Genomic DNA, 138,659 nt, shown 5'->3' on the forward strand with positions numbered 1-138,659 from the left:
CAATTATTGCACAGTTCAAATCAGTCTGTGTCAAGTCACCATTTACCATTGCGATTCCCTATTGGGAAGTGGAAGAGGTATGATGGTGCCATGATAACAGCCTTTCTCTAAATGTTGAAAATAAAAATCATTGTTGATGTAAAAAGGATCAGAGTAACACTCCTAATGGGATGGGACATCTGTTAAAATTGTTTTAGATAGTTTTATATTTCTTTGTTCTGAATCTATATCTCACACACCCTCAAATGGTTCTCACAATTCCAAGTGCATCCTCAAGAAAACACAGTCTGTAGCCTACTTTCGTCTGGAGGACTGCAGACTGCTTCAAGGGACTGTAAAGACAGCAGCAAAAAGTATTATAACTACCACAACTTCATAACTTTTACACCACTTGCTTCAAAAGGTAAGCCCAAAACATCCTTAAGGATACTAGCCAGCCACCCTACTCATGTTCTGTTCTCACGCCTTCTATTTGTAACGAACATCAAAACACACACATCACCCGTCTCAGTAACAGTTTATTTCCACATACAGGTTGCTGAACAACCAAAGGCACTGCACATTGTTGTTGTATATTATGTAAGGTTATCCTGTACTGTATATTGCATAATTTCTTATGTACTGTGCTAATAATTTCTTATGTTCACTGTTAGGTGTAATGTCTAACACAATGTGTAATGTGCCGGAAAGATTGGAGAATCCGATGGAAGCTTGTCTGAGGACGACCGAGAGATAATGTCTTATCAGGTGTAATAGCTAGTGTGAAGAGCTGACTTGGGACAAAGTTATTCATCTTCGGCCTTATGATTTGTCCTGACAGTCTCAAGAATCAAGAACCAAGATGGCCACCATGGCCTTATATTTATTGTTATTGGTTGGTTGGTTGGTTGGTTGGTTAGTATAGCTGGTTAGCTGGCTCTATGACACAAGCTCACCTTATGTCTATGTGTGCAACCGAGGCTTGATATCTGCTTGACTACAGATCTGTGTGTTTCATGTTCTCCCGTGATGTAATACTTACTCTCTGACTCGTAATTGATCGGGAATTCCTTATCAATCAGTGCATTGTGAACTCTATGTACCGGTAGGTCTGCACTATTGTTTTTGTTGGTTTGGGATGGTCCAAGCTGGCAGCATATGGCAGCTTATGCTTTCTCTTAATGATATGGACATGTCAAGTGAAGTCATGATATCACAGTGTTGTTAAACAGGCCTAAGATATGGTGGTTCATATGATTATTCCACTTGCTTTATGGGGGGACGGGGGTATGTTGTCTGTTCAAATGATCAGCTCCTCTTCAATCCTCAATTGGACAGCTGTGACTGACAGGAGAGAATATGCATGCACGCACGCACGCACACACACGTATACGCACACACACGTATACGCACACACGCACGCACGCGCACGCACGCGCACGCACGCACGCACGCACGCACGCACGCACGCACACACACACACACACACACACACACACACACACACACACACACACACAGAGCCATCAGCATAAACATATACCGGTATAACTGTACCTCCATGTGGTTTCCGTCAGTCGGACAACTAGTCTTAACTAATTGGGTGGAGATGACTGCCCGTGTTCTATTGTTCTATTATTGTTATTAGAAGATTAAAGTTAAATGATAGATTAATGTTATCATCACATCTGAAAGACTAATAACTGGCCCATCATCAATTACACGACAAACACCTACCAAACTTAGTACTGTTAGTAATTGGTTGTGTAATAGTAGGCCGGAGGACTGTTTGTCCCTTTGCTTCAACATTGATTTAGTCACACCATGTTACACACAACACGCATGTATAGGCTACATTAGTTATAGTCTATTTCACAGCAGCTAGCTGTCATTCTGTCACTGACACTATTAACAGAGGCAGTGCTACCTAGAGGAAATGAGAGAAAACAGGAAGTGACTCAAGCTGATGCTCATGCATGACCCTTCAGGAGACATCTGGGCCCTTTCACATCAGATAAGATTAATTCAGATTAATGATTATTACACACGGACACGCACACGCACACGCACACACACACACACACACACACACACACACACACACACACACACACACACACACACACACACACATACACATACACACACACACACGGTTTTGTGATATTGTTTAGTTAGACAGGAGATGAGCTGTTAGTTTCGATTAGTAACAAAAGTTTATTAAAGTATTTAATTTACATGGTAGTCTCACACACACACACGCGCACACGCACGCGCACGCACACGCACACACACACACACACACACACACACACACACACACACACACACACACACACACACACACACACACACACATCCACATATAGAAAAAAGTTAGGTATAAAAAACACAAAAGCAATTGGAATAAAACCTAAAGCATCTAAACAGAAAGTTCTTTAACCTTTTTTGTCACTAACTTTATCCTCTAATTCAGCGGTTCTCAAACATTTTAGGTTTAAAGTTTTAATATGTATTCGTCCGTGGACCCCTTTCTCTAAATATTTTGTGTCAGGGACCCCCATTCAAGAATTTGTGTTAAAATGATTCCAAAATATTACAAATTTCAAGATATAGGCCTATAGTTTTTTGTTTTGTTTAGTTTTTTGGCAGATCCGTGAGGTTGTAGATCGGCTATTTCGAATAGCATATTTACATATACTGCAGGGTTAAAGTGATTAAATTGATATATCAACTACTTTTGCTGGGGACCCCTGGAACCCTCTCAAAAACCACTTTGAGAACCACTGTTGTGATGTGAATCATATAACATAATAGGACTTGGACTCTACACATTCATGGAGTTCATGAAATGCCTCAATCAATGAGCTTTATGGCCCCCTTCCATGATCACATGACTTTTCATTTTCTTGTACCATGGTTTATATGTTGCTTTACTACCATTTGTAGTGGGCACTAAGTGCTGTAGTAAAGTACAGTGGTGGAAGAAGTACTCAAATGTTTTACTTAAGTAAAAGTATCAATACTTCAATGTAGAAATACTCTAGGGCACAGTCACACCACAGTTGTATTCTACCTATGAGGATGGATTCTTCCATTTCAATGAGAATGGAGAGGTTTGCTGCCAAAAAAAACAACGCCCCATTGGCAGAATCCGCCCTCATGAATAAAAGTGTGGTGTGATCGTACCCTAGGGTACGGTCACACCAAAGTATGGTTGAAACTGATAAGCGGATTCTGTGGAAGAAATATTCCATGTGTGGATTTCTCCAAAAATATATGCTCCATTCCCATTGAAATGCATTGGCAGAATCCGCTTATACTTTGGTGTGACCGTACCCTTTACAAGTAAAAGTACAGAATAAAAAAATATATATATTTGAGTAAAAGTACAAAAGTATTGGTATCAAAATGTACTTAAAGTACCAAATGTAGAAAGTATTCATTATGCAGAATGTCCCATTTCAAATGTTTTGAAATGTATACAAATCTTTAGAAAATAGAAGATCTACAAGCTCACAAACTAGAAGGGCCACATATGATTGGCTGCCCAGCAGTTTATCTGCTAAGGCGAGTTTCCAGTGTTAAAGGAAAACTATGTATCTTTTTGTAAAAGAGATTGGATCTACTTATGTCTAAATGGAGACATTGGACAAGGAGCACATTAGGAAGCCGTGACCAAATCATTATAAGGAATAAAGGCCAGGTTAATATTGTCGGTTAATAGCTTGGATAATATTTTACAAGTGGTAAGTAGGTAGGCCGATAGACAGACAGTAGATAGAGAGCCAGACAGACAGATCGATTTATATTTCCTCATCTCTTCTCAGTCTGTTAGGCAGAAGAAAGGTTAGTTGTCAGCAAACCGTGCAACAGGCTTTGTGATTTTTGTTGATCTTTTTGCTGCCTGGTCCCATCGGTCTCCGTTTGTCTGGGCCCACATCCACCCGCCAGGCTTCTCCATTGGCTTCTGGCTGACTGGGGTTTTCCTCTTCCTGCAACTCACCATCAACGTATTCATCATCCTCATCATCATCATCATCGCCGATGACAACAAGCTCCGCCTTGATGGAACCCTCATACTCTTGGTCGCTCTCATCCCGACTCGTCTGGAAGCCCAGGAAGACGGCCGTGACTGGCTCGGTGGTGTCCATGGCATCAAGTATTGTGAAAGGGGCGTCTGGTTCATAGAGTGGGGAGGGGCCTCGTTCAGAGCCACCGGGATCGTAGAACAGAGTGCCGGATGCCGGTGTGGTGTCTCTGTGGTGACCACTGCGCTCTGGCCGGTAAGGCGGCGGGTTGTAGACATACAGTTCTTCCTCCTCCACGCTGACGTAATCGCTCAGAGGAATGTGGTTGGCCGGAGTATAGCAGAGCTCCGGATGGTAGGCGGGCACTGCCACTTCCTGGTCATGTGCTCTAGGCGGAGGCCGAGGGAAGACAACGGCACGCTGACTCCTCTTGCTTACAGTTCTTACCACACTGTTGGAGGAGCGGTTGCCATGGTAATCCTCACGCTGGTGACAGTTTCTCTCCTGGTGGTAGATAGAGTGACCAGGTCCTACCCCTTGCTGGTTTCTATGGTGATACCCCTGGTCGTTGTGGGAACCTCTGTCCTTCTGACTTCTGTAACAAGCTTCCTGGTCACTGAAGTGGTTTTGGTGGTTACTAAAGTAGTCATCTTCCTCCCACTGGTTGTTTCTGAGATCATGGTTACCATGGCGATGGCCATCATGCTGGTTGTTATGGTGATGCCCCTCACCCTTTCTGTTCTTCTGATGGTTCCCACGGCGATGCTGTGTAGCATCCCTGAGTAGCTGTTCTACTTCACTGGGAGACAACTCAGACACGTTGCCTCCCTGGTCATGTGAGCCCTATAGGAGCAGAACCAGGAGAGAGGTCAGATTGCTAGCAGAATCAAACAGTAGTTTTTGATTATTTTGAAGGTCATGTACTATAAACATCACATTATTATTGCCATACTCAGTTCTGAACTGCATATTCTGAATTCACAATGTGGCATACTAGATGTACGCCACATAGATGTACCGGTATATGTGTGTGTGTGTGTGTGTGTGTGTGTGTGTGTGTGTGTGTGTGTGTGTGTGTGTGTGTGTGTGTGTGTGTGTGTGTGTGTGTGTGTGTGTGTGTGTGTGTGTGTGTGTGTGTGTGTGTGTGTGTGTGTGTGTTAGACAATAAGAAGTACTCTTTGTTCCAGCCAGTATTAATAGCCATACACTATTACACAAGTGTAAAAGTATTGCTTTGCTGCCCCCTCCCTGCAACTTTCTGTCTCCAAAGCTGTTGTTTACTGTCAATTAAATTGAATTCAACCCCTGCAACTCCAAATCTTGCTAATCAATCAACACCAAACACACTGAAATGAGCCAGTAGTGAAAAGTAAGCACATGTACTTAGTTAGACCCCATGAGAATCCATAATGGAACAAAAAATGAAATCCTTATGAGTCTACATCAATATTTATTTATCTATTTGAAGCCCACGTTTGTATGTCAAACTAGAATGAATAAAAATCTAATTTATTTTGGTGTGATTTTTTATTCTTTGTTATGCTAAAGAAAAGACAAGTGTGAGTGACCTTCGGACGCAATAATGACTGTTGTCATTTCTAGTTATTAAGTTCCTTGTTACTCATTTCATGCATTTTAGTGCTATCTAATTTCAATGTAAGCACCCAGGGTATTGTTTGGAGTCTATGTAATTACCTCACAGAATTTGTAATTACTTAGTCATACATGATTCTTTAACTGTCCAGTGTGCCATCTACTGTAAGCTTAACCTGAGCATGTACATAGACCTACTGACACTGTACTGTATAATTAAAGTAATACGAATATTAATGTTGTAATATTACCTTGTTGGCTTCCAGGGCGAAAACACACTTTCTGCCGTCATCATAAACTTTGACCCCTGAGCAGTGGCTCAGCTCCTGGGGGGTCACTGTCGCTGTAGAGACCACCTTGCTCTCTCCCGTTAGAAGATTTTTAGCCACGTTGATTTCCATGGCAAACAGAGCTGAGATACAATGAAAGAGATAAAGAGACAGGCAGGGAATAATAGATTTGAAACAGAAATGAAATTCAAAGTGCAACAGTCCAACATTGCCGCGGCGATAAACGATAGTTATACTAGCTGTACAGTTCATGACCAAAGCTGCATGCACTGGCACAGGTCGACTACTGGTGACATATATTTTTTGGCCAACTATGTTTAACCTTTTAATTTATTTTTTCTGAGTAGGTGTGAGCCTGTGAGATTAATGATTTGTCTTTTTGTTCCATTGATTTGATTAGGTAAGTTTAGATTGCTTATGTTTAGTTTCCTTTTGTTTATTATTTTGCTGTCTGCCCAACCTGAAACTACAGGATTTTAATAAACCTTTAAAAAGACGTTTTGTTACTGGTGATTATTGGGAGAAAGGGGGGGGTCTCACTTAAATATGTTGTGCCACGATTTCCACAGGCCTGGGTAGTAACAAAATAGAAAACTAATTGCAAAGAGAATAGTATGTCTGTTCTGTCTGTGTGTCTCACTCTGTCGGGGTGGGTTAGCATGTCCATTGGTGGATAGAGACAAGGATTGTGGTCGATCAGGGGGTGCTGTGATGGACTGGATGGGCTCTATAGGGAGTAAACACAAAACACTGTCAATTTAGCTGTGGATAGCAACAAAGGTAAAACAACAAGGCACTCTTCCGGTGAATAAAGTTAAACATCCTGGCAGATTTCATCATTGAAATGAATTAAAAACTGGATACAGCCCATGCGTAGCCCAAAAATGAGTTACTAAAGTATTAACCGTAAGTTTAGAATCACCAAAATGTTCAAGAAAATTGACAGCGTGTGGGTAGGGTTTTCCTGAAATAACTGAAAAGGGTTCAGTATTTGGCTAAATATTTAATAAATTGTTACATAGTACAATGATTAATTTACTGAATGGATGCAGCGGATGACATGATCACTTGCTGTGTATACTTTATAAATTATAATGTTGTTGTTAAATAATCCTAATTCTGATCATCACTATACAATACTTGACACAATCTGGGGCTATAAAGTCTGCACTTGCTTCACTGTTCATCTTATTTTCAAATTATAGTTGGTTACCTCCATGTTATACCCTCAGCCACAGTCAGATTAACCGATTAAAATTTTGAACAAAATGAAAGTGGGTGTTTCTAAGAATGTAAACTTTTCCTCACCTGGAGTGAAGTTCTCCTGGGCTTCCTGAAAGACGCACACAACAGTTAGATTAGAACATGATGTGTGACTATATGGTTGAAAGAATAGGTGGATTAATGAGTGTGTGTGTGTGTGTGTGTGTGTGTGTGTGTGTGTGTGTGTGTGTGTGTGTGTGTGTGTGTGTGTGTGTGTGTGTGTGTGTGTGTGTGTGTGTGTGTGTGTGTGTGCGCGTGTACACACCTTGATAATTTCCTCAGGGCTTTTCTCCACAGCCTTCAATCTGAGGAGGATGAATCTCTCATTGGTGGAGATCATAGACTCCTCCCTTTCCAGAGACTCCACCTCACTCTCTATCCTAACAGACCAGAGAGTGAAGGTCAGTTTGCTGCTAATGATATGGATGCTCAGGGGTGTCCCACCAAATTCTGGGCCCTGGGTGCTTTAACTATTGAAAAATAGCAGATATACAAGCTCACAGCGTGGCACAGAGTGCCGCGCTGCGAGCTTGTAGATCTGCTATTTTTGAAAAATCTTGAAAGTTTGTGCAAGTCTTTGAATATTTCAAATCCTTCTAAGGTTTTTTTAAAAAACCTACCGGTATGTTTCTATGTCAATGGTGCTCAAACCTTTTCATGTGAAGGACCCCCAAAATGATATGTATTTGGCCACGGTTACCCATCTCAAAATATTTAGTTCCAGGAAGCAAGATTTGAGTTACAAATGTTCGCTAAAAAATACATATATTCAAAGATTTGTACACATTTTCACGACTTTTCAAAAATAGCAGATATACAAGCTTGCAGCGCGGCACTCGGTGCTGCGCTGTGAGCTTGTAGATCTGCTATTTCTCAATAGCTAAAGTATAAAATAATTAAGGGCCCTCCACCTTGGGCCCTAGTAACTCAGACCCACTTTTCCCCCCCTTGTGACGCCCCTGTGGATGGATGATACTCTCTAAGAAGGAATGTTAGTAATGCTGACATTAGGGTGATTTTATTTGGTTAAAATAAGTGTTAAATAAAGCTCTATATTCTGATAGTTTGCATTGTTCTAGAGCAGTGGTTCTCAAAGTGGATTCCAGGGACTCTGTGGGTTCCTTTATGGGGGTCTAAATTGACCAAAACAAGTCTGTAACTCTGACAGTGTACAAATGGAAATGGACCCGGTTCCATTCGTACACAGTCAGAGTTACGGGGAGACCTTGAAATGTGAACGTTTTGAGAAACACTGTTAAAGGGTGTTTGATAAGTCTCCATGTCTCAGCTCTTTGTTAAACAGAAAATGCATTTTCAGGTCGGGATAACCAATTTTCTCTAATCAGCATAGAGAACTCAGTCAGGATACAGATTAAATAAGTAACATTGATTGTCTGCTAATTTCTTTGAATTCAAAAAGAATTCTGCTGATTGGTCTGCTGATAAATGGGTACTCTCTCCTGATTGGCTAAAGGTTTGTCACCTACCTGTACCTGAAAATGTATTTTCTGTTTATTAAAGAGCTTAAGAGACAGGGAGACCCCTGTGACTGAACAAACACTCTAGTCTAGTCTAGCAATGATTACTATCAGAATATAGTGCTTTTACCTTTTAACAAAAAAAAGAAAATGTAACATATAATTTACCCTACCTTTAATGGTGGCAGAGTGCTAGAAACACAGACCTTGGTGCTTGTCTATAAATAGACTGATACACTTTAGGCAGTAAATATGACATAGAGTTGTTCAGTGTCAGACAATGTGTCACAATCCGTGTTGTGTCTGTTAATCCCCTTACTCCCATGCATTGCTGCTTCTCGGTTGAGTTCACCGGTGTCTAGTGTTCTAGTGGTTCCCAAACCTTTTACCAGTTTCAAACTTTTTAAATATTAGCCAAGTTCCAAGCATAGTTACACTGATATAAAATCTGTTTCAGTCATTTGTATGACCTCCCCCCTTTTCTTTCTTTTGTCATTTTCAGCAGAAAAGGCACTCTGGACAGTGTTTTTTCTTGAGAAAAGGTTTTCCCATTGAAAAGCATTGGCAGAATCCACCCTCATAGATAAAATTAAACTTTGGTGTGACCGTGCCTTAAGGGGTGAGATGGAGTCCAATCATTGGCAAAAGAAATGAAATCAGCTCAGCAGCAGACTCTGTTTTGAGAGATTAGATGGAGTCTGAAGAGCCGGGTCTGGGGTGGAAAATGGGGAGTGAGTCTGCAGTCTAGAGCTTGGGTTCCAGGAGGGAGAATAAAATAATAAATAACTATTGTTGAAACTGAACCCAGCTCAGGTAATGATTTCAGTTCAGATTCCCCAACCGCTGACAGAGGGAATACGCATAGAGTATTTGTTTTGTCTGTGTTTTACCTGTGTATGTTACTCTGCAGTATTCTTGTCTGTTGTTGATCAGCCAACAGGCTCTTCTGCCGCTGCTGCAGTGCGCTGTGGGAAGCTGAGTCCTCCAATAGCCACTGCTCTCTCAGAGCCGTCTTCTGTTGACACAACGGACAACCCCGTTCACATAGTTGGAGCAATTGTCAAGAAAGCAATTCTGTGGTGTCTGGTGTGTGCACTGAACACCATTGACAATTCTCATATCAGTGTTGCTTGTGTCAAGGTGGAGTTCAAACACAGGAGCAGGAAAAAACAACATCACCAAAGCATTTAGAGTGGTATAGCTGACTAAAATGTGTCAAACACGCAGGATGTTGCTGTGTACACATGCCTTATAATCAAACAAGAAACACTCTGAGGCCATTTCTCATTGCTACCAAGCAACAAAACAATAAAAAAAGTAAACAAGACACAGAGGGTTTGTTTGACGCAGCAGATACATGGCTGCCTCTAACTGTAGCTGCTTACAGATGAGAATTCTCTTCAGAGATGAATGATCATGTAGTATTTTCCTATTGTGCAAACTGCGGCGACAACACGTTTTTGCTGTATTTAGAAGCTCTGTCGACCTGACGGTCGCTAATCACCATTAGGGCGTTTTACTTGTTATTATTATCTTCATCATCTTTGGAAGGTGGTCACGCTGTAGTGTTGTTATAGCAGAGTTTGTTCCGAACTCACATTGTGATTGGGTGAGGGGCATCAGAACACATCCACCTTGTTTAGGCTACCATACCTGTATCCTAGCAACAGCCACTGTAGCTTTTAGTACACAGTAGTAGTGATACAGAACTTTGTTTGTCCGATTCCCTATGACCACAGTACACGCTGTAAAATCCTTAACTCAGAGAATATACAAATGTGCACACTGAGAATTTCACTGTGCACCAGTGCAATAGGCTATCTCTCAGTAAAGCAGTCTCTCTCTCATGTATTATTGCATAATTATAGCAAACTAAGCAAAGTATAATAATCATTACAACAGACTCCAGTTATTCAATAAACATTCATTCATTCATTCATTGAAATGAACAGTGAGACTCGTGTTCATCGTGCCTCCTCACATTGAGTAACTTATGTAACTTACACTTACGTGTGTGTTTCTCTTTACCAGTATTCTGACAGCATTTGGAGGCAGTGGTGTAAAGTAAGTACATTTAGTAAGTACAAACTTTAGGTATTTTTACTTTCCTGGAGTATTTCTAATTTTCAGTACTTTTACTTCTACACCATCTCAAAGGCAAATATTGTACATTTTATACATTTGAAAACTTGTGAAATGGGATTTTCTGCACAACGAGTACTCAAGTACATTTAGAATTACGGACTTGTAACAGAGTATTTCTACATCGCAGTATTGATACTTTTGCTTAAGTAAAGATTTTGGAGGTATACTGTAAGAGGGTTTTGCGGACCTTCAGGTGTTTCAGTTTGAGTTTCTCTCGGTCCAGTTCTTGTTTCTTCTGTCTGATGTCCTCCTGTACGCGACGTTTCTCCTGGGACCACAGGAACAGGAGAAAAGTGGAACATTGAGTAAATGAGAGCAGAGGAGATACATATGAGATCACACACTTATTTGCGTATTTTTAGCCATTGCAGGGCTTCACTGTCATTGCAATCCATTTGACATTATTCTAAAAATCTTGTATACCCCCTTCAGAATGGTGGTGTTGCTGACAAGTCTTTTGATTGATCTACTTTGTCTTCTACTCACAAACGATATAGGTAACAGTTTCTTGTAATGTCTGAGTGTACTCTGTCCACAAATTGACCGAACACACCTTCCGGATCAGTTTGTACAAGTTCAGACTCAGAGTTAAATTAACACTCAGGATTTTACAGTATACCAGTAACTGATTGTCCTTAATTGTTGAATAAATGCCTTCAATGAGTCTGAAGAAGTATTAAAATGAAAGAAGAATACATCCTGAGTTTAAAGTTATACAAAGCAGAGTTAAACCTTACAGTGATGGCCTGGAGTCTCTCCTTCAGTAAGTCGGACTCCTCCATGGTACTAAAAGAAACAGACAAAGACACAGAGATGGACAGAGATTTGAGGGAGACAGAATGAAATAGAGAGGTGTTCAGGTATTTGCTGTCTGGTTTTACATTAAGAGATTTCTATCTACAGTACAACAATAACGTTTCTGAAAACCTCCACGTTTGTTTATTGTAAATTAATTGTGGAATTGGATTTTCTTATGCATTTTGTATTGCCTACCATGATTGTGTGTGTGTGTGTGTGTGTGTGTGTGTGTGTGTGTGTGTGTGTGTGTGTGTGTGTGTGTGTGTGTGCGCGTGCGTGCGTGCGTGCGTGCGTGCGTGCGTGCGTGCGTGCGTGGCACTGCGTGCATGTTTTTACAGTGGGACCAGAGGAAGTGACTGGGACCATAGACATAAATGGAACTACATAAGGAGTTGAGTTCAATGTTATTTTTACATGTTTGTTTGGTGAAATAAACATTACCAGAGCACTAAAATTCTGAAAAAATAATGACACAGAAACCCTATAGAGTAATTCTGTAGTTTGTTTTCAGAATAAAACATGGCAGTCCAAACAAAACAGTTGCAGCTAATAACATTAATAATGGTTAGGTGCACCCAGAATGATAGTGCAAATGTGCAAACAGAGTAGTCAACAGTATTGTCAATGCCCAGTATCCTTCAACAGCTGATATTGCTGAGTGCTACTACTCCATAGTTAACAGGATAGACAAAATGGTTTGCAGTTGTACTTAGGTTAATAGGTGACTGCTGAGAATGCTATAATTTACAAGACCCTGCTCAGACCAGACCAGACCAGCTGCTGTGTGTGTGTGTGTGTGTGTGTGTGTGTGTGTGTGTGTGTGTGTGTGTGTGTGTGTGTGTGTGTGTGTGTGTGTGTGTGTGTGTGTGTGTGTGTGTGTGTGTGTGTGTGTGTGTGTGTGTGAGAGAAAGAGAGAGAGAGAGAGAGAGAGAGAGAGAGAGAGAGAGAGAGAGAGAGAGAGAGAGAGAGAGAGTCTCTACTTAGCACTCATCTCCCCCTAGACAACATGACAGTTCTCTACCCATCACTTTGAATTTTCATCAATGTCATTATGTTACTCAGCAGAGAATGGTAGACCAGTGTTATTGGTCACTTGGTGCATATTAATCGAACTGCACTGCAAGATTTGGAGTTCAGGAATAGAGGCAGTAGATCTGTTACATCATATTTAGAAATAGGAAGCTCAGAGTCAAATGTATTTATTTATATTGAGTAGGTCAGTGGGCCTGTGTTTTATGGGATGGCATTTTTAAATGTTCCTTACATACAGTAGGCATCAATAATGAAGTAGTAAATCAGTACATGACAGGCACTTTTATTATATATTTGTTCATTAACCATGTCACCATTTGAACGTAACAATTCATGAGACTATAACAGCTGTTTTGCGCATTGCCTTGTCGGATTTGACAGCCTTGACAAAGTATTATGGCATAGTTATGGCAGTTTACTCAAATAATGAAAGTCTGCTGGTTTTATAATAACTAGCCTTTACCCGTTCAAAGATATGAGCTCCCAAATGATGTGCAGTGTGTGGGTTATGGGATGTGCACTGTGCACACAGTATATGAGGGATGGAAAGTAACTTTAACTGGTGCTTGCATGATGTAGGAGCATCAATGTAAGAAACCCGTTTCTTTTAATGGCTCCAGAGATACTGTCCCCCCCCCCCCCCCCCCCCCCTCCCCCCCGCCCGCCCGCCTGCCCGCCTGCACACACACACACACTCCCCCTTTGTGTGTGATTGTGCATGGCCTGAACAACAGCGCCCCTCCCTTAACATGTGTGGTCACAAAAGGTACTGTAGGCTAAATAGATATAGATACACTATAAAAATGCTATTATACAGCATACGATTTGTGAAAGTGACAAACGGGCTTCACAGTTATGTCAGGTGTGTTCATATGCTTATGGTGATGCGATTTCAGATCAATTGCTCCAGCCACTGAGGAGAAACGCTGTGACACTCAGACACTCAGACATTCGCAAAATTATAGTATAGATTGGGTCCAATCAGTGTGCAAACTGACCACATGATGACGCTGTTGTCTTCATGATGCCTGTTGAGGAGAGACCACTGAGATTCATAAAACTATTGTGACCTACACTGCTGAAATGACTTTGGATGTAGCTGAAAAACAGATTTAGAGTTGTGGTCATACTAGGCTCGAGGACATCTCAATTTTCTCATCATGTCAATTCTATTTTTGCACTCCAAGGAGGCTATACTTCCCAGAGATAAGGCATATACAAATGAGAAGGAGCCTAGTTTACATATAAGTTGGACCTAATGCAACTTGTCCATGGAGCAAAGATATAATTTGTAGATAAACATGTCTATACGTTTGTCCTTCCAAATGTGTGTTCCTTGACTGGAGAAAGACTGACGGAAGAAAACTACTAACATACAAATTGGACAACCCTAGTTGCTTTGTGATAAAATGCAATACTGTACTAGTGAACATTTATGAAAACCAAAAACAGTCTGATAATCAAGTTCATCCTGTTCTCAAAGTAAGTTTCTCCAACATCCAACTGATATCTGTATAGCAGGTCTGAACTGTGAATTAGAATATAAATGTGGTTGGGTCCAGTCTAAAAATGTGGGGTGATTTCTTTTATGGGTTTAGGGTTAAACTGTGAAACACTATGCAGGTCAGCTATGTGTTTTATATAGATGTGGGTCAGGGGTGATATGTTGGGTGGCAAGTTCATTTATATAAAGAAAGCTGGAGTGGGGTGTTGTGGGTAAGAAGGTATTCTTAGACAAGAAGAAGCAGTTCTTTGGCTTCTATTTCTAGGCCACCATTTTCAAAGTCATGTGTTTGGAGCCAAAGATGGAACACATGAAGATTAGCATGGACCCTGGTTGAGTCTATGTTATTCTATTACATTCTAACATGCCATTGACCCACTGCCTCAGGTCTAGACTGGAAATGGGGCTTGTATTCATCCTATATCCCCATTTCTGTCAATAAGACAGCCAGTCATCCTGTCTCTCAATCTCACATTATTATGCTCGACCTCCTGGGAACAAATCAATCAGTCCCCCAGGCAGTGATGCAAAAACCTAAAGTGTTTAACCAGCCATTCTCGCATTGTTGAAGAACTAACAACAATAATTTAGGCAGTGACAGCTGAGTTGGTTGATTTTTTCCCATGGCTACAAAAATCTGTGCAGGAGAGAAGTCACTTGCTTAGTCAAACTGTCACTCAGAAAGCCACCCAGGCAGGCAGTAAGCCACCCAGGAACGTCGGTTATTCAGTCCGACAGACAGACAGACAGACAGACAGACAGACAGACAGACAGACAGACAGACATTTTGCCACCCAGGTTCAGTCAGTCAGTCAGTCAGTCAGTCAGTCAGTCAGTCAGTCAGTCAGTCAGTAGTTAGCCACCCAGGCCCAGTGAAGGATTCAGTAAACTGTGCTAATCTGCTCATGAGGATGGTAATCTGTAAAAACCATCTGTTATTCCAGACAGCAACAACACAGTGTCCTCAGTTCTATCAGCGCAATATTACCACAAAAGTTCCATCTCCTCTGCAACCTGTATACAACTCTGTCCCTGGATAAGTAAATTAAGCATAGCTGCAATGATTAAACAATAACACAGACAACACTGGCAGGATATTTAACAACACTACATCAAGGAGCTATATCCAGGGAATCAGAGTAGTCTAATCATCGGTTGTTGAAAGGAAAATAATGATAAAGCAATTAAACAATATTAAGCTTATTCGGTCAACTGGCAGTTGGCTGCAACAGTGAATAAGTGCAAATCTACAAATCTACAAGTGATTGTGAATAGAAATTCAAGATCTCCAATCATGATTATTATTACATGAACATGTTGGTTGAAGCCCTACAGTACTAATCAAATTCAAGTTTATTGTCACATAGTTTACAGCAGTAAAAGAGCGGGTGAAATATTTTCCGTACAAGCTTGCTGTTTCAAAAGAGAGGCTAATCATAATGTAAAGGTAAATGTCATAACAAAACAACATTAATAGGGTCTACAATGGCCTCTTAGTGACATAGTGCAAACTGCAAAGTAAACTAATATATCTCGGACCTGTGATCGGAAACCATATAGCAAAAAAAGTTGAGAAAATGTCAGTAAAAGTATGTCAGTTGCCCCTTTCAAAACAGCACATGGTGAAACTGAAGCTTAAACAGAATTAAGGCATCCCCCCTCTCGCTCACATCACATCACGGTGAGTATACTGTAGCTATTCTCTTCAATAACATTATCTGACTTCATATTGACTCAGTAGCTTACACATTTCATCAGCTTTCACAAATTTATAGGCAACTTTTAGGCTACTCAAAACATCCAATCATCCAGTTAAATGGAACACGCTATTATAGCTATACACACAAACCGTACTACACACATACAATAAAGACAAGATTTATAGGCATACATGTACCTACCATGTAAATGTTGGAGAGGTTTTGTATTGAGTTAATTAGAAATCCACAGCAGCAGCCACACTACTACTACTATACTACTACTACTACTACTACTACTCTCTCTCTCTCTCTGTGTGTGTGTGTTTGTGTGTGTGTGTGTGTGTGTGTGTGTGTGTGTGTCTCTCTCTCTCTCTCTCTCTCTCTCTCTCTCTCTCCCCCCCCCCCCCCCCCCCCCGACACAGGATCCTTTCTTTTTACCTTAAATGCTGTTGGTTCAGTGGCATGTCCTTAATTTAAGAAATACATTATAATTATATTCAAAATGAGTTTAATAAAATTGTATTGCTTACATTTTAAAATACGTGTCTAATAATTCTGACTTTGCTTTAGCATTTCGTCTTTTTCTTAGCCTATTATTATTATAGGCTACAAACAAGTGTTATTATTATACACAATGAATAATAATATCAATATATATCAACATGTTGCAAGTCCCAGCTAGGGAAACATAAGCAGGTTGACAGTTGGCATGTGGGATGAGGTCAGTGTGCCTGGAAAAGTTGAGAAAGGCGTTATGTCACGTGTGTGTGTGTGTGTGTGTGTGTGTGTGTGTGTGTGTGTGTGTGTGTGTGTGTGTGTGTGTGTGTGTGTGTGTGTGTGTGTGTGTGTGTGTGTGCGTGTGTGCGTGTGTGTGTGTGAGAGAGAGAGAGAGAGAGAGAGAGAGAGAGAGAGAGAGAGAGAGAGAGAGAGAGCGTGCTTGCCTGCGTGCGTGCGTGCGTGCGTGCATGCTTGCAAAATTTGTCCTCAATTTTTTGCAGTTGCCTGAGTGGTGCTCTGCTTGCATGTGTTATTATTAGATTGCATTGAGATGACCATGAGGTCATCCTGCAATCTGCACATTAGATTTTGAAATATCTTGTGTGCAAGTTAATCTCTTTCCACGTGTGGCTGCTGGACCTTCTCCTTTTATGTAAATCCCCTTCCATAAACCTGAATCAAGGCCATGCATCTATGCAATAGGCCTACTGTAAATGATTATGAATAATAACCATATGCATTGTGTGAACGGCTGTCGGTTTGTGTGAGTGAGACTCTGCATAGAAGAATCAAGAATTGGGTGCGCGTAAAACTGACTTGGTTGGAAATTATATGGACTCCATTCACCATTCATGCATGTGCTATTCTGATATTGTCCAGCAGATGGGAGTGTATTCCCACATCTGTTCTTGTTCGTTCCTTGTACAAGTTGTAGGCATGTTCTTGCCTTTAGTTTTATATTTGCATTTAATAGGCTACCAGTAATGTTATTGTAGCTGTCACCTCTGCATGTTGAGAGCTGATCGCTCTCGCTCTCTCTCTCTCTCTCTCTCTCTCTCTCTCTCTCTGTGTGTGTGTGTGTGTGTGTGTGTGTGTGTGTGTGTGTGTGTGTGTGTGTGTGTGTGTGTGTGTGTGTGTGTGTGTGTGTGTGTGTGTGAGTGTGTGTGTGTGTGTGTGTGTGTGTGTGTGTGTGTGTGTGTGTGTGTGTGCACGCGTGCACGCGCAGAGCATGAGCATGAGTAACTGCTAATAAGTGATAATTACCTTTAATTCCCTTGGATGAGTGGGTGGGGTATGAGATGAGATATGGGTATTAAGGGGTGGGGTGCCTGCTTCCATCTGTCTGCTAATGTCTAGCTAGCCTTTCAGGGGCCCTGGGGTGAAGCACTCTTGTCTTCTGATAAAAATCATTTTAAAATTCACGACTCATTGGCTGGCACTTATTGAGCCAGCTAGCGCAAGTATAAGCTTGTTCTGAACGACACAAAAAAGAAAAGAGGTTGCCAGTCGCAATACAATGGACAAAGTAGGCCTACCATGTCACGTCACACCAACAAGCTAAAGTTCAGCACCACCGCCGATGGACAGCGACAGAGTAGACCATGTGTGCCGTACCCCAGCAAGCAACAAGCACTACACTGGGAATAATACCCAGAAGAACAAAGCAACAGTCTGTATGTTTGTGCAATCACCATTTTGTCTGTAACCATGTAAAGATAGAATGCACATAGAATGCAACAATGGAATGACAAGCTAAGCTCCATTGACAAATGCGCTGAGCAGTTGCAATTGAACACAATTTAGGGACTGATGTCTCATCAAATACAAAGTTCACTATAAACTCCAAACATTACAAATGTACATGGCGGTCATCTACATACACAGAGTGGTTTTGTTTGCTCCCTGACTGGCTGTCTACATTATGTAGGCCTATTAGCCTATATCTAGCAGCATGGAGGATGGTTTTCGCAGGAGAACCCTTGTTGTTACTGTGTATGTCATGTGTTCTGTATGTATTTTTTACTTATTAACTGTTAACTGTTAGAGGACCTCAATGGTAATAATTCTCAGGACTTGTGTGGAGAGAGAGAGAGAGAGAGAGAGAGAGAGAGAGAGAGAGAGAGAGAGAGAGAGAGAGAGAGAGAGAGAGAGAGAGAGAAAGAAAATAGGTTGTAGATGTGCTATTTTTATTAGGTAATATTCAAAGTTTTTGAAAAGATTTGAGATTATTAATCTATTATGTATTATTATCGATCATTGATTATTATAATATTTACATTGATCAGTTCAATTAGTAACTGTTGCACCCCTATCAACACCTATTGCATCATGCTGTTATCCCATCTCTCCATCACCCCTATATCCTGTCTCAGATCTGCACAGTGAAATAAAGTCATCCAATGTGATGGACAAAATGAGTGATCATGTGTGAGAGAAAGAGAGAAGGAGACATATTCCCTGTTGGAGTGGCATCATTTTGCTGGCCCAGAATCTATTACTGACAACCAGATGAAGGTACAGTAGAAGAGATTCTGACAACTTTATGCAGAAAAGAATAGATTACATGTATGTTTTTCTATCATGACACCCTGCAACAGAACTGTGGAATTGATATGTGACTCACCTTTTTAATCCGGAGCCATGAAGACATCATGATAACCAGACCACAGGTGAGACTATCTCTCTCTCTCTCTATCATTCTCATCCTCTCTCAGTCTCATCTCCGAGTTTTCAGTAGCTTATAGAAAAAATGTCAACAATAACAATAAAAACATTTAATCAAACATATATATAACATATAGGCCTACATACATTTCATTCTTCTGACTGACAGGTTACAAGATTAAAATATGATATATGTCAATTTGTGCAATCACATGTTATGTGAGGTTTTCATGCTCCCACGCCACCAGAGAGCCTGAGAATGTTTTGTGAACTACACAAATCTGTCTTATTTTTTACATATAGAGTAGCCTATTTTGTACCCCTTTTGTCTCTCAGTTTAGCCATTATGCTAATGAAATCCTGCCACTGTTTACTGCTGTTGTACACTATGAAATGGCTCACCAGCCAGTGAGGAGCACCCTTTGGGAGGACTCCTCCTGCTCAACATTCCCCGCTGACAGGTGCCACCCCATCCTGTAGGAGTATGTGCAGTGACAAAGTACGCCCTCTGCGCCTGGCTTCCCTTTCACAAACAAGGCCAACTCTATCAGGCAAGCTGGATGCAGTACGATGGAGTCAAACCCCCCAGACCACTGGTTCACAAACAGTGGGTCAGGATGTGGGCGAAGCGACGCGTTGTGATCTTGTAGATCTGCTGTTTTCACTAGTTTGGGACCCTGGCAAACGTGTGATTAAGAACCATTGCCCTGGACTCTGCTGTGGTGGTACTTTACTCTCTCTGTCCATGGTGCTGAAAATTGAATAGCATGTCAGAGAAAAGGGCAATATTGATTAACACATTGTATAGGCATGCCTTATGAACTATTCATAGGAGAGAGAGTTGTCCCAAGGCATGTGTGCACATTTGTCATGACTGTAGGCTTTACTTAGAGTAGCCTATATAAAATGAATGTTTGCTGGCCAGTGGCCATTGATATTGAAGCTAACTGAACATGTATGCCCATCTTTCACTGCTGTAAACTGTAGGCTATTTCTGACCTGTAAGTATGAGTAAAGTGATCTGTTCAGAAGAAACACTGGGGTTATTTCCTCTGATAACCCCAATTATAATGAAAGACATGAAACAATCTGAAATAACAATTGATAGGCTACAATATAGCCTATGTATGACATAGGTAAATGATATAGATATATGTAGGCTAGAATCAATCAACCTCTAATTAGGCTAACTACTAGGCCACTTGATCACCCCTTTTTTCATTATATGGAGCAAGGAGCATGTTTACAATAATTATAGTGCTTTGATCATAGAATGAAGATGGGCTATAATAGGACTACTATAGCAACAGGGCATATATGCCTGAGGCCACAATATGGCATACTTGTATATCCTAAGGGAAGTGTGGGGGTGTTTGTGTCACATGGTTGCGTGGCCCATATTCATAGATCTCTCCAGCAACTCTACATCCACACTGCACTGTTGTGTTTGCTGGGGGTATTCACACGCACGGCACATAGCCTATACTGTTTGGAACCCTCAATAGGCAGGCTTACCTTTTTGGTATTTGGGATGCTACTCGCGCGCCACCCGTGCGGAAAATAGGTTTTTAGCACACTTCTGACGTCACTCCGATCGATCGGTTCGGTTCATGGATGTATGGAGGTTCGGTTCTGTTCTGTCAGTCCGTGGTGTTACACTGACATTGGTGATTTACCGAAGTCTGTGATTTCAATCGCTCGGTGCCAAATCATATTTTGTTTCCAGCTCAGGTGAACGTGTTGTTATAATGTTATTTCACGCGGTATTTTGATCAAATTACTTTTAAGATTATGCTAATATTGAGATTAATATTACAAGGGAGATTTCACTTTCACACGGATTTATTTCACTCAAAAGGCAATCAAGGCTTATCCTTTTCCCAATAATTGAAAACAAGTGACAACACCACCTGGCTGTGCATGTGTGACACGGACTGACAGTGACACCAATAAAGTCTTCTCATGCAACTTGCTGTCTGCCTGGAATGCACCTGCTCACCTCTATCTGTGGCGCTATCGGTTACAAAAAAAAACCTCTGGAGTGGCATAATTCGATAGGTCACCGTATCTGATGCAACACGGGTAACCGCGGCAGCGCAGCGCGCACTCACTCCATCGCTCTCACCTGCTGCAGCAGAGGAGAGAGAGAGAGGGCACCGTTCACCACCACTGGAGAGATAATTACCGCGAGGTACAGAGAGAGAGAGAACCGGCCACAAACATTCGCTTGTCGGACACACACAGAACAAAACGTCTGCCAGACAGAATGCACAGTCTCTGTGGCGAACCCCGTGTCGATGAAGCGAGCAGCGGGCATTTCGGGTGAACGTCCCCGTACCCCGTTTGTACCGCTGGCACGGTTCTCTGAGCCCCGGGGAGACTGCAGCAGCAGCAGCAGCAGCAGCATCCGAGGAAGCGTCAAGTGTCAAGTTCGCTTCGCGGAGCCGCTCACCGCCGGCGACGACGATCATGGGCCGCGGTTAGCGACCAACCTGTCGTCGGCTGCTGGGGGTCTGGTGGGGAATTTGGCCAGAATTACGGCGGGGATCAAATACAACTCCTTGTCTCCCGGCAACGGGAGAGACCTCTCGAGGCTGCTCGTCATGTCTCGCGCCAAGGAGCGGCTGAAAGGCGGGAAGGAGACCAAGGACAGCGTCACTCTGTTGCCCTGCTTTTATTTTGTCGAGGTGAATACCTGCCTGCCTGTCTGTCTATCTGTCTGTCTGTCTGACAGACAGACAGACAGTCTGTTTGATCTCTCTCCTTCCTTCCCTCCCTCCCTCCATCCAGCCATCCATCCATCCATCCATCCAGCCAGCCAGCCAGCCATCCGTCCATCCGTCCGTCCGTCCACCCGTCTGTCTGTCTGTCTGTCTGTCTGTCTGTCTGTCTGTCTGTCTGTCTGTCTGTCTGTCTGTCTGTCTGACTGACTGTCTGTCTGTCTGTCTGTCTGTCTGTCTGTCTGTCTGTCTGTCTGTCTGTCTGTCTGTCTGTCTGTCTGACTGACTGACTGACTGACTGACTGTCTGACAGTTTCTGCATGTCTCTCTTTCTCTGTCACTGTCTGGTGTCTCTGCCTGTCTATCTGCCACTCCGTTTGTATGCTTACATCTATCTATCGATTTATCGATCGATCTCGATCGATTGATTTATATCTGTCTGTCTAAGAGTGAGATGGAACACTGTTGATCCCTGGGGGATTTGTCTATTGCTGCGTGCTAATTTATCTGCCTTATTTTGAACACTACTGTAACATGACAAACTGGCTTCTTTGATACTGAGTGGTGAGTGATTGGCTGTCTGACTGGGTGCAGTAGTTGGGGTAGCTGTTGTTGGGCCTATTGGTCAGTCAGACACCAAAATGTGAGTTTTCTGTCTGATTTCACTGTGTAGAAAGAGTGACCTACAGACAGCCTCTTTACAATTGTTTCATTGTAATAGACTCATTGTTGTCCATATATCACATGCACTGTGACTGACAACCTGCAGTAGTACAGCCTGTAGAATCAGCATTGTCAGTCACTTGAGGGTAGAGCCAGACAAGTGGCGGAGTGGTTTTGATACAAAGCAACACAACCACAGGTCTAGAAACCCATAGGTGTTCTGTGAGAGACAATCTGTGATGATGACTTTCATTCTGTTTGTCTGAGAGAGGCAGTATGTAAGTCTCCAAAATAATAGATATAATGATTGATATACAGTATGACATGTACAATCAAGATATTGACAACATATGTTTCAACATTCAACCCTTAACTTTAAAAGACATAATCTATTCACCAGAATCATCTCCTCTATCTCCTGGTTGCTTTTCTATTAAGGCTGATGCATACCGGTACTACACTTATTGTGCCGATATAAAATCACTAAACGATTTTATTTCGGCACTAAAAGTGTAGTATGCGTCACCCTTTAACCTCATTCATAAGTCTGAGATTCAGAGATTCAGAGATTCAGTAAAGACATGTGGCTACAGAGATTCAAAAGGAAATCTTACACACATCCATGTAAGTTGTAGCACATGCTTAATAGTAGATATAAAGTATAAATTGCTATTGGACTAGTAGGCCTACACTGCAGTCAGAAGTTGGTGATGGTGAAAGATGGATCACAATATAATTTGCGACCGAAGGTCGCAGTTTACCATGAGAATGTCACAGCTTGTCTCCGTGTGTGTTCACATTTTTACAGTCTATGGGTTGGTTCACTGTGACATCACAGGTGACATCACAGGTGACATCACCTATGTAAAAGTCCATAAATGGGTATTCCCCAAATCCCTTTTATGCCCATATTTAGAGATCCCTATTGTCATCAATATTAAGCCCATATCTAATATGGGAATCCCCATATATGGAGGAAGACAGCCCATATCTGTGCGGCTGGTTCAGACAGGGATCTCCATGTAGGGATGTACTATACAGTACATGGATATCCATATAATGGTAACTGGTCCGATATACATCACTGGCCAGATGGCCAAGAATTGGCGCGACCTCGCCCTTTAGGTCGCCCTGAAGCGTCTTACTAGTATAATATATACTGTATAAGAATATGGAGATTGGTCCATACATGTAACAACACTTTTAAAGGAGCTATAGTCAACTTTGTTCTTGAAAAACGGATGGTAAAATAAAAAATAATGTTTCGAAAATATGTTATTAAAAAATTAAGCTTTATATGCATTTCTTTTCTTTTCAAAAATGACCACAAAAAGTGTAAAATAATGATAAAATAATAATTGTGGCCGTTGTCAGGCTGACTTTGTTTACATCCCTCTTCTATTCTTTTATATGGATTCCATATAAAAGAATAGAAGAGGGATGTAAACAAAGTCGGCCTGACAACGGCCAAAATGAAAAAGTTGACTATAGCTCCTTTAAGTCTAGGTCAAGAAGCCAGTTATAGTCCTGTTGTTGACCAGTCTTAGATGTTCCACCTACGGTATAATACTTCTGTGCTAAGCAGCTGTTGACTGACACATGCTTCTCTCCTGGCCTCGACTCCTAAACACATAGTACACAATGACTGAATGAAGGCTAGCTTCTGACTACTGGTTGCCGCAGCAGACTCTTAATACTATCAATACTGAATCTTTATGCACACAGCCCAAAACATAACATTGCAGCAAGGGGCTTCGTTGTGGGCAGAGCAGAGAGAGAGCAGTGACTATTGACAAATTGAATAGAATAGAATTGAATTGAATCCCTTGTCACTGTGACATGTACGTATATGTACCAGTAAGACTCCCTAATCGGGAGATAAGCGACCGTTGGTCGCTTATCTCCTGTCACACTGCTGACATCAGTATGACATCACACCGTACACAAATGACCCTTATAATAGTTTGCCTGTGTCCATTTATGCCCATATATCTGATGACATTGGGACAATGATCTCCATATATGGGCATAAAACTTATGTTAATTAGTAAAGCCTGGGGATCTCCATATATGGGCATGAGGGGTACCCTAAAAGGGCATCATCTGGGAATAGCAAATATAGTTATCCTAGAAAGTGAAGATCTTACATCAAAGGCCATAACTACCTACCTACCACCATACTGCATTCCTCATTAAACTACCTACCAGTAAGATGCCTAAGGGAGAAAAGCAAAGGGCGAGGTTGCACCATTTCTTGGTCTTCTGGCCAGTGATGTATATCGGACCATTTAACCATATATGGAGACATCTGGTACCCATAGATATCCACAGATATGGGCTTAATATTGATGACATAAGGGATCTCCATATATGGGCGTAAAAGGGATTTGGTTCCCCTGGCATCACAGGGATCTCCATATATGGGCATAAAATGGATTTGGTTACCCTGGCAACACGGGGATCTCCATATCTCCATATATGGGCATAAAAGGGATTTGGTTCCCCTGGCATCACAGGGATCTATTCTCCATATATGGGCATAAAAGGGATTTGGTTCCCCTGACATTACAGTGATGTCAGTGGCTGGTTCTACAGAGGGGATCTCCATTTATGGGCATAAAAGGGAATGTATGTATGATGATGTCAGATATCATAGACGTCATAGGACTTTCACATAACGAATAACTGAGTAAGCATGTAAACCCGTAAAATCTATATTTGGGCATGGCTGATTTATGACCTCATCATGATGACACGAGCAAACACAGCTGAATTGTATAAATGATCAGTGCAGAAACCAACAGAAGTATTTGACCAAGACTCTTGATCTTCAAGAACCCTGAGAACCTGTATTGTTTGGTATTTTACCATTTTTGGTGTTTGAAATGTTGAACTGGACTTTACATCGTGAAAGTGGATTCAATATATTGAGATTCTATGTCTCTATATATGGAGTTATATGTTGTTCGTGTCCAAATATGGGGCTTGTGAGGTCAGACTTAGTGAGATTCGTCGGTTATCTCCATATATGGAGGGATGTAGGGTAAAAAACATGGTTGCTATGGTAAACAGTTGGTTGCTAAGGTAAAAAAAACATGGTTGCTATGGTAAACAGTTGGTTGCTAGGGTAAAAAAATGGTTGCTATGGTAAACAGTTGGTTGCTAGGGTAAAAAAAACATGGTTGCTATGGTAAACAGTTGGTTGCTAGGGTAAAACCATGGTTGCTAAGGTGGTTGCTAACGTACACTAACAGACCAGCAACAACAGACTGTTGCCAAAGCAACGTACACAAAGGTTTGTGTACACATGTGGTGTGATGTCATACTGATGCGGAGATATGAGCAGGGCAAAGGTGTGACGTGTGACCGACCGACCGACCGACCGACCGACCGACCGACGGACGGCCGGTGGAGGTTTTGATACCAGTAAGACTCCCTAATCGGGAGATAAGCGACCGTTGGTCGCTTATCTCCACAAATAGGCCAAAAAATTTGTTTTACCAATTATCAAGACATACGGGCAGTTGACAGTTTGCCATAGTTACTCATTGAAGTTGAATCTCCATATATGGAGATAACCTACGCATCACACTAAGTCTGACCTCACCAGCCCATATTTGGGCATGAGCAACTTATGTCTCCATATATGGAGATATGATGACATCACACAGTCCTCAGCCGATGATGTGGCGTGATGTCATACAATACACAAACGAGCCCTACAGTATAAAGGGGCAATTCTTGCCAGGAAAGAAGCATTTCTTCGACTCAGACCTTATCGCCAGGGTTGGCTTATAGCAGCTGTCGGTAGGACCATATATGGATTCTGTTAGTGTGGATCTCCTAACAGGGCATCATCTGGGATACAATCCCTTTTATGCCCATATATGGAGATCCCTAACAGAATCCCTTTCATGCCCATATATGGAGATCCCTAACAGAATCCCTTTTATGCCCATATATGGAGATCCCTAACAGCATCCCTTTTATGCCCATATATGGAGATCACTAACATCTAACAGAATCCCTTTTATGCCCATATATGGAGATCCCTAACAGAATCCCTTTTATGCCCATATATGGAGATCCCTAACAGAATCCCTTTTATGCCCATATATGGAGATTCCTAACAGAATCCCTTTTATGCCCATATATGGAGATCCCTAACAGAATCCCTTTTATGCCCATATATGGAGATCCCTAACAGAATCCCTTTTATGCCCATATATGGAGATCCCTAACAGAATCCCTTGTATGCCCATATATGGAGATCCCTAACAGAATCCCTTTTATGCCCATATATGGAGATCCCTAACAGAATCCCTTTTATGCCCATATATTATGGAGAAATCCCTGCTCTGAGTATCTGACATCAGTGTGATGTCACCTGTTTATGCCCATATATGGAGATCCCTGCTCTGCGTATCTGGTTGCTATGGTAAACAGTTGGTTGCTAGGGTAAAAAAAACATGGTTGCTATGGTAAACAGTTGGTTGCTAGGGTAAACAGTTGGTTGCTAGGGTAAAACCATGGTTGCTAAGGTGGTTGCTAACGTACACTAACAAACCAGCAACAACAGACTGTTGCCATAGCAACGTACACAAAGGTTTGTGTACACATGTGGTGTGATGTCATACTGATGCGGAGATATGAGCAGGGCAAAGGTGTGACGTGTGACCGACCGACGGACGGCCGGTGGAGGTTTTCATTGCGACCGTAAGGTCGCAGTTTAGTATGAAAACCTCCACCGGCCGTCCGTCGGTCACACGTGCGGTCGACCGCACGTCACACGTGCGGTCGACGTGTGATGAGGTCACGATGAGTCATCTATGCCCAAATATAGATTTCTAGGTCAGATGGCCCATAGAGTTTGTGATGTCAAACCTAGCAACCCAATATAAACAAACTTGATGTCAGACCTGAAGTATCCTTTTATACCCATATATGGAGATACAGAGATCTCCATATATGGGCATATTAGAAAGCCCATATATGGGCATATACGGATGACATCAGGGATATCCATATATGGGCATAAAAGGGACAAGGGCTTACAGTTAAGAGATCTCCATATATGGGCATATCAGAAAGCCCATATATGTTCATATACTGATGACATCAGGAATATCCATATATGGGCATAAAAGGGACAAGGACTTACAGTTAAGAGATCTCCATATATGGGCATAAAGGGACAAGGACTGTTACAGTAGATATAGAGATGTCCATATATGGGCATAAATGAACAAGGACTGACAAACACTGAGATCTCCATATAACCTATGGGAATATTAGGGACGAGGACTGTCAGCTTGTAGACCTATTTTCTAAATATTGTTGTACATTAAAAACTTGAAATGGGTCGTTCTGCATAGTACTTGGGATTTGTTGATGTAAATGTTCACATAGAGTGTAATAATTGGTAAAACAAACTTTTGGCTTATCTCCCGATTAGGGAGTCTTACTGGTAGTAAACTGCTCCCTGACGGTCGCAACTAAACTGCGACCTTACGGTCGCAAAAAGTCCATATATGGGTATTCCCCAGAATCCCTTTTATGCCCATATATGAAGATCCCTGATGTCATCGATATATATCACTGGCCAGATGGCCATCTGTGTGGCTGGTTCAGATAAGGATCTCCATGTATGGGCATAACATGTATTGTATGTATACTAGAGGTTCGCGGCCCTTCTGGCCGCTCACATCTAGAGTCCACGCCCGCTTCTTTACTAAAAAACTTTTTTTTTTCAAAAAAAAAAAGTTTTTTGAAAAAAAAAAGTTAAAAAAAATAAATAAAAAAAAGTTAAAAAAAAAAAAGGAAAAAAAGAAAAAGAAAAAAAAGGAAAAAAAAAAGAAAAAAATTAAAATAAAAATTAAAAAAACATTTTTTTTGGGGGGGGAACTATTGTGGCGGAACTATTGTGGCGCAGCGCACGTTTCCGGTCGGACATATTTGACCGCCGGACGCACTTCCGGTTAAGAACTCCGTGTGCCACGTGATCAGTCCTAGCCAAGTGGTGTATACGGATGTTACTGTGATTGAGGTGAAAGAGAAAAGTAGAAAGTTGTGAGCTAACTATTAGCTATTTTGTGTGTGTGTGTGTGTGTGTGTGTGTGTGTGTGTGTGTGTGTGTGTGTGTGTGTGTGTTCTGGCTACGCCCCCCTCGGTTGAAATTGGATCCGCCGGTCCCATAGCTGGGAATACGAGCCAATCGACGGCGTCACCATGGCAACGGGGGGCCAATGATAGAGTTATGGGCGGTATTCCTTACGTTCTAGCACCTACCTATGAGTTGAAGTCGATGTAAAGGGGGCGTGAATGGGCTTGGAAGTGGGATGTATAGAGGAATGTATATATATAAGATGGATACATATTATTATTAATAAAGGATAAAATAAAATAAAAAGTCCATATATGGGCATTCCCAGAAACAAAATACCTTTTATGCCCATATATGGAGATTTCTGATGTCATCTTTCCTGAGCCTGCTTTACTCTGATTTGCACCAGATGGCCAAGAATTGGCGCGACGGTCTCATGTCGCCCTGAGGCGTCTTACTAGTATATATATAAATGCATGTATCTCTGAAGTTAAATCAAAGGGGACACTTTCACTCTCAAACCGTTTAACACTTGCGATGCAGGAATTTCGTTATGTTTACATTTTACTAGGATATGAGCCGCAGAACAAAGTTTTGTCTGCAACACAAGCAGTTATTTTAGACCCCATCTCCCAGACAGTGTAGTCATGGCTTCCCCTCGGTCCGTCCAATAACAGAACAGATAGTCAGTCAGCAGCACTTCCGGCGAGAGGACGAGAACAGCTCCAAGCCGATTAGAAAACTCACTCGGCTGAGTCTGCTCCTCCAAAAAGCTAATTGCGACTGTCAGGGAGCAGTTTACTATGAAAACCTCCACCGGCCGTCCGTCCGTCCGTCGGTCACACGTCACACGTCACACGTCACACCTTTGCCCTGCTCATATCTCCGCATCAGTATGACATCACACCACATGTGTACACAAACCTTTGTGTACGTTGCTGTGGCAACAGTCTGTTGTTGCTGGTCTGTTAGTGTACGTTAGCAACCACCTTAGCAACCATGGTTTTACCCTAGCAACCAACTGTTTACCCTAGCAACCAACTGTTTACCATAGCAACCATGTTTTTTTACCCTAGCAACCAACTGTTTACCATAGCAACCAGATACGCAGAGCAGGGATCTCCATATATGGGCATAAAAGGGATTCTGTTAGGGATCTCCATATATGGGCATAAAAGGGATTCTGTTAGCTGTTAGTGATCTCCATATATGGGCATAAAAGGGATGCTGTTAGGGATCTCCATATATGGGCATAAAAGGGATTCTGTTAGGGATCTCCATATATGGGCATGAAAGGGATTCTGTTAGGGATCTCCATATATGGGCATAAAAGGGATTGTATCCCAGATGATGCCCTGTTAGGAGATCCACACTAACAGAATCCATATATGGTCCTACCGACAGCTGCTATAAGCCAACCCTGGCGATAAGGTCTGAGTCGAAGAAATGCTTCTTTCCTGGCAAGAATTGCCCCTTTATACTGTAGGGCTCGTTTGTGTATTGTATGACATCACGCCACATCATCGGCTGAGGACTGTGTGATGTCATCATATCTCCATATATGGAGACATAAGTTGCTCATGCCCAAATATGGGCTGGTGAGGTCAGACTTAGTGTGATGCGTAGGTTATCTCCATATATGGAGATTCAACTTCAATGAGTAACCATGGCAAACTGTCAACTGCCCGTATGTCTTGATAATTGGTAAAACAAACTTTTGGCCTATTTGTGGAGATAAGCGACCAGCGGTCGCTTATCTCCCTATTAGGGAGTCTTACTGGTTACCAATGGGACAATACTATTTCCGGGTTACGCTGGAGGACAGAGTGAGTGAGTGAGTGAGTGAGCAAGCAGAGATTTGGGGTATTGGCATTTGGCTAGAGGCCCTCTATCACCTCCCCCAGCCTGATCATAGGCCCCTCTCTGTGGGATAGGCCTGGTTTCCCTTAGTTTGCCACAATACATACATAATACATTACAATACATGTCATTGGTTACCTGTGCCTCTGAGACCTTGGGCCCCATATACATGAAGATGATACTCTGAGTCATTTCCAAAACGTTCACTGTACAGACAGAATCGTCTCAAGAAATGCAAGTGTCTACATGAATCCACTGAGAACGCAAAAAAACCCCACTGAAAATGTTGTAGTACAAATGCCGGCCTGTGAGTGGCGCTGTAAAACTGCCACAAAGCACCAAAAAGAGAGAAGAAGGGAGCGATGTTATTTTTTTGCCTTACTTTTTATCATGTCCACTTGTTGCTGACAGAGGTGCTGTGGGAGGGAGGGAGGAGTACAGTTTGCATTAAAAGCTCTATCGCACTCAGTAGCACAAACAAACGCAGGGGAGGGGGGCTCGGCACATGCCGGTTAGGGAGAGGTTGTGCTGCAGCGTCATAGCTTCAGGAATAGGGATGGGTATTGTTCACCTTTGAATCGATACGATACCTTTTTCGATACCTGGGAATCGATACGATACCCTTTTCGATACCATTTTCGATACTTTTTATTTAAGTTTAACTTCAACACGGAAAGAGTGGTGACTCGCTGCTGCGGTAGAGCAGAGGTGATGATGATGATCACACAGTGTGGCGGAGCGGAGAGTATAGACGTTGGATAATCATCATAATAATAAACATTATAGGCTATTGTCGGCTATTTTCCACAGTAACGAGTGTAGCCTACTAAAGCAGTCATTAAACTCTCAGTAGCCCAACTGTTACAGATGCGACCGGCCAGGGGTGCGTTCCAGAGTATCGAAATGAGGTATCGTTCGTTTTTACGTGAACCGATACCCGATAGTATCGACGTCATGCAATCGATACCATTAAAAGTATTGCAGACGATACCCATCCCTATTCAGGAATGATGTGTATTCGGCTGTACACACGGACCGATTCACTCTGGGAGTCCGTTCCAAAGATGTGCGTCTTCGGGCACCCAAGACGCTGTCTCTGTGTGGCAGAAAGGTCTAAAAACGATATAGAACCAGTGTGGAATCACCCAAATTTGTTTTAGTCTGGACACCGCCAGTGTCAACCCCTGAATTATATCCATTCTATTTTCAATAAACCTAGCTTCGGGATCAAGGCATTTCAAAACGAAAAGCCTGGGCTAGCCCCCCTGTCTATGTTTCACGACGTTTTAATTGTATATAAAATACATGTAGCCGTTCAGATACATATCTTATTTTACATCAGTATTGTTCATGTGAACTGGTTTCTTTAGGCTTATCCTTTATAATTATAAAAACGCTATGATTTATCACCTTAATGACACCTTAATCTGATAGATATACCATATAATTGGGATAGGGTTTTATGGTTAGGCTATATATAGACCTTGGTTATATCGACCTTGGCCAGTGATCTATTTTCCATTACTATGTGCATTAACATTTAAATCTATTATCCAACTTCATGCATTGTACAACTGTAAAAAAAGAAGATTGTTCTTTAACGCATAGTCTGATTGTGATATGAGCAATTACAAAACAAGTGATCTATTTCATTTCTTTTACTTTCTTTTCTCCAACTTTAATCAATCTCTCCTCTCTCAATTGCAGCTGGCTTGACCCTCTTGCATCTACCATCTCCCTCTCTCTCTCTCTCTCTCTCTCTCTCTCTCTCTCAAACACACACACACACACACACACACACACACACACACACACACACACACACACACACACACACACACACACACACACACACACACACACACTGTGACACCATCCTACCTACTAACTGGCCTGTGTTGGCCGTTGCTAGGCAACATGGCGCTCTGAATGGGGTGTATTTTTGTATCAGCGCATTGAGGACGTTTAGCAGAGATAAAACACTTGTACCATACCCTGCTGCTCCCAACTGTGCACATGGTAGCAGACAAGCCTTATTATATTTATGGAATCTTTATATCTTTCTTCCTTTAGACATAAGACACTGGAAAGTGGCAGTATGTACAGTATGATGTTTGACAGAGATATTAACCACTTAAACCACAGCATCCATATTCTGGGGGGAACATTATCCAAAACATTTCAGCGTTGTGTGCTTGTAGATAGGCCAGAGTACAGAGCCAACTCCAGTTTACTTAAGTCTAGAGGGTTTAAGTGGTTAGCTCCACAGATATAAAGAGCTAGATGCCTCGTTCGCCTCTGCAGTTAATTGGAGCGATGTGCAAAAGTTCTAGACCGGACTTCCTGAAAAAACTAAGGGAACGCTGTCAGTCAAAGTGACTACTGGCCAATCACAGCGTGTCTTTTCCGTGACTTATCCAAGGACCACAATTCAATTCAACAGAGCCAGTTCCGATGTTGCGCTGCTCAGCTGTTCTTATAGGCTGCATACGTAAAGACCAGCCCCCACCTGCCTCTGATTGGCTTACCGACTTCCGTATGTGTGACGCACGCGGAAGCAATGAACACGGAAGCGACGAAGATTCCCTTAGTTGCTCAATGCATACACCCCCTAGCCGAAGGAGGCGTCTACCTTTCTATGTCTATGGTTAGCTCCCTGAACTGTCAGAAGACCATCATGGATTTTGTGTTTGTTTGAGGTAGCTAGTAAAGCTGTTTTGTCCATAAACATACACACACGTTCACATTGTACTTGTTGATCAGAAAGGCTGTGTAGAATGAATCCATCCATCACCTGCTCACTTTTTTGGCTGATGTTTTACTTCAATTTTTTACCTTATTTTTGCGCACATTTTCTCCAACTGTTATTTAAGTTTTATGGCCCTACTTTGTAAACATTGCGTCGTCTCCGTTCACTTCATGGGGCCAGGTCTACACATCTATTGGCGAATAGTGACAAAGCGCAAACCGGAAGTTTACAGAATGCATTGGAGTCTATGAGGGAAAAGTGACATTTCGAGTAACATGAACCACGTGACCTGACTGGCGCTGTTTCTGACCCCGCATTAGCATAACTCTCTAATACAAGGCTCTGAGTCAACCTAGTCGAACTACTCTCTCTCTCACTTTCTCTCTCTCTCTCTCTCTCTCTCTCTCTCTCTCTCTCTCTCTCTCTCTCTCTCTCTCTCTCTCTCTCTATCATAGTCCGAGGCGAAGAGCTATCACCTCAACTTTTAGGTGATAAGCTATCACTTAAAAATGTGAAAACAAGTGGAGGCCATCATAGTCACTGACGCACGGTGAAGTCCTATCACCGCACCTGTGTGCCCCTGAAACCAGGGGGCACACTGATTGGTCAAGATCAGTGAACGGGGTGATGTCTGAAGGTAAAAACAGAGGAGAGATGTCAGGGTTCGCGCAACTTCGCGGTGATAGCCCTTCACCATGGCGAATGACGTAATGTTGTAGTTTTCTGACTTTAAAAGATTACATTGCGGTGATAGTTTATCACCACAGACTGTACTATGATAGGGCCATCTCTCTCTCTCTCTAAATATATATATAATTGTATATGTATATGTATATGTGTAATTGTGTATACTGTGTGTGTGTGTGTGTGTGTGTGTGTGTGTGTGTGTGTGTGTGTGTGTGTGTGTGTGTGTGTGTGTGTGTGTGTGTGTGTGCATAGATACTATCGACTACTAGTACACATTGGTGATTCCTTTATTTCCACTGACTGAGGAAGGTGTGAGTAAAACACATGTTTTGCCTGTCTTGGTCAGGGGGGAGAAAAGGAGGAGGAGGAGGTACAGTAGAGGAGTGCAGGATGTAAAATGGAGATGACAGCAGAGAAGAGGAAGAATAGAGGAGATTCAGGCAGAGAGGAAGTGAAGGGCCATGCTACAGTGTGTGCCACTATAATCCTGTTTTCAGGATTTTTTTACTCACTGTGTGTGTGTGTGTGTGTGTGTGTGTGTGTGTGTGTGTGTGTGTGTGTGTGTGTGTGTGTGTGTGTGTGTGTGTGTGTGTGTGTGTTCCACTTTGCTGATTGGGATTAGAATGAGGAGGAAAACAGATACAGATAGGCAGACAGGGGTGGAGCCCATGCCCAGAACGTTGTCATTTTATCGGCCTCTCGGTCACTTTGATTGATTGATTGATTGATTGATTGATTGAAGACTTTATTAGAAGGTTGCATAGGAAAAGGTACGGTTTCATGGCGGTACAGTTCACTGGTACAAGCCAAGGTCAACTAAAAGAAGATCCTAGTAAGCTCTATGGCTTATTTACACAGGAAACCTTTATGTATATCATATAACATTGAAAGACAGACGGATAGAACACAGTACTAGTTACAGCAGGGGTTCTCAACCTTTTCAGGCTGTGACCCCCAAAATAATCATATTTTAACTGGGACCCCCCCCCCCCCTTTTATGCTTTAACTATTGAAAAATAGTAGATATACAAGCTCACAGCGCGGCACCGAGTGCTGCGCTGCGAGCTTGTAGATCTGCTATTTTTGAAAAATCTTGAAAATTTGAATTTTGACCCGATTCTATAAGTGTCTTTTGAATCCTTCTAAGATTTTTTGAAAAACCTACGTTTCTATGTCAGCAATCTGGCGAGCCATCGTCAAAGAAAAGGTCCTTTTCACTTAACTGGAGCTTAGTTAGTCTGTTCTTGAGAGACTACTATGTCAGTGGTTCTCAAACCTTTTCATGTGAAGGACCCCCAAAGTGATATGTATTTGGCCACAGACCCGCATCTCAAAATATTTAGTTCCAGGGAGTCAGGGACCACCCAGAAGCAAAATTTGAGTTACAAACGTTCGCTTTGAAAATACAGATCTACAAGCTCGCAGCGCGGCACTCGGTGCCGCGCTGTGAGCTTGTATATCTGCTATTTTTCACTGGTTAAAGCATTCAATAATTCTAGGCCTAAATTTAAAAACTGTGTCTTGGATTTTCACCATGTGGAGCAGTGGTGGGCAGTGAATAGAACGTTCCTGGTGGATGTGGGCGTTGTCAGAGCTGACCCAAGCATCACTTGGCACCAGTTGCTGTGTTTCTAAAGCAGGGGTCCTCAACGTTTTCAGGCCAGGGACCCCTCAGCTGAGAGAGAGATGAAGCATATTGTATAGAATTGTGTTGCAGATTAAAAATGTTCATACAGTAGATTTCTTAGACAGCTTAGACTTGTTTGACAGCACTGTCATCATGTTGTTGGAGTAACGTGTATTTTCAGACATTTAACCACTTGAACATCAAATACTTAGTCTGATCTTCTTTGCCAAAAACAGCCGACCTACAAGCTTACAACGCCGCCGTTGTAAGCTTGTAGATCTGCTATCTTTGGCTCATGTTCCACTCAGAATAGGGATGCTAGGGTTCAAATGGTTAATGTAAAAAACATGATTCTATCACACAAAGATTTGGTGGCATCCCTGTAGTAACTCTGAGGACCCCCTAGGGGTCACAGACCCCCTGTTCTAAAGTGTTCCTTATTTGTGTGTGTGTGCGTGCGCTCGTGCGTGTGCGTGTGTGTGCGTGTGGTCTTTTGCAGCTCCCTATCCTGGCCTCCTCTGTGGTCAGTCTGTACTTCCTGGAGTTGACGGACGTGTTCCAGCCGGTGCATTCTGGGTACAGCTGTAGTGACCGCAGTCTGTCCCTGCCCTACATTCTGCCCAGGCAGGAGTTCTGTCCTCTGCTGCTGCTCTTCAGCCTGGCCTTCATCGTCCCCATCGTCACGGTAACCAACCACCTTGACCTCTGACAGTTTGCCCTACAGAATCACATTCATTCATTCATTCATTCAAGTCTGATGTTCATACAAGGAATGTTCTTTGGCATCTGGCATAGTGAGTGCGCAGCAATAAAGACATTTAACAGTTAATGCAAGACTACAGGAAGGGACAGACTTCCTGTTTTAGCTGGTTAAAGTGAGGGTAAGGGGTTGATTGATTGATTGATTGATTGATTGATTGATTGATTGATTGATTGATTGAAGACTTTATTAGAGGTTTGCATAGGAACAGATACCGTTTCATGACAGTACAGTTCACAGGTTCACGGTCAACTAAAAGGATACACCCAAGAAAGCCTATGGCTTGTTTCAATTGAGATCCTTTTAAAAAAAAACTCATATAACATTGATTGACAGACAGATAGAACACAGTACTATGCAGAACAGAAGATATCAGAAAAACAGCGTGGGGTTGGATCATGCCTTTGAGAAAAACAGTTGAGCGACATTAGTGTAAAAATTACAGGAGAGCTTGTGAGCAGGGTAAAAAAAGGTGGGTATAGACCCCTGAAAGACCCTGGTCAAGACAGTATGGGGGCATAACAGCAAACCTTTCCACGAAACCTGGTAGGTCCGACCAGTCAGGTACTGTAGGAGTAGAACCACCTGAGTGCTGTCCTAGTGATGCCAAGGTCAGAAAGGGTGTCCAGGTGTCCAGCGTCAAATGCTACTGACAGGTCAAGAAGGATGAGGACTGTGTAGTGGGAGGCAGCCTGGGCACCGTGGAGTGGTCTGTGACAGAAGTGATGTTTCATTCAAGTGGGCTGGCTTGAATCCTGACTTGTTTTGATACAACAGGTAATTATGTGAGAGATAGAGAGAAAGCTGTCTAGAAAACAACTCGTTCAAGAGTTTGGGGAACAAAGGAATGGGCTGTGATTCATGCCTCTTGCCAGGTCTGTAGTTCTTGGTGTCAGGGTCAGTTTATTGAGGAGTGGAGTAACTCTGACTGCCTAGGGAAAGCAGATGAAAGCAGATGGATGTGTTGATGATGGTAGTAATGAATGGGAGTAGATTGGGGGCAATGGCCTGGATAGAAGATCTGGAAAGGGATGGGGTTTATAAGACAGGTGTTTGATCTGGTGGATGACACCAGTTTGACACCAGAAAGAGGGCTGAGGAGAGATGGATGACAGGCATTATATATCGGGGAGGCAGAGGACTGAATCTCTGAAAGAAATAGGGTTAGGATAATGAGGTGGAAAATGTGTAGAAGGAGGAATGAAAGTGGGAGAGGTCACCTGATTGGCCCTTCCTGCGCCACTTTCTTTCAGCTGCCGTTGAGACAGGGGCGTCAATTGGGTATGGCAGGGGTATGCAGCTGCCATACCCTGGATCCAGAGGGGAAAATAAAAGTTACTTATACTTTACTTATTTACTATACGTTACTTTGTCTATCTGTGCTGGTTAATATGTTGTTAAATTACAGTAAAATAACTACAAATGCAAAATTTAACAAAATGGTCACTTTAACAAGGTATTAGGCAGGTCAGCTGCACAGGTGCAATTCATTATTGTTAATTGTGACACGTTTACTAACATGTTTAGCTGCACTTGAACAACCATTCCAGGCTGCCATATCCAGCCCAAGAAACCGTAGAAACGGGGGGAAAAATAGAATGTAATTCTTAAAATAAATGTATCATGCCTGTTGCTAAGGTATGGCAACATGACTGGTGTCTTGCACACGCACGAGACACCAGTCATGTTGCCATACCTTAGCTTTTTCTGAACTGACGCCACTGCGTTGAGACATGTTTGCTCAGCTCCGGGGGTTTCAAACAACGAAGGAGCTCGTGGACACAGACGTGTCAGCTTGGAAGTGAGAGGGCAGTGACGGTAAAAGGCAGATGAAATAATTTACAGGAAGTTGCTTGGTTTGCTGAGGTTTCAGACTCAGTTGAGAAGGAGGCAAAGTAATCAGGGGAGGAGAGAAGAGGATATGGGTTGGGTACGTTTAGGTGGGACAGTGAAGACCGGTGAAGAGGAATAACAGCGAGATTAGAGGCAGAGCAGGTTTTAGATTCAGAGAACAATACAATACATTGCTGCTCTAGAGGAGAAAGAATGAAGACAAGAGAAGTGTCATGATACTTGCGGGTAGATTAAAGGCACCGACTCGCCACCAAGTAAAAAGAGAGGGGTGAAAGGAGCTAATAGAGTAGGGGTTCTCAAACCTTTTTAGGCTGTGACCCCCAAAATAATGAACTGGAGACCCCCCACCCTGACAAGCACTTGGAATTGTAGGTATTACATTTAATGTGACTCGGTTCCACAGATAAATATTGTGAAAATAGCCGATCTACATGCTCACAACGCCTCGCAGTGTGAGGCGTTGTGAGCATGTAGATCGGCTATTTTCACAATGTTCGCCCTACTTAATTGCGACCGTCAGGTCGCAGTTTAGTATCAAAACCTCCACCGGCCGTCCGTCCGTCGGTCGGTCACACGTCACACGTCACACCTTTGCCCTGCTCATATCTCCGCATCAGTATGACATCACACTGCTGACATCAGTATGACATCACACCGTACACAAATGACCCTTATATAAGACCGGCATTATCTACCGACAGATTAGTAACAAGATGTCAAAATCGTCTAGGAAGGATGGTGTGAGTCATGCTGGCACCCTTCGCGGCAGGAGGAAGCTGGTGCAATCGACCCCTTGGCTTGTCGGGACCCCTGCCTACTAACGGGGTGGCAGGCTATCACCTCAGACTAGAACCCGTACGGGGTGGCCGACACCAGCCCATTGACAAGAGAGAGGCCTTGATGTCCCTTTACTCTTTGATGGGGTGGCCAGTTGACTAAGAGTTTCCGTTCGGGCCTTCTCGATATTGTACAGATTTCCACGGGAAATCTGGGGGTGGCTGTTACAAAGACCCTCACTCACCTTCACGTCATGTGGCTAGTCGTTAGGTAGCCATAGTTACACGTTGAAGGTTGAATCTCCAGATATGGAGATAACCAACACATCCCTCCATATATGGAGATAACCGACGAATCTCACTAAGTCTGACCTCACAAGCCCCATATTTGGACACGAACAACATATAACTCCATATATAGAGACATAGCTGCTGACATCAGTATGACATCACACTGCTGACATCAGTATGACATCACACCGTACACAAATGACCCTTATATAAGACCGGCATTATCTACCGACAGATTGTGGAGATAAGCGACCAACGGTCGCTTATCTCCCGATTAGGGAGTCTTACTGGTATTTAACAGTTTGGCCAGTTTGGTTTTAAAATGGTCTTGAAAGTCCTTAAATTGTCACTTTATAAATGTGCAGATACCCTGTATACACTTACCGTTGAGTGAGGAAAGAAAATGACATTAAGCTAATCATCTGGGGACCCCACAAAATCCTGACCCCAAGTTTGAGAACCACTGGGGTAGGCTATCCAAGATTATCAAGGTAGGACTATCCAAGGTAGTGGCCCTGGGGGATGATTGAGCACAATGATGGAAAGAGGGACAGGTTTTGTAATTGAGATAATGAAATTCAAATATGGAAAGTGAAAGACGAGAAAGATTCCGCCTTTTAAAATGCATTAAAGTGCAATGATAACAACTTTGATAAAGAATATCTACACAATGATCTCTCGTTGACCCTCTATCTTTGTCTCTGTCTGTCTCTCTAGATTCTGATAGGAGAGGCCATTCTGTACTGCTATCTGGCCAAGAGATCCCCAGCCACTCAGACTGAGGCTAACATCAATGCCGCTGGCTGTAACTTCAACTCGTACATCCGCAGAGCTGTTCGGTTCATAGGTTAGTAGACCGCCCTGTATACTTGCACAGCTAGGGCAGTAGCGCCAGGTGTGCCCACCTCTGGCCCACCATAGGTGCTCACCATAGGTGGGCCCGAGGAATGTGTGGGTGGACTACATTGTGGATACAGCAGTAGATAGTGTTTGTCTTACGGCCATCTAATCATGATAACTTGTAAAAAATGAAGCAAATTACATTTTATACCTATGTTTCTCAAACAATCGCAGAACATACATACGTAGATCTACTGTTCATGTAGCAACGTACTTTTGAACATCTGCAGAGAAAATAGTAAAGATAGAGAGAGAGGAGGCAGATATTGCTTCCATCATCATGTTGTTTGTTTCAAAGTAATGCAGTTTGCACTTTTAAAGCCTTTGACACTTTAGAACACTTGGTCGTCTCTTCTGAACGCCAGGCATCTGGTAATGTTGACATGGGATTATGTTTGTCAAAACTCCATGTTTCATTTCCTGACAGCCACCATTATTCTCACACGCTTTTTTGATCCCATAGTTGTTAGGTCAACAGGCAAACCAATGCAGTAACTTTGCGAGTAAATAACCAAAGGCCAAAGAATAGACCCCCAGAAAAATGCGATCGCAGAATTTCCTGCACGATCAGCCAAATGGCGCAGATTATGTGGGTGTCACATTTTTCAAAAAGGCTGTATAATCTAGCAACATTTAGCAAATGTTGCGTATTTCACAACTTTCACATATTCCACATTTAGCAAGTTTTCGCATATTTCGGAACTTCCCACTTAGGCCTATTTCACCACATAAGATCACATAAAACCCTGCCTATATCCCACCGTTTTGCATATTTCGCAACTTCACGCAATTTCACTGCATAAAAATCACATAAAAAAACCTGCATATTTCATCGCAAAATCGAGAATCTTTGCACTCATAATCAAGTATTTTAGTCCGCATAATCAAGGATTTTTGCCCACATTTTACTAGAGGGTCTAAAGGAAGAAATGCTGATGGTGGGCTAAACGATAGGCAAGGAGTCTCCACATCATACAGGCTTCAAATACCACCACTGGGATGTGTTGTTAAAAGATCATATAAATGCAGTCAGCAGTGCCAGTATGCAGTAGGAGACGCCACTGTACATCTCATTTCCCACGTGGGTTCTGCAGCTTGATTTCCCAGGGGAAAAACAACATTATCTGAGGTGTATTTGCAGGGGCGGTTTTTATAAACTGGGGGCTCCCCACAAAGGTAGTAAAAGAGGCACGCGTGAAAAATAGGTATGCGCGAAAAACAGTTTGCGCGCGCGCGAAGCGCAGTAATTAAAAATGCCACCCTCCAACTCAATACCTATTCTGAAAAAGTGATGATTTAGCATGACAAGACAATGAACTTGACAAGACAATGAAGAGCAGAGGCAGAGGAAGCCTATTTGTTGTCATTATGGTTGGTTTTAAATACCTAACCACAATCATTTTGGATCTATTTGATTAATTTAAGAAGAGTACAGTAAGGTAAGTAAGGTAATCAAAGGTATATAGAGTAGGCCTATATGTATATTTTTATACAGGACATATTTGATGCAGGACAATAATTATTTTAATAACAATAAGGGAATATCAGTGAATAATAATACTTTAAAATTTATATTTTTACAATTTCTTTTTAATTATTATTTTTCAAAATTTAGATAAAATAATTTCTTTTCTTAACATCATTAATCTTCAAGCCTAATATGTGTAATCTTTGAGTACAGTTTGGATATTGCACATATGTACAGGAAATTCATAGAGAGACAAGAGAGAGAGCTGATCACTTAACATTCCAATCAATCAACTCAATTGTCGCCAGCTGGTCTCTGTGTGAAATCTATTGACTCCAGTGAGCAGTTGGTCAATTCTTTAAAAAAATCATAACTTTTGACAGGAATGGGCTAGAGACTTACTTTTAATAATGAGCCCAGCAGGGGGCCCCCTCTGCCTAGGGGCTCTACGCAGTTGCGTAGTCTGCGTAGAGCAAATGCCCGCCCCTGTGTATTTGTATTCTCGTTTACAGTACGTTGTGCCAGCCTATTAAAGCTGTATTGTTCAATATGTTTTCTCTGTCCATATGTCCCTGGACTGTGTGTAATTGACCCCGTGTAATGTGATACTTGTAATGTTTTGTTTTTTATAGGGGTCCATATCTTTGGCCTGTGCGTGACAGCGTTGATCACAGACATCTTGCAGCTGTCCACTGGTCAACACACTCCATACTGGTTAGATGTGTGTAAACCCAACCTCACACACATCAACATGTCCACCTGTGAAGAAGCCTTTATACTTGAAGACATCTGCTCTGGACAGGACATAGGCCTCATCAATGCAGGGAGGTAAGTGTGTGTGTGTGTGTGTGTGTGTGTGTGTGTGTGTGTGTGTGTGTGTGTGTGTGCGCGTGTGCGTGTGCGTGTGTGCGCGTGTCTTCAGCCTGTGTTGCGCGCCTGTGTCTAGCAAGTAACTAGAATAGCAGGTGGACATTAAACCTACAGTAGCATGTGTCTAATTAACATACTGTCTAAGTAACATGCTTGGCCTCTGTGGGCACACAGGCTGTTTGCTTGTTCACAGATCAATCAAATCATCCACATGGTAAATAATTAACCTTTGAGGGGGAAAAGCGATCAAGGAGGGAGTTCTTGGTCGTCATGGATCATTACATTCTTTGCAAGTCTGCTCTTGGTATGCACAACACATACACACAAGCACTATGCATTGACTCTGGCGCTCTGTTAAACACCAGAGACACATTGTTATGCTCATAAACCCAGAGTTAACTGAACACATGAACATGAACATTTCACTGAGTATTTCCTTCTTTGACAATTGATTTGAGTGTCTAAGGCTAGCTAAACATTTTGAAACTAAGAACCAGGCAGTTGGCGTGGCTGACCTGTACATGCAATTTAGTCTAACTTCCTTGATAATGTGAGATGGCAAATTTACTGCATTTACAGTATATAGCTCCTTTCTCTGCCTGTGTGCTTTTACAATGTATTCACATTCACACACCGATGATGGAGGAAACCATGCAAGGCACCAAGCTGCTCTGTTAACTAATTGGATGCCGTCGATGAGGTTGGCGAGTGACTCTTTGATGTCCCGTGTGCCATCAGCGAGTATGACGAATGTGATAGGGTTTTATATTAAATCGTAGCTTGCTGTCTGGGGCAGCGACGGCTGGAGAGAAAAAAACTCAAATTCCCACAATGCCACGGGAGATAACTCAATCAGAAAATCTGGTTTTCCAATACAGGCCAGTGTTATGAAAACCACAAATAAAAGCCTGGAATCGAACTTGGAACCTTCGGACTCCATAACGGCCGCCTCTTGAGCCACTGCCGTCAATGCGAGAGACTGAGAACATGCAGACACATGTCATGTTAGACAAATGTTAGGTTTGATGTTTATCTGGTATTCTACTTTCTTTGAAGCACTACATTGTTTTTCTCTTCACTCTACTTAGTGTATGTGACCAACATTTTACTGTGTCGTTTGTGGACTAGGGTTCATGCCACTTACTCTGATCTTGCTCTGTATAGTGTAGGCCTGCTAAAGGCCTTAATTGTAATTGTAAATCACACACACACACACACACATGCACACACACACACAGACACACGCACGCACGCACGCACGCACGCACGCACGCACGCACGCACGCACACACACACACACACACACACACACACACACACACACACACACACACACACACACACACACACACACACACACACACTTTGTACTCTCTCCAGATGCACTGAAAGTGACTTTGTTGCTGATGAATATTCAGACGTCCTTTCCTGTCTGGCCACTTAACAGGCACACTCACCATGATCATTAGCATTATCATTACCATAAAGAACGCTTTGTCTTTCTGTCTCAAGCACTTGCTCCCTCAGACTTTATTCTCTTCTGCTTCTTCTGCTTTGTCTGTCTGTCTGTCTTATCCATCTGTCTATCGGTCTAACTGTCTATGTTTTTTTCTCTCATTTCTTTTAGGAAGTCTTTTCCTTCCCAGCACGCCACTTTGGCGGCCTTTGCTGCTGTCTATATCTCAGTGAGTACACACACACACACACACACACACACACACACACACACACACACACACACACACACACACACACACACACACACACACACACACACACACACACGCGACCCCATCTTGAATGCTAACACCTAAGATGGGCCTACAGTATGTTTCTGTTCTTCTATCTTTGTGTCTCAGGAAATCATCACAAAACAGTTCAATTAGTATGCGATAAGGTCTTGCTGCGCGGTCATTATGGCTTATATGGACACGACGGGGTGATAATTCCCCAAGGCGGAGCCGAGGGGAATTATCAGCCCGAAGTGTCCATATAAGCCATAATGACCAAGCAGCAAGGCCTTATAGCACTTATTACCCGGCTAATACATAAAATTAATAATTTGACTCAAAACTAAAAACAAAACAAAGTATTTCCTTGTTTACAGACGGCTGGAAGTGCGTCCCCCCGAGCGCAACACGGTCGCCTTGGAAAACAAGGAAGTGCTGGTCAAATAGAATCCATGTTCTGTTACTGCGTCGTCTATTTCTCGCCTCAAATGGTTTTTAAAACATTTTTCAGAGCAATGTTTAGTTGTAAATGACGCTGTGTGTTTGTTTACATGGCTGCCATGTTGGATACGGCACTACATTCACGCAGCGCAGCCTGAATGCTGCAGCTGTTCTGAGCCGTTGATTAGGCAGCGGTGAATTATAGAGCGGAGCGGTCATTATACGCTCATAATTCACCGCTGATTTCAGCGCTCGACCAATCAGAATCAAGCTCCCAAACGAGCCGGGTAATAATTACATATAATTGACTTAGCACTGGTTTAAATTGTCCTGGCATACAGGTAATGTTTAGTGCCGGAGACATTTTTTCCTCAAATGATTGCTCAGAGCCTGTCAGCTATTCCTGGAGATTTCTCTGACCTCACAAGTGTCCCCTCTGGCTTATTCTGACTTAAAAGATGTCTTCAACCATCGGCGAGCTGCAGCTCTGCCTTCCATTGGCCCTGTGACTGTAGACCTGCCCAGGTCCTTGCCTCCTTGTGCTGCCTGTTTCCCCTCACAAATCTGGAGATGGAGGACCAGGAAAATGATGTAGGGGAAAGTCTTACTGCTGGTCTCACCCTCTTATTCTCATCTCCAGTGAGGATTTGATTTTGCAGGTTCATCAGTCCCATTGCTGTCCAGATGAACCCCACCTTGTCTAGCACTTGTTTGTTAGGTCAAAATTCTTCATGCCAGCTGCTACTGTTCTTCCCTGTCTGTCTAACTTGTTACTAGTCAGTCAGCTACCTGCGCTTACTTGTATTGTCTACCTAACCTTCTTCCGTAAAGACCTTTTGTACCTCTGTTTCCTGCCTGTGTGCCTAGTAGCATTCCAATCTGTACAGGGAAAGGGAGGAGAATGATTCACGCGCGCTATACAGACCATTGTGGAAATGAATGTTAAGAAATGTTAGTAGCACCACAATGAATGACCCAGAAAACCTGGTGATCAGAGGTATGTGTACAATGGCACATGTTCTCAGAGTTCCGTTGCAGGAGCCAGATTGATGAGGGCTCCCTGGCATTCTCCTGCATCTAACGCAGCAGAAAGATCATGTCAGAGGTCCTCCCTGAAAATGCATTGTGCACTCTCCTCTCTTTTGACTCTCTGACTCAGCCTCAAGCTGTCCACAATGTGACTCAGCAGAAACGTGACCCATTTGGATTGGTCTTAAGCTTGTCCTCAGTTCCACTGCATATTCACTTCTCAGCCTCAGCCTACATCTGCCAGGCCAGGGACAGAGATTATGTTTTTGCCCCTGAGTGATCATGTAGCGGGGTGTTGAGCAAACACTCTACTACTTGAATGGAGACCACAGAGACTTCAAGTGTAAATACAGGTGCAGTAATAGGTGACTTCCTGGGCCCTATTTTGGCGACACACAGGCGTGGAGTGCAAAGTGCAAATTGCATTGTGGGTGTGTCCATGTAAATTTGACTAATTAGTAATTATTTGAGCATAAACACAAGCGCCGCACAGCGCTACTGGTTGGTGTTAAGGCTCTGGATTAGTCTCTGGTGTGTTTTGGGCGTTTACTTATCAGCTGCACTTTTATCATAGTTTGTATTGTATTTAAGCAACAGATTTGGAGGTGCAAACAGCTGAGGGAAAACCCTGGGGAAAACTGCTTCACTGGACAGGTGGCACTGAGTGTACCGTTGAGTGAGCAGGTCAGCAAGCGAGCGTTGGTGGAGCAAGGGCCGACACCACACTCTGCTATTAACCCAGCCTTGTCTATCTGGATACCATTGTAGTATAGCCTCCCCTCCTAACACAAACACAGCTATATTCCCTCTCTAGCTGTCTTCATCACCAGCAGTCCTAATTAACCGTGAATGACACCACCCTGTCCCCAGAGTGACGTACCGCAGGATAAGATGCTCCAGTCCAGAAGAAAGTTAAACTGAGACTTTTCAGCGGTCTTTGCAATCAAACGCTCCTGTAGGCAATAGTCAATCACAATCAGTGTCCATGCACATATCACAGCCCAGAGCCCACCCACACACATCACAATACATATTTACTACATGACTCTAGTACTGATTTGTTCTCATTTCGGAAAATCTCTTTTGATTGTATGACCTATGGTTCAAGAGTTATAGGCCAAAAAGTAAAGCAGACAATATTTTAATATGTGACACCAGCCTGATGGGAGCCTGCTGGGAATGTGCATGCAAAGATTGAGATTACCGGTAGTTGCAGACACACAAATAGAAGTGAAACTAGAAGAAGTGCTCTTCCGAGCACAGGTCTCCACCAGCCACGCATCCTGGTGGTGGTATAATAGGCCAATGTAAAAAGGGTGGCATGTGTTCTTCACCAATCTTAGGCCTTTCATGGCGCCACCATGAGGCTGATTTGAACATTTTGTAGTGTAATTTCTTCCTTGGCCTTTTGCGAATGTATGTGCACAATTTAGGGCTGTAATCTAGCCCTGTTTTAGGGATTCGAACTTCGGCGGGATTTTCCGAACGGACCATCGAACGTTCGAAGGTTCGTTCGGTTCACCGAACCATCGAACGTACTGTACCTTTAACCAGCTAAAACAGTGTAGGAAATGTTTTAAATGCGCTGTTTTAACCATTGAATACGCGTGGATGCGTGTCCGCATTAACACGTAGGCTAACACTTGGAAAATCCAACCCAATCGGAGAAAATGTTGCACAGTTTGTTGACGAACAGGCTCAATGTATAGCGGAGTCGCACGGATGATGATTAGACTTGGTGAATGCGTCGGAGCGCCTCGCGTTCGGGCTGAACTGGTCTCGATGTAACAACCCCAGAAATCGCATTATAGATCCTTTAGGTGGTTGCAATGAAATCCATCTTTGCTCATGCTTAGGAGAAAGGCTGTTTAATCTTTGGGTGCGTGGATGGGTGTTCGCTGTTCAGAGCACACACAAGTCTCTCTCTGCCCAGCTCAGAGTCCTGCCTCTCACTTTACTGTCTGTCAACAAGCGTGTGTCAGCGAGGCGCTGTAATGGTTCGCGGCCCCAAACAGGAGCGGAATTGGAGCGGAGGACGGTCCTTGATCGCTCCAAGCTGTTCTGGTGCATTTTATAACTACTTTAACGGTCACCATTAACTGTTAGTGTTTACCGGTAGGCCTAACTTATTTCGTATTTGGTTATCTCTACTACTGTGATATTCTGAATAGGCCTATCACATTCTGATAATTATTTTTCGTGTAAAAAAAAAGAAGAAAAAAAACGAAAAAAACCTGAACCCATTAATTTCGAACTTCGATTGCCAATGTAACGAACGAACGTTCGAATCCCCGAAGGTTCGCTTGCAGCCCTAGCACAATTTCATTACAATTGCACGCTGTGTTTGATTTGAGGCATTTTGTTTGAAACGGCTCAATCCTGCAAAGTTTGGATGCCAATCTTAGCCAATCAGGATGGAATATTTAATACAGGACAGATCCGTCTGGATCATATGACTGTAGAGATACTGTGTACTGATTTGTGTTCATTTTGGGTAAAATCTGAAGGAGTAATATCCAAAAATGTGTACAAAAATGTGAAAAATGCAAGGAAAGGTTTTTCCTTGGCCTATAGGGAGTGCGCTTACAAAGTTTGAAACTGATCAGTGGAGTTATAGGTAAAACCACAAATTGGCCTGTTATAGCGCCACCATGAGGCTGATTTCAAAAATTTGTAGTGGCATTTCTTCCTCATCCTAGTGGGAACGTGTGTGCGCGATTTCATGTTAATTGCACTCTGCGTTTGTGATTTGAGGCATTTTGTCCAAAACGGATCAATCTTACAAACTTTGAAAGCCAATCTCAGCCAATCAGGATAGAATATGGACAATCAGAGAGATCCATGTCGATCACATGACTGTAGAGATACTGTCTACCGATTTGCGTGATTTTTGGACAAAATCTGTAGGAGTACTGGCCAAAAGGTAGTTTTGCACAAATTGGCCTCCTGGTGGCGCTAGAACAGGCCCATGTGAAAAATGTGGGGCAGAGGTTCTGAATTGGCATCCAGGGAGTGCGCTTACAAGTTACAAAGTTAGAAACTGATCGGTGGAGTTATAGGTAAAACCACGAATCGGCCTGTTATAGCGCCACCATGACGCTGATTTCAAAAATTTGAAGTGGCATTTCTTCCTCGGCCTAATGGGAACCTGTGTGCGCGATTTCATGTTAATTGCACTCTGCATTTGTGATTTGAGGCATTTTGTCCAAAATGGACCAATCTTACAAACTTTGAAAGCCAATATCAGCCAATCAGGATGGAATATGGACAATCAGACAGATCCGTGTCGACCACATGACTGTAGAGATGCTGTCTACCGATTTGCGTGATTTTTGGACAAAATCTGTAGGAGTAGTGTACAGAAATGTGTTTTGCAAACATCGGCCTCATGGTGGCGCTATAACAGGGCCTTTGAAAAATGTGGGGCAGAGGTTCTGAATTGGCATCCAGGGAGTGTGTGTGCTCATTTTGGCAGCGTCTGGGCCAACGGCGCCGGAGATTAGCTGTACACAAACTCGGAGGACGGACGAACGGACGCACGCACGGACAGGGGCGAAAACATACTCTCTCCCTGCCTTCGGCTGGTGGAGACAAACATAATCTCTGCCTCCCGGCCACCCAGCCTGGCGGGGATAAAAAGGGACTTGACAATGACATCAATGGACAACTAAACCGAATGATACACTCTTGGTATCTGTATGTGCATGTCTGTTTTATGTGTTTGTGTTCCTGCTTGTACTGATGTATTTGTGTCTCTGTGTGTGTGTTTGTACCACAGATGTACTTCAATGCAGTGTTAACAGACTCCTCTAAGCTGCTGAAACCTCTCCTGGTGTTTTCCTTCATCATGTTGGCCATCATGGCCGGCCTCACAAGGATGATCCAGTTCAGAAACCACCCGGTTGATGTCTACTGCGGGTGGCTTCTGGGAGGAGCCATTGCTGTCTACCTGGTAATAGACTTTAAATTGTCGTTATTTAGAACAACCTACTGCCAGAAATCTGTTTAGGAAATTTGGTACCATCTTTCATTCTCTGCCATGATTCAGAGCGTTTTTCACCTACCTTTGAAAAATCGCGGAATATTCTGTGTCGCTCCATTATTCAAAAGACGCCCACAGGTCTGCTAGAATCTGAAAATATCCTTCCAGGCACAACAATCAATTCCAAAGATATAAGCTTCGGTGTTAACCTTGCGCCCAGCCCCGTCTCCCATACACATTCATTATGGCTTTTTTTCTTCTTTTAATTCCTTAAAAAAAGGGAAAAGCATTTTTGTTCCGGTCACGTCATCAACGTGTCAGTTGACGTCCAGTAGAATGTGAAAATATTTGGTGACCCATAGGCTAGCTAACAGCTCCATCCAGCATCAAAACTCGAAACTCGAAACTCGTCAAACTTGTCACGTGGCAGAGAATACAAAATTGATTCTATGCTGTCCCTCAATCCTGACCAAATACAACTAATTTCAATATCTATTTCCATTGGCTCTATCAATGAGGATCCACCAGAGGCCTATTAGAACAAAGCGTTAGAAACATCACTATTTGATGAGTAGTGGCATAAAAGATTTAACTCGGTTCATTCTTCCTCCATTTGATCAACAGTGTACGATTTTACATAGAGTCCTCAATACCAATGTAAGACTAGCTACGGTTTATCATAATCTAAGTGATTCATATAACAGGTGCAAACAGTCTCCTGTGAATCATACCCATGTTTTGGCCCTCTTCCATGATAACTACAAATAGTTGATACACTTACAGTATGTGGGGATCAATACTACTATTGATCCAAACCCCTATCACAGCCTTATTCAGAGTCAGTCTAGACACTAATAGTGTGCATGTTATGGACTTTACTGGCAAGGTGCCTTAATCGATTTAAATGAAAAGTTGTCTTACCTCAAACACACATAAGTGAATAGAGGAGATTCTACTCTGTGTTAAGCTTGAAAGGATGGGACTCTCTCTCAAAGGCTCCTTCAAAGCTCTTGATAAATTAGATACTCTAGATAACCTATATATCCATACTACAGTACCTGAAGGTGGAAACTGATAACAAAAATTGGCAATGATTAAAAACTGTGGAGAAAATTAAGTCTGCTTTACACAAAACCTGCCTCAGACATCTGTTATCACATCATCTATTATCATCTACTGTATTTGCCACGTGACTCATATCGGAACAACAAGTTCCACCTCCACTGCTTACCGGTATGTCAACATTTTAAGTAGTTTGGACAAGAATAGGTCAAGAATTCTGTCTCATAGCTGTGAAACAGAACATAATTGACTGTTGACATCCATTTGTCAATCAGCAGGCATCGGTGTATAATTAAATAATTAAATAATTAATTTATTTGTGAGATACATGTACTTTAATTGAAATTTGACCCATCTCTTGGAGCGGTGAGCTTCAGCCGTGCCGCGCTCGGGAATCAGTATATGGTGATCTAATCAAAATGTATTGTGTCTGTATGTTGTCTTTCAACCACTGCATACTTGAAGTTCCAAAAGGAAAATAAAGTAGTTTAGAAGTTTGAAGTTGAAGTGAAGCAAAATAACACTTGTTAATATATATTATTTCAGAGCCTCGTTCAATGAATTCTTCTAGCATTCGAGATACAGAGTGAGATAAAGAGCAAAAGACAAACGCCAGAAATGTTTCTGTGTGTAAAATGGTTTATTCTTCAATGTAATCCTATGTCATTTTCCTCAACATAATAACATGAAGATGTCAATGTAATGATATGTAATGTACTGAGAGTAGGGCTGGATAGCAAAATTATCTTTGTAGAGACTACCAATGCTACCACTATATTTAGCACTTCCCACACATGAACTTCCGCTCTTCTCACACACCCACTTCCACTAAGCACATGCACGTGAGCACACACACGCAAGCGCGCATGTGCACACAAGCTACACAGAGCACACACTTCCAGACTACAGAAGACAAGAGAGATCACACGGACAAACAAAACGCTGTCTACTTTTCAAAGCAATGTTTTAAATGCTGTCCATTTAAATGCAAGCTTTTTTTTCCTTTTCCAATGCGCTAATAATGTTGTGCTGTAAAAACTATAAAGCAGCCCTGAAACATTTCAGTCCTGCGGCATGCAGGGCTGGGCAGCAGTCTGTCCAGTGTCCACTGATTTTTATGACCCCATGGCCTTTCCACCCGCACCACCTTTAAGCGCAATTCACAGCAGCAGCGTCTGCGCTAGACCACAACGCTAAATGTTATATTCAAATCAGCCCGAACCTTTAGTATAATAAATCAGGCTTGTCCAAGGTTACAGGAGTGACAGCTTATGCTACTGTCTGTGTGTTTGTTTCTCTGTGTGTGTGTGTGTGTGTGTGTGTGTGTGTGTGTGCGTGCATGCGTGCGTGCGTGCGTGTGTGCATAAAGGGTGTGTATGCAGTGGGGAATTTCCAGCCGAGTGAAGATCGTTCCAGAAGCCGACCAGCAACCCCTACTCTGAGAGAGCCCCCTCTGTCCTCTGTTCCTAATGTCAGCCAATCAACTGTTAGTAACAGTCACCAAGGTAAACACACTTAAAATATGATTATTTTGGGGGTCGCGGCCTGAAAAGGTTGAGAACCACTGAAATAGAAGAAGTTATAGAGAGGCTGCCTGGGAAACAGGAGGTTCTCAGTTTGCATCATGTCCCACGACCCGGTCTATGTGTCAATGTGTCCCTGGGCAAGACACATAAAGAGGTCGTGCCATAGCTTTGTACTTTTTCTATTTTGTATGTCTCTATGGTGTTCACATTACTCTAAAAGTCATTACTCTAAAAGTCTAATAGACCCCCAGGTGTGGTTATAATATCTCTTCCCTGTGTATTTTTGGTTTCTTCCTGAAAGCTGAAAGAGGTGGTGCCATAGTTTTTTACTTTTTCTGTTTTTGTACCTGTATGTGTCTATGGAGTTAGCATTACGCTAATAGACCCCCAGGTGTGGTTATAATATGCAAACATGTCATCCCTCTTTATTTTTGTTTTTTTCCTGAAAGATGAAAGTTTCTGAGTCAAAAGGCCCAATTGAAATCGTCCTCATTATAGTCATAATATCTGATGATCATGTTGTAGGGGGCAAAAAAATCGCGGCACCTTTCACCCTTTGACTGACTCAAAAGTCCCAATTGAAATACGCCGCTTTAATGACATCATAAAATCATCCCCTCCCCTTTTTTCCATTCAGCAACAGCTGTGGGTTTGGCTAATTTCAGCTGGGTCACCACCCACCTGAAAACCAGGTAAACTTAATGAACAGGTGGGTGTGGCCAAAAAAAAAAAGATGACAATCATGTTTTGGGGGGGAAATCCTGTCTTTAACCCCTAACTGCTCCTCAGGCGCTGTATTAATGGCACCTACCCACTGTTAGGATTATTATTATTATTATGATGATGATTATTATGTATGCGATAACGTCTTGCTGCGCGGTCATTATGGCTTATATGGACACGACGGGCTGATAATTCCCCGAGGCGGAGCCGAGGTGAATCATCAGCCTGAAGTGTCCATATAAGCCATAATGACCAAGCAAGCAGCAAGACGTTATAGCACTTATTACCCGGCTAATACATAAAATTAATAATTTGACTAAAAACTAAAAACAAAACTAAGTATTTCCTTGTTTACAGACGGCTGAAAGTGCGTCCCCCCGAGCGCAACACGGTCGCCTTGGAAAACAAGGAAGTGCTGATCAAATAGAATCCATTTTCTGTTACTGCGTCGTCTATTTCTCGCCTCAAATGTTTTTTAAAACATTCTTCAGAGCAATGTTTGGTTGTAAATGACACTGTGTGTTTGTCTACATGGAAGACATGTTGGATACGGCACTAAATCCAATCAGTGCAGCCTGAATACAGCAGCTGCTCTGAGCCTTTGATTAGGCAGCGGTGAATTATAGAGCGGAGCGGTTATTATACGCCTATAATTCACAGCTGATTTCAGCGCTCGACCAATCAGAATCAAGCATCCAATTTAAGCCGGGTAATAATAATAAATATGATACCCCCACCCCAATTATGCCACAAATAATAATTAAAGATTTTAATTGGAATACAGTTCATACTTCATATTCAGTTCCACTTTGGTGAAGTAAAATCACCTGCTGCCATAGAATACTTTCCTCTTATTTTGTATTCCCTCCCAATAGGCCACCATCCCCTGGCTCCCAGCCAACCGGAACCCATCCTAACAAGGACCTCCTCCCACATGCTGTCGTCCAACCAATCGGAGCAGCCCATCTTGACACGAAGCTCCTCTTACCGAGAGCCCTCCTACCGAGAGTCCAATCTAAATCTAAAGAGGGCCAGTGCCGAGGTAGAGGTGATTAGCCCACCCAGTCCACTGGGTAACCATGACAACATGATGACGTTCAGCAGCAGCACCTTGCCACGGTAATGTTATAGTTCTATTGTATTAACATACTGAATGATTTGAAATGTTTTTACTTACAGGTTTTGCAACATTTAATACGCTATAATCAGTGGCGTCAGTTCAGCAAAAGCTAGGGTATGGCAAAGATGGGAGTCCTCATGGAAAAGAGGCATTACATTTTGTATAACACGGTTCTATTGTGAAAATAGCAGATCTACATGCTCACAACGCCATCTATTTTCACAATGTCTGAAAAAAAAACTATTTTTTTCAGTTTTTTACACAGGTTTCTACGGTTTCTTGGGCTGGATATGGCAGCCTGGAATGGTTGTTCAAAGTGACCATTTTGTCAAATTTTGCATTTGTAGTTATTTTACTGTAATTTAACAACATAATAACCAGCGCAGATAGACAAAGAGATATTCATGGATTTATATTTAAAAGTAACTTTTATTTTCCCCCCTGGACCCAGGGTATGGCAGCTGCATACCCCTGCCATACCCAATTGACGCCCCTGGCTATAATAACTTTCGAAATATATCGGTTTTCTTTCTTCTTCTTTTTCTTACAGGCATTACAAGCTTAAGCAAATCATTCCATGCCTTTAACTATTGATAGTGTTGACTTTTATTTGACTCCTCTCATGTTGCTCTGTCTGTGTTGATTGATAAAGTGTTGATAATACTTGTCTGGATTGTACGATTAGGTCCCATGGAGGCTCATCGTCGGAGGACGGTCGCATTCCTCGGCGCCACGCCTCCATCCATACCTCGATGGACTCCACCCGCTCCAAACAGCTGCTCAGCCAATGGAAGATCAAGAACGACAACAGGAAGCTGATGGATGGTGTTCGGCCCACCTCCGCCTCCTCCCCTCAGAGGAACATGGAGCTGCGGTGCTCCTCCGAGCCCTCTGCCATGGGCCTGGAGGCAGAGCTCCGTGCTGGGACTTATCTGCCTTCGGCCATGGGCCTGGAGTCAGAGATGCGTGCTGGAGCCCACATCCCAGCTCAGTACATGAAGCTGGCGGCTAGCTCTGTGCCCATGGCCAATCATAATCACCTGGTGCACAATGGAAATGGTGGCGGACTGGCTGGTGGGGCCAGAGTGTCTATCCAGCCTCGGCCCGGTTCCTCGCAGCTCGTTCACATTCCAGAGGAGGATAACCCCGCCCCCAAGGACATGGAGAGCGAATCGGAGGACAGTATGGTGGACGGGGGTGGTTCAGTGAGAGAGAAGTGGTTAAGAGTGACTGAGAAGGCCAACATCCCCTGTAGACCGCTCAGTGCAGGGGGACAACCTCGTCTCATGCAGGTGAAACTGTCTGTCTGTCTGTCTGTCTATCTGTGTAGCCGTCTAGAAATGAATTGCATTAGTTCTGAGAATTATGTATCATGGTATCTATCTATATGATACACGGTAAATCCTGATGTAAAAACACAAAGTTGAAGCTGAGGTAAACAAACAAACAAAACATCCTGGTATCTTTGTCTTCCTGTCTTCAGTTCTTCAATGCAGTTTGAGCATGGAAGAGTTCCCTTTGAATCAAAAGTACAGCTGCATGCATACCTAGATCTTCAGTGAAATGAGCAGCAGTGCATACCAAGTAGAAAATGTTCCCGCTGTGTGTGAATAAGTGTATTGTGAAGCATGCTGCCATGTTGGAGAGCGTGTGGCTCTTTCCCTCTACAGCAATGTTCCCTCGATGCTGGCTTGATTCGGTAAGGTGGAGATGAGGAGATCTCAATCTGTGGGCTGCTGCTTTTGCTATTATTTGGCAACCAAGCCGCAATAGGTTTTGACCTAGTTTCACACGATGGAAACCTAACTGGGTTTATTTATTTATTTTCACCACTTTTTATTGGTGCAAAAATGAATTATCATGATATGAGAGATTTCTTTTCTCTTTTTGTTGTGTTGCTTTCAGTATTTACAGTACTTTGCTGCGTGTCTGAACTCACCCCTGCAAGCCACATGGCGTTATGATAACGTACTCCGGTGACTCTGGTGACGTTCAGAACTAGGCCAGATCACAGCCCATATGGGGATGATCTTGACGTCATTACCAGGACATCATATGGACTTTTTTGTTTGACAGGAATATTGTTATTGTTTGTAATGTTAGTTGGTCGCTCTGGGTAGCTCACTATAACATACCGAAGTCTGACAACCACACCCCCTGTGTGACTGAAATGTTTTCACATAGACCATTTTTATCATGTAATATGAGAAGTGTGTTCCTAAGAGGAGAAAAATGACTCCAGCGATTATTTTATTCATGATAAAACTAATGGTGGAAAAGTACCAATTTATTCAAGGAGTAAGAAAATAAAGGGACACCTACAAAACAAGTACAATTATCAGGCTTAGATAATTCCCCATTACACATGATACACACACACACACACACACACACACACACACACACACACACACACACACACACACACACACACACACACACACACACTCCAGGCTATTTATAATCTAACGACCGTATACATTTGTTTCAGGTGATAGCCTTGTCCAAGCAGCAGGGTCTGCTCCACTCCCCACGGTCGGAGGATGGTAACAGCACTGTTAGCTGTAGTGGATCCATCCGCTACCGAGCCCTGACAGACCAGGAGGACCCCTCCCCACCCACCTCCACCACAGGAGCAACAACAGGAGGTGGGTGTCTGTGTCTCTAAACATGCTTTCATTTCCCCTTAAAAAATAATGTTTGAGAAATGTGCACTAGACCTTTGTCTCCCTTGCTGCAAAGTTGGCTTGCAGATTTACACTTAAAGGGCATTGAAGAGGAAATACTCAAGCAGGGGGAAAGAGAGGGTAACAGATTAACACCAGTAGCTACATCTGTAGGTCAATGTACAGTACAGTAGTGGGTCTGTACGGAACAAAACAATCTTAAAGTTACATTCCAAGATAACTTTTACTTTATTTTAACCAATGTTACTCAAAGTTAATACAATATAACAGTGTTTCTCAACCTTTTTTGGGTCAGTGCCCCTCCATCCATCCATTTTTATTGATTGATTGAATACTTTATTAGACAGAAACCTAACAACACAAGGACAGTGAGACAGACATTGGGCTAAAAGGATAACGAAAAAAGTCCTGGGGAATTGTGAAAATAGCCAAACTACAAGCTCACAACACCTCTCACTGTGAGGTGTTGTGAGCTTGTAGATCGGCTATTCACTATGTTTGCCTCTTTCGTACCGTACGTAATATTGCAAATGGTCACAGGGATGTCAGGCCCTGTCACAGGGATATCTGGCTTGTATAATGTCCATATCATGGTCAGTATCGTGTCAGTATCATAGTCAGTATCATGGTCAGTATCATGATCAATATCATGGTCAGCATCATGTCAGTATCATGTCTGGCTTGTATAATGTCCAGATCATGGTCAGTATCATGTCAGTATCATGGTCAATATCATGGTCAGCATCATGTCAGTATCATGGTCAGTATCATGGTCAATATCATGGTCAGTACCAGACTATAGTACTTGTCCGACTTTATTCCATCCATCTTGACAGGAATATTGTTATTGTTTGTAATGTTAGTTGAAATATATTTTGGGACATATCTGACTAGTTATATTTATCTGGCCTCGATCGGACCCCCTCTGATTAATCCAGGACGTCCGTTTTCGTGGGCAGGATTTATGTTGGCTGAAATCAAGTGATATTCTAGGCCAGATCTGACTAGTCATGGTTTGACTTGATCTGGCCCCAATCGAGACGTCACTGATTGGTCCAGGCCCTGACCGTGCTTGCTGGGACAGCTAGAAGGGAGGTTGAGATAATCTGAGAGCATGCTGCAGGAGTCTTGTGTCAACACTTATATCTCAAACAACTCCCATGGAGCTCTTTAGTACCGTAACTAAAAGTATAGCATCATGTCAGTATCATGGTCAATATTATGGTCAGCATCATGTCAGTATCATGGTCAATATCATGGTCAGTATCATGGTCAGTATCATGGTCAATATCATGGTCAGTATCATGGTCAATATCATGGTCAGCATCATGTCAGTATCATGGTTAATATTATGGTCAGCATCATGTCAGTATCATGGTCAATATTATGGTCAGCATCATGTCAGTATCATGGTTAATATTATGGTCAGCATCATGTCAGTATCATGGTTAATATTATGGTCAGCGTCATGTCAGTATCATGGTCAATATTATGGTCAGCATCATGTCAGTATCATGGTTAATATCATGTCAGTATCATGGTCAATATCATGGTCAGTATCATGGTCAGTATCATGGTCAATATCATGGTCAGTATCATGGTCAATATCATGGTCAGCATCATGTCAGTATCATGGTTAATATTATGGTCAGCATCATGTCAGTATCATGGTCAATATCATGGTCAGTATCATGGTCAGTATCATGGTCAATATCATGGTCAGTATCATGGTCAGTATCATGGTCAGCATCATGTCAGTATCATGGTCAATATCATGGTCAGCATCACGTCAGTATCATGGTTAATATTATGGTCAGCATCACGTCAGTATCATGGTTAATATTATGGTCAGCATCATGTCAGTATCATGGTTAATATTATGGTCAGCATCATGTCAGTATCATGGTCAATATTATGGTCAGCATCATGTCAGTATCATGGTTAATATTATGGTCAGCATCATGTCAGTATCATGGTTAATATTATGGTCAGCATCATGTCAGTATCATGGTTAATATTATGGTCAGCATCATGTCAGTATCACGGTTAACTCATACAGTGCCATCCGGCCACAAGGGGCGCTAGAGTGCCAGAAATGTATCCATAGACCTTCATTATAGCTTTCGTTGACCCTCCCCCAACTGGCTTGTGTTTTCACTCCAGTCAATGCTATGGAGGACGAGAGGAGGAAGCTAGCTGACACGTAGCCAAAATGCTAACCCATTTAGAAGCGCGATCGAAAGCTATTTCAGCCGCAAAAAACGTTCTCTTTGGGTCTGGGAACACAATCCGGAGAAAATCCTGTCTAAAGATGTGATTTATTATTGGAGTGGGCGGCGCGATGCGGCCGTTAGCGCGAATACGGCCCGTGGATGGCCGAGTCTAAGTCCCGGGCATGGATGGACGTTTAGACCGGGGCTTCGTTGAGGCCTCCGATAAAATAATTCATTTCATTAAAAAAGCCGAACATGTTCGGGATAGGCACACTGGACTACGTTCCGGAAGCGGCGCTGAACATTTGGTGAACATTGGGGGGCTCAAAAATGTATTTTAAACCATTTTTAATGGAATATATCGTCGGACCATGTAAAATGGCTAGCTGGCTAGCGTAGGACGAGCCAGGACCACCCACGACTCTACAAGCAGCTCAGGGTAAGTCAATTAATAAAAAAGAAATTGTATTGGATTGAAATAAAGCCGAACATGTTCGGGATAGGCACAGAATGAGTTAATATTATGGTCAGCATCATGTCAGTATCATGGTTAATATTATGGCCAGCATCATGTCAGTATCATGGTTAATATTATGGTCAGCATCATGTCAGTATCATGGTTAATATTATGGTCAGCATCATGTCAGTATCATGGTTAATATTATGGTCAGCATCATGTCAGTATCATGGTCAATATTATGGTCAGCATCATGTCAGTATCATGGTTAATATTATGGTCAGCATCATGTCAGTATCATGGTCAATATCATGGTCAGCATCATGTCAGTATCATGGTCTATATCATGGTCAGTACCAGACGATAGTACTTGTCCGACTTTATTCCATCCATCTTTCCATCCATCCATCTTTATTTTGCTGCACAGTTCTGGTACCAGGCACTTGGGCCATATGTCAAATCAACTGGCTTCATTGGGACAAGTCTGCTTTGAGATTTAGTTTAATTTATATAAATGTAAATTTTGTGAATTAATTTGCTCCATTGATTTGAATAGGAAAATTCAAAAATGTAATGTCTCCCAAATATGGATATGACTGACATCGTAGATGTCTGATGTCATGGACCACATGAGACTGACACAGTATGTCCATATATGGGCATTCCAAGGTATGGGCTTAATATTGATGACATCAGGGATCTCCATATATGGCCATAAAATGGACCATATATGACCATTCATTTATTAGTTACAGTAATACATTTTCCCCATTGACTTGGAACGGGGAAAATTCAAATGGTAAGACGGAATTAATTTGCAAGTGCGACTCGCGTCACAGCAACCACACTTGCAATTTCCAATTGCATCTTTCTAGTTGTCAGTATCATGGTCAGTATCATCACGTCAGTATCATGGTCAGTATCATGGTCAGTATCATCACGTCAGTATCATGATCAGGATCATTTCATTATCAGGACATTATCATCATGTCAGTATCATGCTCAGTTTCAGGCCAGTATGATGTCAGTACCACGTCAGCATCATGTTACCATGGTAGCATGCTATAATGATAACAAGTTACCATGACAGCCCTGTGACAGCTCTGTCAAGTCACATCTTCATGCCAATGTGTCAGCCTGTAGATGTGTTCTTTTCATCAAGCAACAAAGTTGTACAGTGGAGTATAAATTAGGCTTCAGTAGCCTTTCTAGACTCCACCTACAAAACCCATTCAACACTTACAAAGAAAGAGAAATGTCGACCATGGTGTAGGTAGGGTAGGACACCTACTGTACTGGCTGACAAGGTTAATAAAGTTATTTGAAGAAGGTGGCGCACCGTAATTGATACCACCATCTTAATTTAGTTTGGACATCTCTCTCTGTTTGGATAGTGACCCAACAGGCATAATACGTATAGCTTGTATAATTATTATAATTTCTTTGTCCAATTTGACCGCTGTTGCTCACAACCATATTGCAATATTTAAACATTTGTTTCAATTGTATTAATGTATTCAGTCACGTCACACTTTTGCCCTACTCATATCTCTGCCACCATTGCTCCTATCCATGCCAAACTTTGCACACACACTCCTTGGCTGCCAAACCACAACCTCATTTCTCACATGGTCCTCTTCTAGCCCCACCATGAGGCCGATTCTTGCAAAACCCATTTTTGGACACTGCTCCTACAAATTTTGCCCTAAGATCACGCAAATCGGTACACAGTATGTCTACACTCATGTCATCCACATGGATCTGTCCAAGCCTTACATTAAGACGCATTCTGCCGAGACTTTCGCATTGTGACGTTGGGGCGACGGCAGAAGCGTCTTACCGACTTGTCAGACAGGTCGTGGGCATGGTCGGCAAAACTGCAATTGCGGCTCTACACAAGCACAAATGCGAAATATAGCACACCGCAGAAGTTCTGCAAGATGTATGCGACTTCTGCGGAAGCCTTGTTTAATGTATTAGTCCGTATTTTTGAGCGGTGGTTACACCGTCTCCTATACGTGGCCGTGTGTGTATGTGTGTGTGCGTGTGTGTCTGTATGTAGCCTGCAGGCCTGCAGTACCTTTTATGACCACACATGTTAAGGGAGGGGCGCTGTTGTTCAGGCCAGGCCAGACCAGGCACACACACACACACGCACAAACACACACACACACACACACACACACACACACACAGGGGGGAAGGGGGGGGGGGGGGGTAAACCACCGCTCAGTTCACACGGGTGTGATTTTTAGAATAAAATTAGTTTTTACAAAGTGTACTGCTTTTCCTCGTTTGCTACAATGTTAGCTGCAACAGCGCCCGTTGGTGGCTGGGAAGCATTATTGTGCATTCTTCCGTATACACATACGTCATGTCCTTGTATGAGCGAATGGGGTAATGGATGAACGTCACGTGATAAGTGCAGCCATGTTTAACCAAACCAGTGATGCTCGATTTGGAATCGACACACACTTAGTAAAAACTCATTTTATTTAAAAATACGGACTAATACATTAAACAAGGCTTCCGCAGAAGTCGCATACATCTTGCAGAACTTTTGCGGTGTGCTATATTTTGCATTTGTGCTTGTGTAGAGCCACAATTGCAGTTTTGACGACCATGCCCCCGACCTGTCTGACAAGTCTGTAAGACGCTCCTGCAGCCGTCCCACGTCACAATGCGGAAGTCACTGCAGGGACGTCTTAATGTAAGGCTAGATCTGTCCCATATAGCGCCACCATTAGGCCGATTCTTTCAGACACATTTTTGGACACTGCTCCTACAAATGTTGCCCTAAAATCACGTAAAGCGGTACACAGTATGTCTACAGTCATGTCATCAACATGGATCTGTCCCATTCAGCGCCACCATCAGGCCGATTTTTACATGCAACCTGACAGTTGCTTATCTCCCGATTAGGGAGTCTTATTGGTATTAATGTAAATGTATTATTATTCAGGAGGGGGTTTGGAGCGGAGTGGCAGTATAGTGCGTGTGGACGCCCACCCTGAGTCCCGACAACACAGACCACCGGTGGTTAAACCACCCAGCACGGATGGCAGCGGCTCGTGGCGCTGGAAACCTCCGGATCAGCGCGCGTCTCTCCGCGGGTCAGCCTTTGCCCTCAACGACCTCAACAGACACACAGACAGCCCAGATTCACTGCGGGACGGAGGCGTGGCGGACGGCCGGAGGAGCGTCACGGGCTTTGAGACGGAGAGCGACGGAGGCGGAGGAGACGGGGACGGAGGAGGAGGTGTATACAGCAACCATCCTCATGTGGTGCATCCCCTGCATCCCTTACACCCCAACAACCCCCACCACAACAACATGCTGAACCCCGCCAACTTCAACACTCCTCACCCCAATCCCAACAAGCCCGCCTCGCCCTTTTCCCCGAGCTCGTCCTTCGCCCCTCCGTTCCACCCCCACCCCCAGGCCGTCACCACCATCAGGGTCACCCCGGTGGAGGGGGCGGGCGCCGGCAGCGACGCGGGCTCCGACAGCCAGTCGGCGGCCTCGTCCAGCCGCGAGTCCACCCTGAGGAGGCAGGGCGGCGGCGGCAACGTGGCGCTGTGCACCGACCGCGGGCCCAGCCCCGACCCGCACCACAGCCACAGACTCTATGACAACGGCAACGACAATGTGAACCATTACTATGACAACCCCAACCCCCCAAGCCGTTTCCAAGACAATCCCAATCACCCCAACAGCCGTTTCCAAGACAATACCGTTCACCCCAACAGCCGTTTCCAAGACAATACCGCTCACCCCAACAGGCAGTTCTATGGCCGACCAGGCCCCACCCCTCCCCCTACCCTGCCCCGGCCTATTCTGACTCACACCCCACCGCCGACCCTTGGTTTGGCCTATAAGGAGTGGCATGGTGCTGAATTGAAATAGAATTAATTTAAACAGGCCAGTTGTTTTGAGCCTCTCCTCTCTTCTTAACATTACAAGTAATTTAGCCACATAAACGAGCCCATATCCTTGGGGCTATAGGCAATGTCATCTTTACTTGGCCAACGAGCTGCCAACTGGTTTGGAAGTCAACAATTTAGTCACGTACCCTGGAGCTAGGGCTAATTTGTTTAAGAAAATAGGCGGTGGAGTGACCACAGCCTAATTTAGTGTGCCTCTGCCTCGCATCCTATCTATCTATCTATCTATCTATCTATCTATCTATCTATCTATACGCACGCACGCACACGCACACACACACACACACACACACACACACACACACACACACACACACACACACACACACACACACAAACACACACAGTACGGTACATCATCTTTATCCAGTTACAGTAACTCTCTTTGACTGGTGTGTCAGACATGTGGTCAGCTTTCACAAGCGCAGGAATAGTTCTGTTGAGTATGTACAGTATAATGATATATTCCATTCAATGGACACGTGTACACAAAGCCTTTAACAGTACCTAAACATATGTTTTAATGTGGGTGGCCCCAGTGGGAGTTAATCCTCCAGTCTTAATGGTGTCCGAGCGTAGCTCTGCCTATTGAGCAACAGGGCAATAATCATATCCTTTATGTCAGTGATTCACTGTGTTTGAACTGAGGGTTGGTTATGAATAATAATGGTGGGCATACAGCACATTACTCCTAATGCAACAAGTATTATGAGTGGGGGGGTTGGCTTCATTTTCATTTGCTGTGTCAAAATTGTGTACAGTCAGTGCAAACAATCTCTTCTGTGTGTAATTGTACTGTATACTGATGTGGAGCATGCAAACATATAACATCCAGACCATACTGAAGTGCTTAACATGAGTTTAATCAAGTCTCAGGGCATTGTGGGTTCTTCTTTACATTCATTTTGGTCAGCCAAATTTGTATAGTACTATAAAAAGGCAAATTCTATGTCCTGATACCGGAGAACAAAATTGTCTATTTGAATGTTAGATAAATACAATTTAACAGCACATGCTTTCATATTTGGACAGAGCAGCAGACTTGATTTTACCTTCTTTCTTTGGCCAGAGTCTACATTCCTTTGTTTAAAATCATGTGTCATGAATAAGGCTTCGGTCCTGTTGTATAAGCTAGCAATGGTGATGTGAAGTGTGCTAAAGCTGGACTTTGCAGCAATACCTGAGGACTCTCACAAGGTGTACCACCCAATTAGTATGTTCATGGCAAACCTGCCTAAAGAAAACGTTTTGGCACTGTGAGTGGGAACAGTGTCTGGACAGAACTACAGAAAGCACATACAGAACAGAAGAACAGAATCTCTCCCCCCCCCCCAATTGTTCTGTGTATATATTTATAGGATTATTTTGTGCTGCGGGTATTGCCAGATGTATGGGTATTCAAAGTAAATTATTTGGTTTCTTTAGACATATTTTCTATCTTTTAACATTAATATAAGAATGTTTTAGTTTTAAACCTGTACATGAATACAGTATTGCTGAGTGTTATAAACATGTAAAGTAATGGATTAAGGTTTTGGTTTTAAAAAGAGATGGCATTTACAGAAATGGAATATAAAATATTTGAATTATACAGCGGGTTGTTTCGGCCAAGCTGTCTAATGGTCAAATCGGCGATACAGCTATGCTTTATGAAAAATGTAATTACAGTGTTTTGGTTTACTAACTATTGAGCTAGTTAGTCATGTTTTTAGACTACTTGAACCAATTCTTTTTCACACAGGATTTTATTGGTAATATGTTTCATCGCACCCAACATGGTGATCTTTTCTTTGATTTTCAGACAGTGTAGGCCTAAGCTATCATGATGGCATTAATGCTAATGCCGGGCTGTGAATTTGGCAATCATTGTGCACAGATACAGTAGAACCGCCTGTTTTATAATATATTGCGTACTTTCCACATTAAGATTGTGGCTAGCTAGTCACCCCACTGGTACAAACTGAAGAATCCAGAGTACTAGCAGGCTAGTAAAGCTTCATGGTAAAAGGGTTGCTGGATCAACCTCTTTGATCATTTGAACCTTAAAACTGCCCCTGAGTGAGGCCACCAAAGGGGTCTATGTCCACAAACCTGCTCCAAGGACTAATCTGAACTAAATACTGTGATATCATGTTATAATGGGCAGTTAGCTGCAATCTGTAATTGTGATTGTACATGTCCCTGTAGACATTTATAAATATTCATCCTGGGCATATTGTTAGATAAACAGTCCTTTTAAATGTTGTACAGCGGATTTTGTTTTCTTTCCCCCTCTTTTATTTTCTTTTTTTTACTGATATTGTCATGGAATATGATTTGTTATCATATGCATGCAATTTAAATCTGAGTTGATATATATGAAAGATTTCCAGAGAGGCGTGAACAGATAATACTCGTGGAATAGAAGTACATTTTGTAGGCAGAAAGGAATGTTTTGGTATAAAGATATTTTAGTCAAAATGACTTTATTTAACTTGGAATGGAATACTGGGTGACTGGATGAGGAAAATAAGATTTTTATGAAGGATCTGCAACATATGGTCAACTCTTTGGGCAAACGATAAGTGTAGTGTAGGGTTAGCTGGACTGATACACAGGTATTTGTCGAGCCACTCCCTGCTTGCAGAAATGGCACAAAATAGGCCACTTTGAATAACTGACCTCAAAGAACACACTATAGCACTGGAGTCTGTTCTCACCTTATTAAAACCCTTTAAGACCTGGATCCGTATCACTTTCACCATTATTTTATACTTTGGCTATTCAAAAATAGCGGATATGGCACTCTGTGCCGCACTCTGATCTTGTATATGTATTTTTTCTTTTTCCTTTTTTTAATCGTGAAAATATTAGCAAATATTTGAATATATATTTTTCAAAGCAAATTTTGTAATTCAAATCTCTGCTTCTGGGTCCCAACAACATATTTTGAGAACCACTGATTTAGAAGAAGGTTTTTGAAGACATTTATAGAATCGGGTCAAACTATTCAAAGGCGGCAGATCTACAAGCTCGCAGCGCGGCACTCGGTGCCACACTGTGGGCTTGTATATCTGCTATTTTTTAATCGCTAAAGCATTATATAATGGTTAAAGCGGTTCAAGTCTAACGTGGCACAGCTGTGTTCCAGGTCTAAATGGCTTTTAAAGCATTGTAGTAAATCAAGTGATCCAGTTGGTTTCAGTTGTGGCCCATAGAACAGTTTTTGTTGATATATTTATTGTATACTATTGATTTGTCTGGTTAGACATTACAATGTCAGTGCAATATGGTGTAAAATGTTGTGTGCAATATAATTTAGATGGAAGACATCTTAATTGTCACTGTGGCCCATGTATTGGGATCGTGAGCAAAGGCTGGTCATTTTACCTACATTTGGTCTTTTGAAAGCCTACATGGTACAATCATCAGTGTTATTCTAACTGAGAATGTGAACCATTGCATAAATGCTTTGTGATCAGTAGCTCCACATTAACTATGGTTCAGATCCATCGGTCTGCAGTCCAACTACAGTGTGTGTGTGTGTGTGTGTGTGTGTGTGTGTGTGTGTGTGTGTGTGTGTGTGTGTGTGTGTGTGTGTGTGTGTGTGTGTGTGTGTGTGTGTGTGTGTGTGTGTGTGTGAGTGAGTGAGTGAGTGAGTGAGTGAGTGAGTGAGTGAGTGAGTGTGTGTGTATATCTGTTATTTGTTTGTCATTTCCGTTCGCAAAAATATATTGTAAGATATCTTTAAAATATATTTTTGAATTTCCATTTCTGCTAAGCAGCAAGCTAGTTAGGCTTTGACTAACCTATTGCACGACTGTGTGAGGAGGGGGGGGGGGGGGTCTATGAGCTTGTAGATATGCTATTTTCAATCATATTCTTATTTCTTTTTAATGTTCACCATGCCCAAAGTATATAGGGATGCCAGGTTGAAAGTGATTTAATGCATATTTAAAGCACCCTTTAGCTCACTGTCCCAACATATGCCTTTGGCTTTATATTACTGGAAAATGTTTTGGTATTGATTAATTACATGTCGGTATTATGGACAGATATTATGATATTTAGATATTTTTAAGATGGCAGGGCCATAGCAGTCTGTAATCATTTCTTGTACCCTGTTATGTGCAGTGATGATGTTTTATTATCAAGTGGAACAACTTTGCAGGCCTAACAATAGATAGTAAAGGTAAATTGTGTGATAGCCACATCCATTCACATCTATAATGCAATCTTTTGGACTTCTGATTTAGTTGTACAGACTCATCTCACTGAATGTTTTCTACAAAATGCCAGATTAAAAGCTACCAGTTAATCAGTGTGCATTGTGACCAGTGCCACCCAACCTGTGGCTGTTTATATGAAAACCTTTCGATTTGGACCAGTAGGTTGGTACACGTATAACCTAATTAATCTGGGCTAGCCTCCATAGAAAGTGTACTTCTGTTGGTATATAGGGCTGCTATTTGTTCTGCTATTGGCTACCTACAGTAGCCTCCATACTACCTATTGTTACACTGTTGATGGCATACTGGGTACAGCTCGTATGGTTGTAGGGTTACCCAGGTTAACATTTATATTACTATAGAATGAATGTGAATGAGTCAGAGATAGCCTATTTAATTATGTCATATTTTCTATCTAATGTTATTTTTCTTTCTTTTGTTTTTCTTTCATCAAAACTATTGATATTGATAGGCCTATATATATATATATATATATACATATATTTTGATGACTGTACGTGAAAAAGAATGTTTTCTATCTGCTTGTCAATTGTGTCGCTAGTTGCAAAGGCAACCATCTGTGCTTATATCAGTGCATGTGGTCATTTGCCCTTCAGTCAAAAACATAATAGAAAATCCTTTAGGAATGTTCAATTTTCTATCTGTTGCATTTTTTCACACACACACACACACACACACACACACACACACACACACACACACACACACACACACACACACACACACACACACACACACACACACACACACACGGTTTCTCCTTATGGATTCTCATTGGTACATTTTGACTAAGGTTGTTTTTCTATCAGATTTATAATCAGTGGACGACATGGCACTATTAGTTGTTTATAATGATTGATGACAGTACCCTGTTTATATTGCTGTACATAGACATTTGTATCTTTAGACTCACCAGTGTGTGAATCAATAACTCATGATTTTGATTGTTAGCTATGTGGCCAATGCTAATCCATATCACAGACTGAAAGGCGTATGCCATGTGGAAAGACTTTGAATGCAAATATTCTTTGCTCGTCTTAACAACGCAAACGGATAAACCAACCTCCAACAAGAAAGGGTAAAACACTCATAGTTTAATTTATAAGATAATGCAGTTGATGTATTGATATGAAATTGAACCCTTTTTTTGCAATGAGTAAATTTTTATATACTGTCATCTAAAAAAAACTTGGCACTAACTGTTTGTTTTGAAATATTATTTGAAATATTATTTTGACATTATTTATCAAGTGTTCAGTATGACCCTGGAATCCATGAAACTAATTCAAATACCATTGTAAACTTTTGAAAATGTAAGACTTGACATTCTGAAAATACAGAGGTTTTTCTTAATTCATGAAATGCAGACTCTTTCAATTGATGATCCTACACTGTAGGACCTACAGTGAAGGTTTGGAGCTCTATTTACTGATCATGCATTTAGGGGCAGATATCGCTGTGATATTGCTGTGTTTGAAATGGGGACTTTAATGGCAATGGACCCATTGCTGTGGCAAAACATCAAGTTTACTGTGTTCAAGCTGAATGTCCTCATACAGAGGATGGCACTCAGGAGGGCTATTAAACTTTTGTTAAACCTGTGCCACAGCTAACACCAATAATGGATTATCCCCATGCAGAACCTACAGTATGACTTTTGAACTGTAGTACAACCTTTTTTGAATCCACTATTTTGAACATTATCTAGATCCTAACCTACCTATCCTAAAGCAAGTAGTTGTCAGATACCACTGCACTGGATATTAAGCTATATAAATAAATTAGAATTGACCAAATGGAAGTGTCGGACCTTGAAAACCTCATCTTGTAGAAGAAAGACAGTGCTGTACTGTGTAGTTGGAGCTAAAGCAAAACGAGGGGCAACATAAACAGCCGACACATACACACATACTGTATCAGCATGTCGGTTGCGTTATGTCTCAGTGAAACCTTCATACAGACGCTTCATGACTGCTAAAAATATTGCACACTACGGCTCTAAGTTACTCAAAGTTACTATGTCAGCACCGGAGGACTCACTTAAAGGAAACAACTAAAGGATGGGGCTGTGTTCAACTGGAACCTATTGAGCGTACGACTTATTGGCCAGGGAAGCAGAGGGAAAGCATACTAAAAAGGGGAAGGAAGGCTGTAAGGAAGGGAAGGGGAGGAAGATCAGAGTGGACAAAATGAGGAGGGGAGGAGGCTAAGGCGTGAGAGGGAAAAGGGTCTGGAAGGGCGAGAGAAAGAGTCAAGGGAGAGCTCTGATCAGCAGGAGGCCTTAAGTAGGTCAGAGAGGCAATGACCCGACTGCAGAGAATTAAGGGAATAAATTGAAGGAGAGGAGAGGTGGCGGCGGCGGCGTCCGGGGCGCTGAAGAACCTGCGATGAGGAGGGACAATTACGATTTGAATGAGGCTGTCGACTGATGACAGGCAGGCAGAGCAGGCTGACAATGGTGCTGCTGGTAAATGGATGACACCCCTGAGTGTGTTCTCCTTCTCTCATCCATCCATCCATCCATCCTCTCTCCCCCTCCACATTTTGAGCAGAACATTGAGAAGTATCTCTCCATTCCCTCTCAAATACACACACATATATACTGTACATGTGCGCGTACACACGCAGGAGCCACACACAGTCACAGCGTGGTGTCCTATTTAACTGTCACTGCCAGCAGTGTGTGTGTGTGTGTGTGTGTGTGTGTGTGTGTGTGTGTGTGTGTGTGTGTGTGCGCGCGTGTGTGCGTGTGCGTATCTGAAGGGCGCTGCAAGTTTGCAATCTCAGTCAAGTTGCCATGGCAACAATGGAGGTGAAAGAGGAAGAGAGAAAACAAGAGGATGGACACACACACACACACACACACACACACACACACACACACACACACACACACACACACACACACACACACACAGTCAGTTGTGCTTCCTCACGTCTTCGAGGAAACCTATACCTGGTCTGTTTGTCTGTGTATTGCAAGTGCCAGAGGCTATGTATGACAAATGCACGTGCGCGCATGCACGCGCGCGCGCACACACACACACACACACACACACACACACACACACACACACACACACACACACACACACACACACACACACACACACACACACACACACACACACACTCACACACACACACACACTCACACACACTGCGGAGAGAGCCTTGAATCGGCTGGGTAGAAATTCACCATGGCAACTGTGCCACAGAGGAGCACAGCGTTAGCTGAACAACACTATCCAGCAACACCCACACACAGCAAACAGAAGAGGAGCATTTCTAGTACTAGTCATCCAGTCAGGACAGCTAAAGCAACCTGCTTAATCATTCATCTCCCCATGTTCAAGTGAGGAGTCCTGGTGGTTGTATTGTGTGTGTGTGTGTGTGTGTGTGTGTGTGTGTGTGTGTGTGTGTGTGTGTGTGTGTGTGTGTGCGTGTGCGTGCAGTGTGGTGGATTTTAGTCTTGTTTACAATCCCTTTATTATTCGTCCTTTGTAGCTGTTTCACTCTTTCCTACTGTATCTGTGTATAAAGTTGCAATTAAAAAATATATTCTATATAAAATGATTGATCTTCTTTTTTTTTATGTATTCTTACAATGTATGCACGGGACCAAATCTGAAATGAACGGCCTGTGTGATATTAGATTACCTACTGTATACTTTTAAACCACATCCACCGGGTTGCCGCACCCAATAACAATGGTTCTGCTTAAAACATGGCGAAAACGCAAGCCGGTTCGAGGCCGGTTCTGGGAAAGCACCAAGGTTCCAAGAGTCTAGAACGGAACCACTAGAAAGTTATTTTGATGTAAAAGGGGCATAGTGTTTTTACCAGATTCAAAGACCTGGGACACTAGGGGCGCCCGCTGGAATGGTGGTCAAGGCGCATACCACATACTATGCTATGATGCCTGCTGGCGTTGCCGGTTCAATTCCCGTTCCGGACGACCTTTGCCACATGTTTGCCCCTTCTCTCCCCATTTCCTGTCAGTCTACTATCCTATCAAATAAAGGCATAAAAAGCCCAAAAACAAAGAAAGAAAAAAGACCTGGGACACTATATTGTATTTAAAATCAACAACTTGTCAAAAATGGTTAGTCACACAAGTAGGCCTACACAATAACTAAATGTCAAATAATTAGTCCCACAGCTAGGTATACCCTAATGCTAAAATGCAACAATCGGCTTATGGGCTCCCTGGGGTAACTGGACAACAGGAGCGTCTGCCCAATAGACCTCATTCATGGACAGTCATTTGGGATCAATATAAGTAGGAAAATGAGCCTAGAATGTTATTTAGTGCAGAGTTGTACTTTAACAGCACAGAAACATCTATCTGAACTTAAGACATTAAATGGCTAAGATATCATTATTCTCTTGTTAAATTACTAGCAACATAATTAACTAGAAAGTTCAGCTCCACAATGCGTACTGTAGACCTATATCTCCGCCAGGCCAGGTGGCCTACCCAGGGCTGTGGGTCATGGGTTGCAGGCAGCAGAGCAGTCACGACCCAAGGAAGCTGAGGTGGTGAAAAGCCTTTCTGTGACATATGGTTCAACTTTTTGAAATTTGTTGTGAAAGTGGTTTTATCCTTTAAACACATATCCCTTTGTCTCCTTCAGTTACCTCCTTTTTCTTCTTTACCCGATCTCCACATGTCCAATCTGATTGTTTCTAGCATTTGTTATTCAGCCATGTGCCTGTAGGGAACTACAGCTTACTTTTGACACCAGCTTCACACACATTTCTTGGTGGGAAGTGGTTCAGGAGGTAAAGTAGCCGCTCGGGAATCCGAAGGTCCCAATTCAATATCCATCTCACTTAACCCCTAACTGCTCCTGATAAGCTGATTGGTGGTTTCCTCTGTTGCGAATGAGTGTGTGAATGTAATGCAAATTTTAAAGCACTTTGGATACAGGTGCTACATAAATGTAGTATAACATTTCTTTCAGAGTAACCACTTTCAACTTGACGTGTTGTGAGCGGGAAAATCCCAGTTGTCCTACGCCCAGTTGTCCAACGTCCCAGTTGTCCTACTGTATGTAGCCTGGCAGTTCGAAATTGGGCGAAATGTGTGTGCGCGTCCAACGTCCGACTGTAATTATTGTCCACGACATTGCAAGCGGCGCGAAGGCCAGCGGACCTTGGCCAGGGCCGGCCGCGCGAGTTACGAAGCCGTGGTGAATGCAATCGTTATATATAGCGCACGATAAACGCATGAATGAGATGAAGATCGCTTGCTTTACAGTCTGTTCGCGGACTAGCCCATACAGCCAGGCTACAGTAGGACAACTGGGACACAGACTAGGACAACTGGGACGTTGGACAACTGGGCGTAGGACAAGTGGGACTAGCCCGTTGTGAGCTTGTAGATCCTCTATTTTCACTATTCATCGTATGATGAAGTGTAAAGGGCTTAAAGGACAACTTTGTTTTTTGAGCGGTGGTCACAACGCTCCTATACGTGGCCGTGTGTGTGGGTCTGTCTGTCTGTTTGTCTGTTTGTCTGTCTGTCTGTCTGTCTGTCTCCGGGTATGTAGCCTGCAGTAACCTTTTCTGACCACACATGTTAAGGGAGGGGCGCTGTTGTTCAGGATAGGCCAGGCATAGGCCAGGCACACTCACACACAAACACACACAGGGGGCACACACACACACACACACACACACACACACACACACACACACACACACAGGGGGCACACACACACACACACACACACACACACACACACACACACACACACACACACACCACCGCTCAGTTCACATGAGTGTGATTTTTACAACATGGGTTCATATCTTAGATTGTAATTCAAGAATTTAAAAGATGAATATTAAAATGTTTGTATTTACTTCTTTCTATTGTTTCAGAGATTATAATTATTTTTATTTCAGTGGCTGGGGGCATGCGTAGACCTACAAGTGGCTAAATATGTATTTTTTACACAGAATAAGCACATTCCCAAGATATGGTTAGATGTGATTTATGTGGGGCTAGTAGTGTTACTAGCAATAAAGAAATTGCTGGCTTATTGTGTCTAAAAAGACACAGACAAAGATATTTAGCCACTTGTACGCATGCCCCATGCGTATGCATGCCCCCACGTTTTAGCATGCTAAATGTGATAAACCGATAGAACGAAGTAGGGTGGACTCAGGTAATGTGGGCCATCAGGTAATGTGAGCCAGCCATAGTTTCAGGCTCCTAGCAACTGTGCCTTTAAATCTTTGCAGCCAATGGCTGCACATGTTCTTGCCACAGCTGTGCTTGACACCAACAAGTGATTTGATTGGTCCATAGTCGTTTTGATGGGAGGAGCTAAGCCACACAACAAGACCTGCTGGAAGAATTTGCAAGGTGGGTGCAGAGACACAAAGTTTTAACTTGAGATTGCTAAGGATACTACATCAATGAAAACAAATGCACATTTATAAAAACTGGTGCAAAATGTGTGTTAAGATGTCCTTTACCAGGCATGATGTTGATATTTTGCTTAATGAAATCATTTTTCATAAATAATGACGTTTTTGTAAGTGGCTCACATTACCATAGTCAATTGTGGTGAAAGCTTAGCTGGGCCAGCTTAGGTGGGCCACCTTCATTAGCATTATGTTTTGTGTTAGCTTAGGTGGGCCACCTTCAGAAATGAGCCCTGGGGGTCCCTGGGGGTCCCTGGAGGTGGTCCCCGGGCGGCAGTGCTCGGAGGCCCGCCAGGGACCTCTGGTGGTGGTCCCTGGTGGTCCCTGGTGGTCCCTGGCCGTCCCCAGGCCCTGTTTTGGGGGCCTGGAGCCGGCCCTGGGGGTCCCTGGAGGTGGTCCCCGGGCGGCAGTGCTCGGAGGCCCGCCAGGGACCTCCGGTGGTGGTCCCTGGTGGTGCCTGGTGGTCCCTGGCCGTCCCCAGGCCCTGTTTTGGGGGCCTGGAGCCGGCCCTGGGGGTCCCTGGGGGTCCCTGGAGGTGGTCCCCGGGCGGCAGTGCTCGGAGGCCCGCCAGGGACCTCCGGTGGTGGTCCCTGGTGGTCCCTGGCCGTCCCCAGGCCCTGTTTTGGGGGCCTGGAGCCGGCCCTGGGGGTCCCTGGGGGTCCCTGGAGGTGGTCCTCGGGCGGCAGTGCTCGGAGGCCCGCCAGGGACCTCCGGTGGTGGTCCCTGGTGGTGCCTGGTGGTCCCTGGCCGTCCCCAGGCCCTGTTTTGGGGGCCTGGAGCCGGCCCTGGGGGTCCCTGGGGGTCCCTGGAGGTGGTCCCCGGGCGGCAGTGCTCGGAGGCCCGCCAGGGACCTCTGGTGGTGGTCCCTGGTGGTGCCTGGTGGTCCCTGGCCGTCCCCAGGCCCTGTTTTGGGGGCCTGGAGCCGGCCCTGGGGGTCCCTGGGGGTCCCTGGAGGTGGTCCCCGGGCGGCAGTGCTCGGAGGCCCGCCAGGGACCTCCGGTGGTGGTCCCTGGTGGTCCCTGGTGGTCCCTGGCCGTCCCCAGGCCCTGTTTTGGGGGCCTGGAGCCGGCCCTGGGGGTCCCTGGGGGTCCCTGGAGGTGGTCCTCGGGCGGCAGTGCTCGGAGGCCCGCCAGGGACCTCTGGTGGTGGTCCCTGGTGGTGCCTGGTGGACCCTGGCCGTCCCCAGGCCCTGTTTTGGGGGCCTGGAGCCGGCCCTGGGGGTCCCTGGGGGTCCCCGGAGGTGGTCCCCGGGCGGCAGTGCTCGGAGGCCGGGCAGGGACCTCCGGGGACCCCCGCTGGTGGTCCCTGGTGGTCCCTGGCCGGCCAGAGTGGTGCAAAGGCCCGCTTTTGGGGGCCTGGCGCCGGCCCTGGGGGTCCCTGGGGGTCCCCGGAGCTCCCCAGGCCCGGTTTTTGGGGCCTGGCGCCGGCCCTGGGGGTCCGCGGGGGTCCGCGATGGCACCATCGTGTGCGGGGCGGCGAGCCGGTTCCAACGGTACCATTATTGAAATTAAATTCAATGAATGAAATTAAATTGACCTCCAAATCTTGTTTGACTGTTTTGCTTTGATTTGCTTTGGCTCATTATAGCAGATGAGTGGCTCACATTACCTTATTAGGGTTAGGGTAAGATGGGCCACTGACAAAAATATGATTTAATATAAAAATACACTAGATATGCAAAATATAAGCATTGTTTCTGGTTAAGGCCGTCTACATATATATTATATATATTTTTTATCGATGTGCATTTGTTTTTTATTCACTTGTCAAACTTATAACTGACAAATTAGATATGTTTGGACAATGCAATTCTCCTCTGCAGGCTAGTTTTGAGACATTGCTCTTCCCACCAAAACAACCAAAGCACTCAAATTTTGATTGTTTTGTGTCAAGTACAGTTGTGGCAAGAAACATGTGCAGTCATTGGCTGTTAAATTTTAAAGAGCTAGGAATTAATGGGGTCAACCCTAAAGTGGCCCATTTTAGCTGATCAGGTGGCCTAAAAAACCTGAAAAGTGTTAATCTTGAAAATGTGTGACATTTTAAGCTTAAACATTTTTTTAAAAATAACCATCTAATTTTCCTACATACATTTAACACAAATATATTAAGGACAGTCTATATTAACTATAAAAAATACATTCAGCGTTCTGCACTGCTTTTTCTTAGTTTCCCAGGCGATTTACCAAAAAGTGGCCCACATTACCTGAGTCCACCCTAAATGAAAACATTTTAACACTCACCTTTTCTTTTCTCTAATTACAATCTAAAATATGAACCCTTGTTGTAAAAAACCAAAGTGTTAATGGTACATCAGTAACAATAAACATAAAAGCTACAAGACCTGTACTCATGGAATACACTTATTGGTCCATTTTACACGTTCAGAGTAAAATGAACAGTCATGATTTTGCTGAGTGTATACTTAAAATACACATATGTGGGGTATCAACAACACCAGACGGCATGCAGGGACGTGCAGAGAATGTTAGAGGCAGGGGTTGAAATCTCTAAAAGGGACTTTTGGTGAAAATATAGAAAATAGCAGACCTCCAAGCTCACAACGCGTCGCAGCGCAACGCGTCGGCTATTTTCGGTGTGTCGCTATTTTCGCTGCGTCAGCTATTTTCGCTGCGTCCGCTATTTTCGGTGTGTCGGCTATTTTCGGTGCTTGATACCACACTGAACTAAGCATATAAGTCAATACAATGTGGCGTAACAGCATGGATTTATACACAGAGAGGGCAATTATTTCAACATAAGATGCTGCATTAGGGTGACCATATTTTCAGCCACTCAAACCGGGACGCGAACCACTGTTGCCTAAAACCGGGACCCTAAAAGCAATGTGCACGTTACCGCGCACGTGCATGCCCATTCTCTAACGTTCGTGCACGCGCACACACGCACCGCAGGGTTGCAAACAGGCAGTGAGTGATTGACAAAAAGCCTCAGCGTTGAATTCAGACATGCAATGAATTTATTCATGTTTTCTGATTGGTTAGGTGAGCATGTTTACATGAAAAGAACATGATAAATGTCTCTGCAACCACTGAAAACTGCTACTATTATTTTAATTCTGGCGAAAACCGGGACAATTTTGCAGTGAATGTTGAAAACTGGGACATATTAGTGTTTTAGAGATATTTGTCGGGACACTGGGACACGCAGCTTGAAAACGGGACTGTCCCGGGTAAACTGGGACGTCTGGTCACCCTATGCTGCATTCAAGTTCAGGAGAGTTTGGACAAGGCATTTCTCTTGAATGCTAGCTGCCTTCAGGTAAGGCATGGAAAGAGGGCATTTGCATTTCTTTCAACATAGTAAAAACTGCATTCATGGTCTGGAGATGGCTCTTTTTAGAGACGGATAAAAGGGCAGGGGCTCAAGCCCCCTTTGATGTCTATGTGTGCACGTGCCTTCCAGACGGTGTGTCACAAGGTCAACAGAACCCCCCGTCCTGAATACGAGCCTGTTGACGTCAACATCATCTGTCTTCTGGCGCTGCCTGTCACCTTCACGGCAGTACATCTGGCCACTGTGTTTGGCAGGCCTCAACCATCAGTAGGTCTACTATAATATTCTGGTTCCCCTAACACCGGGTCGGGACCCATTTGTGGGTCGCAGAAACATTTTCAAAAAACATTCCCCAAAAAAGCTAAGATTTTCATGAATCAAGTAATTTCATAAATAAATAAAAGAAGAATCTAATAAATTCCATAATTAGAAAACAAATGTTTAATAATCTGTGAAAATAGCCAATCTACAAGCTCACAATGCATGCAAAGTGACCCATTGTGAGCTTGTAGATCTGCTATTTTCACTAGTTTGAGTCCCAAGCAAATAACAAATAAATATGTTATGCTTAAATGGTTAAAATTGCTGGTAGCAATAGCATTTTTGTTCCTAGTATAAAGAACCATTCTAGACCTCATCTTATTTCATTACAAAAGGTGAAAGCTCTGAACTGAGGGACTTCTTGTTGTGTAGAAATGCCTCAGTAACAACAAAAAAAGTTGATACACAGTGGTGAGCTTTGGCCTTGACTGTGCTAAGGCAGGTGGTACTTTGTTGAAGACAGGTGCCGTGATTCCCCTCCCCCTCCCCCATTAAAGGAGGTGTTTGGCTAGCAACATTTTGAAGGTGCAAGACTTCCAGCTATATACCCTGTATCCCTAAACATCTTTGCAATTTTTTACTATTTTGAAAAACATTTTAAAATACTTCAAATGGACACGTTGTGAGCTTGTAGATCAACAATTTAAAATATTTAAAAATGTTTTTCAAAATAGTCAAATATGGCAAGAGAGTTTATAGGGTTAAGGACAAAATCAGGGCCCATCCTGCCCAACTGAATGTTGGTAATGAATGGCAATCCCTGACAACAGTGCCAGAAATGGGCCTGTGAGTACTCATTCATGGGAGAGCACTTTGCATCAGGGTTTGACCCAATTGAGAAGAACATAACTGGGTAGAGATGGAGAAACCTTCTACACCCTGGCAATGGGACATCAAGGCCTCTCGGCCCTGGAGAAACATCCTGAATGTTTGTTAGGTGACTGGGAAGGTCTACTAATAGGATTTAAACCCAAGAAAGCACAAAGGCTTGTTTATACTGGGGCAATCTGGGAACCCAACGTCAAAGAACGGGGAAAAGCGCAGCACTTCATCTGTTCTTGAGAGATTAACATTGGGGTCATTTCGTATTCAATTCAAAGAGAAGAGGGGGCTGTATCTTTCTGGCTGTTAACTGGCTAAAGGACTCCCAACATGCCTTGGGATGCACCCATTCATTCCAAAGTTTTGACTTCTGTTCATCATAATGGGTAGCTAGGGAGCTTTAAAGTTGTTTTGTTTTAAGTGTATCAGTAATGTTTTTAGACTTTTATTTGAACGTTTTATGTGTAGGCCTACTTGTCCTTGTTAAACCAATTCTACACAAACTAAGTCAAGTTTTCTTGTTTCTAAGCATGTAGCGCCATCTAGTGGTCGGGTTGCTAAATACTATGTTAACTGCCACATGTCTTGTTTTGGACTTTCTGGATTTTATAACTTATTTTTCTTTCTGGATCTTAGTTCTCTGGATGATTTGCAGCATGAGGTCAAGGGAGCATGTTAAGATTTGCTCCATATCTTTATCCTCAAGTCTAAGTCCAACCCCAAAAATGGGTTAAGTCCCAATTCAAACCATGAAACTCTGTTAAGGTGAATCCCACAGCGATTCTCTTAGCTCTCCAGTATTCCAAGTTAAAAATATATTAGAGGATCTGTTTTTGGCAGCCTCTATCGCTGAGAAAAGCAGTTGACGACATAGTACATAGCAGATTGACTGGAAATTGCAAACAAAGATTGAGTAGCCATAAGTGGGCCTATGTTTGCTGTTTGTTAATCTGTTTAATTTTAACTTTAAGGGTTAGGGACCCCAGTTGCTTAGTACCAAGTAATTGTGTTTATGTAAAATGATGTAAAGACTGAATGAAAGAGCACAGAATATTAGGGAAGCTGAGGGAAAGAAAGGAGCGAGAGCAGAGAAACAGGAGTGAGTAGAGAGACAGAGGTTTATTTAAAGACAGATACAGAGCAGAGGTCTTAACACATGAACCATCAAACTTAGACTTGTCGGTAGAAAAGGTTTTAATTTGTGCCATTTTTCCCTTCACATTGGACTCATAATAGAGACTGAAAACAGGTAGAAAATATACAACAAGAGAAACAAAATGTGTATTCTCTAGGAACCAGAGGAGCATCCAAAAAGCTTTTTTTGGAGATGAACAGGAGGATTAGAGTGAAGAGGCACCCCTCATTGAAAACCAAAAGAATCTGTTTATGAAGTTCAAACACTGTTAACATAGGAAGACAAACTGTTTATCCGCAACGATCATACTACAGACTAAAGGCACATGTACGTTGGTCCCAACAGGTCACATTTCAAAGCCAATCAGACACCAAGACCATAATCACATGTTCAAACCTTGTCCAATAGGATGACACTAGCATGCATATGTATATGAGAGAGATGGGCTTGCTATACAGCAGGAATATATCAAATACATTATTCTACCACAATCCCTCCTCAGTAGGGACTCGGGTCACGTGTCTCAAAGTATTCACAAATTATTTAGAATTGATAACTTTAATATAACTGCTCCTCTACGAAGTGACAAATATCAACAGGTGGAGTCAATGAGAAGTAGTAGAATGTGCCTTGGCCTTCCTGGGTAGAGTCAAGGTATATTTATCTTGGGTAGAGTCCGGTTTGGCAAGACAAAAAGCTGATTCATACTTGGTTACTCGACACTTTTCGTTAGACAAAAATGACGTATTTGTTAGGGCTGACCAAATTACTTTGATGCATCAAAGCTTTGTACGATGCCATGGGATTCAAACGTGAAAATAAACACAACATTTGTGTTATTTTTCTGTTTTGCACAATCCTGCTACTCTGCTACAAAACGGCCTGGTTCAAGTAGCATGGAATGCTGTGATAGGTGCTGCCAACGATGTGGACAGAAGGGATGATGGAGGAGGGAGCTTCCCAACCCTGGAGACTTCAGCCCTCAGAGAGGGAGCTCAAGAAGCATGCAGACATTTGGATGTTTCATGACCCTTATATGCTGCAATTGGGGAGAACAAGCCTCTGAAACCAGGGAAGTGTTACAAAGTGAAGTGCCCGACAATTGTGATGGAGGGAAGAGAAAAAGGAAAGCCCAATCTCAGCTAGAAGACTTCCGTAGCTTCATCACTGGGATGTTTTGAACACAGCATTACACAACAGAGATGGACCAGGCCGAGGGGCTGATGGAGAGTATCGACACCATGGGATTGACCCTTCTCTGTCCACTCAGGGCTATACTACAGATTGCTTAAAAAACTTCAAATAATCGGGCAATGCCACCTCATTCTGCGGTGGAGTCAGGGTACCTGCATGCTCAACTGTACTAGTTAGGGGTTTAGTGTCTTGGACTCTTGCTCAAGGGCACTTTGACATGAAACAAGGAGAAGCCAAGGATTGAACCAGGAATCTCCCATGTGCAGCCAATCTTACCTCCTGAGCCACTACCACCCCAACATTCCTATTTTACTGAGCCACTACCACCCAAACCTTCCTCTTTTACTGAGCCACTACCACCCCAACCTTCCTCTTTTACACTGTCATAACATGGCTTGCTTATGACAGTGTGGCTTTATCATGTAATGCCTACTTATACACCTCCATATACATATATATATATATATATATATATATATATATATATATATATATATATATATATATATATATATATATATATATGTGTGTGTTTTGCTTTAGTCTAATGCTGCTCATGTTTAATTGAATTTCAGTGGCTATGTTAACAGTTTAGAGCTCAAACTCTGCAACCTATTAATACTACTGTCCTATTGTCGAATGTTCAAATTAGCTCCAAAACCTTTGATTCCCCAAAATGCTTTGAAGGTCAGCCCTATTCTTTTCAACTTAAGTGTCATTGGATTTCAATAGAATATACGTCACTTTTGTCAGACTATATAATTAGTTAATTTTAACAGAGCCAATCTAGAACAAAATATAAATTAGCTTTGAGTAAGGCACATGTGTATCCGCTAGAGAAAACAGCAGGTTCAGGAGAAGCCAAACTGGTGAGCCTCCACTGCAGGCTTTTGTTAACCACACTGTCCTTTACACATTTTTACATTGTGGCCCCTTAGGAGGCAAGCCACCAAGAGCTCCTGTATCTGTGTCCATCTGTGGCTTATCTCACAACCCACTGGACTAATCAGACACATTTATGTCCATGGCATGCTGCCATATATTTCACATATATTGTGAAAATATCAGATCTACAAGCTCACACTATTGAGCTTGGAGTTCTGCTATATTCCATGATGATGATGGGGGGGGGGGCACAGTATAGAACCCCTGTCAACAAGGGGGTTTAAGTGGTTATTTATGTACATATTGTAGAAACATCTGCCATGTAAACAACACTTTTTAATGCTGTGAATTCAGCACTGAGCTCAATTGGAAATTAGATACCTTATTATCCCACAGGGGAAATTCAGTTTGCAAGTGTGGTTGCTGTGACGCGAGTACAACTTGCAAATTAATTCTGTCTAACCATTTCAATTTTCTCCATTCAAGTCAATGGGGAAAAGTTATTCACTAATAAATTAATGGCCATATGGGGCGACCGCTGGCCTGCTGGTCTAGGTGCATACCACTTAGGCATTGCCACATAGGCATTGATGCCTGGCGGTGTCGCCGGTCCGATTCCCTTTCTGGACTACCTTTGCTGCGTGTCACTCCCCATCTCTCCCCCCATTTCCTGTCAGTCTACTGTCCTATCAATAAAGGCATAAAAGCCCCAAAAAACATCTTTAAAAATGAATGGCCAAATATGGAGATCTGTATCAGTCCTTGTCCCTTTTAATGCCATATATGGAGACCTGATGTCATCAATATTAAGCCCATATCTTGGAAAGCCCATATATGGACATACTGATGTCAGCCATCTATGATGTCAGTCATCTCCATATTTGGGAAAAGTGTAATTTTAGCATTTTCCCCTTTCAAGACAATAGAGAAAATGTATTAATGAATACATTTATATAAATTAAACTATATAATATAACGCATCTCTCAAAAAGAACCCAGGCGTGTTCCGATGAAGCCGGTCGATTTGACATATGGCCCAAGTGCGTGCCACCAAAACCGTGGGAGGAGTAGCGCAGCAAAATAATGTTTATCTAGAATCAAATCATTACGTGTAAACTCTCTTCTTCTCTAGAAGGGGAGGTGATGCAACCTGGATGCCTCTCTCAAAAAAAGGAAAGCAAGCCTCAGGCTTCCACCTCTTGAGAACCTTGCTCTACTTCTGAGTTTCCTTGAACGCACTGTTGCTCCAAAGACCTTTTAACTGATAAAACCTAATAGTGAATCGACCCAGTGACATGGGTGACGGTGGCTTCACAGCACCACTCACTGAAGATCTAGACATAGAAGAATTTGCCGGGCCAAAGGCTGACAGGAATGACTGGTCACATAAGTGATGGCAGCAACAGTAGTTGGGGGGTGGGGTTAAATGGTAGCATTAGTCTCACTAAAAATATTCTTCTTCGTCAAAATTTTGTTCATAAATAAGTATGATTACTACCTTTCAACAGGGTTGATGTGCTTTGAAAACACACTGTAATGCCTTGAAATGTCAACCTTTCATAAAGCCAAAATTAGTGTTTTCATTGTCCTTCTCATCTGGTCTTTGACTAAAAAGATGGCCTTGACCGCTCATCATTCACTGACTCCGCTTTTCCACTGCAAAGTACCGGCTTAAGTCAACTTCTTTTGTTTGTTTTTCATTAGGCAAAAGTAACCTTTTGGTATCACCCCTGTTGAGGTTCCAAGCAAGCTGAGGTGATACCAAGAGATGATGTGTATCATCACATCATCATAATTGATTTGCAACAGGTTTAGTTTTTTTTTTTTTTTTCAGTGAGATAAAAGTGGTGATGTTTTTCTATTAGCCTCATCCTCCTGCTATTGATTCTACCCTGTATAACGAGTATAGTCCATTGCATTTGTAAATAAAGCATGGAGCAGAAGGGGTGAATAGCTAGCTTTCTCTTTTTTTAGGGAGTTAGGTCTGGCGAGGAGGTTTTCTAGCAGGAATTACTTCGTGTGTTTATCAAAGAGGTAGTGTGGGATTTATTATTGTGGCTTTGGTCAACCCTGATGTTTCCCTGTTCTTAAAAAAAGGAAGAAAAGAAACATCCCAGTTTGTTGCCGGTTCTATGCAATGGAAAGTGCCATGCTGTAAGTGAATGACTTCACTCAAAAGCCAAAAAGCCTTTTACAAATGAACTAATTTGGGAAGCTAATGAATTAAGTGGAAATGAATATGAATTCATTTTGCAAAGGAGACAAAGGGTGATGGTATTCTCCAACGTCAGGAGTACTGGGATGTCAGATTGTGGACTTGGAAAAGGAAACTTTAAGGTGGTGATTCCCTCCCATGTCATAGTTGTGAAGCTCGATCAGCCCCTGGATAGCCTCCTCTACCGCGGACATCTGGATCAATGCCATCTTATGGTCCCTGACAGAGGGAAGGGGAGGGGGGAAAGAAAGTTAGGTAGAGTAGCAACTACTGGAAAAAATCGAACCTCTGTTCGAAGTGGAGCTGTGTGTGTGTGTGTGTGTGTGTGTGTGTGTGTGTGTGTGTGTGTGTGTGTGTGTGTGTGTGTGTGTGTGTGTGGCAGTTGATGCTCAGGGCAGGCTAGACTCAACAGCACCTCTCTGGTCACCCAGGGTTACTACATACAGGCTACATACAGACCCACCCACCCACATACCTACACACACGGCCACGTATAGGGGAGCTTGTGTTCCACACAGCTCCAAAAATGCTGTTGGTGTATACATTAGCCCTCACTCTGTCTTTTCCCAAAATCTTTTTATGTCATAATTATTATTATTGCCATCTCCCCCCCCGCCCCTATTTGTTCTGTATATACCGCTGCATTGTCTGAAGGAAGTCAAACCAAAATAAGTTTTACTTATGTACCTGTATAAAAAGATGTAACAATAGAAAGTACAACCTTGAACCTGGAGAGAAACTTATATTAACTGCCCTTGTAAAAAGGAGTCTTAAATCGTTATGAAACCTGAGTATGCTTTCTTGCACAAAACAAATGAGTTGCCTGTCAAACAGATAAATGATTCTTACTGGAAGAATTTGAAGGCCTTGACGCTTGCTCCAGCATTGGAAAACAGCAAACGCAGGTCGTCCTCTGATACACCCTCCCTGAAAACAAAATGTGCACCTTAAAAATCCCCGTCTTAGAAATCAAACCAGTCCTTATTTCAAAGAGGAAAATTCTGTCCAGTGTGTCTTACGGTATATTGGAGAGATGTAGTGTTGCTGAGGGAGGAAATATGTTCTGAAAATTCTTGGATCCAGGTTTCTTAAAGCGATGGAGTGGAGAGCCAGAGAAATCTACACAATGTAGAAGAGACAATGACAAAAATCTATTAAGGTTGTTGTAACTGTTATCTCATTCAATAAAATGTATGATCTGTATGCCCTCATCTCTCTGCACCTTCCTTGACACTCTCTAGTGCCTGCCTGGGGAGTTTGAAAGCCTCTTAAGTAGATCATTATATAACATTAAAGGACCATTTCTGTCTACTCTCTGTGTCTCAGAGGTTCAGAAAATCACCTACCAATGATATCAGCAATGGGGAATCTAATAGCTAATTATATTTCTGGAAAGTTAGAATGCTATAATAGAAGCTGTTGTTCTCTGTCTATAAAACCAGTAAGACTCCCTAATCGGGAGAAAAACGACCGTCAGGTCAGCAACCTCATGGTGGCGCTAGAAGAGGGGCATGTGAGAAATCAGGGGCGGAGGTTGTGGTTTGCCAGCCAAGGAGTGTGTGTGCAAAGTTTGGCATGGATTCGGGCAACGCTGCCGGAGAACGTGACGGACAGACTGACTGACTGACAGCCAGCCAGCCGGTGGAGCTTTTCATAGTAACTTGCAACCTGACGGTCGCAATAACCCTCCTGCTGAGGAGGTCACTGGTAGGCAGGTTTCTGAACTGTCTACAGCCCACCTCTGACACACAGACATAGACAAGCATAAGAAAATGTATTGAGACCATTAAATGTACTCACATGGCAGCCATTTTTACTTGTCATTCATATGTCACGTGTAACATATATATATCACTCACCAAAATCAAAAGGATAACGCAAAAAAACATACAGCTTGTTTGCTTGTTTCCATTGTGGTCCTTAGTATGAGGTGTTTATGATGTAGTGAGGTGCTGGTGAGTGCATGAAATGTGTAGCGATCATCATGTGCTAATGTCAGGATTCCCACACATTTTTAACAATTAATTTCCAAAACTTTTCCAGAATATTTAACCCAATTTCCAGGACTATATAACAATAATTCAGCTCAATAACAGGTCACTTACTCCTATGCGCAATGCCCAAAGACAGGTAGTGTATGCCAGTGGTTCTCAACCTTTTCAGGCCGTGGCCCCCGAAATAATCATATTTTAACTGGGGACCCGGCACCCTGACGAGCACTAAGAGTTGAGGAATTTTGTATAACACGGTTCTATTGTGAAAATAGCCGATCTACATGCTCACAACGCCTCGCAACGCAACTATTTTCACAATTTCTGCCTCTAATATTTGACATTTGACATGTTTAATTTGTCATTTCAGAGGCATTAACAAAATCAATAAGCAAAGACAATGCATAGATATTTTTTACAGGACCTTCCAGGACTCTTGATAAATTCCAAAACTTTTCCAGTACTGGAAAAATATTTTTCTAATTTCAAAATATTTCCAGGAATTTCATGACCGTGGGAACCCTGTAATGTGTCGCTGGGCACATATGAAGTCTCTGAGTGGATGCAATCACACAAGAAAGCGCCACACAACAAATAGCCGCCGTGTGAATACGATTATGTTGGTAAAACAACAACCTTTGACCAGATCAGTCCCGTCTTACCTTTAGTGAGAAGCTGATCATCCAGTCCCTCTCTGGGCAGAGCAACGGTTTGGTGCTTTGACAGTGTGACTCTCATCACTTTACCAAACATCTTCTGGCCATTCAGATGACTCATAGCTATGGAGGGAGGAGGACATGTTGTGATCATCAGGAGGCAGTTAAAACTACATAGCATTCATGGTTTTCTGGCTAATGGCCATGTTAAATATACAGAAGAAAAACAGTAGATTACTTAATGGACCGCTGTACAACTAACCAAACACATGACGTGATCTATTTTACTGAAGAAAATCAAATTTTTCGTTGCAACAGTGTAAGTGAAAATAAATAACTAATATTCCCTGTTAACCCAATTGCGCCACTACGGCAGCTTTACAAAATATATCAAGATATTGTCCAGGTTGGTGTGGCTACGTGCACTACCAGTCCCATGAAGTCGTCACTCACCTAGTTGAGCCTGGTTGGCATCTGATAACTGGATCAGAGCACTGTCTTTCTTGTTGTAGAGAATCTTCACGCGCTGCACATCACCGTATACGCCTGGAGACAGATGGAGTGAGGGAGAGTACAACAGAGAGAGCAGGGTAGGAGGAGGAGATACGAGGTTGATAGGATAGACAGAGCAGGAGAGATGGAGCCGACGGGAGATTCGAGAAAGAGGAGGACGTGAAGGATGGAAGGAACAAAGTTAGTGTCGGAAGGACAAACGAAAAAGGAGAGGTGGAGCCTTCCGTGTGATGCCTTCCCGTGCTAACTGACTGTGCGCTGTGTGGCTGTCTGTGGGGTTGCTAACCAGCTGGTCGATGTGAGGAATGTGCTCTCCTCAACAAACACCTCAAACTCATTTGACTGCTTTACTGATGGACTGAAAACTACATTGAAGAGAACTCTAATAACCTGGCTTTTGGCTGTGTCTCTCTGACTGATAAAGCGACACACTAATAGATTACCCAACTCACTAAACAGCTGGTTCGTTGCCAGGTTGATAGACATTCTTGCAGGCAAGCTGGTCGGGTGGCTGGCTGATCAAGTGGCAGACTGGAAACTGACCCAAACTGTAGACGCTAGACCATCTTGAATAATCTTAAATATGAAGATGAATGGGTAAACTATGACTGCACTGATCATAAGACTTGAGACAGAGAGAGAGCCGATGGAGATGGACAGAGAGATTAAACAGTAGATAGAGAGAGAAAGCTAGAGTTGTAGAGGTTGACTGTCACCCAAGGGAGTGACAGTATAGATGCACACTTGCACAGACAGATAGTAGAGAGAGAGAGGTAAATAGATTGAATATTAGACGTTAAACATACCGAAGAGGGTAAAGAGACTTTGAGGCGTGACCATCTTTAGAGAGAGAGACCGCAGAGCAGAGGACAGGAGAGGAGGAGCAGAGGAGGAAGAGGAGAGACGGAGGTAGAGAGCCATGGACGGACAGAGCAGACCGCCAGCAACGGAGGAGGAGAGGAGAGGTGGTGGTTTCCACGACGATGAAGGGGAGTGGAGCAAAAAGATGGAGGGCATGGGGAGGAGGTCAGATGGCAGAAGCAGTCAGGTTAGATCAGTCAGTATACAGTGGGAGCCAACAGAGGGCAGGCAACACAACAGGGAGGGTTGAGGAGAGAGGAGGATAAAGGTGAGCATGGTAGGAGATGAAGAGTTTGAGAGAGATGAGAACAGGATCAAAATGAAGGTTTTACCGGCATTGTGTGATGCCGTAGGGGGAGAAAAAAAAGTTGGGAGTGGGAAGAATAACGTAACAGGCGGAGAAATAGAGGGCAAAGGGGAGCGGTGGTGGGTAGGGAAGGAAGGGAGGAGGACAAAATCAAAGCATAGGTCAGTAAACAGCATCAGTGGAACATTAACAGAATCTGAATGATCGCTGGTTTGAATCCCAAACAACTGCACACTGTGACCCACACACGCACACACAGCCAACTCCTATAGTTATGTTACCCCACCCCACACACACACACCCACCCACCCACACACACACAATTATCAATGGGAGAAAATGAAGCTAATTGGGGGGAACTTACATTTTATTAAACAAGTGGCTGAGTAAGGGAGTAGTAATCAAGCGTAAACAAGGAGGAAGGGGAAGGGAGGGTGGGCATGCAGTGGCTAGCCAGTCAGGTCAGATGTAGTGTCAAGCTGATGGCAGTAGCCAATGGGTTAGAGACAGTTTATGGGGGGTGAGATTGCAGCCAAATGCCACACCGAGCACTGGGAAAATAACCCTTTTCCCCCCACGTTTTTAGTATGAAGACCCAACTGTGTGGAACAGGTAGAACAAATAGACCAATTACAGCTCACTATAGTTACTATGTGCACCTCCGTCCCCGACTTTGAGGAATTGTTTGGAATCCCAGAACCTTGTATGAGGATGGGTTGGGTGTAGCTGATGAAGACAACCATAACTGTCCATAAACCAGGGGCTTCTATTGGCTCACATAATGACAGTTGTGAAGGGAGCAGCTGAACTCAACTTTCTGCTGTGTACCACTAGTGTTTGTTTTTTTGTTTTACATTTGATTTAATAAATGTAATCGGTCAAAACCTAAAAAACTAAAAATATATATATAAAAAAAATACTTTTGTCAGACTTTGTGAACCTTGCCATAGTTTGCAGTTACAGGGTTGCATTAGTGAAGGTTTGTGTGGATACTGTGATTACCTTCCTGCATAGAGGAATATTTGGTGCCCCAAAGAGGTTTTAGCTTATGCCAAAATGATAAACAAATGCTTACACGGAAAATGATTTCACTTGTAAACTTGTTACGCGACAACCTTGAAGCTGCAGCCGATAAGAATTGTGAATGAAATCTTATAGGGGACCACAATGAAAATAAGACCCCAGCACTATTTTGTGTTATCCTTTAAGCCTTAATGTCTTACTGTACCACATGCCGTTTACATTGACTGAAAATAAAGTATTCAATCAATATTCAATCACCGTTAAAATAGTATGAAGAAAATTATCACTAGCATTCCTGAGATATCAAAAAGAAAAAAATACAGTCTTTTGTCATTATGTGGCAGGAATACGCTTTAGTAGCATGACAGAGACGTGAAAACCACCACTAGACAATAGATGCCGCCTTCAGAGAGACAGAGGAGAGAGGCGCTGAGAGAGAGATGGGAGATTAAATTCAAAGAAATAGAGAAAAGGACTACGATATACAGTAGTAGATTTAGATTTACAAATACAGAAACCTAGAAAACCTAGAAATCTTGCACATATTAGTCATAGAAACATGATGGCAAATATGAGTGGACAGAAGGAAAAAAAAAAGGGAAAAAAGAAAAAAAGATAATAAACATCTAAATTCAAATAAAGAAGATAGGACTCTGGAGCCAATAAAAAAATATAATGTTGAAAAATATAAGGGTTCAAAAAAACTTCCACGGTTAATCTGGCATGGCCAGGTGTCCCAACAAACGCAATTGACCACGATCGAGGGTAGAAAGGTAGGAGGGACTAGCGACTCCGAAATGTGCAGTTTCTGAGGGCGCTAACTGAGAAGAATAGTGTGTATCTCTACACACGTTTTGTCCCCATGAAACTCCTTGATGTTGGCATAAAGAAGGGAACTGGCGGTGTCAAGTGTATTGGCAGAGACACGTGCTGACCTACATCCTCCCCAAGACCAACCAGTAAGGTTCAGCAGTGACAAGGGACTACAATACAAGGAGACTTGGGAATTTACTAAATCGGGAGAACAAAAAATATTGGGCGGAACATTTTTCAAACGAGAAAAGATTCTAGACACAGCAACAGAGAGAGGGGGAACGTAAGGCCTATGTGACAGTCTGTGGAGAGCCTGTGACACACACACACACACACACACACACACACACACACACACACACACACACACCCCAATGGAACGCACAGTAAAACATTCACTTGTGTGAAAAAAGTTAATTGAACAGACTGCGTTTCTCGCTCTGATGTGTACATACACACTTATATCTAAAATGAGCTGCAGATTCAACCAATGTATTACAATTCAAAATGAACCTCAGTCTCACCTTTCCACACTCATTCATGACAAATATATAGTACATAGCCCTTAAAACACACACAGGGCTAGATTGTGGTTTGGTGTAGTGTACCTCGTCGTTCAGGTTGGACGCCAACAGTACTCCAGAAACGCCGGACCCAGACAGAGCAACGCGTCCAGCAGCTGCTGCTGCCGCAGCAGCGGCGCTCAACGGACTGATGGCTCCTACGAGGACAGCAATGACAAGACACAATGAACACAAACGCCACAGAGCAATACAATACCGTTAGTTAATCAGTTAGGTCACAGCTGCAGCACTCGGGACCTGTGGCTCCTGTAAGGAGAAAGGGTCAACAAACTCAAAATATGTTGATGCTATACCGTCTTGAATAAGCTTAACGCATCTCAACATAATTCACAATTCTGCAGCCAGAAAGACAAACATAACAAAAGCTAATTTAATATCATCCTCTACATCAAACTTTACAATCAAAGTACTGATGTAATCGGAAGATGTTGTGGGGGCCCGGGCGATTTAGGTGCGGTCCAATTGCATCCCCAAAACACGTTTTCCTAGAGGAACGTGGTTATACCTCTTCTACAAGAGTCAATTAATAACAGACTCCTAAAAATAAGCATAAATATCGACCATTAACACCTTATCGCAATAATTCCACCATTAAACACTCACAGAGTGGGCACTGGGCAGGATTAAACATGTGAGGGGAAGGATTAGAGTTTTGACATGCCATGCCCACACAAACAAAACACAGCAATCAATGCATAATTCAAATCATATTCACATACAGTGTAGCTCTGCTCTCAGTCCTTCCAGATGACATGAGAATTTGCAAAGAACATAAAACATGCCCTGCACTTTAAGAGCAAAACATTTGAAAGCACTTGTTTTTTTAACTGCAATCTCATCACACACTAAAATGCATCTATTGGCAGAAGCAAAGTTTAGTCAACTCAATTTACTTTCGAGAACATTTAAATGTTTTGGGAATGTATTTATTTTTCATTGGTTAACAAAGAGTTCTGGAAAATGTAATAAGAGCAAATTCCCAAGGACAGCTTGGATGGACTGTGGAGGACACACCAGGGTGAGGAAATATCACCAGAAAAAGAAAATAAAGAAAATGGGGAGGAAAAAAAGAAGAAAAAACACTGGGAGATACTTACCAGTGGCTTAACACATTAAACGCCCACGTGGTTTTGACGTTTTAATTTGCTGGTGCCCATGGCAACGCGTCATTTTACCTACCGGCGAGAGTACGGGCGAGAAAAGTAATCCGAGTAAATGTAATCCGAGTATGTCCTGTTTATTTCGCGAAAATCTTTTCTTTCAGTCAGGACTGTTTTTTATCAATTCTAAGCCACAGTGTTTGTGTTACGGCAGGTAGAAGAGGCTGCCGTTTTGAGAAAAAAATGAAAAAAGGAAGAGAATCCGGAGAAAACAGCATTTTTGTGCAGCCGCTAAACAGGAAGTCAACGAGACAGACAGCACGTCCGGGTGACGTAATTGCGCGCTGCATGTTGGGAAATGGAGTTTGTTTCATCACCGCGGTAGCCAAGTGCAGTAGCTACAGTACAGTATAGTTTACTGTACAACGCGTCGAACACGTCGTGGGCGCACGTAAACATCAAAGAGTTTGGCGCGTTGACACCACGTGGGCGTCCGATGTGTTAATCTACAATAAAGATGTTTTACAATAAAGGAATGTTTCTATTGTAGACACTTCTATTGTGGCCAATGACCCAGTGGAAGTAATTTCCCTGCCCTGGTGTTTCCAGGCAGAAGCTCTAGCACAGCTATTAAAGACAGAGTAGTATAGCAGAAGGACAGGGAGAGACAGAGAAAGAGGGGGGAAAAAAGAAAAGTAGAAAAAGGAAAGGATAGGTACCTCCACCCTGCGAGAGGGAGAGAGAAGACGAGTAACCTCCTCCACTAGAGTAGGAAGCTAGCGATCCAGATGGGGTACCTATAAGACAATATGACAACTACGTTTATACCACACAAAGCTAACCCACGCTGATTCACTTTCACATGTAGTGGCTAAATGTTAGCTAGCACTCCTGAACTGAGTACCTACAAAACGTAGCCGCAACCTAGAACAAGAGACCACGTCACTAAACTGTGCTAGGATTAAAAGCCAACTGCATTACTGCTGTTTTATAGAGCTGGATTAGTGCTGCAAACTTGGATGTAGATGCTTGTGAGATAACCTGTGTAAGCTACAGCAGACTTAAAAGTGCCATCAGAATGTTTTAATCAAACATCAATTCTATTCCATAGATTTTCTCTCGACTTTCTGAGCATCGGTTTAGTTCAACTTCTCAAAATAAGATATCCTTATTATGGAATGCGGAGATGTCACAACTGCACCCCTTCCCCAAAGGGGAATTTAAGTACAGGGATAGGAGGGAGCGATACAAATCACTGAGGGGGGAAGAGAGGAGAAGGGAGTTAACCAAATAATGAACCAAAATGTCTAAATTGTGTAGAAAATAGTCGATCTACAAACTCTCAATGCGTTGAGATGTCGATCTGCTATTTTGACATTTCTCTCCTGTTCTTTTAGCCTATGACATGCCCAAATAGGGATGCCAGGGTTCAAGTGGTTAAGAGGGTTAACAATCCCTGATGCCCTGTGTTCTTGTCTCCAGTTGACCGCTGGCAGTGCGACCTGACAATCTCTCTTCATCATTTTGGTGACGATGCACTTCCATTAGAGTGCCTGTAAACTGCAGTCTACACTAATTAACCCGAGTACTAACTTAGTGTTTACCTGAATGCTCACTGACCCAGTGGAGGAGAGAAGAGAGGGATAGAGAGGAGGGAGAGAAGGAGGGATGAAATAGACAGAATATTTACCCAGAATGACAGACGTCGCCGTGTCTCTCCGTACCCGAGCATGGCTGGTCATAATCTCAGCTGCACTTTAATTTCACTTTAATAACTCTGGGCTGAATTCTGTGACTGAAATACTACTCACTAGCCAAAACAAGGGACAGAGCAGTGTGTTCATCTTACCCAGTAAAGATGAATGGTCCTTGTTGCCGGACCCCTCGTCTCCGGTGGGCAGGTCAGGTCGGGTGTAGTCTCGGCTCTTATCGTTGTTGTATTTGACGTTGAGGCTCACCAGCTTGCTGAAGTCTATCCGTAGTGTGCAGCACGAGTTGTAGATGTTCTGCCCATCCAAAGACTGCAGAGAAGGGAGAAAGAAAGAGGGGGAGCGTATGAAAACAACAGAGGGAAGATGGGAGCATTAAGCAAGAAGGCTTGGGAATAGAGTTTCATACCAAAAAATGCTTTAATACATACAGTACATTTGTTGGATGACAACCTACCAGTTTAGCTTGCTGGGCATTGACTGGATCGCTGAACTGCAGCAGAGCTTGAAATTGGTTGTTCTTGGTGAAGGTTATGATTTTCATCACTGTGCCAAACTTACTAAAGATCTGGAGGGATGGGGAAGGACAAAGCGAAGGACAGTTTGAGTTAGTTCACCAACCCAAACTTACAATAAACATTTACACTGGTAGTTGGTGGTATAATTAAGTAGCAGGGAAACCAAGGGTTCCCGAGCCATGTAGCGCCATAGGTCAGAAGCCTACCCCCAATGCAACCCTTGATGGCGGGTGTCAATCAAGGTAAAATTTTTAGTCTTTGGTATGACTCGGCCAGTAATTGAGCCCCAAGCCAACTGTGCTGGTCGGTAGTGGTATGGTAGCTTATAAACATGAAATGAAATTCCCTTCTTGTAAAAAGTAAGGAATTCACAGGTCAGAGCCGAAATGCCAAGACAATTATTGTTAACTTAATTAAGACTGAATATGACAAAGGAGTGTCGGGATACTGCTCCATATCAGCAGTCATTGCAATCTGAATATTGGAAATAAATAAATGTACCTGTTGGAGAACATCCAGTGTCACAGGGTAGAACATGTTGTCAATGATGATGCGCAGAACAGGGCTCGGGGGCGGGGCCAAGTCCAGAACTCCAGGCTCAGAGGACGGAGAGCTTCCGTCCTGAACAGCCGACACTGCCTGCAGCACCGCCTGAGCTCTCTGAGGTCAAGAAACACACACATCATAGACAATATTAAATGTGCCATCTCATATCGGCCTGCCCTGAATAAAAACAAAAGTATGGGCTAGTAGGGCCGCTGAGGAGGAAAAAACAAACACACCAGCTGGATCAGGGAGAAAGTGCAAGTCTTGGGAATGAATGGTGCGTTAGGACTTGCTGACAAAGTGTGTATCCTTTTATTTATTATTTTTTTAAGATTCTTTTGGGATGTTTTTGCCTTTATTGATAGAGTTAAGTGGAGACAGACAGGAAAACGAGGAGAGAGACGGGGAGTGACATAAAGCAACAAAAGAAAAGTGTGTATTATATGCCTGTGTGTATGTAAACGGTGAGTATCACATCACAGGTGGATGTGTGTGTACCTGATTCAGAGCAGAGTCAGTCTTCAGTTCCTTGTGGTTAGAGTACTGGATGAAGACTGGTGTGTTTCTGACCTGTTTGACAGACAATATATTTCAGACACATATTCAAATGTATAAGATAACTACAGTTTAAGTATAACAGATCATCTATGAGAACAGGAGTGGTTCAAACCTGGGGTGTGACCGCTGAGTAGTAGTTCACCATAGTGATAGCCGCTTCCTCTGTCCCCAATTCCAGAAATGCCTGCAATATAGTGATATTTAAATTCAGTATTGCCAATTATGATGTTAAACAGGAAATGTTTAATCGGATTTGTAAAGAAAAGCATCAACATAGTTATTTAGTTCTTTACTAGGCAAGGCTGCTTTTGTATTACAACTATGGAATGGATTATTACAGTTATACCTTATGCAGTTCACAATATTATTACCACAGGCACAATGCACACTGATTGTCTGATGGCATTAATTATGTGCCAAGATGGTCTGGTGTATGTTGTTTTTTCTGTGGCATTAAGACAACATATTTCCCCTCAAGGGGACAAGATCATTTCAGCTACAGTCAAAAGCAGTCTTCAAGTTTCAAGTGCCAGTATTCCTTTCCTCTACATTTTGCATAGGGTGTATCATGGCATTTTTAATTTGCAGGCTGTGATCCTAGAGACCTAGACTCTAGGCTCACATAGTCAGTGAATTCCTAGATTCAGAGCAGTGGTTCTCAACCTGTGGGTCAGGAGCCCCTGGATGGGGAGGTCCCCAAATTATTTTAGCGGGTCCACAGATGATTAACTTGATGTGCAACATTGTTTTCTCACTCAACAGTAAACAGACCAAATCAAATCAACCAATAAAGTTTAAGTGTATAGAGGGTATCTGCATATTTCTAAAGTGACAATTTAAGGACTCTTATAGGAAAATATACAAAATGTATGTAATGCCTCAAATATTACAACTCCAATTGCTCATCAGGTGGGGGGTCCCCAGTTCAACTATGATTATTTTGGGGGTTGCGGCCTAAAAAGGTTGAGAACCACTGATCTGGTTGTTGCAGTTTCTGAGTGTCAAATCTTTCAATCAAGAATCAACGTTCGATGTAAAGGTCAAAACACTACTACATTTACCTGGTTCTTCCCCTTAAGCATCAGTATGTTGGTGACCTTTCCAAAAGGCAGCCCCAGAGCGATGACTTCGGTCTCTGACACTTCGTTGGGAAGCTTCCGGATGTGAAGAACTCTGGAGGGAGGGGATTCATCCAGGCGCTGCTTCTTGCTGTCACTCCCGTTGGCTGCAAAGAATAAAACGTACAATCACAACCTGACCTTCCCATGTACAGTTTACAGTTTAGGCATTTAGCAGACGCTTTTAATTCAAAGCGACTTATAATAAGCAGGTAATACATCACTATAATAAGCAAGATAATATGTCAGAACATCAACAACAATATAACAAATGCATTTCTTTTCAACAGCTATGTGTTTTTGGCTATTCATCTTCAAAAATCATAATTTATTTTAAAACAAACAAACACATTTAAGAAATTCCATAAACAAAAAATAATTATCAAGTAGTAGTTTGGGTCCCAGGCAAACGTATACTGTAATCTCCCTTTTGAGTGTCGAGATAAAAAGATAGGGAACCACTGCGCTAGAGTGAACGCAGGGTTAGACTAACATTAGCTGTGCACTCACCAGTCATAGACGGAGGGCTGCTACCGTACATGTTGAGCTCATCTGAGCCTCTCTGAAAGAAGACCATTAAAAATCTATTAACTTCGAGACTAGACAAACATTGTTTTGCACAAAACAAAATACACATTTTAATGATTTCCCAGCATTTCAAATGACATCTCAATTCAATATTACATCTTCTTTTCATTATGAACCAGTCCTCCAACCAAGTAAAACTCATTTGAGCATATCTGTTAATAATACAGTAGGCCTAATGTGAATCAATTTAGTCTATTAACTATTGGGTATTGTATTAGACCAGTAGCTCTGGGTTATAACTTATGTTGTGTTTTGATTGACATTTCGTGTCAAAAATGTATATACTACATGAACATATATATGCACAAAAAAAGGATAAGCCTGAGCTTTTAATTCAATTGTGGCCCTGTGTGTGTGTGTGTGTGTGTGTGTGTGTGTGTGTGTGTGTGTGTGTGTGTGTGTGTGTGTGTGTGTGTGTGTGTGTGTACCTTCATTCCAACCGCAACATCACTGCCAGTGGGTGACGATGGAGAAAACCAAAGAGACAAAAGTGGAATATAAGTAAATAACAGCAGTATTGTAATGGTTTAAATTAAACTGCATGCAAGGGTTTCACATTATGCAACAATGCAGATGATGACATGTCCAACAGTAAGGAAATATGGTCCCAAAACACCTTACAGCAATGCCGCGTTCACGCTTAAATAATTTTAAAGGTCCTGCACTATTCACATAATCCACCTGTCAAGACAGTCCGTTCTGGTTAGCATGTTTGTTTAGGCCTATACAGCAGTGGTTTTCAACCAGTGGTCCAGGGACCACCAGTGGTCCTTGAAAAAATTCCAGGTGGTCCCCACTCCCCATGATGGAGAGTTTGTAACCAAATGGACCCTTAATAGATCTTTAACTCTTGAGAGAGTAAAATAAAACCAAATGGACACAAGACGTATACACAATTATAATAGAGAATGTAGAAGAATTGTTATGTTGATCAACATTTGCCTGTTTCTCTCTCCTATGGTACCACATCAATACAACATGGAATTGTGGACAAAATCCAACAACAACAACAACAACAACAACATATTTGTTTGGGTTCGGAGAGGCTGAATCTCGTCAAATTGTGATCCATGGCTCAAATGCAGAACAAACAATGGACATTGATACGATATGTGAACCACTGGTTTAGGCCTCCACAGTTAGCATTAAGCTGCACACAAAAGACGCTCCATAACAAAGGAACGATCTGACACATTAGCCCTATGCTAGGCTAACCGGCTAAACGCCCATTGAATAAATACAATTCCAATTCCAATTCCAATAACAATTGCAATAAAACTTAGAAAATAATTAAATAACATGTTTTAAAAAGCAAACGCATCAAGAGTTATTTGTATATGTAGCAAGCAAATTACAACATCGTAACTGTTTCTACCTACGCTAATAAGTAATAATAACGACATAAATGCTAACATTTAGTTTAGCAATCAATGAGCACAGCAGCCGGGTCCGTGCACGTGTGTAGTTTGTTGCAGTAAAAATATAAAGGTGAAATGCAGCCAAACAGAAGGTGTTTATTTACCCGTCCATTGCAAGGTTTAGCTGGCTCTTGTGTTCCAACTGTTGTCTCGTCCTAAATATCACTGCAGCAAAATGGATGCAGCCAGGGACGTGCAGAGAATGTTATTAGAGAGGCAGGGCTGACATTTCTGAAAGGGCCTTTTGGTGAAAATAGCAGTGCGACACGTTGTGAGCTTGGAGGTCGGCTATTTTCGGTAGCCTACTTGATACCACACTAAAGCATAAAAAATGCAATACTGGAGATGTGGTGTACGGCATGGATTTCTACACAGAGAGGACATTTCTTTCAACGTAAGATGATTGATTGATTGATTGATTGATTGATTGATTGATTGAATAGAAGTTTGCAATAGAAACAAGTACAGTTTCATGACAGTACAAATCACTGGTACAAGGTCAACTAAAAGGAGATCCTTGAAAGCCGAGGTTTATTTCCACAGGAACCACACTTTAAGTATCTCATATAACATTGAAAGACAGACGGATAGTGTTCAGGAGAGTTTGGACAAGGCAATTCTCTTGAATGCTGCCTTCAGGTATGACATGGAAAGAGGGTATTTGCATTTCTTTCACCATAGTAAAAACTGCATTCATGGTCTGGAGGAATGCCAGAAAGGTCGTCTGGAATGGGCACTTTTTAACAGATGGATAAAAGGGCAGGGGCTCAAGCCCCCTTTCATGTCTATGTGTGCACGTGCCTGGATGCAGCTTCTTTCTCTCTTTTATTTAATGTCCAATGTTATGGAGCATCACCGCCCCCCAGTGACACTGTGTAGTAGCGCAGAAGTAATAATACAATTATAAAGTAGGCTCATTATAGGAAACTAGAAGTTTGCGGCCCTTCGGGCCGCTCACGTCTAGAGATCGCGGCCGCTTCGCGGGCGCTCACAGCTAAATTGCAGCAGTGTTCCAACTGATATGGGCATATATGGAGATCTGTATCTGTCAGTCCTTTCACACTGCCAGAGAAACATAAGCATATATGCTAATGGAGAAACATAAGCATATACAGTGTATAGTATATGCTTATGTGAGAAATATGTTTGCGTCAGCAAAATAAGCAAACTTTCATTTTGGGAGGATTGCTCCCCCAAAAATCATGTTTTGGCATGAAACGGTTGCATTTTGTGCATTTGTGGCACGCCCTGCTTCTGGGAATTCGTTGAGCATACAACCCTTGACATGTGATTCGAATTTAGTCTTGACTGGATGTTTTGTTTGTGATTTTTGGCCTTTTCTGATAAATAGGCCCCTCCCACTAACTTTGGAAGCATATTACAGGTGAACAATATGGACTATGAAAATTGTCGCTTGAATATGTTTATTGCATGGGTCCAGAGAACATGTGTACCGATTGTGGTGAGATTTGGAGGAAATATGTCGAAAAGGAGCAAAAAGTGTGTTTTGAAGAAAATTTAAAATGGCGGAAAATCTGTCCTGATGCAAATGGGTGTGGCCTATGTGGGGACATGTGTCATGACCCAAGGAATCCTGGGGAAAATACATTTAGATTTTCCGACCTATGGTTAAAGAGTTATAGGGCAAAATGTGAAGTGGGCTGTTATAGCACCACCATGAGGCTGACCGTAATTATTATGAATCTCCCCTCTAAGTTATGCATTTTGAAAACATGACATTTACTTTATTACTATTCAAACCCCTCAGGTACAGGAAAGCTTGCTCTGTGTTGGCTTGGTGTGTTAAAATAAGGTATGATGTTAATGCGCAAGAGCGACAGGTAAATGCCACTAATGTAGATTTTGAAGTGAAGCACACCGCCAGAGTTCTATATCTATGTATCTATGTGTCTGTCTATCTATGTATGTATGTATCTATCTAGCTACTGGGCAAAATGTGTAGGAACAGTGTCCAAAAATGTGTTAGAAAAAATTTGAGGGTTCCTGATATGAACAGAACCACTGTTCCATGGTGTATTCCTAGCAGCATGTAAAACAAAAGCACCTGATGGAGTTACAGTTGACTCATTTATTTCCTATGCAATCAATCAATCAATCAATCTCTCTGGAAGAAGTTGCACGTGACTTCTGCAGCAGCACTGAGGCGCTCCAACGACCACTCTGACAAGCTAAATGATGGGTGCAGTAAATGTATTTGTCTGCATACAGCCCAATGAGCCCATAAGTCATTTCAGCTGATATGGTAGCCCAAATTACCTAAAAACTGCTAATCAAGAAAATGTGTGACAGCTGTTTCAAAAGCTGTAGGATCAAAACGAATTTATTTTATTACATAAATTTAACTTAAACATGTTGACAACAGTCCTTATTAATCATAAAAACAAATTCAGTATCACACATTGCTTTTTCTTAGTTTCCTAGGCCAATTACCAAAAAGCGGACCAAATTACCTGACTTCTTTTCAGATTCTAATGAGCTAATGTTAACCCTCACCCTCACTTCAACTGTTCTCTGTCTCACAGTTGAGAGCTCAACTGGGGCCCCCTGATGGCCATGTTGGTTAAAAAATAAAATAATAATAATAATCTCATGAGGCCCCCAGGCTGTGAGGGGGCCCCAGGCGGCTGCCTATTTTGCCTCTATGGGCTGCACGGCCCTGCTTCACCCTATACTTTGCGCTTCCAAAGTGTCCCAATTTACCTGACTTCACCCTATTGTTTTACAGCGTAGCCTACTTTGCGCTTCATTGCAGAGCTCCTGCTGTACAGTCTCTGAGTCTCAGTCTTCATTTGGATCAACAGATTTACAATCTTTTCTTTCTTGCACAAACATGTGATTTATAGGGGAGCTTTAGCAACACAGAGGATATACAGCTCGTTTTATGTTGACAGCACGGCACTCACAGCAGGCAGCGGCTTGAAAAAAAAAGAGAGAGAGAAAAAAAACTTTCACTCTCTTGCTTGGACAGAACGGGAGACAAACACACATCAGCTGATCTTCACGCAGATAACATCTCGATGTGCGTCTTGCGCGAGGCGTTGTGAGCTTTCAGATCTGCTCTCCAGAATTACGTCAGAAGTTGAACTCTCTCTCTCTGAAATTGAAATACGATTCTCTCTCTCGCGCTCTCTTTCTCTCTCTCTATTCGGTAACACTTCCCAACGTTAGTGTAGAGGTGGATGGCAAGGAATAGACACTGGAGAGCATGGATTCACTTCACATTGACAATTCTTTGTTAGTTCAGCTTCTCAGCACAACAGCATGGCATACACTACATGTCACTTCCTCTTACACCCTTCTTCATAACACCTAATAGGCAGGTAAGGTACAGTGACACCAAGTGGTGCAAATAAGTAACTACATGCATTAGTTGTAGAGAACTGTAGGACACAACATTTCCTCTCTTTGTAGAAAAGGAAAATTCCTATAAGGCAAAATAGAAAATCAGAACCTGCACTCAGGCATAAACATAAACATTCTTGTCTGTACTGTGAATACGTTTAGTAAACCAGAAAATAAACATGGTAAACATGAACTCAAAATACCCTGTTTCAACTTTCAGAGATCTGAAATAACAATACAACTGTAGGACTTTTTTTTTCCAAACACTACATTGCATCACCTTCAAAATAACACAAACAAATGAGATATGTTGACATGCTATGTTAGGAAGACAAATAGCTAATCAGTCACATATTCTTGCATCCAGTTAGGCTTCTTTCTGACACGTGATTGTTTAGGAGAGGATGGAGAGGCACTGTCAGGTGAAGCAGGAATGTCCTGTGGATGTGCGGCTGCACAGCGATCAGGAGCTAGGCGTTCCATCTTCGGCCATCCTCCAGCAAGTATGTGCTTTGGGCCACCTTCTTTGTGACTCTCAGTGGAGATCCAAACTTTGGGTGAGCTTTGGGCACATGGAGAGGTGTTTTCACCCGCACACTATCCCCTTCTTGAAAAGGCGGAGTGCGTGCGCCTCTTTTTCCATCCGTATAAGCCTTCATCTTGAGTTGACGGCTTGTGACTTTCTCTCGTACCTGTTCATCTGAGACAGGGTCAGCAGGAGAGGGCGGCAGGACAGTCAACTTCGTGCGCATCCTCCGGCCATGCAGTAGTTGAAATGGAGACACACCTGTAGCTGCATGTGGTGTGGCACGGTAAGCCATCAGGAAGGCAGTAATGGCAGGCTTCCATGGTACAGATTGTGTAATAGCCATCTGCACACTCTCTTTCAGAACACGATTAAAACGCTCTATGGCGCCATTAGCAGCTGGGTAATAAACAGATACTCTGTGATGTACGATGTCCCGTTCAGCCAGGAAAGCAGCAAAGTCAGCAGAAGTAAACTGTTTTCCATTGTCCGTGACAATGGATTCTGGGTTCCCTTGTCTGCTGAAGACTGAGGAGAGGAAGGATGTAACATCCTTTGTAGTGATATTGGCAGTGAAAGCAACCTCTGGCCACTTGCTGTAGTAGTCGGTCAGAGTGATGGCATATCGGCAGTCCCATGTAGCAGTTTCAAAAGGACCAACAATGTCCATTGCAAGCTTCTGCCATGGCCTGTCTGGGAATCGAACTGGTTGTAGTGGAGCAGGGTGTGGCATTGCAGTCTTGTCGTTGGACTGGCATGGCTGACATGACTGAATAGTAGAATGAACAAGGTCGTCCATCTTAGGCCACCAGTAGTACTCTCTCAGGCGTTGCTTGGTACGCACCACTCCTTGGTGTGTCTCATGTGCAAGAGCCACCAGAGTAGCACGCAGTGAAATTGGCACAACCAGACGTGTTCCTCGAAGCACCAGTGAGTTTCCCACTGACAGTTCATGACGTACACGGAAGTATGGGGCAACGACTGGACTCAGCGGTTTTATCTTTTGTGGCCAGCCACGAGCAATCTGGTCACGGAGTGCAGAAACCTCTGGGCAAGAGTCAGCAGCAGCCTCAAAGTCAGTAATGGGCAAAGCAGCAAGAGCATCAGTGATGTAGGCAACCATTTGTGGCTCAGCATCCAATGCAGGGTCAGCATCTCCAGGAAGTGGTAGACGGGAAAGGCAGTCAGCAGTGTAGTTATCTGACCCTGGGCGGTAAATCACATCATAGTCATAGGTCAGGAGCCTGGCAGACCAGCGTGCAACGCGCATTCCAGCACGACCTATGCCTTTAGTAGTAAGCAGCGTAGTGAGGGCCTGATGGTCAGTACGTAAGGTGAATTTTCGCCCCCACAAGTATGTGCGCCACTTCTCAACGGCCCAAACACATCCCAGAGCTTCCTTCTCTACAGTCGAATATTTGCGTTCCACTGTGGTGAGATTCCGGGAGGCAAAAGCCACTGTACGTTCCACGCCATCAGTATGATGCTGGGTGAACACGGCTCCCAAACCGTAATCAGAGGCATCAGTGGACACCACTGTAGGCAGGGAAGGGTCGAAAAGAGCAAGGGCAGAACTGTTCACCAGTAGTAGTTTGATTTTCTCAAAACCTTTCTGTGCCTCACTCGTCCAGTGAAAGTCAGTGTCTTTTCTAATGCATGCCCGCATCGGCTCGGATTCAGTTGCATAGTTAGGAATGAACTTTGAATACCATGACACGAGGCCTAGAAAAGAGCGGAGGGTAGCAGCATCTGTCGGAGCTGGGGCATTCAGAACAGCTTCGATGTGCTCTTTATCAGGAACGATACCTTCAGCTGACACCACGTGACCCAGGAATCGTAGACTGGACTGATTAAAGCAGCACTTTTCCTCATTCAGGAGCAGACCTGCCTCTTGCAGGCGGTGAAGGACTTGCTTCAGACGAGCATCATGCACTGTGCTGTTGGCTCCATAGATGATAATATCATCCAGATAATTCTGCACACCTGGCAGGCCTTTGAGGATGGTAGCCATCATCTTCTGGAATGCAGATGGTGCAGAGGAGAGGCCATAGGGCACACGGCAGTAGCGGAAGAGTCCTTCATGGGTAATGAAAGCAGTCAGGTCCCTACTTTCCTCATGTAGAGGCACCTGGTGGTAGGCACTTGCGAGATCAATAGTTGAAAACACTGCGGCTCCATGCAGAGTGGACAGCAGCTCATCAATGTGTGGGATTGGATAGCAGTTCGTAATGACAGCCTTGTTTGGCTCTCGGAGATCCACACACATCCGAATGCCTCCTCTCTTCTTTCGTGTAACAACGATAGGAGACACCCAGGGAGAAGCATCAATTCTCTCAATCACACCAGCAGCCAGCTGTCTGTTTATCTCTTCTGTGACTGCATCTCTCACAGACAGGGGCAAACGGCGCAGTTTCTGTCGAACCGGGGTAACAGAGGCAGAGACTTTGACCCGGTGCACAAAATGTTTAGCACAGCCAATTAGTGGGGGAGTGGTGGATAGGTGCATCACAGGAGCATTTGTAGCAGGGGCAAGAGGAGGAGGAACAACAGCACCCCCTACAATGTGAATGTTCAGTGCAATCATCAAATCCAGGCCCAGCAATGGCTTCCCAGGGCATGGCAAAAATGGAGCAGGACAAGGCACATTTACAGCCATCTTTGCAAAAAATGGTCAAAAATAGTCCTCTGTAGTCGAACTATAGCAGGTGGGTTACCTCGTCGCCAATTTGTAGAGGTGGATTAGACACTGGAGACACTGGAGAGCATGGATTCACTTCACATTGACAATTCTTTGTTAGTTCAGCTTCTCAGCACAACAGCATGGCATACACTACATGTCACTTCCTCTTACACCCTTCTTCATAACACCTAATAGGCAGGTAAGGTACAGTGACACCAAGTGGTGCAAATAAGTAACTACATGCATTAGTCGTAGAGAACTGTAGGACACAACAGTTAGGTATCAAGTAAAAGTACAAAAGTATCGCTACCAACATACCATGCTTCTGCTTGTTAACGGACTACACAAACACACACGCGTGTCTGGTCAAACATCGCATGCATAATCTACTCTTTATGGAGGGAAGCAATGTTTTGTTGAGAACATGGAGAACTGACACACACACGCGTGGCTTAAATAAGTCATTTTTCTGCTGTAAGCTGCATTTTTAAGGTTGTCATTGCAGAAAGGGTAAAGTAGAAGGTTTAAAACACGCTATTCCTATCATATTCCAATGGCAGTGTGTGTCCCTGTGTAATGTTTGGTGTGAAGCAGAACAGCTCCGCTCTGTCTCTCACTCTCCACCCCCCCATCCTCCCCCCATCTCTGTAGCTTGCAGCTTGCAGGCAGTTACTTAGTTGGAGTGCGTTGTGTTTATTGTCATACCTCCAGACAAGGTCCCCCTATGGGATAACAGCGCCATCTGGCGCTGCAACAGAGTAAAACTCATAAGCTCCCGTACGAGAAATATCATTTGTCGGGAGGGCTGTCAATCACAAACGAGGGCACCGCCCCCGAGTGTATATAAGCCCTGTGGGCTATCATAACTTCCTCTTCCGCACCTCTGCTTACCTGCAACTAGAGTGTCGCGAACTCAGCCATATAAGTATTAATTCTGTAAAGTTTAGCCTAAAGCGACGGCTAGGAAGTCGGCCACTGGCCTTTATAGATTATCTCCCGTACGTTTTCTACTTCTATATTCTTCCTACAGTTCGGTCTTTTCTTCACTTTCGCTTTGAGTCTTTTACTTCTTCTCTGTACGTTCTGCCACGTGTTTCCCTGCCCTAGCTTAGCTTCGCTTAGCTTCGGTTAGCTCACGATGGCGGCTCGTCGGCCCACAGTTAGCAGCCTGCTAGCCAGGGTACCGAAGAAGTGCGGCCTTCCCAGCTGCAAAGGCCTCATCGCCAATGAAGATACTCATCCGTTCTGCATTGTCTGCATGGGGGTAGGACACGCCTTGGCCTCTCTGTCCCCTCCGGCCCCGGCCACGGGGGTGAACTGTACTGACTGCCTCCAGTATGATGTTCCAGCCCTCGAGGCCCGCTGTGAGATCGCTGGCGCTGGTTACGGCCTTCACACCACGGTCTCCGCCGGATCCCTCCCAGACACCTCTCCTCGTGTGCCGGACAGCGCTGTACGCCACAGCGCTGCTTCTCGCCACGTGGTTAGGCCTCCAGCGGCCTCGCCCTCAGCTAGCTTCGGTAGCCCCGATGCTAGCGGGTCTGCTGCCCCTGCTATCCCTGCTGTTTCTCCGACGGGCTCGACTGGTGCCGTGCCCAAGAAGAGAACATGCACGACCGCCCACGTTGCTCCACCGCCAGCTGCAACCTGGACCGTCCCCCCCAAAGAATTCCACCCTCTAGTCGTCGGTGACATTCCTCTCTCCTTCTCCGTCCCCCAGCTACGGGCTATGCGGCCACCTAGCCCCGTCTCCTGGCATGCTAGCGACGGAGACGAACCGGAGCAAGAGGACTACGACATGGATGAGGTGGACACGGAGGGTGAGTACTCGGAGGAAGACGAGTCCACTTTCCCCTCCGGACAGGGCGGAGGCGCGGCCAGGGTGGTTCCTCATGCCGAGGCTTCCACCTCCGCCACGTCCTCCCAAGCCCCTTCTGCCTCTCTCCCTCCTTCCATGCCGGCTGGGGCGAGAGGGGCAGCGGCACAAGACCCAGACTCCATCCCCATGGACGAGCTCTCGGTGCTGGAACGTGCTACCATCCGTTGTGGCCTGGAGCTGCCGCTCGGAGACGCGCCACTCGGACCACGGGCTAGAGTTCCCCTCCTTGGCCAGGATGTGGAATCCTCTCCCCCGCTTCGAATGGAAAAGCTCCCACTGGTCCCAGGCTTTGCAGAGGCCCTGCATTCAACCTGGACTACACACAAGGACCCCCCCAAGCTCCCCTTCTTGGTCGACTGCCGCGACGCAGAGAAGGCGGGAATCCCCTTGTGTCCTCCCATGGACAAACTGATGGCGCAGTCCCTTGTCGGGAGCATCAAGCCAGGTCATGAGCGGACCGGTCCTGGAGGCCGCAATCCCTTCAATCTGTCCGTGGGGAAGAAGCCTCCTGGGTTTGCCATCCCCTTTGACGACAAGCAGTCTTCCAGGGTTAGGAACTCTTACAGAGCCTCCGCGCTGGCAGCCAGGACGATGAACGCCACCCAGCTGCTGCTTTTCTCCACCAGGCGCCTCCTTGGCGAGATGCGGGAGGTGCCTGACGAGATGGTGGAGGAAATGGACAAGTCGCTGCGCATGCTGATGGACCTGAATGTCCACGCCATCGAGTGGCTTGGACACGGCATGGATTACTGCATCCAGGCGGAACGTGCCAGGTGGCTTGATAAGGTAAAGTGTCCTGGCAGTTCCGGAGAGGAGACCGAGAAGGTCCTGCAAGACCTCCCCGGCCACCCTACCTCCCTCATGGGCGGTGGACTGGAGCTTCTCCGCCAGGAGGTGGCGGATAAGAAGATCACTCTGGAACTCCTGGAGGCCACGACGGACCCCCAGGTACCCAGAAAGGAAAAGAGACAGGGACGGAGCAAGGCCCCTGGTCAGGCTGACAGGGGGCGCTCTTCCTCCAAGCAGGGGAAACAGAACAATCCCCCTAGGACCCCCTCTTCTTCCTCCGCGGGACCCCCTCGCACTGCAGCGGGGGCTCAGGCCCGCTCCCAATCCCGCCACCCTCCCAGGCACGGGATACCGGCCAGCTCCCACAAAGCCCGTGGGAAGCCGCCGCGAAAGTGACACTGGACTCTGGCGGGGTCCCCCTGAAAATTCAGGGGACCCCCCCTTGCAAGCGCAGACGTTTGGACAATATGAACAATTTTTCTTATGCCAAGAAAGCAATGTTTATTCCTCCTCTGTGCTCTCCTCCAGTGCCTGTATTAAAAAGTGTGTTGATAAAACAATGCCTGTTTATTTCAAACCCACCTGCTTTAGTACAGACGACCCCATTTTGCATGAATTTAGCCAGTGTAGAGAAGTCCAGGCTGGAATTTCTTTCCACTCAGAAAATATCGCTTCCTCCAGTCACGCAGACAGGTTACAAGCAGAATATTTCTCTTTGCAAAATGTTCCCAGACAAGCTAATTCCTATTCACAATGGTATGGTTTCACTAGTGTGTCTCCACCGAGCGGCACTGTTATGCCGACTCTAGTTCAGGACAGGAGTTTGGTCTTAGCGTCAGGGAAGAAGCCAACACATATCACCCAGGGTCGGCCTCGTCTTCCCGTAAGGAAGCATATAAAGGCCTTAGCACAGGTTGTAAACGTAAATACAATTCCCCGAGCCGGGGATTATGTTACTTATGCGATGAACCCTGTCCCCCGGGCTCCACGCTATGTGCCGCCTGTATTTTTAACAAGCGAGGCTTCTTGAAGGTCACGTGTCCGTCTCCCACCGGATACGGAAATAAGCGTACCGGAGACGGAAACGCTCTTTCCGCCGGTGTCTCCGCGCCTTCCGGCCCGGCGTCTAGCGGATACGGATACGTGCCCGGATACGGAACCTCTCGGTCCCGTCCTTCCTCTCCCTCCCGGCCCAGTAGTCCCGCTCAGGCGGTACAACCCCAAGGCTTCTCCGTTGCTCAGCAACACGTTAGCACAGTGTGCAGAGCAATGGAAGCGTTGCAATCCGAATCACTGGGTGTTTCGGACGGTGACACGGGGCTACAGACTACAGTTCGCGGAAATACCCTCCCTATCCAGCAAGGTTATTTACACTCGAGCCCGCGGCTTGAAAGCGGATGCCTTGAGGGAGGAGATAGACTCACTATTGCGCAAGGGCGCTATAGTGGAGTTATCACGCGACCAGAGCCGTTTAGGCTTCTGGAGCCGTTATTTTCTGGTTCAGAAAAAAGGAGGGGGGCTGCGTCCGATTATGGACTTACGTGCTCTGAACAAGCACTTGAAAAAGTTCAAATTCAGGATGCTGACGTCAGAGTCACTGATGAAATCAGTGAGACAGGGGGATTTCCACTGTTCAGTGGATCTGAGGGACGCTTATCAGCACATCCTCATTTATCCCCCACACAGGAAGTTCCTGCGGTTCGCCTTCGAGGGGCGCCTGTACGAGTACACGGTCCTCCCTTTCGGTCTTTCCCTGAGCCCTCGGGTTTTCGTGAAAGTGACCGAGGCAGCCATTGCTCCACTGAGGCATCAGGGAGTCAGGCTGGCGAACTACATAGACGATTGGATGATTTCCGCCGCCTCCTGCTCAGAAGCGGCGCGCCATACCAATCTGGTGTTGTCACACCTGAAGGCCTTGGGTTTCAACGTCAATTTTGGCAAAAGCATGTTGTCACCCTCCCAGCAGATTTCCTTTATAGGAATATCTCTGGACTCAGCCACCATGTCCGCTCGCCTCTCCCCGGAGAGGGTGGACAGGTTTCTGACTTGTCTCGGCTCCTTCCGACTGAACCAGGTGGTCAGGTACAAGGAGTGCATGAAGTTGACTGGGCTGATGGCGTCAGCGGTGCAACTTCTGCGTCTGGGCAGGTTTCATATGAGACCCTTCCAGCGGTGGTCACTGGCGCTCAGGATTCCTTCCCTGCAAGGGTACAGGAAGGTGACAGTCAGCCAGGTCTGCATGGACGCTCTGGTCCCATGGAGGGACCAGGCGTTGTTGACGAGTGGGGTCTCCATGGGCGAAGTGGTGTCACGCAAGGTGATCACCACAGACGCCAGCCGCTCAGGGTGGGGCGCCACCCACGAGGGGCGCTCAGCCAGGGGCCTTTGGACCCAGGCCATGTTGGAGTACCACATCAACTATCTGGAGTTAATGGCGATCTACTTGGCGCTCAAGCATTTCGAACCATTTCTCCGGGGTTGCCATGTCCTGGTCAGGACGGACAACACGGCGGCCCTGTATTATCTCAACAAACAGGGCGGCCTCTCCTCGCGTACGCTGGATCAGCTGGCGCGCGAGATGACCCTCTGGTGCTTGCCTCGGTTGAGGTCCATCAGAGCCTCCCATGTCCCGGGCCTTCAGAACGGCGGCGCCGATCTGTTGTCCAGGGGGGAGCCTCGTTACGAGGATTGGTCTCTCCACCCTGCGGTGGTGAGGCAGATCTTCTCCAGGTTCGGTCAACCTCGAGTCGATCTCTTTGCCTCCCAGGAGAACGCGAAGTGTCCCCTTTACTTCTCAGTGAGGGGACCTTCTCCTCTGGGGACGGACGCGTTTGCTTACGAATGGCCACAAGGTCTTCTCTACGCGTTTCCACCCCTGGAACTGATCCTTCCCACTCTGGAGAGGATCAGATGTTCCAACCAGGAGGTTCTTCTGGTGACACCATCCAGGGGAGTGTGGAGGTCTCTGATCACCCCACTGCTCTCTCGACCCCCTTGGCGGCTTCCCTTGCACAGGGATCTGCTGCGCCAGGCAGGGGACGAGATCTTCCATCCAGACCCACGGGGCCTAGACCTGTGGGTTTGGCCCGTGAGAGGGAGAACCTGCTCGCAGCAGGCTTCTCACCGACGGTTGTAGCCACTATTCAGAGTGCTAGAGCCCCCTCTACTAGGGCTGTGTATGATGGAAGGTGGAATGCCTTTTTGGACTGGTGTGAGCTACAGGAGCCACCTGTGGTGGCTCATTTAGCTTCGGCCCAGAGGGTGTTAGATTTCCTGCTGGACCGCCTGGACCTTGGTCTGGCGTTCTCTACACTGAGGGGTTATTTAGCGGCTATTGATGCCTGCCACCTGGGGGTGGCAGGTAAAGGCCTTTCTAAAATCCCTGAGGTGGTCCAGTTCATGCATGGTGTTGACCATTTGAGACCTGTGACTAGAGCCTTGTTTCCTGTGTGGGATCTACAAGTGGTTCTTGAGGGCCTTTGCAAGGCACCCTTTGAACCGATTGGGAGGACCTCTTTGAAACATTTAAGTTTCAAAACAGCTCTTTTGCTTGCCTTGTCTACGGCTAAGCGGGTGAGCGACCTTCATGCGCTCTCTGTGAGCCCTGATTGTATGAGGTTTCTCAATAATGACTCCAAGGTTCTTCTTAAACCTCATTTGAGTTTTATTCCTAAGAACCGTGTGGTCCCGAAGGAACCTGTTGTTTTGACGGCTTTCCATCCTCCTCCGTTTGCATCGGAGGAGGATAGGCGTCTTCATTGTCTTTGTCCAGTTAGGGCCCTGAAGGCCTACTGTGATAGGACGGTGGACAGCAGGTCTACTTCTCAGCTTTTCGTGGTCATGAATGCCCGTCAACGAAAAGCGGTGTCCAAGCCCACTCTGTCGAGATGGCTTGTGGATGCAATTAGGTTGGCTTACACCCGGTCTGGGTCTGAAGTGCCGGAAGCACTTAAGGCCCACAGTACTAGGGGTGTGTCTACCTCTTGGGCTTTGTCCAAAGGTGTCTCCATTGAGGAGATTTGTGCAGCGGCGAATTGGTCTTCGCCGTCCACCTTTGCGACCTACTATCACCTGGACGTTGCGCCTTCTGCTATGGCGCATACGGTTCTGGGTGCTGCTGCCCTTCCTACTATGTAGTGGGGCGGCTCTCTCCCCTTCCTGAGACAGCATGCTACTGTCTCTAGGATACATGGGGGGGGACCCTGAGTTTTTCCCTTATATTACTGCAGTTTTATAAGGTGGACCTGTGTCTGCCCTTAGTGCATAAGGCAGGCCTCGGTCTGTCAGGGTCTTTTTCTGTCTGAACACGCCCAGGCCCTGTGGGTCTGGGTCGGATCAGTCCTGAAAGGGGTCACGTCGGTTGACGGGACCTCCTTCCGGGTGTGGTCGGTGTGCACGACAGTCTTGTCGGTTCATGGCTTCTCGGGGAGTGTATGAGTCCCATAGGGGGACCTTGTCTGGAGGTATGACAATAAATGTATAGGTTCCGGACGGAACCATGTTTATTTAATACCGGAGGACAAGGTCCCCCGAATAAAGCCCCTCGGTTCGCTAGTTGCGGGCGCAGAGGTGCGGCTTTAGAGGAAGTTATGATAGCCCACAGGGCTTATACACTCGGGGGCGGTGCCCTCGTTTGTGATTGACAGCCCTCCCGACAAATGATATTTCTCGTACGGGAGCTTATGAGTTTTACTCTGTTGCAGCGCCAGATGGCGCTGTTATCCCATAGGGGGACCTTGTCCTCCGGTATTAAATAAACATGGTTCCGTCCGGAACCTATACGTTTACGCCTGTGACGCAAATCGCGTCGCCGGTCAACGTTGGATCATTCCGTCAGGAGTGGCTGCTCTGCGTGAGGCAAATTTTGTTAAATTGAAATAAATGCGGTGCAAAGAGTGGCATGTTTAAAATGTGGACATTTTAAAATGTTCACGTTTGTTCGACGTGGTGGCTATGTTTGTGAGAGGTGTTTGTGGGAATATGTAGCTAAACATTCTGGTTTAGGATTGCCTCCAAGTGCTCCGATATAGATGCTTGATGTAATGAGTGATTGTTTTCATTTTTATAATTGATCGAGCTATACTGAAAGACAAAATCGGTCTGAAAAGTCACCTACAGAACAGACAGCTGCTATTGAAACTCGTAAAAGACTAAGCCCATACCTACCTCCCCTTTCCCATGGTAAATATCTTAGATCTTAGATCTTCTAGCTTAAGTATCTCAACATCCATTTTATGTTAATTTATTTGTGTAATGTCAGTACACACACTACCACCATCGTGACCTTTTTCGTTGGAGGAATACGCCAACAAAACGCCACTGTTTTTCAGCTATATCAATATCTCAATGTCTTAAACAATAGGAGTAAAGATTTATAAATGGTGCTAAATCTGTCAATTCTCTCAGTTTTGCATAATCAGTCAATCAAAAGCACCACATATCTTTTGTGGTGTGACATACAAAAGAATTTACTCGATATGAATATAGTCCCAATTTCAATATCTATTTCTCTTTTACTATTATTTCTTTTTCCCCTTGTTATTTTATTTTCTTTCTTCTTGACTGCTTTCCCCCTTTTGTTATTGATAATTTCCTTTGCAAAGTAGCCTACTGTGTTCGATCCGTCTGTCTTCCAATGTTATGAGATAGGCCTACATAGTGGAGCTTACTAGGATCTCCTTTTAGTTGACCTTGGCTTGTAGCCTACCAGTGATTTGTACTGTAAATCATGAAACAGTACAAAATCAATCAATCAATCAAAAACCTAACCCAAAATAATAATATAAATACATTTTAAATAGGCTAGTTAGTGCTTACGCCAATTACGTGGATGAATGCATAACAAGTCAGCTATCCATCCATCCAGCCACACTCTGCAATAGAACAATACTTAGACAATATAGATTGCATGGTCAGAAATAAAGTGAATGCAGAAGCAAACTTGACACACACGCACGCACGCGCGCGCGCGCACACACACACACACACACACACACACACACACACACACACACACACACACACACACACACACACACACACACACGAAAATAAATGAAAGTAAAGTAGGCCTGTTGGCTAAAAATAGTCCTCAGGTTGCAATGTGTTGTAAGCTTGTAGATTTTTGGTGAGAACATTTTGTATAGACTATTGAGGGAAATAAGTACAGAGCCAACTCAGGACATGTTGCAGCATCAGTGGTAACTACACTCATTTATTGTCATAGATCACATTTAATAACAGAACAAAGTAGAATCAATCCATAATCAGAATCCCAATCAGGTTCAGATATGTGCAGCCCTCAAAACAACACAACAATTACTGCAATGTGTAGCATTATTTCTACTGCATAAGCTTGGATAAACATACACCTGAACAAACTGTACTCAGCTTCAGTAGTGAGTGTCACATTCACAGTAAAATCTCAATTTCTAAATAAACAGAGCACAAATGCAATGTTTCCATTTTGCACACACTTGGGAGTTAAATTAACACCAGGGGATTTTACTGTTCCTTCATTTCTACAATGTTTGCCTTTGATTAGCTGGTGATCATTTAGTGATTATCTGTTTTACTGTTATGTTTTTACATCCATATGATTGTTAACAACATTAACATTATTTGTATAATACAATCAAGAGAGTGTATAGAAAGTTAAAGCAGAGCAAACCATTGTTAAATATCAATTCAGAGTATATATATACTGTAAATATACATTATTTATAGGTAGTACTAGTAACATGTCTTTTCTCTATCTTGGTGCCTCTGTCTTCCCATCTCCAAAATATTAGTTTAGAATTATACAAGCATGACAGTATTATCATACAATATGACACTCATATTCTAAACAAGCCATCAGGTAAATGGTTGTGGTTGACCCCTCACCAAAAAAGATAAATAGTAGCTAGGGCAGTGTAGAGAGTAAAAAAAAACATAATTAATGTGTCCTACATCTGAGCTTTGACTCAAATATAATTTTTTGACACATAAATTATGTTTATATGAAATGGATCAACAAAAATCATTCTGGAGACAGAGACAGAATGATCATCCTCTAAACCAGTGGTTCTCAAACCTTTTTAGACCGTGAACCCCAAAATAAACATATTTGAATTGGGGACCCATATGCTTGGAATTGTAGGTATTACAATTAGTGTGTCTCGGTTCCACAGATGAATATTGTGAAAATAGTCGAACTACAAGCTCACAACGCCTCGCACTGCGAGGCATTGTGAGCATGTAGATTGGATATTTGACAGGTATTGGTATTAAAACGGTCTTGAAAGTCCTTAAATTGTCACTTTAAAAATGTGTGTTGGTTTGTTTACCATCGAGTGAGAAAAAAATGACATTAGGCTAATCATCTGGGGACCCCACAAAATAATTTGGGGACCCACCTGCGGGTCCCGACCCACAGGTTGAGAACCACTGCTCTAAACAGCATCTAGCACACAGGGCTGACAGGCACGCCCCTCTTGGGTACATAAGGCGTTTTCCTGGTTACCATCTTGATGCAGTCTATGATTGGACAGACGCTGAAGCAGAGCGTGCAGCCAGTGCAGCTGTCATTCACAAAAGGCAGGTGGGTCTCTGGATCAAATGTTATAGCCTTGAGAGTGAGAGAGAGGGAAACATTTGAGTCACAGTAACTGCCTGAGAGGTATCTCTGTACACAAACAGAAACACACAAGGAGACACAGGATAACACATCGCATAGAGGGACGGGGACCCATATAGTGAATTTAACCATTAGAATGTGGGTGCATAAACTTAGTCAGTAATGGAACATTAATCAATAGCATTGATTCATGCGTAACTTGTGACTGCACACAAAGAATTTTTGAATGCTGACAAGTCATGAAAAAAGAAAAAGTTACAGAAAGCGATACAGTTTTTTGGGGAAAAAAGCATTTTTTATATTATGTATTTATCTTCACTTCAGCCAAAGTCATGTTTTTGTAAAGTTTTCCTTCCCATAAAACAAATGCATGTAATCAGGGCCGGATGTACACACAGGGCCCCAGACAGAGGGTGAAAAACCCTGAACTGCCTACATTACATCATTTTTTTATATACCATATAAATGAGTGAGACTCGCCGTGGTCGTAGAACTAACTTGTACCAATTAGTTCTGTTTTCATGGAGGAGAGAGACATAGCTACATAGATACAAATACAGCTATTGCCATTCTAATTTAGCTGTACACAATCCTCAGATGGCTACAAAATAGAAAACTGTGACTATGGGTACATGTTATAATACTTGTAGGTAAACGGACGGACGGACGTACAGAGAGACAGACAGACAGACAGACAGACAGACAGACAGACAGACAGACAGACAGAAGTACCTGGTATCCAGAGTCATTACAGGTCATGTAACATTTCCCACAGTTGATGCACATGTCCTCATCTATAAGAGCCTGGACCTGCAAACACAGAGAGAGTTAAATTAATGTATTCATGGGATTGTATCTTAAAGCTGCAATCTTCTTGAGTGGTTGATGTCCGGTCAACCTCTCCACTGGAATAGGACATAAAACCTACGGTACCCATCTCTCTATTGTAGCTTTAATTACAGACCTATTGTGTTTGCTTTGTAATGCTATATCTAATGGTATCTTAGATGTACTTCTTGTGTATTTAAAACTTGTTTTAAATCAAGGGTATTATTTTATACTTTTAATATTATTTTATTGACATATACAGTATAAATATCTTTTATCTTTGGGGTTGGCTTGGTACAGAAAATATCCCATCTCATTCCATTCCCACATTCCACACATGTGGTAGTTAGCGTCAGCTGGTAATATCGGAGAAACGTATTAACAGACAGTGACTGTAAATATTAATATTCATTCAGCAGTGCGTCAGATTCTACCCATGACCTTGCCAAGTTGCCATCATAAGACGGCCTCTCACTCCTTGAGGCCCTGCCAGAAGAACATTATGGAAATAATGAATAAAACTACATTCGTACCTGCTCTTTGTTGTCGAGTTCCTGGTACGCACCAATGTGACGTAGTGCTCTGGCTATCACATCCTATCATGCACGCGCACACAGACACAGACACACACATTAATTGTAACACCATGTTAAATTAATAATTCTATAATCTTAAGCATTGAGTTGACAAGATCTGTGTTTGTGTCCATGTATTATAATTAGTGGGAAGTGTACAGTGTGTACATGTGTAATGCATGTGTTTGCATCCATGAATTAGTGTGTACATGTGCAATGCATGAGTGATCTATACAGTATGAGTATTGAGTATATGCTTGTGTGTGTGTGTGTGGGAGGCACACCTTGACTGCAGGAACAGGTTTCTTAGGCAGGTTGACACGGGCCACGTTGGTTTCAGTGACTTCATTGTCATTGCTGTCTCTCAGTCGTTTCTTGTACTCAGCGAGGGCTTCTGTCTTCTCCTGCAGGTACTGACCGAAGCTAGGCAGGCTCTATGCACATGCAAGTAACACGCACGCGCACACGCGCACACACACGCACGCACGCACGCACGCACGCACGCACGCACGCACGCACGCACACACACACACACACACACACACACAGTTTCACATTAGTAGTAGTAGTAGTAGTAGTAGTAGTAGTAGTAGTAGTAGATATGGCAGTGGCAGGTGTTGTAGTTCCATCATCAGAGGTTGTAGTAACAGTAGAAGTAGTAGTAGTAATAATAGTATCATGGGCGTGGTGTTAAGAGCAGTAGTAGTTAATATATCAGTAGTAATAGTAGGAGGCCTAGTAGTAGTATAGACTTTACCTTTCCCACCAGCTCTTCCACTCTGGGGATTGGTTTGCCTTTCTGGTGTTTAAGTGTAGGAGGGGACTGTCCATCCCAGTCTCTCAACTCCTCCAGACTCTTCAAATACAACAAGGTCTTCAGACCTGAACACACACATGTATTACACTATTACACACGTTTATCCACAGCAATACAGATAGAGTAGTTTAATAAATGTACTGTTCCCCTGAGGGCCTTGCACTGGTGTACCTATACAGACATGACAACATACTTGTTCATTGTTCATTAATTAAAGAGACATGACCAGAGTAATAAAGACATGCATACTGACGTTTGGATACCATGCGAGAACTAGCGAGAACGTCTCTCTGGGAACTCATATTATGATACCACAGGCTGATACTCACCTGTACAGTAGTCCTCAATCACTGTGAAGTCCTGGTTCTGAACTGCACTACACACCTGGATGGTAGACAGACAGACAGACAGACAGACAGACAGACAGACAGACAGACAGACAGACAGACAGACAGACAGACAGAGTAGGTGAGTTTGTCAGTCAACGCTGGGTGAGTGATGACAAACATGTTCTGCAAAATTGTGATTTTAATATACTACTGCTTGTGTGTGAAATTAACGTAAATAATTCAAACATAATCCCCTCTCTTTCAGTCCAGTGGCTTGTGTTTGTGTGGTGTGGAGAACTGTACAGTAAGAGTACACCCCGGCCCACACTTGATCTTCATATAGACCAATTTCTCAGAGCGGCAACCATAACTGCGGTGTCAAGCGGCACCGACTAGCACAGCTCTGGAAAAAGGTCTATAGGTGGAAGGTGTAGTAACAGTAAGAAAGTGATATAATAAGTAGCCTATGCCTGTAGGTATACCTGTAGTAATGAGGTTACAGTGTGGTAGTATGTATGACTAGTAAGACACCTCAGGGCGACATGCCAGGTCGCACCATGTCTTGGCCATCTGGCCAGTGATGTATATCGGACCAGTTACCCATACTGTATATTGAGATCCCTGGTACCCATATATGGAGATCCATGTACTGTATATGGAGATAATATGCCGTGAGAGCCTAAACATGCATATTCAGTTATTCGTTATGTGAAAGTCTTTGACATCTGACATCATACGCTTTTATGCCCATACTGTACATGGAGATCCCTGTCTGTAGAATACAGTTTCTGTTAGTGTGGTATATGGCCGATGTGGCCTCCATATATGGGCATTCCCATATACAGTCCTGTTAGATATAGGCTTAATAGGGGACTTCCCATAAGTCGGTTCATTAGTCCGAAGGTTCATTAGTCCGAATTTAGTTATGGTTACTGAGGTTATGGTTAGGGTTAGGGTTAGAGTTAGGCATAGTATTCTTAACAAATTCGGACTAATGAACCTTTGGACCAATGCCATGGCACCGGCTTAATATTGATGACATAAGGGAACTCCATATATGGGCATAAAAGGGTTTCTGTTAGTGTGACATCACCGTGAAGCCAGAGCATGATGTCAGAGCGACAAACCCATAGAACCACAGTGTCAGAGATACATAAATGGACTGTAAGCTGTGACCGTTCACATACTAATCTGCGACCTACGGTCGCAATTATCAGCATAGTAGTACAAGAAGTAGTAGTTGTAGATTACCTGTAGTACTGAGGCTCCAGCATGAAGGAACTGCAGTCCGGATTCTGCTGAGTCGATGCCTCCAGTGGCCAGAATTGGAAAACCAGGCAGCGCTCTGCCAATGGCTGACACTGCTCTCAGAGCAATAGGTCTGATAGCATTACCTGGAATGAATGAATGAATGAATTAATTAATTAATTAATTAATTAATGAATGAATACTCTGATCTCAAAGCTATGGGTCTTTTTGCATGAGCTGGATGAGTGAACAAATTGATCAACTTAAAAGTTGCCTACACAGGCTTGTGTCAATCGTGTGGCCAAGTGTGTGTGTGTGTGTGTGTGTGTGTGTGTGTGTGTGTGTGTGTGTGCGTGCGTGCGTGCGTGCGTGCGTGCGTGCGTGCGTGTGTGTACACTGACCAGACACTCCTCCATATGTGGTGCGTTTTCCCTGTCCAATGCCAGGCCAAGGGGAGCCATCCGCCTTCAATCCCATCATGCCAGAGACAGTGTTGGTGGCTGTGACTCCATCTGCACCACCTACAAAGCGAGACAGCAAACCTTGTATATGTGGAGAGATGATGGGAGAGATGGTATATAGTGGTTGATGACGGTTTACCTTCATGTGCGGCTTTGGCGATGTCAACAATGTTGGTGACATTGGGTGTCAGTTTGGCAAAAAATGGGATGGTACTGGCCGCACGTACCCAGCGACAGATGTTACGCACCAACTCTGTGTCCTACATGTACACACGGACACGCACACACACACACACACACACACACACACACACACACACACACACACACACACACACACACACACACACACACACACACACAGTAACTAACACATACATAAAGAGCAGAAACACTGCTTTACTTCTATACGAACCTCTGCATACCGATCAAAAGGGCAGTCAGATAAGAGAAACTCGTTCAACTCTACATTTAGATGCTTGTCTCCATCTCCAAGAGAGACAGGACCTTCAAGTGGAAAGGTCCGTTTGGGTTCGTTGTTACATTGTCAGGAGTGAAACGAAAACTGTGTTTGTGTGTGTCACATTGTGTGCGTCTTCATCATTTCAACAGCTAGCACAATTGTTATAATTCAAATCCTTGAGCTGTGCGACAGATTTGTGTAGTTCTTGCTATTATGCGATGGACCTGTGTGTGTGTGTGTGTGTGTGTGTGTGTGTGTGTGTGTGTGTGTGTGTGTGTGTGTGTGTGCGTGCGTGCGTGCGTGCGTGCGTGCGTGTGTGTGTGTACCTGTCCACAGGCCAGTCCCATTCCTTTCTCTCCCATCCCATGGGGACAAGACAGATTGAGCTCCAAAGCATCTGCGCCTGATTCCTACACACATGCACGCAACATTTCAGGGAAGGTGATACCCAAAAATAAATGTATTTGACTGATCAATGCTCGTTCTGAAGCTGTAATTATTTGTTAGGATTATGACAGCATATTCTCACCACAGCCATCTTTGTCAGAATAGTCCAATCAGATTTGTTGTAACTACACATTATACTTGCAATCACCACCTGAGAGAGAGAGAGAAATAGAAGCATTGATGTTCAATGACTCCACAAATGATAAATATTGCTTAGTTAACTTGCAGAATGGATAGGATAGAGACCGACAGAGCAAAAACAAAAGCAGAAACCAAACAGAACAAAGCAGCACAGACGAAGACTTTACGTTTTTAGGGAAGTCTCTCTTCAGCTCAGCTACTGACTGACACCAGTAGGCTGCTGTCTTCTCACTGATGAGCTCAATGTTGAGGAAGGAGCCCTGGCCGGGCCCAAACACATGGCCTGATGTTGTACCACGCACGATGCGAGGCGACACGTTGGTCACCAGGTCCTGGTAGACAGGCAGACAGAGAGACAGGCACATCGGGGTCAGAGAGAAATAAAGGAAGACTACCGTATATTAACATGAATGCTACACATATAATGCTACTAAAGCACACAGAGGGAAAACATCAAATAAAACCGGAAGAATAATAAATAAAAACTATTCTACCGTATTGTCTATAACTTGAACCCCACCGCTCGTAATTTTCCGACTGCTCCAATTATTCCAACACACAATAGTGTGACAAATGTTAGATTTGTGTGAGGTTTGGGTTAGGGATAGGGTTAGTTATTATAATGGGGTCAAACCAACAGGATGTCGCAAAACATCTGTGTGTGTGGCTATTCGTGTTTTTACGAGGGTCTACCTTGTCCAGTCCAAATGTCTTGGTCAGAGCAAAGCCCCACCCTTGTTCAAACGCCCTCCTGATCATAGCGGTGCTGGTGGTGGGAGGTGCTGAGGCCAGGCCAAAAGGGTTGGGAAACTTTATCCCACACACCTCCACACTGATGTCCACATTGTCTATGGCACTGTGGAACAAAGGCAGCCTGGGGACAGAGTCTACCGTATGCCCGTGCAGAGACTGGAGAGGAGAAGAGTACAGTATGTATTTGTAAATATAATATTTATATGTGGATGTAACACATACATGTATATGCAGTACGTATTTGTGAATAATTGATTTACGTTATACATGCGGATATAACATACACATTTAACGGTACATATTTGTGAATACAAAGTATTTACCTATACAGGATATTTGTGAAAATACCACATTTGCTTAAGTATAAAATATTCACCTGAATATATTTGTGAATGTGCCAGGAGGCCTGTTTGCCGTCATTAACTGACTCTACACTGGTGTTGGCCAGACCAGCAATGTCTCCTCCTGCAAACACCCAGGGTTCACTGCTCTGCATGGTGTCTGGGTTCAACTCCGGGGTCCCCCAGCGATTCAGCTTTATGGGAGCCATGGCCTCGGACACTAAAGATTTATACGTAGACAAATATAGGTTCATTTAGAGTAGGATATAGTGAATCTGGTATCTAAGAAAATCAGAAACCTCTCATCTCCATATATAACTGTCTGTTTTAGTTTTTTCGTAAATTAACACCCTATTTTCAAGATATTCTTTGGGGCTTTTATGCCTTTATTAGGACAGTATACTGACAGGAAATGGAGAGAGAGATGAGGAGTGACACCCAGCAAAGGCCGTCGGGATCGGGATTCGAACCTGCGACACGCTTGTCAAGGCATCAGGCCTATGTGGTTTGCGCCCTAATTGATCAGCGCCACACAAAAGTAGCAAAAGTATCAGATCTACAAGCTCAAAATGCAGTGTGAAGGGAAGCATTTTGAATGTGTCAATCTGTTTTTTTATTTGAATCCTGAAAAGTAGCAGTTTTGGTTTGGACATATAAGGTTTCTTCCCGACAGAGACAATATAGTTAATCTAGTTCAGTCAGGCTACTCTTGGATTAAGCATAATATTATATATATATATATATATATATATATATATATATATATATATATATATATGCGTTGCTGAGTACAGTAACGCATTGAATCACTTCTCAGGTTCAAGCTTCTCCTCCCAAACATCTTTTGAAGGTCCATGTTACATTACCTACACTATACTGATGGTGCAACAGGCACACATTTTACTGTCTATTACCAGTAAGACTCCCTAATCGGGAGATAAGCGACCGTTGGTCGCTTATCTCCTGTCACACTGCTGACATCAGTATGACATCACACCGTACACAAATGACCCTTATATAAGACCGGCATTATCTACCGACAGATTAGTAACAAGATGTCAAAATCATTGAAGGTTTACCCTACTAACCAACTGTTTACCATAGCAACCATGTTGTTTACCTTAGCAACCAACTGTTTACCCTAGCAACCAACTGTTTACCACAGCAACCATGTTTTTTTTACCCTAGCAACCAACTGTTTACCCTAGCAACCAATTGTTTACCATAGCAACCATGTTTTCTTACCCTAGCAACCAACTGTTTACCATAGCAACCATGTTTTTTACAGGGCCTGGGATTGATGACATCAGAAATCTCCATATATGGGCATGAAAGGGATTTTGTTTCTGGAAATATGTCTGTGGGGTGCCACATTTGGAATAAAACACTTACATCACACATCTGGATATCCATACAGCCCATCTAGTTTGCCTGTGTCCATTTATGCCCATATATCTGATGACATTGGGACAATGATCTCCATATATGGGCATAAAACTTATGTTAATTAGTAAATCCTGGGGATCTCCATATATGGGCATGAGGGGTACCCTAAAAGGGCATCATCTGGGAATAGCAAATATAGTTATCCTAGAAATTGAAAATCTTACATCAAAGGCCATAACTACCTACCTACCACCATACTGCATTCCTCATTAAACTACCTACCAGTAAGATGCCTAAGGGGGAAAAGCAAAGGGCGAGGTTGCACCATTTCTTGGTCTTCTGGCCAGTGATGTATATCGGACCATTTAACCATATATGGAGACATCTGGTACCCATAGATATTCACAGATATGGGCTTAATATTGATGACATAAGGGATCTCCATATATGGGCGTAAAAGGGATTTGGTTCCCTGGCATCACAGGGATCTCCATATATGGGCATAAAATGGATTTGGTTACCCTCGCAACACGGGGATCTCCATATCTCCATATATGGGCATAAAAGGGATTTGGTTCCCCTGGCATCACAGGGATCTCCATATATGGGCATAAAAGGGATTTGGTTCCCCTGACATTACAGTGATGTCAGTGGCTGGTTCTACAGAGGGAATCTCCATTTATGGGCATAAAAGGGAATGTATGTATGATGATGTCAGATATCATAGACGTCATAGGACTTTCACATAACGAATAACTGAGTAAGCATGTAAACCCGTAAAATCTATATTTGGGCATGGCTGATTTATGACCTCATCATGATGACACGAGCAAACACAGCTGAATTGTATAAATGATCAGTGTAGAAACCAACAGAAGTATTTGACCAAGACTCTTGATCTTCAAGAACCCTGAGAACCTGTATTGTTTGGTATTTTACCATTTTTGGTGTTTGAAATGTTGAACTGGACTTTACATCGTGAAAGTGGATTCAATATATTGAGACTAGGGTAAAAAAACATGGTTGCTATTGTTTGGTATTTTACCATTTTTGGTGTTTGAAATGTTGAACTGGACTTTACATCGTGAAAGTGTTATATATATTCAATATATTGAGACTAGGGTAAAAAAACATGGTTGCTATGGTAAACAGTTGGTTGCTAGGGTAAACAGTTGGTTGCTAGGGTAAAACCATGGTTGCTAAGGTGGTTGCTAACGTACACTAACAGACCAGCAACAACAGACTGTTGCCACAGCAACGTACACAAAGGTTTGTGTACACATGTGGTGTGATGTCATACTGATGCGGAGATATGAGCAGGGCAAAGGTGTGACGTGTGACGTGTGACGTGTGACCGACCGACCGACGGACGGACGGCCGGTGGAGGTTTTGATACTAAACTGCGACCTTACGGTCGCAATTACAGCCAGGCGTATGCCCAGTAGGTGGAGCCAGCCCCACAGCTGTTTCTCTTGATCGTTTATGTAATTATTTTTGCGACCGCGCACTTACTATCAAAACCTGCACAAACTGTGAGTGAGTCCGTCAGTCCGTCAGTCTGTCTGTCACACCTCACACGTCACACTCTTGCCCTGCTCATATCTCCGCAACCGTTGCCCCGATCCATGCCACATTTTGCACACACGTTCCTCGCCTGCCAAACTACAACCTCCAAGGACCCCCGGAGCTCCAGGGACCCCCAGGTCCCTGGGGGACCCCCAGATGTAAAAAATGACCAAATGTGCAAACATGACCAAATGACCACCCCAACGGGGCTGCTCACGGGGAATTCCCGGGGACCACCCACTCATGGTGCTCCAGAACGGATGCAAAAGTGGTGGCGCCCCCAGTGGAGGACCCCCTACACTGCAGCTCACATAAAATGCCGTAACTCCGGCTAGGAGCCTCCGGGAGAGCCGGGGCCGGTACCTATTCGTCCGCCTTGCCGGCGCGGAGACCCCACCCCTCATTTCTCACATGGCCCTCTTCTAGCGCCACCATGAGGCCGATTCTTGCAAAACACATTTTTGGACACTGCTCCTACAATTTTTGCCCTAAAATCACGCAAATCGGTACACAGTATGTCTACACTCATCCCATCAACATGAAACTCTCCCATATAGCGCCACCTCCAGGCCGATTTTTAAAAACACCGTTTTGGACACTGCTCCTACAGATTTTGCCCTAAAATCACGAAAATCACTACACAGTATGTCTACACTCATGTCATCAACATGGATCAGGAAGATTTTGGCAAAACACATTTTTGCCCTATTTGTGGAGATAAGTGACCTACGGTCGCTTATCTCCCGATTAGGGAGTGTTACTGGTGTTAATACCCTGAGAGGACAGGCTCACAGTAATAACAGTTGTCCGCAAGGGATGTAGAAGTCAGAAGATATATAGGAGTTAGGACTGCGAGTTTTCAAATGCTAAGAACCTGTTTGGCATTAAAATGTTGTCATAGTACTAATTAACAGTTTTGGAAAAGTAAACACAGTCACTGGCAAATCATTGCTGTCTGTCTATTTCTTCATAAATGTTTCATGTTTGCAATGTTATTTCATTTGCCCAAAATTTTAGAAGAACATTTTATTAGTAGGGATGCCTGATTGAAAGTGCTTAAGTCTGTCTGTGTGTTTTATAAGCTTTTAACCAATGAAAGGTACTACAAGAGCTTGTGACTAAATAATAACTACATTGGATACATTGGAACAAATGTTCTTTTTTCCATTTCCTGGACTTACAAGGTTTCTGCCTGACAGCAACAAAGTATATTTAGTACCAGTAAGACTCCCTAATCGGGAGATAAGCGACCGTTGGTCGCTTATCTCCACAAATAGGCCAAAAGTTTGTTTTACCAATTATTACACTCTATGTGAACATTTACATCAACAAATCCCAAGTACTATGCAGAACGACCCATTTCAAGTTTTTAATGTACAACAATATTTAGAAAATAGGTCTACAAGCTGACAGTCCTCGTCCCTTATATTCCCATAGGTTATATGGAGATCTCAGTGTTTGTCAGTCCTTGTTCATTTATGCCCATATATGGACATCTCTATATCTACTGTAACAGTCCTTGTCCCTTTATGCCCATATATGGAGATCTCTTAACTGTAAGTCCTTGTCCCTTTTATGCCCATATATGGATATTCCTGATGTCATCAGTATATGAACATATATGGGCTTTCTGATATGCCCATATATGGAGATCTCTTAACTGTAAGCCCTTGTCCCTTTTATGCCCATATATGGATATCCCTGATGTCATCCGTATATGCCCATATATGGGCTTTCTAATATGCCCATATATGGAGATCTCTGTATCTCCATATATGGGTATAAAAGGATACTTCAGGTCTGACATCAGGTTTGTTTATATTGGGTTGCTAGGTTTGACATCACAAACTCTATGGGCCATCTGACCTAGAAATCTATATTTGGGCATAGATGACTCATCGTGACCTCATCACACGTCGACCGCACGTGTGACGTGCGGTCGACCGCACGTGTGACCGACGGACGGCCGGTGGAGGTTTTCATACTAAACTGCGACCTTACGGTCGCAATTAACTCAAACACCTGATTTAACCAGTACTGAATTGACAGGGCTAGCTACCTTGCGAGTCACTGAGCATGGAGCCGAAGGCGCTGATGATGTAATCAGCCTTCAGCTTGACGACCTGGTCCTCGTCTTCGATCCAATCTCCATCCTCCGTCTGCTCCGTGCGGCAGAACTGGAGCCCAGCGACCCGGCCGTTTTTCATGGTGACCTCGCGTGGAGACAGGAAGGGCAGGAACTCACACTTCTCCTCCTTGGCCAGCTCCATCTGGGAGAGGAGAGGAGAGCAGACAGGATTAGAAAAGATAATGATAATGAATTTATGTGTATAGCACATTTCTAGACATAGTCACAAAGTGCTTTACAGAGCAGGGTAAAAGAACAACATGATGAGCATTTAGGAAAAACTGCAACAAAAGATCAATGTATAGATAGTACAGTAGGCATAAAATAAAAAAACAGACACATACAGATATAGTAAATTAAGCAAAAAATAAAAGGACATTTTTAAATGTAAAAATTACGAAAAGCATTGATTTAACATAGAGGTGGGTTTTCAGGCACTGATTTCGCATGTCTTAGGACTTAGGTCAACAGGTAGGGCGTTACAAAGCTTAGGGGCCCGAACTGCAAACGCCCGGCCACCTTTTGTGACAAGCTCTGGTGTGGGAGTCTCCAGGAGGCCCTTATCTGAGGATCTGAGAGTTCACAGAGTGATAATTCAAAGAGGAGTGAAGTGATAAGAGGATCCATTTATCTACCCATCCATCCATCCTTCCCTAGGTCTCTTCCTACCTCCTCGGGTACAGCTCTGATGTTGGTGAATCCCTTTCGGAAGCAGACAAACACTCTCTTGGCTCCACATCGCAGGGCGGAGGTGGCACAGTCAAACGCTGTGTCTCCAGCACCTAGCACGATGACCACTCCACGAAGCTCTGGCAGGGACCCTCGACAGCTACACATTCCTACACACGCACACACACACACACACACACACACACACACACACACACACACACACACACACACACAAGCAATGGTTATTTGCTTGTAAACATTCAGTTTAGCTTTAGTGATAGTGTACTGACATTTTGGCAGGACAGTAGTGAGATTGTCCCTAGGTCCTCTGGTCCTCTACTCATTGTACCTCCCTGCTACTGTGTGTGCTTGCACGTGTGTGTGTGTGTGTGTGTGTGTGTGTGTGTGTGTGTGTGTGTGTGTGTGTGTGTGTGTGTGTGTGTGTGTGTGTGTGTGTGTGTGTGTGTGTGTGTGTGTGTGCGCGCGCGTGCGCGTGCGTGTGTGTGTTACCTGTTTTGCTGGCTGCAGCCACCATGGGCAGAAAGTCTTTAGAGGTGAAGAAGCCTTGCTCCATGGTGAGACCTTGAAAGATCTTTGCTCTGTTGGCCTGAGGGAGACCTACAACACAAATTAATCCAACATGTAACAATTTGATTTATGTTATATGATGACAGAACTAGACCTTTCTGTACACAATATTTCATTACAGACTGCTTATTTCGTACTGCGGATCCAAATATTTTATTGACGATGAGTTACTGACCAATTCCAATAAAGACAGCTTTGTATCCTTCCTCTTTCAGCGATGTCAGAGTCATCCCATTCATGCCAAGCCCCTTCTCACACACCACCTGGATACAAACATAATTTGCTTCTAATGTCGTCTGGCTGTGTGCGAGTTGTGTGCAAGTTGTGTGCGTGCGTGCATGCCTGTGTGCCATGCGTGTGTGTGTGTGTGTGTGTGTGTGTGTGTGTGTGTGTGTGTGTGTGTGTGTGTGTGTGTGTGTGTGTGTGTGTGTGTGTGCGTGTGCGTGTGTGTGTGTGTGTGTTGAGGTGTATTCGATATTATTTTGATGACTGACTAGGGATGAGGGAGGATAAAGGAGGTCATAGTTGCCACATAGTGGCCCCATTTGTTTTATGGCTGTGAGAAAGAGATAAGAAGTTCTTGGCTTTTTACTAGAGCTGTAGAGAAGAATGTGTTATCGTTTTTGCTTTAGCCAATAATGAACTGAGAGTCAGGGCAGGGGAAGTCAGTCTTGTCTTGTGTGTCTTTGGTGTAGGACCTATGTACATGTGTGTGGCTGTTACAGCGCTGTAAATAAACGTTTTGTATTATCCTTTAACATCGTTTCTGAGTGGAAGTTTTCGGAAATGTTGAGAGTTTCAATTACGCTATCCTTAGACAGGAGCCCATAAATTAAGTAGGATTTCTACGTGTGTGTGTGTGTGTGTGTGTGTGTGTGTGTGTGTGTGTGTGTGTGTGTGTGTGTATGTGTGTGTGTGTGTGTGTGTGTGTGTGTGTGTGTGTGTGTGTGTGTGTGTGTGTGTGTGTGTACCTTGACGCCCAGGTCTTTCATAAGGTCAATTTCAAACTGGACGACCTCATAGGGCAAACGGAACTGAGGGATCTCAGCTGTGCTGCAATGAAACCAAGGAAAGTACAGTGCACAAATAAATATATCTGCTGAGCAACAGTATTGGGCAGCAGCAATGTATTGCATATTGTAAAGCTCTTTAGAACAAGGAATTATATACATTAAATGCACCATTTACAATGTATAATATACTATATTACTTAATTAATTAATTTGGGAGGGACAGCGTATATTAGGCCTAATAAACAATACATACATGATGTAGTGTAAATATAACGGATAACGAAATTTTCATCCATAGTCCTCGTTTGCCATTATCTATGCGCTCTCTCTTTCTTAGTATTTTTATCTCAATAAAGACAATAACAAGACAAAGAAGAATGGAATCTTGGCCGATGACTACACAGTGCAGCGAGTTCTGAAATATCTCTTCAAAGCCTGGATTCCTAAGTATTGTTAAACCATCGCTGTGTCAGCAATATTCCACTGACAATGTATACATTTGACTAATGACAGTAATTATTTGGAGAACTAATGTACTAGATAGACATTAAATAAAACGCCATTAAAGCCAGTGTTCTTGTGGTGTTCTTATAGTGGGTCATCCCTTTTCATTTGGCCCACCTTTTTAGTCAGACCAACTTGGGTCTTATATAGCCTGGCCTGGCCAGACTATAAACTATTGGAGCTAACTAACTGCCGTAACCTTGTTTTAACATGGGTGGATTGTTTAGCTGTGCTAGGCTAGGTCTTATACACTATCGACTAGGCCACAGAATGTCAATTTTGATAGACAGTAATCCTTTCTATTGCTTCTGGGATGTAGCTGTTAATGCCACTATTCTGTCTCTGCAAGACGCATTAACTGGCACAGTTGACAGCATTGTTTTTGAGAGAAACATCGAACCCCTCTACCGGCACATGACAGCCACATGACAGACATTACCTCAGGCCTCCAGTGTACTTCTGTTTCTCAAAGACGGTGATGTTATCATATCCAAGGCGGGCCAGAAAGGAACCGCAGCTGATTGACGCAGGGCCACAGCCAATCAGCGCAATGGGGGCATGGTAAGACTCTGGCATCTCATTGGCCGGTGGGAGCTCAGGGTTCCTGATCTGAGGGATACCCATTTTACCGAAGATCTGAGAAACACACCCATACACACACACACACACACACACACACACACACACACACACACACACACACACACACACACACACACACACACACACACACACACACACACACACACACACAAGGATGGAGTAGAGTTGAGTGCTTTTGAGTAGGCTTAGTAGAGTTTAGCTGGTTGCACACTGCTGCGTTTTTTTCGTTGCGTTTTGGAAATCCGAAATCCGCAAAAAAACGTTTTCAGGCCAAGGAGAGAGAGAGGAGAGAGAGAGAGAGAGAGAGAGAGAGCAAGGGATCCAGTGGCGACAGTTGCGAAAATCTGAAAAAATCAACCCTGGTCCGAAAATAAATACGAAACGGGCGGCAGTGTGCAAACATGATTGACATAACGTGAGGTTGATTTTTGTATTTACGTTTACGTTACGTTATGTTTGTCAGATTTCATTATCGGTGGGATGACGTGACAGACACGCCCGTTTTGAACCCCAAAACATACTGAGAGAGTGATGCTTTTGGACCAATGCAAAGCAAGTTTATTTGTATAGCACATTTCATTCACAAATACCATACATTAAAAGTGCTTTACGTATGGCATAAAAAGATGTTTAACTACAGGCAGATAGACAATGTACCTCTGTGGCAAACTGCTGCAGCCCCCCTATATTGATGGGTCCTTCCTCTGAGGCGTAGAGGTTGCAGCCTCCCACACACAGCTCTGAAGTCGGACAGACCATTCCACATGTTAGACCCAGGGGGTTGTCAGAGAAGATGGCCTTCGCTGCACCATAGTAGTTCTGATTAACACACACACGCACGCACGCACGCACGCACGCACGCACGCACGCACACACGCACACACACACACACACACACACACACACACACACACACACACACTACATTACAGAGTAGCATATACATATTCTCTGCATCACACTTATTAATATCATGTCATGTGTGATGTAATGTATGCAAACGTTCATACGCGTATGTTCATACAGTACCTTGTTGGAGATGCTTGTGATAAAGGACTTGATGTCCAGGTTGGTGGGACAGCTCTTCTGACAGGGGGCATCTGCACATTTAAGACACCTGTACACACACACGTGACATGTATTGTCATTTCATCTTTTAATTTATCACAAAAATGGCATTATGACAAAAACATAACAAAAATGGAACAACTAACAATGGAAGTGAGCTAAATCACAATTCAAAATAGTCATGTTTCCATAAACGTATTCGAAAATAGGAAGAGAATGATCAGAAATGTGCATTAAGACAAAGTGAATTTAGCCTGTTTCCATTTGCGGGTGTCATTCGAATTAGCGACGGTCGCATGAGCCGACCCACCACTGGTTCTGTTGGAGGTTGTCTTTGCACAACAATCTGTAAAGAGCTACAGCTGGCACTGGCAGCCTGGCACGTTGTGAAAACGGGAGGAAATTTACACACGGTCCGTGTCACTCTGTGTGTAACAACTGGTTTGTTTTGTGGGCTAACGCTATACAATGGATGTTAATTAAACCGTAGGGGAAAGTGTTAACTAGGAGGACGATGGACCAGAACGTTATAATTTATTCGCATTTATTGCGCGCATTTCGTTTTGTCGATAAAGCATCAAAATCCACCTCCTCCAAGCGCATAAAAGTTTTTGCGGGTAATGAACGTTTATTCGAATTTTGAAGTGTTTCCATAAAAAGATTTATGCGCAAAAGCCTTAGTGCACATTAAGCTTTATGGAAACGCCACTAATGGCTGAATGAAAAGACTCAAAGTCTAGTTGAGTCAACATACTGTACAAGACAAAACTCAACGTGATTCACAAGAATGCAATTCACACAGTGTGTGTGTGTGTGTGTGTGTGTGTGTGTGTGTGTGTGTGTGTGTGTGTGTGTGTGTGTGTGTGTGTGTGTGTGTGTGTGTGTGTGTGTGTGTGTGTGTGTGTGTCTGTGTGCATGTGTGCATGTGTGTGTGCGTGCGTGCATGCGTGCGTACATATGTGTTTGCTTGTGAATGTCAGAGAGACTGTATGTGTCTGTACCGGTATGTCTGTCTGTGTAGCCAACGGACCAAGGCACGTGGGATATAGATTCTGCTCAAGGTAAGGGACAAAGGAAGGTTGTTGACCCCAGTTCTGTACAAATCCTTGTTTGCAGAAGGGGTCATGTGTGGGGGTTGTGTCACGTTTAGAAGAGCAATATCACTACAAAATCAAGGACAAAGCCTAAAACAAAGCGACCGCATTGGCTCAATCAATGACAGATAGCTCTGTATATAATCTATAGCTCTGTGGGGATGTTGAGTACGACGTCAGGAACCCATCTCCTCACAAAGCCAAAAGGAGAAACCAAGAAATGCACAAGGACACTTGTTCATTAGCAGAATTAGAACAAAGGGGAAGATATAAAGTAAACCTAATAACCGTTTGTGCCACCATTGTAATCAAGTACTCAAACAAGTACTCAAAAAGTTGCAAGTGAACAGATATTAAACATGTTTTGTTTAATTTCAGGCGAGAAAATGCAATATTTAGAAAGGAAATCCCTTCAGCCATTAACCTCAAACATACCTGTTCCAACCTCACACCATGTTATTTATTGTCTCACACTAAAACCAGGGACTCTTTCCCCTGCATATATCAAGTGAGTCATTCAGCTTCATGTAGCTATATTTTTGTCTCCTTCCAAAAAGTATTGATTACACTTAAATATTGGTGCGCACACAAACGTACGTTCATGCATGCGTGTCTGTGTGTATTAAAAAAGGTATGTGTGTCTGTGTGTATTAAAAAGAGTATGTGTGTCTGTGTGTATTAAAAAGAGTATGCGTGTCTGTGTGTATTAAAATGATGTGTCTTGAAGTTTGGATGAACTTGTCTCACCTTATTGAGGTAACCTATGCCAGTAAATAGTTGCCATAGTAATTTTGCCATGTACAGTAGAGAAGTCATCAGCACAGTATGCTACACAATACACATGCAGGGATGATAAAGTAGGAATATCCAAAAAGTAGTTGGATTATAAAATAACCATAATGCGTTGTGCATTCTCTCTCACCTCAGTGCCTCACGCAGCGCTCCCCGTTCACTCAGCGTTGTGTGTTTGATGTCATCAAAGTTGTTCTCCAACTTCACACAGGCCTGAAGGTAAGAGAGGACAAGCATTCATGAGGAGAACATTAAATCAAAACAGAGAGAAGTAAACAAGATGTAGAGAAGAGGATTGAGGGAGAGAGAGACCAATCAAAGATTGTACCCAGTAAAGATTTAGAGCGTTCATTTGGTTACCTTTGTACACTCTCAGAGTTACCCAAATGCGTAATGCGTAAATACAGTGAGGATTTTAACATGCGGGTGCGCGGCTGCGTGCGCGCGAGTGTGTGTGTGTGTGTGTGTGTGTGTGTGTGTGTGTGTGTGTGTGTGTGTGTGTGTGTGTGTGTGTGTGTGTGTGTGTTTTGTCTCACATCACAGCTCTTCTCAATATTCCTCTTCCAGTGTTTCTTTTCTCTCTTCTTGGTTGTAGTGGAGAAGGCCTCGGCATGAGTCTTCACTCGGGGATTCAGGGCCAGAATGCCCTGGGACAGCACACACGAGAGAGAGAACAGCCATCACAATCAAATAATGAACACTGCAACAGAGCACACACATGAAGTTTGACCCGAATTGACCCCTACACATTAGTATGTTAAATTATCACAGAGGAGTATTATTCACATAAAGGGAGATTTCTAAGCTGTTCTTCTAATATATAACTGTATGGATCTCAAGATAGATAATACATTGTTATAATACAGTCTATGTTATGGGCATCACACTAATGTACCTCTACTACCTCTATTACAGTCTGTGTTTAAATATTTGAGATAAATGAGATTTCAGTTTAAAAGAAAAATATGAAAGAGTACTGGTTCAAGTCCATGTACCAGTTGGTGAAAGGGTTACGTTCAGTATGTGAATGAGTTTGATTTCTCAACAAGTGTACTTGAGCGAGGCAAACATAACCTCAGTTGCCCCCGTGGAGCTAATCAGTGACTGTGGTTGCTCTAGCCAGCTCACACGTGTGTCTGCAATAATGTCAGATATGTTGAGTTTTCAAAGACCATGTGTCTTAGTCAAAACATTAACCTTATGCAATTACAAAGAAAAACATATTTCTAGTGATTGAGTAACGCTTGCCTTATCTCTTGATTACACTTTCAAATACACACAGTACACACACGTCACATGCATGCGCGCACGCACACGCACACGCACACGCACACACACACACACACACACACACACACGGTTCTGCTGGCAAAAGGTGAAAGAACATTCTAGGAAAAGCGGTCAAGTTATTGGTTAAAGTGGCGATGATAAGATAATGATTTAGCTGGTGATATGATTTATTTACAGTATTTCCGTTTAAACGTTTAAAGAAAAAAAGACACTAAATTCCATTATTCATTATAGGGTAGGAGCTAATGTAAGGGTATTTGCTGATCAAGGTTGGGTTCAATCATTTCAACTCAATCCAACTGAGAGTAGAAGTTCATTATAAAGTCCTATGTTTTCACCCAACTGTGTACATAGTTTGACTTAAATTTATCTTTTTAGTTGGAAGTCTCTGTGTATTTCAGCATACTTCAAAATGTAAATATAATATAAAGCAAGACATCCTGTGTATAGTCAGCAGAAAAGCAAGTAGAGCTTCTTTAATTATCTTTTATACTAAAATATATACATTTCTGAAGCGACTACAAGACTCTCATTTCATTCCATCACACAATTATGGAGTAAAATACACTTCACAGTAGTCAACCAACAGGTCAAGTAAATACAGTGCCAAGAAAACTAGTAAAATGGTACAACACAACAGATAGACCACTAGACGACAAAATATCTTTATCAAAGTAAAAGTAAAAATAACCTAATGTCAGTGACAAATAACAATATAGTGTTTGAAGATGTTTTGGATTCACGCACGCACGCACGCACGCACGCACACACACACACACTTAACATGTGTTGGTTATTTGATCTGCAAATACAGACAGACAGTACAGGACATTGTCCACCACCCTCCCTCAAAACACAGTACACTTATAAACAACGTCTCCCATTGGTCTGAACTTCTACCCCAGAGTTTCACAACCAACCCAAAACGTGGGCTGTCAAGAGAGGGTCATGGATGAAAAACAACCGGCTGTTATTTAATGCTTGGGAAACTGGCTTTTTGGGGAAGACAAATGCAGTTGACCATATGCACCAATCAATAAAATGCAAGATAACCAGCAATTTAGAACTGCTAATGGTGTGTCCAGCACTTGTTTTTTTTTTTTTTTTTTACATAAAACTGGTGTGTTAATGAGATTTAAAAAAAATAGGCCTACAGTCCACAATCATCTTGTTCATAAATATTTTCCCACACCTGGGCATCAAAGGATAAACAAAGGTAATTACATGCCTTTCAAAATCATGTACTGGAAATACATTAACTACCAACATTGTGTAATCGCTTACATTAGGCTACATGACCCCTCACGGTTAGGGCCTCTCTACGCACTCCCCCCGCGCCCCCTAGTGGCAAAAATGAGAAGCTTCTGTGAACCCAGATTAGGGCCCAACAGATCCCCCACAGAACACTCATGATCTTTCAAGCAGCCATCAGCTGGGTAAAACAGAAATAGAACCCCCTCCTCCACCTTGTACCTTAGAGAGCTGGATTACAGCTCTAAAAAGGGCCAAATAATGTTGCTTAAACCATAGACTATAGGAGTCATCAAGTAAGTTTGGCCTTTGGCCTGGTGTGCCTGTCAGTCAGTCATTCACCCTCAACTTGGACAAAAATATGTCATTCTTCACGGAGATTCTCTATTTGGATATTTTAGCGTTTTATGTGGTCAGCGTTTTATGTCAGATGATGTAAATGATTTACAAAATAATTAATAGATTTATTGTGATTTTAAATGCCCCTTTAGACTAATAATTCCACTCCAGTGGAGCAGATTGCTGCTGTTAATTCTAGCTGTGTGTAAACATGTTGACCTGCAACATAGCATGAATAGTGATTAGCTGGTAGAATAGAAAGTGGAACTAGTCTAGAGCAGGGGTGTTTTCAACAGGTGGTCCGTGGACTACTGGTGGTCCGTGGACCACTGGTGGTATTGCATGTGATCCCTGACCCTGCATTTAGTATGGTAGCCAATGTCGCTTTTTTCATTTATTTTTTCATTTTCTTCCACTGAAAAGTGCACTAAATGTTGTCAGTTACTGCACTGGCTGGTTCTCAACTTTTTCAGGCAGTGACCCCCCAAATAATCATATTTTAACTGGGGACCCCCCACACCCTGACGAGCACCAGAGTTGAGGCATTACATTTCGTATAACATGAATAGGTTCATGATATCATCCAGGAGCTGTCCCTGGTGCTGGAATCAAATGGCTTCTCTCCAAAGATTTTAATTTAAATAATTTCCAAATGATTTAGCATAGTTTATGTAGGCTCTCCCTTTGTGATGTGTGTGTATGGTAGCCTTGTAGGCTATAAAACAAGTTTGACCCTTGATTGACATTCAATCCATAAAGTGGGTAAGCCCATGGATGATGGATATTATGGTCTGAACCCCAATTGCGCACTAACAGACATGTTAAATGTGGTAATCTGTTTGGTAAACTGTGCTGTAGTGTAGCCTACACAAAAATGAAGCAAATAATGCCAAATGCTATTACATGATAGTAAAATGTATGGATGCTTAAAGCGATGCCAAACGTTGGTAGAAACTTATAGCCTACCTCGTCAAATTAATTAATATCTTCTACGTCGACTGACATATTATTTATTACTGTATGGAAAAATTGTCGCAAAATTACTGTTAACTTTGCATCATGTTAATTTAAGATGGACCTAAACCTATATGATGACACTGATGAGCAGATGCATTGCAAGCCACATTTTTTTTATATCCAACTCTAATTAGTGTTATTGCTGTGCACACTTTATTAAACTAGCCTATATTATGGCCTATTAGGCATCGTATATTTTAGGCCTATTAGAAAATGAACCAAAATTTTACCTCAATGTCAGGAAGGTCTTTACTCAGCATGGCGGCGGCTGGTGGTCGTTTCTGACTGGCTAAATGGTTGTGAAAAGTTCCAACGCACAGTCAGGTTTAGTGGTGTAGAGAAGATTCTGGATGTAGAGGTCCGAATCACTGTCCGGGACTACTCTGTTCCAGGAACGGCAAAGGACTGGTCCTTATTAAGCCTCTCCGACGTTTAGTAACTGTCCCACGATGCAAGACTCGAGGAAAAAGTCCAGATGCACGATGCATCCAGTGGTCAGATCATACCGAGCTGATAAGAGCTTTAAGGGGTCGAAGTTCTGTTGGTGCCGTGCACAGGAACATTCCACGTGTAGTGGCAGAAAACAAGGCAGTCGTGTAGACTGACAGGTCACAACTCACGAGTTCTAATCATGGGACGTAGAATACAAACAAATTCATGGACGTACAGTAGGATTTACAGTACATTTGACCAGACAAGCAAAGTTTCGGGCAGCAGGACAGCCGACCCCCAATTGAGAAAGAGCTAGCCTATTGCAACATAATATAATACAAAGAAACGTCAATAAAATGCAACGTTATCCTTTGTTTCTCTTTTTTTTGCCTACGATGACAACATACCTGATAGCTTTTTTACATATCAGATAATCAACCAGCAGTTAATATCAACATGAAAGTAGACAACAATAAACAAAGATTACTTGACAATTTGGGGAAAATTGTCTTTTCATTTTTCTTATTGTTTACCAAGATTAGAGAGCTGAGGCGCATTTTATTTTGAAGTGGTCAAAATTAGACAAATATATTAATTTGATCCAATCAGCAGAGGGAACTCATACATCATACAGGGTGATATAAACAAGTGGAATTGGAAGTGATGACTCAAGGAAATTAGGTAAGAAAAATTGGAACCAGGAAAATATAACATTGAAGCTAACGGGTATGTAGTCTCTCCTGATTGGTTGAAAATGTTCAACCCAACTGAATATTTATTTTCTGTTTATTTAAGAGCTGGAGAGATGGGGCCATGGGGGGGGGACTCCTGTTATTGAATAAACACTCTATAGCAATGAATTCTATCAGAATATGCTTTAACCTTTTTGAACAAAACACTTCTTGTTTTGACAAAGAATATCACTTAACAAAGGTGACAAACAATGGATTACAAAACTTGTAACATACAAACAATACCAAAACACACATAAGAGACACATAATTTATAACAAACTCAAGGTCCAGGACCAAATCATAGAAACAACTTGTGAGGCATTGCATTGTGCATGTGATACACATTAGCCTGCCCTATGCACATTCCTTTCCTTGGTGCAGAGCTAAACTGCAAAGTAGGCTTACAAAGACTAATTCAAACTCACCAAATTACTTCAATAACAACGTTTTGAGTCTTCTTCTTCGTCATGTGATCGAACCTATATAATATAATCAGGGGTCTTCAACGTTTTTCAGGCCAAGGACCTCATAGCTGAGAGAGAGATGAAGCAGGAACCTCCACTGCAGTTTAAATAGTATTGCAGATTAAACTATTTCATAGATAGCTTCATAGATTTGTTTGACACTGGATCAGCCACTAAATTCATGTTTGCAGTTTGTTTACAAATTATATTTATATCTATCTATATGTTACAAGTGTATTTACAGGCACTAAACCACTAAAACCCTCCAAACTTGATCCGTGAATCTGTACTGGGCCTGCTCTTTTTTCCCCACTACACCAAATCTCTTAACCGAAAATAGCTTCAAGCTGACAATGTGTCACACTGACTGTTGTTTAATTTAACATTAAAACACAGTCATGTCA

General features: G+C 43.4%; 5 protein-coding genes across 7 annotated transcripts in view; 1 reads left to right on the forward strand and 4 right to left on the reverse strand.

Annotated features, from left to right (window-relative positions):
• Nucleotides 1-3,836: 3,836 nt before the first annotated feature.
• Nucleotides 3,837-11,561, reverse strand: palmda (palmdelphin a; the record flags this gene model as incomplete). The annotated part of the gene is made up of 8 exons (XM_080725701.1): nt 3,837-4,853; nt 5,855-6,015; nt 6,534-6,620; nt 7,202-7,226; nt 7,422-7,536; nt 9,525-9,649; nt 10,967-11,047; nt 11,517-11,561. The coding sequence occupies 8 exons, from the start codon at nt 11,559-11,561 to the stop codon at nt 3,837-3,839; spliced, it is 1,656 nt and encodes a 551-aa protein (XP_080581827.1).
• A 10,017-nt stretch (nt 11,562-21,578) lies between these two features.
• plppr4a (phospholipid phosphatase related 4a) lies at nt 21,579-63,179 on the forward strand (the record flags this gene model as incomplete). Its single annotated transcript, XM_080725702.1, has 11 exons — nt 21,579-21,662; nt 35,884-36,069; nt 39,783-39,912; nt 42,066-42,261; nt 43,931-43,988; nt 49,282-49,455; nt 51,917-52,052; nt 53,672-53,915; nt 54,602-55,208; nt 56,408-56,564; nt 62,236-63,179. The coding sequence occupies 11 exons, from the start codon at nt 21,579-21,581 to the stop codon at nt 63,177-63,179; spliced, it is 2,916 nt and encodes a 971-aa protein (XP_080581828.1).
• An 18,007-nt stretch (nt 63,180-81,186) lies between these two features.
• On the reverse strand, nt 81,187-98,216 carry ptbp2b (polypyrimidine tract binding protein 2b). 3 transcript variants are annotated; one of them, XR_013962093.1, is made up of 18 exons: nt 98,161-98,216; nt 97,067-97,088; nt 96,561-96,612; nt 95,994-96,157; nt 95,045-95,116; nt 94,873-94,944; nt 94,330-94,488; nt 93,768-93,878; nt 93,451-93,622; nt 92,321-92,398; nt 90,526-90,638; nt 87,720-87,753; nt 86,854-86,946; nt 86,407-86,523; nt 84,773-84,872; nt 84,603-84,680; nt 82,383-83,972; nt 81,187-82,306 (listed from the first exon to the last, which is right to left on the reverse strand). XR_013962093.1 is itself a non-coding variant. In XM_080726811.1 (17 exons), exons 1-17 carry the CDS (start codon nt 98,166-98,168, stop codon nt 83,843-83,845), a joined length of 1,575 nt encoding a protein of 524 aa, XP_080582937.1. In that variant the 5' UTR covers nt 98,169-98,216; the 3' UTR covers nt 81,187-83,842. The 3 variants fall into 3 exon arrangements, 2 of the variants coding, with proteins under 2 accessions (XP_080582937.1, XP_080582938.1); XM_080726811.1 differs by having other exon boundaries at nt 81,187-83,972; XM_080726812.1 differs by lacking the exon at nt 92,321-92,398 and having other exon boundaries at nt 81,187-83,972.
• A 15,261-nt stretch (nt 98,217-113,477) lies between these two features.
• dpydb (dihydropyrimidine dehydrogenase b) lies at nt 113,478-137,180 on the reverse strand. Its single transcript, XM_080726809.1, has 25 exons — nt 136,856-137,180; nt 133,265-133,375; nt 132,859-132,941; nt 130,804-130,891; nt 130,432-130,593; nt 129,611-129,807; nt 128,626-128,707; nt 127,830-127,917; nt 127,577-127,684; nt 127,064-127,233; nt 126,326-126,536; nt 121,350-121,534; nt 120,914-121,129; nt 120,388-120,552; nt 120,162-120,230; nt 119,959-120,042; nt 119,309-119,429; nt 119,110-119,229; nt 118,712-118,854; nt 117,461-117,515; nt 117,072-117,196; nt 116,599-116,748; nt 116,273-116,335; nt 115,644-115,721; nt 113,478-114,902 (listed from the first exon to the last, which is right to left on the reverse strand). Exons 1-25 carry the CDS (start codon nt 136,883-136,885, stop codon nt 114,738-114,740), a joined length of 3,069 nt encoding a protein of 1,022 aa, XP_080582935.1. The 5' UTR covers nt 136,886-137,180; the 3' UTR covers nt 113,478-114,737.
• Nucleotides 137,181-138,613: 1,433 nt separating this feature from the next.
• The window catches only part of rwdd3 (RWD domain containing 3), a gene marked incomplete at both ends in the record, with an annotated part of 7,574 nt that continues 7,528 nt past the window's right edge, over nt 138,614-138,659 (reverse strand). The window contains one exon of the mRNA XM_080725704.1: nt 138,614-138,622. Coding sequence (XP_080581830.1) covers nt 138,614-138,622 — 9 coding nt within the window. The remainder of the gene's footprint in view (nt 138,623-138,659) is intronic.

Source organism: Nannobrachium achirus (genome assembly GCF_963921795.1).
Source record: "Nannobrachium achirus genome assembly, chromosome: 5".
NCBI classification, from domain to species: domain Eukaryota; kingdom Metazoa; phylum Chordata; class Actinopteri; order Myctophiformes; family Myctophidae; genus Nannobrachium; species Nannobrachium achirus.

What these genes read in the sequence shown, in the direction of transcription:
- ptbp2b (XM_080726811.1), bottom strand. An exon ending in ACTCAGCGGTCACACCCCAG is followed by an intron (nt 94,945 to 95,044) that starts GTTTGAACCACT and finishes TCTGTCAAACAG; the next exon opens with GTCAGAAACACACCAGTCTT. An exon ending in CTGACTCTGCTCTGAATCAG is followed by an intron (nt 94,489 to 94,872) that starts GTACACACACAT and finishes TCTTGACCTCAG; the next exon opens with AGAGCTCAGGCGGTGCTGCA.
- dpydb (XM_080726809.1), bottom strand. Translation starts at nt 136,885, where the DNA reads ATGCTGAGTAAAGACCTTCCTGACATTGAG. An exon ending in CTGGAGCCTCAGTACTACAG is followed by an intron (nt 117,516 to 118,711) that starts GTAATCTACAAC and finishes TCTACCATCCAG; the next exon opens with GTGTGTAGTGCAGTTCAGAA. An exon ending in AACCTGTTCCTGCAGTCAAG is followed by an intron (nt 116,336 to 116,598) that starts GTGTGCCTCCCA and finishes CGTGCATGATAG; the next exon opens with GATGTGATAGCCAGAGCACT.